We start from the raw sequence: 144,179 nt of genomic DNA on the forward strand, positions 1-144,179 counted from the left end.
GGTGAAAAAAAAAGCCAAGAAGACATTAAATCAGGGAAAGAGGACAGAGAGAGTTGTGAGGGAAGGGAAGGAGAGGGAGGGAGGCCTCGTGGAAATGACACTTGAGTTAAAACTTATAGGAAGTGAGACGGAGCCACAGGGATTCCTGGAGGAAGAGCGTTCCCCACAGAGGCAACAGCATGTGTGCTTCTTAATTAGCTTCCAACAGGAACTTATTTTAGAAGAAAGGGATATAGAGCGTGGACTTTGGCCCAGGAATTCTGGTTCTGAGATTCTGTACTGCAAAGCCAAGAGGGCTCATTTTCCTCATCTGCAAAATGGGATCATAATAGCACTCACCTCCTGGGCTTATTGTGGGGATCAGGTGTGGTCAAATAGATAATAAGCTTAAGATTTTTGGTCTGGGTGACTTTGGATGGATGGTGGATCCATCTGGGTGGATGGTGGCATTTTCAGCAAAAATAAGGAATACAGAAAGAATTAGGTTTAAAAAGTATAGGGTTGGGAGGCTGAGGCAGAAGAATCGCTTGAACCCAGGAGGCAGAGGTTGCAGTGAGCCGAGATAGCACCACTGCACTCCAGCCTGGGCAACAGCGCGAGTCTCTGTCTCAAAAAAAAAAAAAAAAAAAAAAAAAGATATAGGGTATGAGTTAATTCTTTAGATACCGTTAGATTTAAGGTGCTTGTATTATGGCCAAGTAGACAATTGAATAAGAGCGCTCAAAAGAAAGAAATGTACACTTGGGAGTACCAGCTTATAAACAGTGGTTACATCACTCAAGTAGATAAAATTAATCATCATGGCCACCATTTCTTGAGTTGTCATGCATCGGATTTTCTGTGCTAAGTGCTTGTGTCTGTGAGGTGTCATGTCACTTAGCCCTCAAAGCCATGACCCTCAGGTAGGTACTGTTATTATCACCAGTTTAGAAATAAGAAAACTGAAGTTCTAAGAGTTAAGGAGGTGGGCAGAGAGGTAGGGAGTAAGAAGCAGAACCTCTAGAATCCACGCCCTCAACAGCTTCACTATGCATTGATCTCTAGGGAAAGTAAGGAGACTGCAAGGAAAAGGTCACATTAAGCACCAGTTTGTTTGTTTTTGTTTTTGTTTGTTTTGAGATGAAGTCTCGCTCTGTCATCCAGGCTGGAGTGCAGTGGCATAATCTTGGCTCACTGCAACCTCTGCCTCCTGGATTCGAGTGATTCTCCTGCCTCAGCCTCCCAAGTAGCTGGGATTACAGGTGCCCGCCACCATGCCCAGCTAATTTTTGTATTTTTAGTAGAGACAGGGTTTCACCATGTTCGCCAGGCTGGTCTTGATCTCTTGACTTCAAGTGATCCCCCTGCCTCAGCCTCCCAAAGTGCTGGGATTACAGGCGTGAGCCACCGCTTCCAGTCTGGGCGCCGAATTTTTCTGTACAAATTTGTGGAGTACACATGACATCTTGTTAGATGTATATAATGCGTAGTGACAAGTAACTTAGGGAACTTAGGGTGTCCATCTCTTAAGTACAATACATTTTTGTTCAACCAACACACAAAATTCTAATGTTTAAAAGATGTTGTGGAGAATAAGAAGCTCATGAAAGAGATGAAAAAAGAACAATCAGAAAACTCTGGCATATTCTACTATGGAGACATGCGAGGAAAGAATTTCCAAAGAAAGGGAGCAATTAAGTGAGATTAAGACTGAAAAATTCCTTTGGCTTTTGTAATTAGAAGTTCACTGATGACCTTGGTGAGAGCAGTTTCAGCTGGGGGAGTTGAGGCAGAGGGCAGTGGGGTGACTGGGGAGAGAAGGAAGGGAAAATGGTGATCACACATCACAGCACCCAAAACAGGATCCTGGAGAGACAAAAAGGGAGAAGAAAATGGGCAAATAGCTGGCGTGGCTATTTGTGCTCATCATCACTAATCATCAGGGAAGTGCAAACCAAAACCACAATGAGATTTCATCTCACACCTGTTAGGATGGCTGTGATCAAAAAGACAAGAGGTAAGTGTTGGCAAGGAGGTAGAAAATAGGGGGCCCAATCAGGGACGGTGGCTCATGCCTGTAATCCCAGCACTTTGGGAGGCCGAGACGGGCAGATCACAAGGTCAGAAGATCGAGACCAGCCTGGCCAACATGGTGAAACTCTGTCTCTACTAAAAATACAAAAATTAGCCAGGCGTGGTGGCACTTGCCTATAATCCCAGATACTCAGGAGGCTGAGGAAGGAGAATCGCTTGAACCCGGGAGACAGAGGTTGCAGTGAGCTGAGATCATGCCACTGTACTCCACCCTGGGTGACAGAGCGAGATTGTCTCAAAAAAAAGAAAGAAAGAGAGAGAAAGAGAGAGAAAGAAAGAAGGAAAGAAAGGAAGGAAGGAAGGAAGGAAGGAAGGAAGGAAGGAAGGAAGAAAGAAAGAAAGAAAGAAAGAAAGAAAGAAAGAAAGAAAGAAAGAAAGAAAGAAAGAAAGAAAGAAAGAAAGAAAGAAAAGAAATTAGGGGGCCCTTGTACGCTGTTGGTGGGAATGTGAATTGGTATAGCCATTATAGAAAACAGTATGGGGGTTCCTCAGAAACGGAAAATAGAACTACCATATGACTCAGCCATCCCTATTCTGGGTATATACCCAGAGAAAATGAAATTAGCACCCTGTAGAGATAGCTGCATTCCTATGTTCACTGCAGCAATATTCACAATAGCTAAGATCTGGAAACAACCTAAGTGTCCATTGATGGATGAATGGATAAACAAAATGTTACACACGCACACAAACAGGAATATTCTGCCTTAATAAAGGAAATTTTGCCATTTGCCACAACGTGGAGGAAGCTTGAGGACGTTGTGCTAAGTGAAATAGCAGACACAGAAAGACAAATACTATATGATATCACTTGTATGAGGATTCTAAAAAAGTCAAATTCATAGAAGCAGAGAGGAGAAGGGTGTTTGCCAGGGGTTGGGGATGGGGTGAGGAAAATGGGGAGATATTGATCAAACGATACAAACTTTCATTTATCAGATGAATGAATTCTGGGAGTCTAATGTATAGCAAGGTGACTTTAGTTAACAATACTGTATAGTAGGCTGGGCACAGTGGCTCATGCCTGTAATCCCAGCACTTTGGGAGTCCGAGGCAGGTGGATCACGAGGTCAAGAGTTCGAGACTAGTCTGATCAACCTGGTGAAACCCTGTCTGTACTAAAAAAATACAAAACTTATCCGGGCATGGTGGTGGGCACCTGTAATCTCAGCTACTCAGGAGGCTGAGGCAGGAGAATCACTTGAACCCAGGAAGCGGAGGTTGCAGTGAGCCAATATCCTGCCACTGTACTCCAGCCTGGGTGACAGAGTGAGACTCAGTCTAAAAATAATAATAATAATAATAATACTGTATAATATACTTGAAATTTGCTAAGAATAAATTTTAAGTGTCCTTACTCCCTACATGCACATTCACAAATAGTAACTATGTATAGTGAAGAATGTGTTAACTTGATTGTAGTAATGATTTCACAATGTGTTTGTATATCAAACCATCACACTGTACACCTTGAATATATACAATTTATTTGTTAATTATACCTCAATAAAACTGGGGGAAAAAACCTTTATTTTTTTTTTTGAGATGGAGTTTTGCTCTTGTCACCCAGACTGGAGTGCAATGGCGCCATCTCAGCTCACTGCAACCTCCACCTCCCAAGTTCAAGCAGTTTCCTGTCTCAGCCTCCCCAGTAGCTGGGATTATAGGCACCTGCCACCACACCTGGCTTATTTTGTATTTTTAGTAGAGATGAGGTGTCACCATGTTGGTCAGGCTGGTCTTGAACTCCTGACCTCAGGTGATCCGCCTACCTCAGCCTCCCAAAGTGCTGGGATTACAGGCGTGAGTCATCTTGCCTGGCCTTTTTGTTTGTTCGTTTGTTTTTTAAATAAAGGCCAGGTCTCGCTGGTCTTGAATGCCTGGGCTCAAGTGATCCTCCCACATCGGCCTCCCAAAGTGCTGAGATTATAAGTGTCATCCACTAAGCTTGGCCCGTAAATACACACACACACACACACGCACACACACATGTATATATTTATTTTTTGAGACAGTCTTGCTCTGTCGCCAGGCTTGACTGCCATGGTGCCATCTCGGCTCACTGCAACCTCTGCCTACCGGGTTCAAGTGATTCTCCTGCCTCAGCCTCCCGAGTAGCTGGGACTACAGGCAAAGCTAATTTTTGTATTTTTTAGTAGAGTTGGGGTTTCACCATGTTGGCCAGGATGGTCTCCATCTCTTGACCTCATGATCCGTCCGCCTCAGCCTCCCAAAGTGCTGGGGTTATAGGTGTGAGCCACCATGCTTGGCCCATAAATATTTTAAAAAGAGGGAGATGTAGGGCTGTAGAAAGTGATATCCATTTTCCAAATTTCAGAGATTCTCCATCTTCTTAGTGGACAGCACAATCTGCTCTTCGTGAAAATGAGGCCCTCTAGTGGGCAGATGCTCGCTCTTTAGACAAATTCACAGGTTTTCACTGAATATTAGCCAGAGAAACGAAAGCCTGTGACTTACCACAAAATAGCTCTTACATTCTTTTTTTTTTTTTTTTTGAGATGGAGTTTCGCTCTTGTCGCCCAGGCAGGAGTGCAATGTGGCCTTTTCAGCTCACCGCAACCTCCGCCTCTCAGGTTCAAGCGATTCTCCTGCCTCCGCCTCCTGAGTAGCTGGGATTACAGGCGCCTGCCGTAACGCTCGGTTAATTTTTGTATTTTTAGTAGAGAAGGGGTTTCACCTTGTTGGTCAGGCTTGTCTCGAACTCCTGACCTCAGGTGATCCACCCACCCCGACCACCCAAAGTGCTGGGATTACAGGCGTGAGCCACCGTGGTTGGCTAAATTCTTTAAAAATCTATGATTCTGAGTTTAGGACCGTTCTGCAACAGGAAATACGCAGTTTCCAGTTGCCATCTGCTTAATCAAAAGTTTACCCCTGAATTCTGTCTTGAATAAGTCAGCGATTCTCTGGTGGTTCTCCTGTATGTTCGAGTGTAGTGTGTGTTTTTTGTTTGGTTGGTTTTTTGTTTGACAGTCTCCCTCGGTCTCCCAGGCTGGAGTGCAGTAGCGCAATGTTGGCTCACTGCAACCTCCGCCTCCCAGGTTCAAGCGATTCTCCTGCCTCTGCCTCCCGAATAGCTGGGATTATAGGCATGAACTGCCATGCCCTGTTATTTTATTATTATAATTTTTTAGACAGAGTCTCGCTCTGTCACCCAGGCTGGAGTACAGTGACGCGATCTAGGCTTACTGCAACCTCTACCTCCGGGGTTCAAGCCATTCTCCTGCCTCAGCCTCCTGTGTAGCTAGGATTACAGGTCTGCCATGAGCCACCATGCCCGGCTAATTTTTGTATTTTTAATAGAGATGGGGTTTCACCATGTTGGCTGGGCTGGTCTCAAATTCCTGGCCTCAAGTGATCCACCCGCCTCAGCCTCCCAAAGTGTTGGGATTACAGGCATAAGCCATTGCACCCGGCTGAGTTTAGCGTGTTTAGAGGTCTTTGACATTGAGAAAATACAATGTTATGAACAACTGGGATCCAATAAGTTGGGCCTTTCAAAAGTCCATGAGGCAATCTAATCTTTTTCAGGTTGTTATGGCTTCACACCAAAAGCATACCTAGCATTAAGTAAATAATTATTGGAATGAACGAATGAACCTAGCTATGAGATATTAAAACAAACTTAATGGCCATGTTCCACATCTAAAAATCCCATAAACTAATATTGGCTAAAGGAAGAAAGATGGAAAAGCTCAGTCTTGATTATATCATGCAATGACTGTAACTTGCAAAATCCGGAGCACAAACTTACCTGATGAATCATGCACAGGAAGCTGGGCATAGAACTGTTTTTAAACTGAACCAAACTACTGATACCTTTTCCCCTCACCTGTGATTAATTCTTACTTTCCATATTTAGGGAAAACCTTGAAATGCTTACTGGCACACAGTTAGGCTCTGTAAAGTGAAGTATGCTAGTTAGCTAACTAGACAACATAACCTTTTGCTAAAACTTTCAGATGGACTTCATGGAGGACACATAGCACATTATACCTTCTTTAAGAGCAGGAAGATAATGTTTAGTTATCTTTATTGTCCATTTATTATCATGGGACAAAATGACAGCAGATATATTTTCAAATATGCCATATTTAAAGGACTGCAATATAATTTGGTACATTGGCAGAATGTTATAAATGGCATATGCCTGCACCAAGAGTGATCTTATATACATAGCAAGGGTTTTGTAGCTGGTAATGAAAAGGACGGAAAATAAACTTACTAATAGTCTACTACTTGCCAGGAGTTATTCCCACATTTTTCTCACTAAATGCTCATAGATATCCATGAGGTGGGTATTGCTTTTCTTTCTGCAGATGAAGGAAAGGGAGTGAAGACAGTAAGTAACATGTCTAAGGTCATGTAGTTACTAAGCAGCCTAGCTGGGATTCACACTCCAAACGTGTGAAAACCATGTCAAACTCCAAAGCTCATGCTCTTTCCACATACCACATGGTGATAAATCTATTCCTGGCATAATCAACTAAAGAGAGGCAGAACAATGTTAAAAAAAGAAAAGTAGTTGTTATGACAATATTAATATTTGTTTAGTGTTTCCTAATTATTAATTTGATTTTCAACACTAGCCTAGCTATTATCAAGGCAGAGCTATTTTGAATGAAGAGTAAACAAAGAAAATCAGTAAAATAAAAAAGCATAGACCAAGAGGCAATTCTAATGCTGAAAAGATTTATTAAAGGCATTCTCTTTATAACATTTGTCAGTGCACATGATTCCAATAGCAAATATTATTTCATCATTCATTCAAATACAGTATCACAATGTATTTAGTATAAATATATATACAAAATTTTATAAAGACACTAAAAAGTTTCTGACCAATTAAGTCATAAGTTTACAAAGCACAAACTGAAGATTAAATACTGAATATTAAGATGAAAACTACTATACAGATACTTTAGGAAGTTCTTCAAAGAAGTGCACCTCCAGGGAAATCCTCATATGTACATCTACACTCCAGCAAACTGGACAGGCAAAGTGCTACTTGCCAGAGTATTGACTAAATACAAATACACATAGAGCTTCAGAAAGAATACAAGGTCAAATGCCAAAAATAAAAAAGAAATGAAAGCAAATGTGCTACATTTTAAAGAGCTTGAAACCACCACACAGGTTCACTAATACTGTTCTGACTGCAGTGACCATATTTACTTACAACCTCTTCCTAACAAGGAAACTATCAGATTTATACATGGTACTAATGGCCAATTTCAACTAGTTATGCCAAATGTACAAGTAGTATCTGTAAATTTGAAAAGGGCAAATGAAAGGATCAGGTTATTTAAATGACTTATTCTCTAGGAACTGCTCAATATCACTCAAGCAGAGTTAATAAGTATCTCTTCAAATTATACATACTCTTAAGGCAAAAATGTCAAACTATTTCCTTAATGTAAGATCCCACAAGTAGAATGTTATCTTTATTACTTGATCATAAATAAAGTTTTTTTTTTTTTTTAAAGCTGTGGAATATAAGGATTTTTAATCTTCATCAAACCATATACAAATTATTTCATTATACCTTTAACAAAACAAGCATTATCAAGAGAAGGTCCAGTCTCTGATCTCCTAACCTCATCCAACAGTTGAGTATTATTCTGGCAACATTTAATTATTTTAAATTATATTCATAAACCCATTGTGGAACACAGATAAACACAGTAAACTATTATGCCAGAAAGCCATATTATTAATATATAATTACACTATATTTAGGTAGCTACTTATAATTTGGAAAGAAATAGGAAGCTACACCCTTGAACATACTATTCAAAATGGCAACCAGTTAACCCTTTGAGAAAAGAGTTTTTGATTAACGATGCAAATTAAGTTGTCTTAGTTAAACCTGTATAGGCCATTTCCCCACAAACATCATCCCAGCTGTTTGAGGAGAGAGAAGGCATAGGCACAAAGGTAACTGATTGTTCAGGTTTCCACTCATGAGAAAATAACCCTTTATAAACAGACTAATGAACCAACTACGGATAGTATACCAATGTTAAACACTTTAAAGATAAAAAGGTTTTTTATTTATTTATTTATTTAGATGGAGTCTCGCTCTATCGCCCAGGCTGAAGTGAAGTGGTATTATCTCAGCTCACTGCAACCTCTGCCTCTCAGGTTCAAGTGATCCTCCTGCCTTAGCCCCCCTAGTAGCTGGGATTACAGGCATGTGCCAACATGCCCAGCTAATTTTTGTATTTTTAGTAGAGACAGGGTTTCGCCATGTTGGCCAGGCTGGTCTCGAACTCCTGACCTCAGGTGATCCACCTGCCTCGGTCTCCCAAAGTGCTGGGATTATAGGTGTGAGCCACTGCACCCAGCCTTTGATTAAAAGATTTTTTTTTTTTTTTTTTTTTTGAGACGGAGTTTCACTCTGTTGCCCAGGCTGGAATACAGTGGCACAATCTTGGCTCACTGCAACCTCTGCCTCCCAGGTTCAAGTGATTTTCCTGTCTCAGCCTCCTGAGTAGCTGGGATTACAGGCGTGCGTCACCATGTCTGGCTAATTTTTTTGTATTTTTAGTAGAGACAGGGTTTCACCATGTTGGTCAGGCTGGTCTTGAACTCCTGACCTGATGATCCGCCCGCCTCAACCTCCCAAAGTGCTGGGATTGCAGGTGTGAGCCACCGCGCCTCGGCAATAAAAGATACTTTAAAGATGAAAAGATATGGAATTTTTTGAAATATCTGTACTGATTTCTCTTTATACTCTCCTGCATAGAGAATTTTGCATATAATTTCCTGCATAGAGAAATTTGCCTAGCCAGTGTTCTTTTTCTTTCATGGGTGGTCATAAAAGTGCCTACACATCAGTATTCACACCCACTGAATCCTACTGGGTGTGCATTCCTCTGGGCTCACTGCTGGGGATGAGCCATGGAGCTCATAGACACGCTTTGGTACACCTTTATTCTTGCTGCCATCAATCCTGCTTGATTTAGATTGTTGGTGTTCTTCTTTGGTATTTTGATTATAAGTTTCCCAAGGTTTCAACAAATCAGGGCTTTCTTCAGATTCAAAACAAAAGAGGAGAGACTTAGCTAGAGATTCTAGTTCCTTGTGGACAACATTAGTTACTCTACTCTCATAGCTGTCAACAGAAGTAGAAGGCACACCGAAGTCACTGTAAAAATCACTGGCCAAGTTGCGAATACTTTCAACACAATTCTGGAGAAGATTTACATCACTACTGCATCCTATATGCAAGAGAGAGAGGGAAAGGTTAATTAGTCTTTTCAGTTTTCATCAGGCATTTATGACTTTTATAGACTCTAGATATCTTTCAAGTCAGAGTGACCCTATCAAAACAATTCCAAACTACTGAAGATTAGTCACATAAAGTGTTTATTTGCTAGATAAGCACCTGGTTTTTTAGGATCTAATTATTTAGGCAGAAGTACTGATAGACATATTACGTGGGAATTTAATTATAAATACAAGTTCCTATATGGGTAACTAATATCAGTGAAGTAGCATTGGGCAGGCTTCAGTTAATGACTAAAATAATGAAAAGGTTAGAAATAAAAAGGAAAGATATCAGCCGGACACTGTGGCTCATGCCTATAATCCTAGCACTTTGGGAGGCTGAGGTGGGTGAATTGTTTGAGGTCAGGAGTTTGAGACCAGCCTGGCCAACATGGTAAAACCCCATCTCTACAAAAATTATCCGGGCATGGTGGCACATGCCTGTAATCCCAGCTACTTGGAAGCTGAGGCAGGAGAATCACTTGAACCCAGGAGGTGGAGGTTGCAGTGAGCTGAGATCGAGCCACTGCACTTCAGCCTGAGTGACAGAGCGAGACTCCATCTCAAAAAAAAGGAAAGATGTCTAAGGTTCCTTAAAATATAAATTCTGATTATAAACTCCATTTGAGAATATACCTTTCAGTGCAGAAATAATAATTTCAATAGTTTTCTCTAAGCAATGTTTCAACTTTAAGAATTCTGGAGCATGATTAGCCATCTTCTTGAAATCTTGGTATTCAAAGTTTTCTTCTTGTACTTGTCTTCGGAAACTTTTCTGTATAAATAAAGTTAATATTTAAAATAATACATTAACAGGTTCGATGGCAGTAAGGCTCAGTCAATATGATTTCATTTGCCAGAATCTTCTCTTTAAGAAAGAGAGTTTAATTTCCTCACCAGTGCTTAACTCTATTTCTATAAGCAAGACCAAAATACAATATTAATTACTGTTTTCAAAAGATATCAGACTTTTCAATTAATTTTCAAAGTCTGTCATCCTATTACATGAGAAAGGAATAAAGTAACAGTGCCATTTATTATCCAGTACCTGAAAAGATACATTTATTTCATTTTTAAGAGCTCAACTTTATAATAGTTCTCATTTAAATAAAAATTTTCAAGCCATAGCGATTACTCTCCTTTTTAACACATTGATCATATACTTAATTTTTCTCTTTACCTGTGACATGGGAATAATCTATCTAATTCACCTGTATTTTAAAATCTTTGAGCACAATTTTTTTTTTTTTTTTTTTGAGACGGAATCTCGCTCTGTCACCCAGGCTAGAGTGCAGTGGCTGGATCTCAGCTCACTGCAAGCTCTGCCTCCCGGGTTCATGCCATTCTCCTGCCTCAGCCTCCCGAGTAGCTGGGACTACAGGTGGCTAGTTTTTTGTATTTTTTAGTAGAGACGGGGTTTCACCGTGTTAGCCAGGACGGTCTCGATCTCCTGACCTCGTGATCTGCCCATCTCGGCCTCCCAAAGTGCTGGGATTACAGGCTTGAGCCACCGCGCCCGGCCCACAATGATTATTAAACACAATTTTTTAGCCTATAATGACCATCCAAGCAAAAGCTGAGGTATTAAACCAGTAGCAATAAGAAACAGACACATTTAAAAATTTCTATACAATCCTTTATCCATTACTAGAACTAGTAAGTTATGACACACATGAAAAACATAAAGAGCTATCTTACATGCTACAATTAAACATATACAAGAGTTGTCTCTGGCTAAGGATAAAAACAGAAATAAAAATATCTAAATTTGAACCAAGCAAAATGATAAAAAATAAGCAAAATTAAAATCAATTTAAAGCTTCTCTTACAATTTTCGATTCGGCAAAGATGTTTTCAAGAGATCTAATCAATCCCATGGCATTAGTTTTCATTTCTTTGGTAACCTATAGAGAATGTTAAAATATTTTATTATACTTTATTATTCAGAAGTATAAAAATCATAGAATTGCATAGGACCAGACTTACAAAGTTCTAGTCTAGAAGCCCAAAGATTGGAGTTCTATTTCTGGGATTGCAATTAAATAGCTTGAGAGTACTTAAATCATTTATGTGAAATTTCTTTCAAAATAAATTGCACATTGACTTCTTTCCAAATAAGTTTATTTTACTTTTAAGAGCTCAACTTTGTAATCTCTCTCATTTATTTTATTTACATAAAAAATTTCAAGCCATAGCAATTACTCTCCTTTTAAACACATTGATCATATACTTAGTCTGTATTTTCTATTTACCTGTGACATGGGAAAAATAATCAGTCTAATTCACCTGTATTCACTAATAATTTCTTTCAAAATAAATTGCACATTGATTTCTATATTAAATATGGACACCCTCTAATATTTGTTATAACAGAATTTGTTATACTTCAGTATTTATAGATATGAAATTTCTAAAATTTCCCTTGGAAAGGGGTAACATATCAAGCAAATACTATAAGAACTTTACAAATGTTTTATTATTTGATTCTCCATTATAGTCCTATGCTGCCCATGGTGTACCTCATTTTACAGGTAAGGAAACAGACCTTGGTTCCTAACTCCTAAGACGGAGAACTAGGGTGGGAGCCCACATCTAAATTCTAAGCCTTTGCTTTTATTCTATCCAATGCTGCCCCCTAAGGTGCTTTCCTGCTCAATTTCTGCCGGGGAATTCTTTTTCAGTATTTAATTGGTTTTGCTCACAGAGCTCTTCCCTAGCTTTAATTCAGATTTGTGTTACATGCTTGAAAAAAAAAAAAAAAGAATATCCAAAAGAATATCCAAATTATTTTTCCTTCCTGACTCCAGCTTTAAAATTGTAGCTCCAATGCCTTTTATGTTTCAGCTTATTTTCTATTTCTTTGGATATTTTATCCTTCTTCTATAGGTTCTTAGAGGAGTTTTAACTTACAAGAATAGATAAACTAAAACCCTACCATGAATAACAAAGTACAGGTTTGTCATACTATAGAAAGAAAATGAGAGAAAGGAGGGTATGTAGATAGCGTCAATTGTATACAGGATGGGCCTGGCCCTTTTGCTGCTTATTTCCTCAAAACAATACCAAGGCTAACACCTACACCTACTTCAACAGCTTACTAAGCACATTCCCATATATTATTTCATCTATACTTTTAATTTATTCTATACCCTTCTGCACTTATTGCCAGCAGAAATTCTTTGCAATAGTGATAGACTGCAAAAGTGGTATCACTTTGCAAATATGGTGAAGTGTTTTAGTGATAAATGGTGCTGCTGCCGAGCAAAACCAAATTTGAGGTGTCAGTGGTGGTCTGAATGAGCCTTTGACAGCCCAGTATGTCCCTTTCTTCAAAGTTGCACTATGGAACTGAAATCAGCCTCATGCCTACTGGAGCGCAAGCTTGATTTAGTGACAATATGAACTCCTAAATTTAGTAACAATGTGTTATTTTTATTAATTAATTAATTAATTAATTTTTTTTTGAGACTGAGTCTTGCTCTGTTGCCAGGTTGGAGTGCAGTAGCACAACCTCGGCTCACTGCAATCTCCGCCTCCCAGGTTCAAGCGATTCTCCTGCCTCAGCCTCCTGAGTAGCTGGCACTACAGGCATGCGCCACCATGCCCAGCTGATTTTTGTATTTTTAGTAGAGATGGGGTTTCACCAACTTGGCCAGGATAGTCTCGATCTCTTGATCCACCCACCTCGGCCTCCCAAAATGCTGAGATTACAGGTGTGAGCCACCGCACCCACCCGTCTTTTTATTTTTTAAAACAAAAAAACACAAAGTGAGGGAGACAGACATATATTGAGAAAAAGAGAACGCGTGCAAGTAAGATGAATGACTTAAGATTTACCAGGCACTACATTTTGAGTATTTTCATATATGTTGTTTCTTCATCTCATATGATCCTCAAACAATTTTATGAAGTAAGCATGATCATCCTCATTTAAAAATGGAATGACTGAGGCTCAGGTAAGTTGTTCAAGGCTACATAGGAAATAGGAGAGCAGCTTAATGTTCCATGTCTTTCCCCTATTCTGAGATGGAGTTTTTCTGGGCAGAGAGAAATCTGTATAACCCTGCAGTATGAGCAAAGGGATGGAGAATCTCTGTGGCTTACACAGAGTTTCACCTCAGATTCTAAGATGAGCTAGAAGTACATTAATACCAAGGTTTTTCTACACAACAACAACAAAAAACTAACTTACTCCATGCCTTCCCAGAAACAACCACCCAGAGGGACAGAAGGCAATAGTCCTCCACATGATCTACTTTTCTAGATCAAACAATATGTATATAAATGAGGAGACATCCTAGTAGCTAAGATCTCAGGAACCTCAATGTCCCCAGGTAGCACTGCCCCAGCCACTTGACTCCAGCAAGAGCAATGGAATGGACAGGGATGGTTTTTGTTTGTTTGTTTGTTTGTTTGTTTGAGACAAGGTCTTGCTCTGTCGCGCAGGCTAGTATGCAGTGGTGCAATCACAGCTCACTGCAGCCTCAAACTCCTGGGCTCAAGTAATACTACTCCTGCCTCAGCCTCTGGAGTAGCTGGTACTACAGGTGCATGTCACCATGCCCGGCTAATTTCTGTATTTTTTGTAGAGACGAGGTCTCGCTGATTCCCAGGCTGGTTTCACACTCTGGGCTCAAGCTATCTTCCTGCCTTGGCCTTCCAAAGTGCTGGGATTACAGGCATGAGCCACCATGCCTGGCCAGGGATGCTTTTAATATGTTGTGACAAGACTCTAAAACAGACAAGTCTCTGAAATTCAGTCTCATAAGAATCTGAATTTTTATCTTCCTAATCCCCACTTCACTAACAATAATTGTCAATAAAGAAAATTAATCCATGAACAATAGTTTTAAAAACTTATTTACGTAACATGTTAAGTTTTGGAGTCAGGCAGAATATAAAATCCTGGCTCAGGGCTTAATAGTTGTGTAATTAGGCAAAGTACTCCAATTCAATGAAATGAAGAATATAAATTCCCACCTTGAAAAGTGACATGAATATGAAATATGATATTCATAGGGCTTTTTCTTACTGACAAAGTACAAACCCATTAAAGAAATGGCTAAGATTTACCACTGTTACATGTAAAGCACCTAGTCCAGTAACTGTCAGAGGAAATTAATCAATAAATAGTTTACAGCCTGTGAAGTAGGTATGATTACATGTGACAGGTAAAGAAATAGGGTCAGAGCATTAAGTGACTTGCTAAATGATAAGTGGAAAGTGATAGAACCAGGTTTCAAATATGTGTCTCCTAATATTAAAACCCAGATCTTTCCTAAGGTACTAAGTAATGTTAGTTAGCTGGAGGATGGGAGGACACATATTTTAGGAAATCACTGAAATGCTTATTGGTTCTGTATCTTGATATGAAATATCTTATGTGAATGCCCCAGAAAAATATTTAGTTCAATATAGTGAATCAATAAATGTTACTAATAGTTTCCATTCTTAGAAGAGGCGAGGCCTAAACAAAGCTAAGGAAGAAAATGACAACCAGAAAGCGAACACTAGATGTCACTACCACACTCCACTCTCTGCTTAGGAGTTTACAGACTGAATTCTTGAAAATAGCTGCAATAGGATCAAGGAAAGTATTAACAATAGAGGCTGCAGTGAATTAAGAATAACTTGGGAAAATATCACCATAAGATCATGATGTCAGCCTCTTCAGTGAAAAATAAAACAAATTAAAACATGAATTTACAGAAATCTAATTTGTTGATTGAAAAAAATCAACTTTACATATTATTTAGTACTATACGGAATATTCTTTTATTCATCTTACCTCATTTTTTGTACACTGCCTTAAGAGTTCATGCTGAAGTTCTTTTGCTTTTTCAAGTCCAGAATCTAATAAAATCTTCATTCCTAAGCCTACACCATCACAAATAGCATCCATGAATTCCTCCTAGAAAAAGTATTTAAGCATTAACTAGAAAATTTAGGTTTTATATATTTTATTTAAATTTAGGTTTTATATATTTTAAATTATCAAGTAATTAAGTTATATTTTCTGCTTACTTTAGGACTATAATACAGCCCAAGTTTATTAAGTTCAACTAAAGTTAGAATAAGAACTAACAGTCTGTAGTCTACAAAGAAATAAAATTAGCAAATCTGTAATTTAGTATCCCATATATAACATATTGTAAAGAAAGTTCATCATCTTTAAGCAGGGCTCTATATTGCTAGAACACAGGAATATTCTTTTTTTTTTTTCTGAAACGGAGTTTCACTCGTCACCCAAGCTGGAGTGAAACGGCACAATCTCGGCTCACTGCAACCTCCACCTCCCTGGTTCAAGCTATTCTCCTATCTCAGCCTCCTGAGTAGCTGGGATTACAGGCACCTGCCACCACACCCAGCTAATTTTTGTATTTTTAGTAGAGACGGGATTTCGCCATGTTGGCCAAGCTGGTCTTGAACTGCTGACCTCAGGTGATCCACCAGCCTTGGCCTCCCAAAGTGTTGGGAGTACAGGTGTGAGCCGACGCACCTGGCCAGAGCACAGCAACATTCTAATATAATACAATATTTTCAACAGCATAAATAGTGAAAGTAAGCAGATACAAATTTTCTGGTATTACAGGGTCTTTCATGTGTTGATTGGCTGAGAAAACACTCCACAGTAGATGGCTAGCATCAAATTAAGGATCTGAAAGGTAAAATAAGGTTTGCAAAATAATCCAATATATTTAAAAGGTTTTTTTTTGTTTGTTTGGTTTGGTTGGTTTTTTTTTAGATGGAGTCTTACTCTGTCACCCAGGCTGGAGTGCACTGGCGCAATCTCAGCTCACTGCAACCTCTGTCTCCTGGGTTCAAGTGATTCTCCTGCCTCAGCCTCCTGAGTAGCTGGGATTACAGGCATGGGCCACCATGACTGCCTAATTTTTGTATTTTTAGTAGAGATGGGGGTTTCGCCTATTGGCCAAGCTGATCTCGAACTCCTGACCTCAAATGATCCATCTGCCTCGGCCTCCCAAAGTGCTGGGATTACAGGCATGAGCCACCATGCCCGGCCCAAACAGTTTTAAATCTTATTGCAAAACTACTAAAAGTGCAAGCTATTCTGAAAACTTAAAAAGAACTTGCCATGTTTAGTACTATACTATTATCAAAAGTCTAATGTTCCCTCTGATGAAGTCTGTCTAAACTAACATTGTTAAATTACCTGAACGCTGGCAGCTTTATTGTTACCATTTTCTAGAAAATGTAGCTTGCTCCCTTTCAGAACTGCTAACTGCCCCACATACTTTACAGCTTGTTGTACAATTTGGATTGCATTCTTTTGAGCCTCTTTTATCATTGATGAAATATCCGAACAGCATCCCTGTAAGATAAAAATGGACAAGTGTATCAGATACATGAGATTATAACAGGTGGTAAAGAAAAGATAAGGGCCGGGCACAGTGGCTCAAGCCTGTAATTCCAGCACTTTGGGAGGCTGAGGTGGGTGGATCACCTGAGGTCAGGAGTTCAAGATCAGCCTGGCCAACATGGTAAAACCCTTTCTCTACTAAAAATACAAAAATTAGCCAAGCATAGTGGCACACGCCTGTAATCCTAGCTACTCAGTAGGCTGAGACATGAGAATTGCTTGAACCCGGAGGCAGAGGTTGCAGTAAGCTGAGATTGTGTCACTGCACTCCAGCCAGGGCAATAGAGTAAGACTCTACCTTAAAAAAAAAAAAAAAAAAAGGAAAGAAAAATGTGCCGGGCATGGTGGCTCACGTCTGTAATCCCAGTACTTTGGGAGGCCAAGGCAGGCAGATCACAAGATCAGGAGTTTGAGACCAGCCTGGCCAATATGGTGAAACCCCACCTCTACTAAAAATACAAAAATTAGCCGGGCGTGGTGGCGGGTGCCTGTAATCCCAGCTACTCAGGAGGCTGAGGCAGGAGAATTACTTGAACCTGGGAGGCGGAGATTGCAGTGAGCCAAGATCGCACCACTGCACTCCAGCCTGGGTGACAGGGCGAGACTCTGTCTCGCTGATTTTCAAAAAAGAAAAAAAAAAAAGAAAAATCATCTGGAGAAAATAAATTCTGCATTTATTGATATAGTGATCTCACTTCATAAATGTCTCAGAACCAGAAAACATGCAGCCCTGTGGCTACTAAAGGTGATAAAATGAGTAAGACAGTCTCCACCCTCAAAGACCATACACACTAATAGGAGACATAAGGTAAGTATAAAATTAACTAAATGTAAGGCAGAATTAATAAGTAAAAGCCAAAAGAAAGAAAAAGAAGGGTGGCTCTTTTGCCTCTGAACTTTTCCTGTTCTGATAACCATCTGACAGTTAATAAAGATATGATTTTCTCAGGAGAAAAGAAATCAAGAAGCAAAAGGGGTGAAAAAAAACCCAAACCCCTTCAAACAGAAGACTTCCCACATGCACTCAGAGAACACATACAAAAAAGGAATAAGGAAGCTTCTCTTGAGCTTTTCTTCTTTCTGTTACCTGCCCCCTGTAGTGTCTCTTCAAAATACTTCTCTTGGCCTGCTTTGTGGAATATGCTCATTGTATTGCTACAAGAAAAGGATTCTCAAACTATACTTAGTAGAAAGAATAGTCACTAAATTCAGGTTTGCTAGCTTAACACAAGTCTCTCCTGAGCTTAATCTAACTTCCCCTCCAAGTCACCTGGTCTCTCCATCCTTGATTCCTTGTGTAAGATTTCCCACAGGGCTATGAGTTGAAACCCACAGTTCAGTTCAAAGTGGTGTTCTCAGAAAACGAAAAGAAGGAAAGAAACTACACACCAGTTACCCTAAGAGAGACATTCTTTTTTTTTTTTTTTTTTGGAGACGGAGTCTCGCTCTGTCTCCCAGGCTGGAGTGCAGTGGCCGGATCTCAGCTCACTGCAAGCTCCGCCTTCCGGGTTTACGCCATTCTCCTGCCTCACCTCAGCCTCCCGAGTAGCTGGGACTACAGGCGCCCGCCACCTCACCCGGCTAGTTTTTTTTTGTATTTGTTAGTAGAGACGGGGTTTCACCGTGTTAGCCAGGATGGTCTCGATCTCCCGACCTCGTGATCCGCCCGTCTCGGCCTCCCAAAGTGCTGGGATTACAGGCTTGACCACCGCGCCCGGCCGAGAGACATTCTTGTAACAGTAATTCATCTGATCCTCACAGCAGTCCTGCCAAGTAGGCATTCCCAGTTTTATTTTCCTGTGAGAAACAGGAGACTCAAAAATTTAAGCAGTTTGCCCAAGGAGGCACAACTAATTTAGCATGCGTTCAAACATCGGCTTTTCTTTTTTTTTTTTTTTTTTTTTTTTTTTTTGGACAGGAAGTAGAATTTATTGGTGAGTATTAAGAAGGGGGCAGCATATTGGAAGCCCTCATGAGTGCAGGGCTCGCCATTTGTCCAGAGGACCATGATTGGGGATGTACTTGACCCCACAGCCATCTGGGATGAGCCGCTTTTCAGCCACCATGTCTTCAAATTCATCAGCATTGAACTTGGTGAAGCCCCACTTCTTTGAGATGTGGATCTTCTGGCGGCCAGGAAACTTGAACTTGGCCCTGCGCAGGGCCTCCATCACATGCTCCTTGTTCTGCAGCTTGGTGCGGATGGACATGATAACTTGGCCAATGTGAACCCTGGCCACAGTGCCCTGGGGCTTTCCAAAAGCACCTCGCATGCCTGTTTGGAGCCTGTCAGCCCCAGCACAGGACAACATCTTGTTGATGCGCATGACGTGGAAGGGGTGGAGCCGCACCTGGATATGGAAGCCATCCTTGCCACAACTTTTTACCATGTACTTATTGGCACAAATTCCGGCAGCCTCCAGGGCTTCAGAGGACAGCTGCTCATATTCATCTGACACCATGTGGCCACAGGGCGGAAACTCATCCACTTTTGCCTTCTTCCGCCCCAGGTCAAAGATGCCAATCTTGGCATCAGGGACACCTCGGCAGAAGCGAGACTTTGGGTACGGCTTGTTCTTACAATACCGGTAACAACGGGCGGGGCAGCGGCCCGTGGCGACACCAGGATCTTCAGCGGTGAGCCGAAGGGAAAGAGCCAAACATCAGTTTTTCAAGTGCCAGTAGTGAGTTTTTGTTTCGTGTGTTCTCCCACTATTCTAGTACTGCCTCTAAAATCTGAGAGCCAACTAAGCACTGACCATCCTTCAACAAGCTTCCTTTCCTAGGCTCGAACTTAAGTCAGACCCTTCTCTTCTGGCTCTCTAGCTTTGCTCTCTGGCCAGTCCTACCTTTCATTTTCATAGTTCTAGGCTGTCAGAAATTCTCCTTCATCTACTACTTCATCCACACCTGTTTGCAGTCCACCACCAACCCCACCCTTCGTCTTAGTCATCTATTTCCTCATTACCTATGTCCAAAGTCATCCTTCATCTCATATGAATTCATAATTCATTCAATAACAAGTATCCAACTGAACATCTATCACATAATGGGGCCTTGTGAAAAAAGACACCCACTGTCCTCTACCTTCTCAGAGCTAACTGTCCATTGAGATGTACAGGTTTATAAATAGTATGTTATATTAAAAGTCATAATAGGTGAAGTTCAGGGTTACTAGAGAAGCAAATAAGACAGGTGCCTAACCAAGTCTTGGGGAGACCTAGAAAATCCTCCTGAGGGAGAACAACGGACATTAAAAACAATCATCTGATTTCAAGTTTACTAGTTAGATCAGTTAAAAATTTCCACATCCCAGCTAGTAAACGGCCCATTCAGGAAGTATTTGACACAACAAAAATTCTACCGCAATAATAGAATGTGGAAAGTCTTTTGATGGGCACTATAACATAAAATTTGTTCAAGTGTTCTAGAACATTTTATTACACGGTCTAATTATCCTTTTTTAAAAGTGAAATCTAACCCTCTTAGTATTTTCTTTAAAATTGTTTATTTTTTGTTATTATTATTGAGACATTGTCTCACTCTGTCATCCAGGCTGGAGCGCAGTGGTGCAGTCATGGCTCACTGTAGCCTGGAACTCCTGGGCTCAAGCAATCTTCCCACCTCAGCCTCCCAAGTAGCTGGGAACACAGATACATGCCACCACAGCTGGCTGATTTTTTAAATTTTTTTAGAGACAAAGTATCTAACAAGTTGGATACTTATTATTCGCTATGTTGCCCAGGCTCCTCTCAAACTCCTAGGCTTAACTGATCCTCCCAAAGTCCTAGGATTACAGGCATGAGCCACTGTACTCGACCATTATTTCCTTATCTGCTCCTTTTGTACATTCAATGAATTTTTATGAAGGAATTTGTTAATATGGTAGATGACTAAGTATTCTCCAATATCAATTTTTCACTTCTTCCATAGATCCCTTGATTTTTGGCTTGGAATATAGGTGTCCAGAATTGTTTTAAAAAATAAATTTCCTCATGATACTTGCAGCTAGATGTAGTCAAATGATAAAATTCTAGCCAAAGATATATAAATAGATGTGTCATATGGTGATTTCCAGAAACCTCCCTTAAAAGAAGGCAAACTTCAGCCAGGCATGGTGGCTCACACCTGTAATCTCAGCACTTTGGGAGGCTGAGGGGAGCAGATTACCTGAGGTCAGGAGTTCGAGACTAGTCTGGCCAACATGGTGAAACCTCATCTCTACTAAAAATACAAAAATTAGCCGAGCATGGTGGTGGGTACTTGTAATCCCAACTACTTGAGAGGCTGAGGCAGGAGAATCGCTTGAACCCGGGAGCGGAGGTTGCAGTGAGCCGAGATCGCGTCACTGCACTCCAACCTGGGTGACAAGAGTGAGACTCTATCTCAAAAAAAACAAAAAAACAAAAAAGAAGGCAAACTTCGCCCTATCCTTCTCACCACTCCTTCTACCCTGCTCTGCTGAGCTCAGATGGGGCTCCTCCATGGTGGGTCATGAAATCAGGGGCTATACTTTGGGCATGGCAGAGGGGACCACTGGGAGGAGCCTGGATCCTGAGGACTCTGTGGATCACAGCCACTATGTCTACATCTAGATTTTATGTGAGAGACAATAAGCTTTCATCTTACTTCTTCTTACAGCCAAACCTAATCTTATCTGACACAAGATAAGCAGGAAAACAAAATTATTTCCTTGTCTCTGTGTCAGCAGGATTGTGGCCAACTGAGTCTGAGTTGAAACCCAATCCCATACTCTGAGCAAGACTCCGTCTCTCTTCCCACTATCCCTTATTGAGGGCCAGCATGGTATAATGGTAGAGCATGAACTGGGCCCGAGACTGCCTGGATCCAAATCCAACTCAGTCATTTACTAGTTAGGTAACATTGGATGGTATATTTATTTTCCCTGTGCCTCCATTTCCTCATCTACAAGACGGTGATAACAACAGTGCCCACTGCTGGGGTTGTTATAAGGATTAAATGAGTTAATATTTGTAAATCACTTAGAACTACTCGTACATAGAGAGCCACGTAAGTCTTTGTTCCATAAATCAATTACAGACATCCACAGTCTCAGGACTTCAAAACAGAACGTACTTTTGAAAATCATACAGAGCTAATATTGGGGAAGATACAGACAGTAGAAAGTCAATAAATAATTATTAAATGAATCCTTCAAATGATAATAAGCAAATCAATTTACCTGCAAAAATAACTGTAAGTAGCCTCCCAGTTTTTTAACTTCTTGTCTCAATTCATCCTCAAGTCTTGCTATGTTGGTGGTACAAGGTAGTATATCACTCAGCCAGTGTTTCATTAGCACTACTAGCTGCTCAAAAGCACATGCAGTCTGAATGGTAAGTGACTGGATTGCTCGATCAGAAGAAAACACTTTGAAAGAAGAAGAAAAATTACTGGAAGAAATAATATCCAAATAAAATAACTCATATATGATCATCATTAAAACATTTAACACAGTTAAAAGATGCATGCCAGATGTGCCAAATAATCATTCAAAACGAAGTGCAATGTGCAGAAAATAATCATTTATGTGAGTTAAGAAAAGCAGTGGGATTGCTTACAGTTATCTTGACTTTCTTCATCTTGTTCTTCATGAGCCTTGGAAATGGCAAATAGCCCATTATAAATTTTAAGAAAACTATTCATTAGGCTGTCTGCTATAGTTCTTTCTTCATCATAACTCTGTCCAAGAAAATCTAATGAAGAACCAATCAATTCTTTGCAAATTCTAGGAAGAAATGACTCTGCTGAATTTGGGTAAATGGTGCTTGATTTGTCCATTAAACCTAGATCAACAGAAAATAGCCATTTTAAGCTTTGTTTCTGGAATAATACTTTCTTTTTTTAAAAAATGGGATCCTTACTTTATGTATTTCCGCACTATTTAAATGTATTACAACAACAAAGCATTTTTGTGTTCGTTGTGGAATTAGAAAAACAAAACTAATAGTATATATAACATCGTATGCTATGCTGTACTTGGAAGTATATCTTCCATGTTATGCTGCATATGTTGATTTCCAGGGTGTTCCATAATGTTAATTCTGCAGAAACTACCCCTCTGCTGCTTGCAAGTGTTACTCATATACTATTTCTCTTCCAAAAATGTTCAGGCATAATACTTTCAAACAAATGTTTTAATGCAAGCATATTATAGGATCATTGATCAATAAATTCAAAGTAGGCTATACTTATTTCAATTCAGCCTCATTTCTATATGTTAAAGTGAAAACACAATTCCATTTGTGGATTAATTAACCTTTCAACAGCATCAATCAATCCATAGATTTAGTAGCTCCCTGACTGTACTATGAGACTATAGAGAATCCAAATATCCCACGTAACCATTGGTTTAATCTCTTTGTTTATTTTTTGGTAGGAATTAATTTTCTTTTCTTTCTTTTTCTTTTTTTTTTAAGAGACAGGGTTGGGCCAGGCACAGTGGCTCACGCCTGTAATCCCAGCACTTTGGGAGGCCGAGGTGGGCAGATCATCTGAGGCCAGGAGTTAAAGACCAGCCTGGCCAACTCGGTGAAACCCTGTCTCTACTAAAAATAAAAAATTAGCCAGGCATGATGGTGGGCGCCTGTAATTCCAGCTACTTGGGAGGCTGAGGCAGGAGAATTGCTTGAACCCGGGAGGCAGAGGTTGCAGTGAGCCAAGATCGCACCATTGCACTCCAGTTTGGGCAAAAAGAGCGAAACTCCATCTCAAAAACAAAAATCAAAAACAAAAAAAACATAATGTCCCAGTACTTCTACTTTACAATAGTTTCTCCTTGAGGTATATTACAATCAAGATAGGCTAAAACCAACTGATTATCTAGAGTTTATATAGCACATCTCTGAGAGATGGATCTTCTAAGCACTGTCTAAACCAGAAATAAATGAAAAGTTTGAAAGACTCATTCAGAACCTCTGGAAATAACTTTATCCTGGAGTTCTAATATATTGAGTATAATTATTCTTATTTAATAGACAAGATTAAGTTTTCTGGTCCATTTCATAGGTGTTTAAAAGCAGCAAACTAAAAGGAGATAGAATAAAGGCATAGGGTGGGCAATATTAAAAAACTAGAACAAAGGTAAGTTTGGTTTCTGGGCCAGATGTGGTGGCTCACGCCAGCACTTTGGGAGGCCAAGACAGGCAGATCACAAGGTCAGGAGTTCGAAACCAACCTGGCCAACATAGTAAAACCCTGTCTGTACTAAAAATACAAAAAACTAGCTGGGTATGGTGGTGGACACCTGTAATCCTAGCTACTTGGGAGGCTGAGGCAGGAGAATTGCGGAAACTTCGGAGACAAAGGCTGCAGCGAGCCAAGATGGCACTACTGCACACCAGCCCAGGTGACAGTGCGACACTCCTCTCAATAAAAAAAAAAAAAAAAAAAGAAGGCCGGGCGTGGTGGCTCACGCCTGTAATCCCAGCACTTTGGGAGGCTGAGACGGGTGGATCACGAGGTTGGGAGATCAAGACCAGCCTGGCCAACATGGTGAACCCTGTCTCTACTAAAAATAAAAAAAAAAAAAGAGTTTGGTTTTGTAAAGAGAAAAAAGAAAAGCTACAAAACCCAAAGCTACAGCAGGGTAACGATGACTCAATATCATTATGATGATAATGACTATAGAATAGTTAACTATATATTCTCTATTTAAGAAGATAATTGTATTAATGCATTCTAAAATCCAACAAAAACATTTTAGAAACATCTGCAAAAATACAGTAAAATATATGGCCCTGAATTTTACAAGTTAAGATACTTGCTCAACTTCCCAAAGCTCGAAAGTGCTAGACACTGGGGTACAGCCCCTCATCCCCAGGCCTGGTGCCCCTTCCACCACTCACAGCTGCCCAGACGGGGTCCTACTAAGTTCACATGTGGGTTTCCATTTCCGTCTTTGAAAACCGCAAATAAGCAAAGACCTTTTCTATCTCTGACTTCCCTTAAAATTATTTTTGTAAAGTATCTTACTCAGATAATACCAAATAAATAAGTTGCTACCACAGATATATATCTTTTTATTTTGCTGGTAAATAAAAAACCCACAGCATATTTTAATCTACCTTCGATTAAATAAGTAGTAGGATCACAATTATCTTCCTAAAAGAAACCCTAATTTCTAAAATTTTAAGTCAAGATGAGATATAATACCTTTTATGGCTACTCATATTCTATTAGAACCTTTATCAAATAGGTATTATGTTACATAATTATTTTAAAATTTTTGTTTACTAAATATGTGTACATATTTAGTGCATAGATCTTAAAGTGTACAGCTGATTTATATATGCGTACGTATGTAAACCCCACTTAGTTCAACGTATACAACATTTCCACCATCCCATCCCAACAGGTTTCCTCTTCTGGGTTACTAACTCCCAACAGAGGTAACCACTATTCAGTTCTAAACTACTCTGGCTTTTGTCACCATAGTTTAGTTTGCCTGTCCTTAAACTTCATATAAAAGGAATCACGTAGTATACACTCTTTTGGATCTGGCTTCTTTAACTCAACATTATGTTTCTGGAATTCATCCAGGTTATTGTGTGAATCAGTCATTCCTTCTTTTTTATTGCTGCATAGTAATCTATTGTTAGCAGGTAGTAATTTTTTTTTTTTTTGATGGAGTTTCATTCTTGTTGCCCAGGCTGGAGTGCAGTGGCGCCATCTCGACTCACCGCAACTTCTGCCTCCCGGGTTCAAGCGGTTCTCCTGCCCCAGCCTCTCAAGTAGCTGGGATTACAGGCGTGCGCCACCACGCCCAGCTAATTTTGTATTTTTAGTAGAGACCGGGTTTCTCCATGTTGGTCAGGCTGGTCTAGAACTCCCAACCTCAGGTGATCCACTCACCTCAGCCTCCCAAAGTGCTAGGATTACCAGTCATGCAGCTGCCTGGCCCAGCAGGTAGTAATTTTTAAATTGTAATTATTACAGGTAGTTACACATATACAATTTACAGTGTATCCTCTCCTCCTACATTTTAAAATAACATTATAATAAATATCGGTACAAAATATTTACAGGAATAATTCCTTAACTTTTTTTAAAAAATTGAAATAATTTTGGGATAGATGATACATAGATCATTATGCAAAATTCAGAAGAAACCAAAGGGTATGCAGTGAAAAGGGTGCCTTCCTTCCTGTCCTGTCTCCATCCCCATGCTGCCATGTACAACCAGCACTTCGGGGTTTTGGTGTAGTTCTCCAGAGAGATCTTATTCATTTACAAGCACCTATGTCCACATCTTCTTTTTTCTCTTCCTCACACAAATGATAGAATAAAATACATAATCTGCTGCACTTTGCTTTTTTCACTTGTAAGGAAGTAATATTCTCATACATTTTGGAACGAACACATCTTCCACATTTGAATTAGCTATTCTACTAAAAGGTTTTGAAATAAATCACAGAGCACAGAATTTTTGAAGTGGAAAGGAATTTTACAGAGGAATCGGAAGCTTCCAGGAAATGAAATGATTTGCACAAGGACAAGAAAAAATGTAATGGTAGAACAAGGACTTAATGCTTTTCTCGCCGTGCAGAAAATGTGAAGAAAAAAATACCTGATGAATGTGAAGAATGCAAATTCTTAATTGGGTGAACTTGTATGTCATGTAAACAACCAGAAATTCTTCTGTTCTTCATCAAACTCCTGCTCCTGAAAAAAGACAAACCATAAGATTAGCAGTTCTATACCACATGGAATAATATTATTAAGACTACTTATAAGTTCTCTAAAGAAAATGGACATTCATGTGTGTGTTTTTCATTAAAAATTTTCATCCAAGGAAAAATTCATTTGGTTAACTGAGCAAGAATTGTACTATTTACAGGCACTGTTCTAGGCAGATAGTTAATTAAACAGAATAAATATTTATTGAGCACTACTATTTACAGGCTCTGGATATTGTGGTAAAATGTGGCAAACCTGGTTTCTGGGCTCACTAGGCTTAAAGTCCGGAACCAAAGAGATAAATTAGGCAAATAATGACAATAAAGTAATGAATGTGATGAAGGCATAGAGTGTTGTGGTAGACTCTATAAAAAAACTTCACCTGGCCCAAGAAGCCAGGGGGCCTCCTTGGAGCAGTGACCCTCAAGGATAAGTAAAACTTAGCCAAACAGAGGGCAGGCTTGGGAAACAGGCACAAGCAACAGGAAGACTTGATAAATGAAAGTAGTGTACATGCAATGAACCAAACGAGGTTCAGAAGGACTGTGGCCTATAATGTAAGAGAGAGAGCACCAAGGGATGAGGCTGGGAGGTGCACAGGGGCCAGCTTGAGGTGGTCTTTGTATGTCAATAAAGCTTGGATTTTATCCTGAGGAAATTATCCAGAGAAGGATTTTATCTTATTTTTTTAAGTGGCCGAGTTGGGATTTATTTATTTTCTTTCAACTTTGATTTTAGGTTCAAGGGGTACATGTGCAGGTTTGTTACATGGATAAATTTCATGCTGTGGGGGTTTGGTCTACAGATAATTTTGTCACACAGGTAACAGGCATAATACCTGATGTTATTAAAGAGTTTTTCAATCCTTACCTTCCTCCCACCCACCATCCTCAAATAGGCCCCAGTGCCTATTATTCACTTCTTTGTGTCCATGTGTACTCAATGTTTCAAGGAAAGATTTTAAACAGGGAAGTGATTTAGGTAAATAAACATGAAAGTAGGTATCTGCTACACTGTGTGCAAAGCATAATACCTGTGAAGTGCAGCAGTGGTACAAATGGAAGAAATGTTTCTATCTCTAATTGCTCTTTTTGCTGACCTCTTTTTCCTCAGCCTATAAAAATGCCCCAATTTCTGCTTTGAGTTTGCTTGGCTGCCTAAGCTGTTATTTTCTTTCTTTCTGTTTGCTTCTTGAAAATGGAGGCCACCCTTTCTGCTACTGGAGAAAGCAGCCTACCTCCATATTGCCATTCATCTATAAATTTTTTAAACCCAAATTCTAATTCCTATGTCGATGAAACTAACAGAGCAGTGATCTAGATCTAAATTTAGTGGATCCTTTGAAGTATTTTTTCCTAACACAACTCTGTACTACAGTTGGCCACTCAAAGAAAAATACTATTTGTTGAAAAGATTATTAAGCCAAAGCATTCTATCACTAGTAGCCTAAATGTTTCAAATATAAAATTTTCGCTATGAACTCCTACAAGAACACAGAAATAGGACTGATAAAAGGGAAAGGAAATATCAATTCTCAAATATTACAGTTTTTCTACTTAGCGGTGAAAAAAAGTATATTATTACAGCAAGTCTAAACTAGGAAAACAAGTATTCTTGCAACAATATCATAGTTAAACAATGTTTAAACCCAAGTAAAATGCTTGTCATATTACTTTCAAAGAGTTTTTACTTAACATCAGAGGGAAATTTACTTTTAACTGTCAACAGTATATATCAAAATTTAGAGGCAGCCAAACCAGTCTATTTTATTGCAGAACGACTGTGGCATATCATTGCCCAGTAGAAGTTCTATAATTAAGAATCTGTCAGTGTTTCCATTACCTGCAGGCATTCTCAGAGTTTGGAATTCTGTCATAAACATTCTTACAAGGCTGAAACTTCATATACAAGGTCTCAGACTAAGAGCAATTCATTTTTTAAAAATATGATACTTTTAAATTATAGAAGTATCCAAAAATATCTCTGTGAAATGAAAACACCCAATTTGAAAATCTTAGAAAAGGCTGAGATGTTTTGATTTTTGGTAACATTTTAAATTTCTGCTGATTCCCTAATTATTAACTTAAAAGTCAACAGAAAATATGATGTAAATTACCAACATACAGGAGGCTAAAAGTTTTTTTTTTTTTTTTAGAGATGGAGTCTCCCTCTGTCACCCAGGCTGGAGTGCAGTGGTGGGATCTCGGCTTACTGCAAGCTCCGCCTCCCAGGTTCATGCCATTCTCCCGCTTCAGCCTCCCGAGTAGCTGGGACTACAGGCGCCCTCCACCACGCCCGGCTAATTTTTGTATTTTTTAGTAGAGACGGGGTTTCACAGTGTTAGCTAGGATAGTCTAGATCTCCTGACCTCATGATCCACCCACCTCGGCCTCCCAAAGTGCTGGGATTATAGGTGTGAGCCACCACGCCGGGCCCCAGTAGGCTAAAAGTTTAATGCTCATTATTAATGGTTATATTGTGATTTACAATTCTAAATGTACAAAGTTTAAATCTGTTTATAGCCGGGTGCAGTGGCTTACGCCTGTAATCCCAGCACTTTGGGAGGCCAAGGTGGGCGGATCACAAGGTCAGGAAATCGAGACCAACCTGGCTAACGCAGTGAAACCCCGTCTCTACTAAAAATACAAGAATTAGCCGGGCATGGTGGCGGGCGCCTGTAGTCCTAGCCACTCGGGAGGCTGAGGCAGGAGAATGGCATGAACCTGGGAGGCGGAGCTTGCAGTGAGCCGCGATCGCACCACTGCACTCCAGCCTGGACGACAGAGCGAGACTCCGTCTCAAAAAAAAAAAAAAAAAATGTTTATAATAAAAATAATACAAAACTAGCAATCCTAAAATCCAAAGATATTCATAAATCATTCTCTGATGAATTTATTGGTCTGGTTTAAATTTTTGGGTTACTCTAAGTTGGCTTAAATATCTCAAACTCTATCTACTCAATTTCACCTAAGGACCATATTTAGCTCACTTCAGTGCCAGAAGCCAGCTGTTTCAAGTCCTCAATACAAATCACTTGAAGATATTACCATCTGTTACTGGTACTGGACAGAAATCAGCTTCTCTGTATTCTAAGATTTAATCTTATTCAATATATATTAAGCATCCACTAATAATCAGAGCTGCCATTTATTGAATGCCCACCCAGTGTAATATGTGCTTTATATGCACTATCTCTAATCCTCGTAACAACTCTGCAACATAACCATCATGAGTTCCATGTTGTCAATCATGGTGGTCATAGTAGAAGTAGCAGGAGCAGCAGCTGCTCTATACATAGGACCTCACTTAATCTTAATAATAAATCCCTATAAAGTAGGTATATATTACTGTCTTCATTTTAGATGAGAAAATTGAAGGCTAGGGATGTAATGTCACTTGTACATGACCACACTGAGCATGGATTAGAACCCAGGACCCTGATATCAGAGCTTGTGACCTTTTTACTATGCTATATTGTAGGGGATAGAGACATGTTCCCTACACTCAACGAGCTCATTTCTGTGTAAAAGATATGCTTTGTATTTCATTCAGGATAATGCTTGCTATGTATTAGCAATTTCTTTCCATAGCTTAGAGGTTATCATATGACCAATAAAGCAGAACTAATGGGGGAAAGCTGCTATAAAATAGTTTCATCTCTTTGAGGAAAATCATAAATGAGTTTAAAATAAGCCAAGTCAAAAACAATGCTATAGGCCTAAAACAATTTAGAAACCCGAATGGATTCTGATCTGCAGCTGAAGGCAATGAAGTTTAAGAAAACAAAAAACAATTAGCTTAAACAGAAGGATGCTACTCTTTCATATACAATGGAGAGGCGATATGGCATAGCAGTTAAGAAAATCAGGAGCTTTGGAGTCACCCAGACATATCAGCTCTGTGACTTTGGACGAGTCACTCAACCTCTCTAAATTCTCAGTTTTTTCATCTGTAAAATAAGGGTAATGACAATATCTACTTCATAGGTTTGTAGTGTGTACTAGGTGAGATAAGGCTCAGTAAGCATTTAATAAATGCTCTTAGTAACAATGATGCTTCTGCTGACAGATAAATACTATTGACCCTTAAATCCAAAAAATCTCCAGCTCCATCCACCAAAGTTCTAAAACCAAATATACACCTGGATGTCCCCTGAGAATCTCAAGTTCTTCATGTTCAAAATTAAACTCCTCTTAAATGCTCCATTTCAGGCAACACGACTTTCCTCTAGTCAGTCACCCAATTTAAAACCAGGAGTCATCCTAGCACCCTTCACACCTTCAGCCCCACAACCAGTCTCTGCATTCTATTGATTCTGCATCCTGAATATGTATAAACTCCACTTTCCTCTTCACTGCATTTAAAAATCCTTCTGTCTGGCCTCAGTTCAGGTTTTTGTCAACTGCTCCTGCCTCTACTTTCCCCAATTCCTGGTCTTTCAGGACAGGGAGTATTTTGTATTCATCTTTGCTTCCTCAGGGCATGGCAGACAGTAGTCATCAAATAAATACTTGCTTAAAAACCAAACCAAACTAGGAGGCTAAATTGGCTCCAAGGCCTTTCCAAGATACCATTTTGCCTCTCTATAATCTAAGTATCTGAGATCTACGCAGAACTAGTTTTTCCTTGAAAAGCATCTATTATTCACCATGGAAGACTTTTATGTTTTGAGTTAATAAGCAACATTTGTCACATATAGAAGTTGTCTATCACCATGATTTATTCTTTTGTGGAGTTCATACTAGTTTACTGCATTTAAAATTCTGTACCTTACAAGAAAATATCATAGAATATACCAAGTTCTTGAGAAAGGGTAATTTTTTTTTTTTTTTTTTGAGACGGAGTCTTGCTCTGTCGCCCAGGCTAGAGTGCAGCGGAGCGATCTCAGCTCAGTGCAAGCTCCACTTCTCGGGTTCACACCATTCTCCTGCCTCAGCCTCCCATGTAGCTGGGAGTACAGGAGCCCGCCACCATGCCTGGCTAATTTTTTGTATTTTTGGTAGAGACGGGGTTTCACCACATTAGCCAGGATGGTCTCGATCTCCTGACCTTGTGATCCACCCACCTCGGCCTCCCAAAGTGCTGGGATTACAGGCGTAAGCCACCACACCTGGCCAGAGAAAGGGTAATTTAAAAGTAATTAAATACTGTTCATTTTTACGGAAAATTTAATTTATGCTACTCTAAGTTGCTCTTAAGACTTACATGATGAAACACTGAAAATCTGGTTTCTCTTCTGACTAATAAACAATTTAATGCCCTAAGTGCTGTAATTTGACGAATAACATATTATTCCTCTTATAGTTCTGGGTTTCCTATCCAGACATCTATCATGACAATGGTTCTTTTAAAATAAGGAAATAACATATATGATATACAATTTACACACACGCGCGCGCGCGCACACAGAGCAAGAAAACCACTAACAAAAATGTCTTTACCTCCTTCTAGAAAGTGAAGAAACTGGTGCATCTGTAATGTCAGGTTCCCATTCATCTTCAGGATCACAAAAGACATCTTCATCTCTGTTACTACCATTACTCTAAGAAAAATATAATATATAGTTTCAGTTAATTTGGGGTGAAAAAAATGTTTAGTAACTAAGAAAAAAAAGACTAAATCCTTTGTTACATTTAAACCATAAAAATAGCAAGATTATATATTATCTGATAAGTCTAAAAAATCATTCCTGATCAAATTATCAATCACACGATGATACGGATGATATTAAAAGACATCTACTTTTAATAAAAACAATAGAAATCATTAAATAATTCAGGAATAATAAACTTGAGATTTATAAGAATAGTAAAAACATAAACAATAAAATCCTCAGGAGAGACACAAAAGAATAATCTGACGAAGTTAAGATGTAGTCACTTCCTGGTTGAATATCTTGATCAAGATTATAGTCTATATTTTACATATTTAAAGTAATAACAATTACAGTTCTAGCAAAATGCTACAAAGAACTTGATTCAGAGACAGTATAATTATACAGAAATATAAGTAAAAAATTGCAATGAATGGTTAAAAGTAGGAGGTAAGTTAAAGCTAGGTTAATTCAACCACTAGGTTTTAAAGTATATATCAAAGCAAGAATAATCAAATGACCTCCACGCTACTTTTGTTGTTCTAAAAACACAAGCAATTCATATTAATTGTAGAAAATTTAGAAATTATTAATACATATAAACACAAAGAAAAAAATTAAAACCACTCATAAACCCATCATTTTCACATAAACATTGTCAATGCTTTGGTATGATTGCTTTCAGCCTTTTTGGATTTTCTATTATGAATATACTTCGCATTTATGACATAAACCCTACTTCTTCATGGTGTAAGAATTCTCTTTTTTTCTTTTGTAGGGAGAAGGCTGGGCTCAAGTGACCCTCTCATCTCAGCCTCCCAAAGTGCTGGGATTACAGAGCAACCTTGACCTTCTGGACTCAAGTAATCCTCTAACCTCAGCCTTCCAAGCAGCTGGGACTCCAGGCATGCACCACCACATCTGTCTAATTTTCAGATTTTTGGTAAAAGAGACAGGGTCGGCTGGGTGTGGTGGCTCATCTCTGTAATCCCAGCATTTTGGGAGGCCGAGGCAGGCGGATCACCTGAGGTCAGGAGTTTGAGATTAGCATGGCCAACATGGTAAAATCCTGACTCTACTAAAAATACAAAAAAAAAAAAAAAATTAGCTGGGTGTGGTGGCACGTAAGCCAGATACTCAGGAAGCCAAGGAACAAGAATTGCTTGAACCTGGGAGGCGAAGGTTGCAGTGAACCAAGATTGTGCCACTGCACTACAACCTGGGCGACAGAGCGAAACTCTGTCTCAAAACAAACAAATAAGCAAACAAACAAAAACTACGTTACCCAGGCTGTTCTTGAATTCCTGGGCTCAAGTGATCCTGCAGCCTCGGCCTCCACCGTGCCTGACCCTGCTAACATTTCTTTTAGGATTTTTATAACTGTGTTCATATTAAGATTAGTTCGTAGGCCAGGCACAGTGGCTCACGCCTGTAATCCCAGCACTTCGGGAGGCCGAGGCGAGTGGATCACAAGGTCAAGAGATTGAGACCATCCTGGCCAACGTGGTGAAACCTCGTCTCTACTAAAAATCTAAAAATTAGCTGGGCATGGTGGCGTGCAACTCTAGTCCCAGCTACTAGGAAGGCTGAAGCAGGAGAATTGTTTGAACCAGGAGACAGAGGTTGCAGTGAGCTGAACTCGCGCCGCTGCACTCCAGCCTGGCGATGGAGTGAGACTCCGTCTCAAAAACAAACAAACAAACAAAAAAGACTGGTTGGTAATTCTCTTCTGAGTCATCTTTTCAGTTTTTGTGGTTTTTGTTTGTGTTGTTTTTAATCACTTATTCTAGCATAAGATAAACTGTGACACTTTCTATTTATTGCTATGTTCTAGAATAGTTTAAACAGAATAAGATTTATCTGTTCTTTGGCAGTTTAAAAGAGCTTACCCATAAGAGTGTCTGAGATTAGCACCTTCTTTTCCTACACTTTTTTTTTTTTTTTGAGGCCAGTTTGTTGACTAATGTTTCAAATTATTGCATGGTTATTCACCTATGAAGTCAAATTTCATAATTTATCTTTTTTCTAAAAAGTCTTTTCTTTGTAGGAAATTGTCAAATTTATTACCATAAAGTTTTATAGTAACATAATTTTTAAATGTTTTCTTTATGTTTACTTAAATGCCACTTCTCATTTCTAAAATCACATTTATCTTTTCAAAGAACAAGAGCTTATATTTATTAATTTCTAATTAATTATTGCTTTTATCTCATCATGATTCTTTTCATTGCTTTCCTTTGTTTTACTTTGTTTTTATTTTCATATTTCCATTAAACAATTGAAGTGTTAGGCTACAATTTGGCAGCATCCTCTAAGTTTTTCCATATGATAACTTCATTACTATAATGATCTAAATAGTATATAGTTCCATACGGAGTTACATTATTTAAAGGTAGTATATTTTACAAATAGTAGCAATGCAACAATTTAATACATGCTGCAACTATTTTAGGGATAATTTTATGGATAATTAGATAATATGAACTTTAAACTTTAAATTCATACCTCTCACAAAACACCATAATAAATTCTATGTGATTCAAAGATGTGAACTTTTTTTTTAATTAAAAGAAAATGCAGGGGTTGTACAATGTTTAAGTAAGATCTCTGGAATAATAGATGGATTCAAATTTACCAAATTAAAAATGCCTGTATAACAAAATGAAACCAACAAAAAGATGATATAATTAGGAAAAAAAAGGGTATGATAAATATAAAGGCTTATCAAAATATATAAATAACTTTTAGAGCTATATTAATCTCCTACATTTCATTTAACAAAAAATTCAAAGAGCATGAACACATACTTTACCCCTAAAGAAAAAACAGTGAAATCCCAAGTCCCTAGATTTACTAGTTATTAAAATACAGGTTGCAGCCAGACACGGTGGCTCACCACTGTAATCCCAGCACTTTGGGAGGCTGAGGCGGGCAGATCACGAGGTCAGGAGATCGAGACCATCCTAAGACAGTGAAACCCTGTCTCTACTAAAAATACAAAAAAAAAAAAAAAAAAAAAAAAATTAGCCGGGCGTGGTGGCAGGCACCTGTAGTCCCAGCTACTTGGGAGGCTGAGGCAGGAGAATAGCATGAATCCAGGAGGCAGAGCTCGCATTGAGCTGAGATTGCGCCACTGCACTCCAGTCTGGGGGCAGAGTGAGATTCTGTCTCAAAAAAAAAACATACAGGTTGCGCACAATGGCTCACGCCTGTAATCCCAACACATTGGGAGGCTAAGGTGAAAGGATTGCTTGAGGCCAGCGGTTCAAGACCAGCCTGGGCAACATAGCAAGACTCTGCCTCTATTAAAAAATAATAATAATAATAAGGCCAGGTGTGGTGGCTCACGCCTGTAATCCCAGCACTTTGGGAGGCCAAGGCGGGTGGATCGCCTGAGGTCAGGAGTTCAAGACCAGCCTGGCCAACATGGTGAAACCCCGTCTCTATTAAAAAAATACAAAAATTAGCTGGGGCTGGTGGCAGGCACCTGTAATCCCAGCTATTCAGGAGACTGCAGCAAGAGAATCGCTTGAACCTGGGAGGCAGAGGTTGTAGTGAGCTGAGATCTCACCATTGCACTATAGCCTATGTGACAAGAGCAAACTCTATTTCAAAAAATATATATTTTTATATATATAAATATTTTTTATATTTATATAAAATATATATATAAAAATATATATTTATATATTTTTGAAATATATACACACACACATATATACACACACACATATATATGTGTAAAATGCAAACTGGTAACATTGGTAAATGGCAATATTTCTGGCAAGCAATTTGTTGGTGAGCATCAGAGTGTAATAAAAAGTTCATATTTTTAGTTTCATTTTGGAAAATATGAGAAAATAAGATATTAAAAACTACTATGTACAGAGATTTTTTAGTTGTGACTATAACAGGCAGCAGGCAGCTGGAAGCACTCAAAGCACAGCAACGGAGAAATGTAAATATGCAAAAAGGTATATTAGGCTTAGGAAGATCATTTCAAACGATGTAATATCATTTATGTCTATCAAATTTCTTCTTTCCTTAAGCTTAAATGTAAAATTTTTTAAATATACAATTATGACAACAGATTCCACTATTAAATTTCTCTATTGTACCTATAACTGTATTAAAACAATCCAATAAAACTCCATTTAAATGTAAAAATAAATATATATAATTGTTAATACTGGTTGGTTTAGGTAATTGACAGATTGCCTTTTGTTTTCCAAATTTTCTATACAGAGAATATATCACTTTTATATATATATATATATTTCACCAAAAGCAGGTACTTGAACTTTTATACTTTTTTATTTTAAAAAGTTTATAGAAATTTTAATAATATTCCAAACCTCATAAAGTTCTTTCATTGCTGCAAGTTTAGATTCAAACTTTTCCAGACTCCAGAATGTTGAGATTCCTAGTTTCAGGTTACGAACCCGAATAGAAGTGTCAGAACTACTTTTATCTGATACATCATGTCTGAAAGAAAAACAAACAAAAAAAGCTTACCATGAAACATACATACCCTTTTATATTAAGAGTTTTCTGGGGTAGATAATTTCCCTTAAAATTCCATCCACTGATTAAGTCTTTCCACAGTTAAGTATTTTTATTATAGTAATAATCATATAAGTATATAACATATAAAAATAACATAAAAATTTTTTAAAGTCAAAAATTTCTAATAAGGTATGTTCCTTTTGAACAATGAAATACTGATACATTTTCAACTCAAAAGAAAATTAGCAAATTACTAAAACAACTAAAATTATTTTATTTATAAATACACTAGTATGTTAATTGTTGAAATCTCTCTTACTCCAGAATGACCTCTGAAACAGTAAAGTCTCACTGCGGATTCTGATACCAGCTCTTTCCTACAGCTGTAGAACAGACTTTAGAGAAACTAAATGGTAGCTGGGCATGGTGGGTCACGCCTATAATCCCAGCATTTTGGTAGGCCAAGGCAGGTGGATCACGAGGTCAGGAGTTTGAGACCAGCCTGGCCAACATGGTGAAATCTCATCTCTACCAAATACAAAAATTAGCTGGATGTGGTGGCACACGCCTGTAATCCCAGCTACTCGGGAGGCTGAGGCAGGAGAACCGCTTGAACCCGGGAGGTGGAGGTTGCAGTGAGCCCAGATTGCACCACTGCACTCCAGCCTGGGCAACAGAGCAAGACTCTGTCTCAGAAAAAAAAAAAAGAGACAGAAACTAAATGATATAAAGGCCAACTTGTTTAAAACATTTATAATCAGGATAATTAATTACTCACCTGCCAAAAACATAGTATGTTTTCAATTTGCTGCTGATCGCATTGGCTTCCTGAATCATCATTGAGAGTTTCATAGAGCTCCAAGTTGTCTGCACTAATACAAAGCACACAGAAAAGATTCAAAATACATACATGGGCACTAACATATATCATTAAGCAAAACAATTCCTAAAAAAAAAATTACTGATTATAAATGAATGGTTTTAACTCTATATTGCAGAAGGATAATGATATTTGAGTAATTTGGTGAAATAAAACATTTTTCCTGTAAAATGAGGTCTTTTGCCTGTGGAAAGATTTAAGAAAACTGAAGTTGATGTAAAAAAGATAAGCCAAAGACAATGCTTTATTTTCTAATATCTAGAAAAAAAATTTTTTTTCTAATGTCATTTTTATTTCTTCCTCATTTCTAAATTCTTTCAAATATTGGGTATTCTATAGCCTTACTTATATAGAAACATGCCCTTTTGTATTTTGTCTGAAAATTAAAAAATATATATGTGTGTGTATGTCAAGACATTAAAATAAAAAAGAAAAATAATTTAGTGCATAATTTCACTTTCCTTTTTTTGAGTCAGGGTCTCGCTCTGTCACCCCAGCTATAGTACAGTGGCTGGATCATGGCTCACTGCAACCTTGACCTCCCCAGGCTCAAGTGATCCTCCCATCTCAGCCTTCCAAGTAACTGGAACTACAAGTGCATGCCACCACACCCAGCTAACTTTTTTATATTTTGTAGAGATGGGGTTTCGCCATGTTGCTCAGGCTGGTCTTGAACTCCTGGGCTTAAGCAATCTGCCTGCCTCAGCCTTCCAAAGTGCTGGGATTACAGGCATGAGCCACCACACCCAGCTCCTAATTTGAATTTAAGATTCTGACTGGGCACAGTAGCTCATGTCTATAATCCCCACATTTTGGGAGGCTGAGGCAGGAGGATCACTTGAAGGCCAGAAATTCAAGGCCTGCCTGGGCAATATAGTGACACCCTATCTCTAGAAAATAAAATAAATTAGCCAGGCAAGGTAGCATGCACCTGTAGTCCTATGCACCTGTAGTCCTACCTACGGGAGAGCTTGAGACAAGAGGATCACTTGAGCCCAGGAGTTTGAGGTTGCAGTGAGCTATGATGGCACCCTGCACCCCAGCCTGTGTGACAGAGCAAGACTTTGTCTCAAAAAAGAAAAAAAAGATTTTACCATGAATATTTTCTATATTGTTGAGGCAAACTTATAACCAATACTCTACTAAAAATAGCTTTTTAGAAGGATAAACTCATTATTCACAAGAATTAAAAAATCAAGTAATCATTGTAAGGCACTATCTAGGCCCTCAGAAGAATAACAGTATTTATTTCTGGCAATAGATACAAAGAGTATTGGCTGGGTGAAGTGGCTCACACCTATAATCCCAGCATTTTGGGAAACAAAGGCAGGCGGATCACCTGAGGTCAGGAGTTTGACACTAGCCTGGCCAACATGGTGAAACACCGTTTCTACTAAAAATACAAAAATTAGCCAGGTGTGGTGGCGCATACCTGTAGTCCCAGCTACTCAGGAGGCTGAGGCAGGAGAATTGCTTGAACCCACGAGGCAGAGGTTGCAGTGAGCTGAGATTGCACTACTGCACTCCAATGCACTCCAGCCTGGGCGACAGAGCAAGACTCTGTCTCAGGAAAAAAAAAAAAAAAAAAAAGAGAGTGTTAATATTTTAAAAGCTATTTTAAAGAAGATATAGAAACTACACAACATACCTACCAAGTATTCTTGCTAAAAAACTGAACCTGAATTTGATAGGCCTATAGATCTAACTACCACTTTCTAGGGAACACTGGAACAGAGAAGCCTGTTAAGCAATACCAGGGAGACACAATCAGCAAAATCCAGAATCCAAAAAACCTCTACAGGACAAATAATCTGATTTCTCCAACAAATTATTAGATGAAAGAGAAGAGTGAATTTACAGATTAAAAGAGACTTAAAAGGCACATCTACCAAACACAATGTGTAGATCATATTGGTATCATGATTCAAACAAATCAAGTTGTTTTTTTAAAAAAAAAAAAAAAGGATGAAACAATCCAGGAAATATGAATATGGAGTAAATGTTTGATGTGTAAGAAATTATTATTAATATAGTTATCATGGCAATGCTTAAAAGAGTGACAGAGAAAGAGAGAGAGGGAGAGCAAAAAGAGAATCCTTATCTAATTTAGAGATACACAGTGAAGTGTGTACACCTTAAATGATATGATGTCTGGGATTTGCTTCAAAATAGTCCAGGGAAGCAGTGAGTTTGAGGATAGTGGCAACAAGATTGAGCATGTGTTGATAATCACTGAAGTTGGATAAATATATAAAGGCTTACTGCAGCAATTTCTACTTTTATAGTTTGGTTAAAATTTTCCATAATAAAAAAAAAGATTATATTAAAAATATGCTGTGTTTTACACAGAAATGTACCAAAAAAAAGTGCAATCAAAAGTCTCCCAGGACTTGGCTAGGCATGGTGGCTGACACCTGTAATCCCAGCACTTTCGGAAGCCAAGACAGGCAGATCACCTGAGGTCAGAAGTTTGAGACCAGCCTGGCCAACATGGTGAAACCCTGTCTTTACTAAAAATACAAAAATTAGCTGGTGATGCATGCCTGTAATCCCAGCTACTCGGAAGCTGAGGCAGGAGAATTGCTTGAGCCTGGGAGGCAGAGGGTGCAGTGAGATCACACCACTGCATTCCAGCCTGGGCAAAATCCCAGCACTTTGGGAGGCTAAGGTGGGTGGATCACGAGGTAAGGAGGTAGAGACCATCCTGGCCAACATGGTGAAACCCCATCTCTACTAAAAATACAAAAACTGTACTCCCAGCTACTTCGGAGGCTGAGGCAGGAGAATCACTTGAACCCGGGAGGTGGACGTTGCAGTGAGCCAAGATCGCGGCACTCCAGCCTGCCAACAGAGCAAGACTCTGTCTCAAAAACAAAAAGGTCTCACAGGACTTAATGCCTTCACTGGTGAAATCTACCAAACAATTAAAGAAGAATTAATGCTAATCCTTCTCAAACTCTTCCAAAAAGCTGAAGAGGAACATTTCCAATTCCTTTTGCAAGGCCAGCATTACCCTGATACTAAAGCCAGACAAAGACACTACAAGAAAAGAAAACTACAGGCCAATATCCCTGATGAACATAGATCCAAAAACCTTCAACAAAATACTAGCAAACCAAATTCAACAGCACATTAAAAGGATCATACACCACAATCAAGTGGGGTTTATCACTGAGATGCAAGGATGGTTTAACATATACAAATCAATAAATGTGATATACCACATTAACAGAATAAGGATAAAAATCATATCATCATTTCAATAGGTGCAAAAAAGCATTTGACAAAGTACAACATCCTTTTATGATACTGTCAACAAATTAGATATAGAAGAATGTACCTCAACATAATAAAGGCTATATATGACAAGCCCACACCTAATATCTTCAATGGCAAATAGTTGAAAGCTTTTCCTTTAAGATCAGGCACATGACAAGGATGCCTACTCTCACCACTTCTATTCAACATAGTGCTGGAAGCCCTAACAAAACCAGTTGGGTAAGAAAAAGAGATAAAGGTATCCAAACTGAGAAGGAAGAAGTAAATTGTTTACAGATGACATGATCTATTAGAAAACTTTACCACCACCAAAAGTGAAATAAGCCAGACATAGAAAGATAAATACTATATGATCTCACTTATATGTGGAATCTAAAAATGTTGAACTGATAGGCACAGAGAGTAGAATGATGGTTACCAGGAAATATAGGATAGGGGAATAGGAAGATGTTTGTCAAAGGGTACAAAGTTTCAGTTATACAGGATCAATACACTCTGGAGGTCTAATGTACAGAAAGTTGCCTAGAATTAATAATATGATATTGTATACTTGAAATAGGAGAGTATATCCTAAGTGTCCTCATGACAAAAAAAAAAAAAAAAAACAAACTAGGTTAGATGATAAATATGTTAACTAGCTTGATTATGGTAATCATTTTGCAATATATGTAAAAACATCACGTTGTAAACCTTAAATATATATAATTTTTATTTGTTAATTACACCTCAGTAAAGCTAAAAAAAAAAACTCTTAAGAAAAAAGTGTCTAAGTGAAAAAGAAAACAAAGTAATCCATGATGAAGCACAACTATTAACAGATATAAAACAAGGATTAAGAATTAGAATAAGATATTTTTTTTAGAACATGCTGCACATTGAAATTTTGCTTACTATTTGCTCAGTTGCAGTACTACTAACGAATTGCCAGACTGGGTGGCTTATAATCAACAGCAATTTATTGCTCACAGTTCAGGAGGCTGGAAGTCTGAGATCAGGGTTCCAGCATCAGTCAGGTTCTGGTGAGGGCCCTGTTCTGGGTTGCAGACTACCATCTTCATGCTATGTCCTCACTTGGTGGAAGAGGTGAGGGGACTCTCTGCAATTTCTTTCACAGGGGCACTAATTCTATCTATGAGGGATCTACCTTCATGACTTACTTACCTACCAAAGGCCCCCACTTCCTAACACCACTGCCTTGGAGGTTATGAATTCAATATATTAATTTTGGGGGAACACAAACATTCAGTCTAAAGCATTGATATAATAAATATCCTAAAAACTGAATATTCAAAAACAACCATTCATACAAATTTATTTAGATCCAGAAAAGTCAAATAGAATAAAATATTTTGAATATATAAAGGCAACTAATGGTAACATTTTAGTAATTATATTACATATGACATGCATAATTTTAGAAAATATTTGCTAAAATCAGCACATACTCACTTGTAAAAGTTTTATCCCTATTACTCCGATTCTGCTGTAGAATTTTTACTTCTTTAGCAATTTTTTGCTTTTCAGTTTCTAAAGCTTCCAGAATTCTTGCATGGCGGATGCTATGGTCTTCTAAAGCCTAATTGACATTCATTCATACAGACCCACATGTGAGAATATGCAAATAGAGAAATTATAACACCACATTGAGATGATGGATATGCTAATTTGCTTCACTATAGTAACCATTTTACAATTTATATACCCCATAACATTGTATAACTTAAATATACACAATAAGACCTATTTTAAAAAAAGATTGATAATGATAACACACTATAGTAAACCTCATTTTATAGTACATGTTTTATTAAGCCTATATAGTTAACATGTTTTATGTGTTTTATTAAACATGAAAAGCTTTTAAAAATTATTTATAAAATTTCCTTATAAAATAATTTTCCCCACAACAGGATCATTAGGAATTTTTGATGACATAAATTAATCTTTTTTCTTCCCATTGATAGAAGTTAAAAAAAACTAGAAAAAAAGAGGAAAAGAAGTCATTATATCAAAAAGACTCCTGCATGTGTATACTTATCACAGCACAATTCACAATTGCAAAGATATGGAATCAACCTAAGTGTCCATCAACCAATGAATGGATCAAGAAAATATGTTTTGTGTGTGTGTATATATATGTGTATATATATATTATATATATGTGTATATATATATGTATATACACACACACACACACACACACACACACCATGGAATACTACCTAGCAATAAAAAACGAAATATCTTTTGCAGCAACTTGAGTGGAACTGGAGGCAATAATTCTAAGTGAAGTAACTCAGGAATTGAAAACCAAATATCAGCATGGTCTCACTTATAAGTGAGAGCTAAGCTATGGGCATGCAAAGGCATATAGAGTGGTATAATGCAGCAGTCCCCAACCTTTCTGGCACCATAGACTGCTTTCATGGAAGACAATTTTTCCACAGACAGGGGCACAGTGGTTGGTTTCAGGATGAAATGGTTCCAGCTCAGATCATCAGGTATTAGATTCTCATAAGGAGCGTGCAACCTAAATTGTGAACTGTGTGTACTCCTGGTACAATGTACATTGAAGATTCAGAAAGAAGGAGGGTGGGAGAGGACAAGGAATGAAAAACTACCTATTGGATACAATGTAAGCTACTCAGGTGACAGGTGCACTAAATCCTAGACTTCACCACTATATAATTCATCCATGAAACCAAAGCCATTTGTACTTCTAAAGCTACTGAAATAAAAATAAATTAAAAATAAGAAAACCCAAAAAAGGCAGAAAAAAAGAAGAAAAAAAGGACAAACTGTTAAAAAAAAAAAAAAAAAAAAAGAGGCCATATCCAAGAACACTTGTTGACTAAATAAAGAAGTTAAATTTAAAAGATACAAGAAATCTAGCTTAGCACAAATAAGCATTATAATCCCAGTAATAATAATTGTTTTTCAAGATTTAAACAGTTCTATGTTTTTCTCCTAAACCTCTCTGAGGTGGTTCACTAGTCACTTTGTGTCCGTGAGTTGACTAGTAGATCCATAATAACTGTATTATGGTACCAATACTTTGCAATTACTAGGAGTATTTTCTTCCACCCCAACTCCCACCCTGGTTTCCCCGACCTCACAAACTTGGAAAAAAGAGAAATAAAATTGCCATTTGAGAGAGTAAAACCTAAGACTAAGATATAAGGAAGCAAAACAGAGCTTACAAACTTTAGTGTTCATCAGAACATCCCACAGGGCTTCTTAAAATAGGTTCTGTGCCCCACTCTCAGTTTCTGCTTTAGTAGTTCTGGAGTGCAGCCTAAAACTTTGCATTTCTTTTTTCTTTTCTTTTTTTTTTTTTCTTTTGAGACAGACTCTTGCTCTGTCACCAGGCTGGAGTGCAGTGCCACGATCTTGGCTCACTGCAAACCCGCCTCCCGGGTTCAAGAGATTCTCCTACCTCAGCCTCCTGAGTAGCTGGGATTACAGGCATGCGCCACCATGCCCAGCTAATTTTTGTATTTTTAGTAGAGACAGGGTTTCACCATGTTGGCCAAGATAGTCTCAATCTCTTGACCTCGTGATCCACCCACCTCAGCCTCTCAAAGTCCTGGAATTACAGGCGTGAGCCACCGTGCCCGGCCTAAAAATTTGCATTTCTAACATGTTCCCAAGGTGATGTTGATGTTGCTGGTCTAGGGACCACCCTTCAAGAACCACTAATAGAAAGAATGGCCCAAAATGTTGACAGTAAGGTGCCTAAAGGTATTAACATTCTGGTTTTATCCCTTAGGCTTGTGAAACTGAATAGTTGAGGCCCATGAAAGATGCCTTTATCCTCAATGACATGATAAAAGCAGGCAGGTGCCTAAGCTCGTAAGACTGAGGTAAGGAATGCCCTACTGTGAGTTCTGGAAACAGGCTGCTTGCTGCTCTTTCCACAGGCAGATGTTTCATTGTGACATCAGGATGTGACCCAGTATAAGAGCTGTGCCTTTTTTCCTTCCTCAGATGTGCCCTAGTACTATTTCAGTTATTTAAATTACTTGGCATGACCAATGACCAGATAGTTGTAGATGCATAAAAAGAGAAAACTGGAGTGGAACTAGATGGAAATAAGAAGTCTGTCTCTTTCAAAATCTCTGTGTGATGTGTGAGCAGATCTGTGAGCAGTACCAGGATTCAAGCTTTCAGGCAAGAAGTACTTTTCTCATCTACACATCTACAAACCTGGATTTGGCTCTCTTCTGTCAACATACCATAAGCAACTTCTTTGGAAAAAGAAAAAAATTCAGCTTTTTCTCAGAATAGAGCAAACTGGTTACACAATAAAATTACCTGTTTTGTAGCCAAAGTCTCCATTTCTAATCGCTTTTTGTTGACATATATTTCTTGTTCAAGATGCTGCTTTGCCTTTTCTAATTCCTCAATTATGTGATTAGCCTTCTGGTTATTTATTTCCTGCATTTTTTTCCTTTGAGACTCTTCTCTCTTTAAAGAATGATAATAAAAAATAACCCAGGCAAAAAAAGTAGCAAAAAAGTACAAAAGTCCCTTTCTTTAGCCAATGTACAAGAAATTACTCACTAATAGAAAAGTTGCCCTATTAAAGCTTCTCCACTTCATTCAGGTTAACTAAAAATAAATACCACTAGTCAAACTTTTTAAGAGTATTCTCTAAAATGGGCTTCTGGGAACCCAAGATTTCCAATAAACCATGGAGACAGCCATGACTCAAGCGGCTAGAGGACAGAAGTTTTTTATTTTTCTTCTTCTTCCGATAGCCATTGTCTATTATTGCCACCAACTTGTCTCTTTTTTTTTTTTTTTTTGAGACAGGGTCTTACTCTGTCAAGGTTCACTACAGCCTTGACTTCCCTGGGCTAGGTGATCCTCCTATCTCAGCCTCCTGAGTAGCTAGGACTACAGGCGCATGCTACCACGCCCAGCTAATATTTTAAACTTTTTGGAGAGACCGGTCTCCCTACATTGCCCCCGGTTGGTCTTGAACTCCTGGGCTCAAGTAATCTGCCCACCTTGGCCTCCTAAAGTACTGGGATTACAGGCATGAGCCACCATGCCGAGCTCCAACTTATTTCTTAAAGTAAAATTAAAGAGGGCCAAGACTCACTGTGGCTTTGATTCACTAATCTCTGATCTCTCCCAGTTCCCTTAAAGGGACATAATCAACTTTATAGGCAACACATCACTTGGCGTACACTGTCGGAAAAAAATAAATAAATAAAACCAATTCTGCCTTTTACCAGTTCTGCTTCCAGTGCTTTTATTTTGCTTTCATACGCAGCTTTTTGAGAAGAAAGCTCTTGCTGAGCCATTTCTTTTGCAATCTGGATTCCTTGCATCATTTCTTCCTTTGCCTTCAACTGCGCCTCTTTTATTTCTGCTTCGAGTCTACAATGTAGCAAGATGTTTACAGGATACATGTTAAGAATTCTTTATACATCGTAATAGTTCTTAATCCTACTGAAAAGTTTTCCATTGAACAAAAGTTTAAATCTTAAAACTTAATTTCTGACATTCTATCAACAGTGTTTTTAAATTTTTCACTGGCTCTACAATTGTTTACACTCAAAATTTAAACACACAGGATGAAAAATTGCTTATTTCTAACTTAGTTACTATTGAAGATGCCTGATATTTGAATAAATATATTTTTCTAATGCTTAAGGAAAATAAATTATGCAAAAATATGTCATAATAAACAGTACAGTAAAATTATAGTTAATATTATAGTAAATACAAAATAAGGTTATTTTGTGTTAAACAAACTGGTTAGAGCAAAAACTATATTTCATATATCAATAGTTTTTATGTTTAGGTCATAAGTTAGGAAAATATTGAAATGACTAAAAATACATGATAGAAGAGCTGGGAAGGTAGAGATTGTATCATGTAATTTAAACCATTTATAATAATTTGATGTTTTGATAAGTCAAAACATGAAATCAGCTTTGTCACTTCTCCATATATGGGAGAGAAAGCATCAATGATTACAGAAAACTAAAGACTCTTTCTTCTCAATAAAATCAGTGCTTTAGTAACTACATTATATAGAAATTTCCATTCCCAATTTTACTGAAAAAAAGAATAAGAGGCCAGGCGTGGTCGCTCAAGCCTGTAATCCCAGCACTTTGGGAGGCCAAGACGGGTGGATCACGAGGTCAGGAGATCAAGACCATCCTGGCTAACATGGTGAAACCCCGTCTCCACTAAAAAATACAAAAAATAGCCGGGCGAGGTGGCGGGCGCCTGTAGTCCCAGCTACTCGGGAGGCTGAGGCAGAAGAATGGCGTGAACCCGGGAGGCAGAGCTTGCAGTGAGCTGAGATCCGGCCACTGCACTCCAGCCTGGGCGACAGAGCGAGACTCCATCTCAGGAAAAAAAAAAAAAAAAGAATAAGAATATCAAAAAGAAGGCTAGTGGATATCACAGCTAGGGAGAGAGGAGAATGGCTATTGTTTAACAAATACAGAGTTTCAGTTTGTAATAATAAAACATTTCTGGAGATGGCTGATGGTGATGGTTTCACAATAATGTGAAGGCACTAGGGTGGGCACAGTGACTAAGCCTGTAATCCCAGCACTTTGGGAGGCTGAGGCAAGTGGATTGCTTGAGCTCAGGAGTTCGAGACCAGCCTGGGCAACATGATGAAACCCCATCTCTACAAAAAAATACAAAAATTATCCGGGCATGGTAGTGTGTGCCTGTAGTCTCAGCTGCTTGGGAGGCTGAGGTGGGAGGATGGCTTGAGGCCAGGAGGCGGAGGTTGCAATGAACCTCCATCATGCCAACCGTACTCCAGGCTGGACAATAAAGCCAGACTCCGTCTCAAAACAAAACAAAACAATGTGAAGGTACTTAACGCCTTTGGACTACACAATTAAAAATGGCTTACACGGTAAATTTTGTGCTATTTATACTGTATTCAATAAAAAAAAAATTTTTAAAGAGCAAAAGTAGGTTGAGGCTTCTTAAAAGGTGACAAAGCAGTTAGTCTAGTCTGTAACTAGTTTTTGATTCCTCCTCCTTTCATCCTCTTTAGTCATCAAGCCTTGTCAATCTTATCTCCTTTATGTTTCCTTCCTACCTAACCACACTATATTTATCTTACTTTGGTAGTCTCTTGGCTGCATTTGCAGGTTTTAAGCTTGCTCTATCTCTAATACATTCTACAGATTTGAGTGCTGGTGATCTCTCTAAAAATGTGATTCTGATTATGAGTGTCTCACATCTGCTCAAAATTCTTTAATGTTTCCCTTATCCTTTAATATAAAGTCCAAAGTCCTTAGCATTTTATTTGTATATACTTTACCATTTAGCTTACAAGGATACTGCTTATGCCAGAAATCCTACAATACTGCATGAACTAAAACTGGGGCACAAGAAGAAAAGAAAAACAAAAGTACACTTTTCCAGTCTTCCTCTGGCTAAATTCTAATCGTCTATTGGGATTCTCCTCTACGGGACGTCTTCTCATCTTCTAGAAACCTTCACTGATAACTGGTCAGGGCCAGGTGTCACCCCGTGAGCTTCCACACCACACAGTTCAGGACTCTTGTCAGAGCACTGTGTCACAGCACTGTTAGAACTGTCAGCCCCTCGAGATGATGAATTCCTCCAGCACATGAGCTAAATTTCAATCCTTGTTCTTTATATCCCCAGCATTTGGTACAGTGACAGACACATAATAGATGGTCAATAAACATTTGCTGAACTAATGAATGTACCAAGAGAAAAAATTACATCACTAGAAACCAGCACCCAAAGAGTTAATTACTAGAGACTGGCACAATATGATTAACTCTGTTGTAGATCTCTCTCATACACTTACTATTTCATATCAACAGCAATACTTACTGTGATCTCTGTGCCACGAGCAACTCATTTTTTGCAAATTCAAAGTCTTTTGGACCCTCACTTATAGGAGTATCTCTTCCAGATGGCCTTTTTCCTTTCTGGACTTCTACTGGATGATTAAATCTAAAATAATGATCTCCACCAAGAATCACTCGATCACCCTAAAGCACACAAAAAAATGTACTACTTGAGATGAGTCTCAACCAAAAAATTATATGAGAAAATTCATTATGCCCAACAGTTCAATATAGTCTAGTATTAATGATAAACATAAATATCATAGCAATTAACATTTATTTTTTTTTTTTTTCTTTTGGCACAGAGTCTCACTATGTCTCCAGGCTGGAGTTCAGTGGCGCAATCTCAGCTCACTGCAACCTCAGCCTCACGGGTTCAAGCGATTCTACTGCCTCAGCCTCCTGAGTAGCTGGGATTACAGGCGTGCGCCACCACGCCCAGCTAATTTTTGCATTTTTAGTAGAGATGGAATTTCATCATGTTGGTTAGGCTGGTCTCGAACTCCTGACCTCATGATCCACCCACCTCGGCCTCCCAACGTTTATTACTTTGTATATACCAAACACTGCATTAAGCACATTACATATACAGTCATAAGTCTCTTAACAACAGGGATATGCTCTGAGAAGTACACTGTTAGATGATTTCATAGTTGTGTGAACATCATGGAATATACTTACACAAACCTAGATGGCATAGCCTACTACACACCTAGGCTATATGTCATAGCCTATTGTTCTTAGGTTACAAACCTGTACAGCATGTTACTGTACTGAATACCATAGGCAACTATAACACAATGGTAAATATTTGTATATCTAAACAGAAAAAAAATACAGTAAAAATACAGTATAATAATCTTATGGCACCACTGTGATATATGTGGTCCCTCATTGCCCAAAACATCATTATGAGGTGCAAGACTGTATGTTATCTCATTTACAATTCACAACAACTCAGTGAGATACCTATAATCATCCCAATTTTAGGAATGAGGAAACTAAAGAGCACAAAGCTTGTAATAACAACAGACATTCATCGAGAGCTTACTATTTGCAGATACTATTCTAAGAACTATATACACAAATTATTATTTCAGTTAATCCTTCGCTATCCCTGAAAGGCAGGATATATAGTCACAATATGTCTGGGTTTGCCTGCAACACACTGCTGATGTTTGTTCTCTTGATGTAATTATTAATAATGATCTCAAAAGTGTCCTGACTTGGGTGATATTGTTTAATCACCTAGTTAAATAAATTGCCAAAGGTCACATAGCAAGTGGCAAAGCCAGGATTCCAACCCTGTCTGTCTAATTCTAAAGCCTAGGTCTTTATAGGACATATAATGATGCTGTTAGTGGTCAGCTCTTCAGGTACTGATTCATATAAATATAACTTTTGTCTTTGCACAAGAAGGCAATTAATAGGAAAAAGAATTTTTGAAATGAAAAAGTACTTAATCTGCTTCAACACCTTATCTTATAGAGAAAACCAGAACTCAAAGAAATTAAATGACTTGTCCAAAGTCAAACAGTTTCTTATATTGTAGCACCCATCCACTTACATGATGTAATACTGTGAGTTCCAAAATACGTTTTCCATTTACGTATGTCTTTGCTTCCCCAAGTGGGATAATACTCACTGTCCCACCTAAATTTGTGATAGTACTGTTAAAAAAAGAAGCACATTGTTACAATTACAGAACACACTAAAAAGTAAGAAAAAGGCAATATGGGATAATTCTGCTTGGGCTATTCCTTTGGTGTTAAGGTTCATACCAACATGTAACAATAACTTTAAATTATTTTAGTTTCCTCCAACTAGATTTTTTTTTTTTTTCCAAAGAGTCTTGCTCTGTCACCCAGGCTAGAGTATAGTGGTACAATCTCAGCTCACTGCAACCTCTGCCTCCTGGGTTCAAGCAATTCTCCTGCCTCAGCCGCCCGAGTAGCTGGGATTACAGGCACCCACCACCATGCCCAGCTAACGTTTGCATTTTAGTAGAGATGGGGTTTCGCCATGTTCATCAGGCTGGTCTTGAATTCCTGACCTCAAGTGATCCACCTGCCTCGGCCTCCCAAAGAGGTGGGATTACAGGCATGAGCCACTGCATCGAGCCTCCAATTAGATTTTTGAAGTGTGGTGAAAAAAGCCTGGCCTCTAGCAATCCGATCCACCAGTGGTGGGAACATTTTTCATTGGGTGTATTTTTATTATAACTTCTTTGAAAAAAAAAACCTTCCCCAAAAAATTAAAAAAAAAAAAAAACACTCTAGCAAAAAACATTAACATACTGCCAATGATTTCTTATGAATAAAACAATTTTAAGTGTTTTTTTAATTTTCTAAGCTTCTGGTTTTACATATGAGCTTTAACAGAAAGAACAAATATTTTTCCCCTCTTGAAAATTGGGGTACTACAGAGGAAGGAAAAACATGGAGATCAAAGTGTACTTCTTAAGTCATCTAATTAACTGGATGATAAGGTGATACTGTGGAAAATCAGCTATAAGTGCTACATATTTGAGACTTTTTATTCAGATAATAGGAAAGAAACTCCAAAGTCCAATTCATCTTTGGATTAACTGGATAGAAAGAAAAAGAAAAACTGCAACAAAAGCTGAGTCCTAACCAAAGATCTTTTTAGCTGTTGATGAGGCTCCAAGATATGTGATTAGAGAATAATAGTTTAATTAAAGCATCCAGAGAAAAGTATATGGAAAAAATAGCTCATCCTTAGGCACTACATCCCTCCCACCAGTCTAGTGTCTTATCCAGGTGAAGGTTTACACAATGTGTACTTGTTCTGACCCCTTTCCTCTCCTAATTATATCTACTCTGCTCTCAAAATTCCATGGCCTACCATTCTGGACTCCCCACAATCTGGCTTCAACCACCAACCTCCCTCATCTGCCACTATTTTCCCATAAGAACCCCATTTCACACTCAGTCAACCATATGAATACTCTGAATTTGCCTTAATGTCAGCTTTCCTCCTTTCTTTGAGTCATTCCTTCCAGATAGGGCATGCTCTCCCTTCTTGCAACCATTCTTGAAGGCCCAACTTACAGTCCTCTAAGAAGCTGTTCTTTAGGGTTTAAGTTAGAAGTCAATTCTTCCTTCTCTTCACTTTTAAGCAGTAAGTATACAGCACTCATAACACTTAATATGCATTAATAGATACTGAAGTTATTTTTTTCTCTTTCACATGACCAGCCTCAGCCATGAAGTTCTTCTATTCATTAAACCTCCAAGAGCCAGGTATGTGTCAGCAGTGAAGACAGACCTGAAACCAGCTCTCATAAAGTTCATGGTCTAGTGAATGAGATAAACTGAGGAAGGTACTAAAAATGGAAGTAGAGAGTTAGAGGCAAGCAGGAGGCTTCCAAGTTCCTTACTAGACTCTTAACTCTTTGGGAGCATTTTCTGTATCTTTGCCACAGATGTTAATAATTCTGTATTTATTTGTTAAAGAAAATAATTAATTAATTAAAGAGCAAAAGAACCTAAAGAACAAGAGGATATGCCCGACCAAATATAAAGATTCACAGCCAGGTGCAGTGGCTCACGTCTGTAATCCCAGTACTTTGTGAGGCCAAAGCGGGTAGATCACCTGAGGTCAGGAGTTCAAGAGCAGGCTGGCCAACATGACGAAATTGTCTCTACTAAAAATACAAAAATTAGCTGGGCATGGTGGCATGCACCTGTAATCCCAGCTACTTGGGAGGCTGAAGCACGAGAATCACTTGAACCCAGGAGGCAGAGGTTACAGTGAGCCAAGATCACACCACTGCACTTCAGCCTGGGTGACACAGTGAGGCTGTGTCACCAGTGAGGCTCCATGAATCATTAAGATATAAAGATTCATTACAGGCTGGGTGTGGTAGCTCACACCTGTAATCCCAGCACTTTGAGAGGTCGAGGCAGGCAGATCAGCTGAGGTGGGAGTTCGAGACCAGCCTGGCCAACATGGTGAAACCCCATCTCTACTGAAAATACAAAACTTAGCCAGGCATAATAGTGGACGCCTGCAATCCCAGCTACTGGGGAGGTGGAGGCAGGAGAATTGCTTGACCCCAGGAAGTGGAGGTTGCAATGAGCTGGGATGGCGCCACTGCACTCCAGCCTGGGAGAAAGAGCAAAACTCTGAATCAAAAAATAAATAAATAAAGATTCATTCCAAAGCTCAAGTAATTAAGACTACAGGGTATTAGTAGGAAGAAACAGATTCCCATATTTTTAGGAATTTTTTGTAGGAGCACTACAGATCCCAAAAGAAGCAATAAACTATTTAATATATGTTACTGGGAGAAATGGCTATTCATGTGGAAAATAAATGAATTTAGACCCCTAATTCACACCAAATAAAAAATTCCAGACATTCAATAACTTAAATGTGAAAGCAAAACTTCAAAACATCCAGAAGAAAATTTAGGAGAAATTTTCTCAATGTAGAGGTCATAGAGACCCCTTTTTTTTTTTTGAGATAGAGATAGAGTCTCACTCTGTCACCTAGGCTGGTGTACAGCAGGGTGATCTTGGTTTACTGTAGCTTCCACCTCCCAGGTTCAAGTGATTCTCATGCTTTAGCTTCCCAGGTAGCTGAGACGACAGGTGCCCACCACCATGCCAGGCTAATTTTTGTATTTTCAGTAGAGACGAGGTTTCACCATGTTGACCAGGCTGATCTTGAACTCCTGGTCTCAAGTGATCCACCCGCCTTTGCCTCCCAAAGTGTTGGGATTATAGGTGTGAGCCACTGCACTTGGCCAGAACATTCTTTCTCTGTTTTTTTTTTTTGGTTTTTTTTTTGTTTTTTTTTTTGAGACAGAGTCTTGCTCTGTCACTTAGGCTGGAGTGCAGTGGCATGATCTCGGCACACTGCAACTTCCACCTCCTGGGTTCAAGCGATTCTTGTGCCTCAGCCTCCCAAGTAGCTGGGACTACAGGCGGGCACCACCATGCCCGGAAAACTTTTTGTATTTTTAGTAAAGATGGGGTTTCACCATGTTGCCCAGGCTGGTCTCAAAGTCCTGAGACAATCCGCCCACATGCCTGTGCTAGGATTACAGGCATGAGCCACCACGCCCAGCCAGAACATTCTTTCTTTAAGACATAAAAACTGACAACCATAAAGGAAAAGACTGATGCCAGGTACTACAATAAAATTAAGAACTTCAATCAATCAAAAGGCACCAAAGAGAGTAAAAAGATGTTACACATTAGAAAAAAAGATATTTATACCAAAAAGCTCATGAAGGATTGGCAACTCCTACAAATTATTAAGAAATAAACAAATCAGTTGAAAAATTGGCAAAAGATATGAAAAGGCAAGTCACAATAGTAAACAAAAATGGCCAATCAACACATGAAAAAATGTTCAACCTTATTATTAATCAAAGAAATGTAAAATGAATCCATAATGATATACTATTTTATGTTCATCAGATTGGCATAAATTAAAGTCTGACAGTACTAAATATTGGCAAGGATGTGGAGTAACAGGTATTCTCAAGGCCAATGAGAGTAAAAATCCATTTTGGAAAATAATTTGAAATTATCTACTAAAGTTGAACATGCACATATTCTACAACCTAGTATCTCTACTCTTAGACATACAATTTAAAAGCACTGTCTAAACTTTATAAGAGATAAAGTCATACAATGGAATGCTTCATAGCAGTGAAAATAAAACAGGACCAATATATATAAATCTTGGAAACACAATGTAGAGTCAAAAAAGTTTACATATACTATCATTCCAACAATATATACAAGTATCATTCCATTCATATGAACAAAATTCACATAAAATAACATTTTTAAATTGGTCAATCCAACCAAAAATTCTGTTATGTAAGATAGATAGTTTATTTTCATGTGCATCATTATAATTCTTCAATCAACAGATCAAGTATGCCAAAACAAAAACAGAGCTTTACACTGTACTTTATATTGACAGTAACTGACCTATCATTCTTACAACACACTCAGAATGTATGTTTTTCCTGACTAAACAACGGGTTTGAAGAATTATACTGAACAATAAGTATCAATGAATATGCCATATGAAGGAAACCACATGTTATCAAGATATAGAACAGGTGCCTTTTCTTTTTTTTTAAAGGATTAACATACCAATGATCATCAGCAATCAGCACACCAGATAACTGAATATCATGGCTTGAGTTTGGTTTATACTTTCCAACTGTAGTTGTTCCTTCTTTTATCATATATAGCAGCATCTCTGATAGTTGTGGATCTTCATTCAGATTAACAAAGTTTGGTAAATGATTGTCCATTTGAAATGTAATTCCTGCTTTCTGGTAGAAGTCAGAAAAAGAAATTAATTTTAATCACAGTATGAAATTGTTAAATTCACCTAAAACAAATGGTCTATATTAAACATTAGAACAATTCTATATGAAGTCTCACTAAATTACTTGTTTGAGACGGAGTCTCGCTCTGTCACCCAGGCTGGAGTGCAGTGGCATGATCTCGGCTCATTGCAACCTCTGGCTCCTGGGTTCAAGCAATTCTCCTGCCTCAGTATCCCATGTAGGTGGAATTACAGGCACCTACTGCCACACCCGGCTAATTTTTGTATTTTTAGTAGAGATAGGGTTTCGCCATGTTGACCAGGCTGGTCTCGAACTCCTGATCTCAGGTGATCCACCTGCCTCGGCCTCCCAAAGTGCTGGGATTACAGGCGTGAGCCACTGTGCCTGGCCCTAAAGGTTTTTTAGACTCTCTCCTCCTTCCTTAGAATCTCTCCTTTGTTATCTCCCTACCTTCTTTGTCCTTCACCATCCTCAGTCTACTCATATATCAATCTACCATCACCAAATTGGATCTATTCATACTGACTGACGGTCTTTAGAATAGATCAGTTTCTTTTGTTGTATCTTCATTGCCGTCACCTTAGGCCCCTGTCAACTCACACCAAAACTATGGAAGCAGCCTCCTGATCACCATCAATAGCTTCTGTTTTCAATCCATCTTATATCCTATGCCAGTTAATTCTCTTGAAAGGACACTCTCAAAATGTAAATCCCTGGTCACTTTCAACAGCTTCTCACTTCCTATAGGATAAAACTTAATTTCCTTCGCCTGGAAATCAAGTCCTACATAAACTAATCATAGCATATCTTTCCAATTGTATCTCCTTATGATCTCATATAAACTGCTTCTGGCCGGGCGCGGTGGCTCACGCCTGTAATCCCAACACTTTGGAAGGCCGAGGCGGGCGGATCACAAGGTCAGCAGATCGAGACCATGGTGAAACCCCGTCTCTACTAAAAATAGAAAAAATTAGCCGGGCGCAGTGGCGGGCACCTGTAGTCCCAGCTACTCGGGAGGCTGAGGCCGGAGAATGGCGTGAACCCGGGAGGCGGAGCTTGCAGTGAGCCGAGATTGCGCCACTGCACTCCAGCCTGGGCGACAGAGCGAGACTCCCTCTCAAAAAAAAAAATAAAAAAAAAAAATAAATAAATAAATAAATAAACTGCTTCCAATAAAACTGATCTACATACCCTTTCTAAAGACACCTCAAACTTTTCTACCTTTACTTTCAGAATTTTCTCTTCCGAGAATGCTCTCTTCCTTTTCTCTTCCTATTAAAATCTTACGCAAACTTCAAAGCCCATCTCAAATGCCACCTCTTCTATGAGGTTGGATTGGCCACACCACGGAATTTTCCCTCCTTCTCCTGAATTCTTATAGTACTCCCCTCCTCCAATCACTTGAAATACTTTTCATTACATTAGATTCAACCATATGAAACTGCCAGTGTTCAACCATTCTTTACCTACAAAAATGGCAATTGCTTATGGCTCAATCTAATGAAATCACATTGCATTTCAGTCTTCTATTTATGTTTTGTAAATCTCTCTCTGGATCACAAGCTCTCTGAGGGATGAAACTGTATTTAATAACCTTGGCTTCCCCTGTTCCTGGCACAGCATAGACATTTAATATATATTTATAGAACCAAAGTAAATATAACAAGATGGTTTATTCATATTTTAACTTTCCAACTAGCTTATGGACTGGATCTAAGCAATCAGTCTTGATCTTAACATTTCTTTATATTAATTTTCCTTGTGGTATTGCTTTGTACAGAGTCAGTATACAGTAAGTATTTGAAACATTAAATTTACATGCATTGGCATATTGGCGATATTTATTTCTTGGCATATTTATTTTCAAATCAGTTTAGAAAGTTGAAATAATACCTGTAACTCTTTTGTTTCTTGAAGTTTTCTTTTTTCAGCTTGTTCAAACTTTTCTTTCCACACTCTTTCCAAAGACAAAGAAAATAATAAGAGTTAAAAACATCCAGATATATAAGATTGAGAGTCAAGAGACAATCAGTGAAAATTAAGGAACTACCTAGTAATATTTAAAATACGATAATCTGGGAGTGGGCTGCTCTATTCATAAGGAAGGTAGGGAAAAAGACTCAGTATCCTCTTGAGGTCCCTGCAATTCCTATGATTCCAGAGCAACACACTTAGCATTTAGAGTACTGACTATATTCTACCTTTGCATTTCTGCCATGTCTCTCTCCTGTTGATGCAGTTTCATTCTTAAGGATGTTATTTCTTGCCGACAGAGCCTGTATTGTTCAGGGTCAATATTCCGATTGTTTCGCTGAGCAGCTTTTAGCTTTGCAATTTCTGCCTTCAATTCTGAAGATTTACACAAAGATGCATGAATAATAACATCTAATACATAATTTCCACAGTAAGCATAATCCTCCAATCTTCTATTTCATTTGAAGTTTTAAATACAGTATTACTAAATAAAATAGAATATTGGAGAAATCAGCTTTACTTTACTTTTATAACCTATAAATCTTTACTTAGTCTTAACCTGAAATATGCTCCCATATTAATGAACTTTCCCTGTTCATAAGTAGGAAAGCTGTATAATGTATTGACCAAAGTGGGACACTTTCAAGAGGCAAAAGGGGAATTGTTAAAGTGAAAATAAGTTTATTTAAAAAGTAAAGAAATAAAAGAATGGCTATTCACTAGGCAGAACAGCCAAAATCAAAGATTTTTCAAGCTGGAATTCAGAATATTTATTTATTTATTTAAACAGAGTCTCACTGTCGCCCAGGCTAGAGTGCAGTGGTACAATCTCGGCTCATTGCAACCTCTGCCTCCCGGGCTCAAGCAATTCTCCTACCTCAGCTTCCCGAGTAGCCAGGATTACAGGCGCCCACCACCGTGTCTGGCTAATTTTTGTATTTTTAGTAGAGACAGGGTTTCCCCATGTTGGCCAGCATGGTCTCGAACTCCTGACCTTAAATGGTCCACCTGCCTCGGCCTCCCAAAGTGCTGGGACTATAGGTGTGAGCCACTGCGCCCGGCCCAGAATACTAATTTTTAATGAAAACAGTCCCACTTGTGAAACACAAGGGATCCAAAAGGGCAAGGATGGACCAGGATAGAGAAAACAGATTCTTCTCTGGCTCATATATCTGAAGTGTCTATCACCTTCTGCTAAAAAGGGCGAGAGGACAAAGGGGCATGAAAAAATGATAGTTCTACATCAACAAAGATAAAACTGTACAAATCAAGATTTCTTGCAGGCATTAAAGTCTATCCTAAATTGATGATTACCTAGAGATAAACAGAAAGCAGTATTTAGCATAAATGAAGATCAACCTATACTAGAAACTCAAGCTCAGATTGTCTTTGGGTCAATGAACTAAGCATGAGCAGAGCTAGTACATAAAATGTCAATGGAAGAGAGGTCATAAAAGAAAAACAGTAAATAGTTTTATTGGTTTTTTGCTGCACACATCTATGACTCAGTGTGTAAATTTATTGTTTAACGCTTACTATTTCCCCCTTACCCAGACTCTGTTTTCTATGTTCTTTTTCTAATTGTCTTTCTTCTTATTTATTATCTGTCCTTCTACCTATCATCCTCCATCACTATAGGCTGATGACTAGAATCTATTAAAATAGTTATAGAAAAATACCTCTGATGTTCATAAATTGCATATTTTAAGACTGCAACTAATAATACCTGAGACTAAATTGTGGCAAAATAATTTTTAAATTCCGAGAAAATATTCACCTCTAATTAACTTGGCATTCATATCTTCATTTACTTTGGCAATGTTGACTATTAAACGGGCTTGGTTAGCATATCTAAGTGTGCTTAATGTTTCTTCTATGTTGCTGGCAGCAGGACTAATCGTAGCAATCATTGCAGTTTTTGAATTTCCACCCAGACTTTCTTTTAACAGCCTGCAAGAAAAAAAAGTCATAATAAGACTTTGCTTCTACAACAACTTAATAACAGTAATTATCTAAAAAGTACAAAACAAACTAATAGGGTATATAATACAGTATTATTATACTGTATTCAAATACCATTTAAAACTTTGTCTGGTATTTGTAACTATTTCTAGATCTCATAAACACTTTTTCTCTCTTACACTTTTTATATTGTTTGAGGAGGCAACAATCTGTGCAGAGATTTTAAAATGTGGTTAATCATCAAGTATTTGTGACTGTGAGCTACCATAGGGAAGGCGCTATGTGTCTTAGTCATCTTTGTATTCCCAGTGCCACCACAACCTTTTGAAGCAGGTGCTCAATAAATGTAGAAAATGATGAATGAACATTGAAACAAAAATTCTATATTGTACTATAAGCAAAATATTTATTTTAGAGAAAAACAGTATGAGACTTAAAACATGTATCAGTGCAAAATGAATACCACTATTTTTAACTTCCATAAGACATGAAAAAAATCAGATTTTCCCTTACAGGTTTCAAGGTGGCAACCACATTATAATAAACCAATTATAAAAACACATTACCCTCAAGTAAAGATGCAGTCCTTATCGTAAATGCCTATCAGAACTGAATATGAAATCCATACAGATGTAATCTGAATGTAACATATTGAAAATTAAATATACATTCACTAATGAAAACATTTATTGAGCACCCATATATTAGTCACTGTGTAGTAAGCAAACAAAATAATTCAATTTCTCTTTATAAAACTACCAATATGTTTGATAGTACCATATATGTTCAAACATCAGGCACAAATAATAGTTAAGTACAAGAACAGTTATTTACACTCATATAGTACATATTATGTATTAAGAATTGTAACTAATAATCCTCACCGCTAAAACTAATAATTCTCACTTACCTCTCACTTACTGATTTTATTCCTATTTTACAGATGAGGAAACAGGCTAGAATATTAAGTAATTTACCCAACGTCACAGAGCTTATAAGATGCTGAGCTGAGATTCAAATCCAGGTAGTTTGGTTCTAGAATTCATAATGCTTACCACCTTTCTCCATCGCAAAGTTAATGAAGTCAGTCTATCATCCTTTTCCCCATAGTATTCGCTATATTTTATACAATTCTTTATACGTCAAAAGATACTTGCCATGTAAGAACAGATTCACGATAAGGAATAAAAACTCTCTTTTGGTTTGCTTGTTCAGAGAGTGCAGATATAACTTTTCCCAAAGTTAGCAAGGACTTATTAATACTCACACCTTCCTGCATGCAAGAAAAAAAAATTTTTAACTTAAAATACTTCTTAGCAAGAAATTTATTTCACAAAATATATTTCTCCCCTCATATAATTACTGAGTAAACACTTTTTTCTTTTCTTTTTTTTTTTTGAGACAGAGTCTCTGTTGCCCAGGCTGGAGTGCAGTGGCACAAACATGGCTCACTGTAGCCTCGACCATCCAGGTTCAAGCGATCCTCCCACTTGAGCTTCTCAAGTAGCTGGGACTACAGACACATGCCACAACGCCTGTCTATAAATACTTTTTTCTATAAACTACCAACTTTCTTATGACTCAAACATATTTTCTTTTTTTGAGACGGAATCTCGCTGTGTCCCCCTGGCTGGAGTGCAGTGGCGCGATCTCGGCTCACTGCAAGCTCCGCCTCCCGGGTTCCCGCCATTCCCCTGCCTCAGACTCCCGAGTAGCTGGGACCACAGGCGCCCGCCACCTCGCCCGGCTAATTTTTTGTATTTTTAGTAGAGACGGGGTTTCACCGTGGTCTCGGCTCCTGACCTTGTGATCCGCCCGCCTCGGCCTCCCAAAGTGCTGGGATTACAGGCGTGAGCCACCGCGCCCAGCCATTATTTCATATTTTCTTTAAAAGTTAATCATAACCAAAAAGTACATATCTCTTTTTCAGCCACAGCATTGCAGTCTATAAACTGCAGATAAAGATGTATCTGGGGGGAGGTTAAGTGTATTCAGTTTGTATTCTCCTTAAAATAATGACCTCAGGAATAAATTTCATCCAAAGGAGAAAACCATTCCATTTACCTTTAGTCGATCTCCACTAGTGTGAGCCGTAGAGCAGCGCTCACTGCCTGCCAGATCTATTAAGTTAATTCGACTTGTTATTCTGTGATCATGTTCTTCCCCTTCCACAAATTCTGTCTACAGCAAAATGATATTAAATTAAAATAATTTAAGTTCTATGACTTCGCAAACAATATACGCTTTTTAAAGGGAAAGTTGTAAAATATTACACATCACTCTTTTATTTTTTAAATTGTCCCTTCTTGTTTTTTCAGACAGGGTCACTCTGTCGCCCAGGCTGGAGTGCAGTGGCCTGATCATGGCTCACTGCAGCCTTGATCTCCTGCATTCAAGCAGTTCTCCCACTTCGGCCCCGGAGTAGCTGGGACTAGAGGCACATGCTGCTACACCTGCTACTTTTTTTTATTTTTGGTACAGACAAGGTCTCACTGTGTTGCTCAGGCCGGTCTCAAACTCCTGAGCTCAAGTGATCCTCCTGCCTTGGCCTCTCAAAGTGCTGGAATTACAGGCATGAGCCACCGCACCTGGCCTGAAATCATCCCTTTGTGAATCTGTGATAATTTATAACACAAAAATATTCACACGGTCTACTGAAAAGAATATATTGAGCAGTGGATAGATTATGCCAAAATAAAACAAATTACTTTAAAGAGATTACAATCCATAACCACTCAGTTATATTAAAGAAATAACAATAAATAAAGAAAAAGTTTAATGCACAAAGATGTTGCTTATCCCAGCATTATAATAGCAAAACATTTAAAAATAATATAAATGTCCAACAGTAGAGAAAAACTTGAGAAACTGTAATAATTAATGGAATATTATGTAGCTATTAAAAATTATTTTATAAAAATTTTAATATAAAATTGTTACAGATTTTAACAGTGTGATTTTAAGTGAATTTAACTGTGATGGTAAAAAAAACTGAAAGATTATATACCAAAATGTTTAGAGGGGACTATCTGAGTCGTGGAACCTAGGGCTAAATTTCAAAAAATCTTTTACTTTCTGATGTTTTTCTAAATACTCTGCATAATTACTATACATTATTTTAAAACATACTATCATATATTGATATGATCATATCAATGGTATAATAAGCATCTATTATTGATTTAAAAATTTGGTAAATAGTATACTGCCATAAGTCATTTGGTCATTGACCAAAAGTCATTGAAACTAAGGTATATTTCCTATAATCAAATTGAATTTATATATTTATATGACTGTACTTTTACCTTTTGATTTAACGAAGACAGTAAGAAAAACATGAATTACTTAAATGTATTTACTATTTTGCCTGTGGAAAAAAAATACCTTGGTCTGGGTCATCACCAGGGTGAAAACTGAATGAGATCGGGAGCTTTTATCATTCATCCCAGTAGCAGCGGTAGCTCTTTGTTTATTTCCCAATTCTAGCCAACTCTTGTAAGGAAAAAGGAAAGAAGATCAGATCAGCAGACTGTAATTCATTGGTATAAAAATTAAGAGAGATAACATATTCACATTTGTAATTAATTTATAAAATGAAATGAGTACATATCTTTTAATAATTTATATTCCCATTGCCTTTTTTTCTGTCATAGAAATCTGAGGCAAGACATAATAACTTTAAAAGACTGTTTCCATAACTCTAAGCTTACAGGAAGGTTAATATTTTTAATATAGAAGAGCAATTATTTTGATTAAAACTTAACAAACAAAATCAGTTTGTGACAAATTAAAGAAACTAACATTTTATTTGTAAAACAGCAATTAAGAGAAAATATTTAGGATTATGTTCTTTCTATCTAGTGAAAAGAAGACAAAATGCAATCAATCTTACCTGGATATCAGTGTAAGAACTGACAACATTCCTATTTTTAAGAAGTGAAAAGACAAAATCAATTGTACTGATGATTATACTCTTGTTCTCATAAAACAATAATAACATTTCAATTACATATTTACTCTCTGAAGGTCACAATGGACTAATTCATGAATATTATTTTACTGATTCTCCCAGAATCTTTTATTTTCCCCATTCTTAAAGGACAGGAAATAAAATAATGCTTTAATTTTAACAAAAAGTATGATTCTTCTTAACACAATGAAGCACCTTAGCATCTTAATACTGAAGTCTAAATCACAATGCCAAAAGATATACTTTAACACATATGTATATGCATAGGTATATTTATATGTGGGTGTATATGGGTCCCAATACAATCCCAGATGTATTAAATGCAGCTGAGTTAATACTTAATCACTTTTCTTTTCCTTTAAGAAAGCATTTGGAGGGTTGGAAAAGAAAGTAAAGGACTCCTGGCATGTATCAAACTCTTAACTCTTCTTACTACCTCCTTTCCTGTTTAGCTTAGAGTCATAGGTATAAAAAGCAGGTTGAGAGGGAAGATTTAATTAATGATGAACGGAAGGGGTAAAAGGGAGAAAAAGCAAATATTTACTTCATACTCAGTATAATGAATACTCCATGGCAGACACTTTACAGGTACTGTGAAAGATACAAGCAAGTATATAAACAAGTAACTAACACGCTATGAAAAGAGAGGGAAAACTCAATTGGACAATATCAAGGGTAGAAGGCGAAATAGTTACCCAGGGTTTCAAAGTTAGGAAGGCCAATGAGAATACAATAAAGATTATGGGAGAGTAACATTCACTCTATTCATTTGTTTTATACTCTTTGCCCTTGCTGAGCCAAACACTTACATTGACAGTGCTTCAACATATGGTCCATAAACAGGATGTTCCCTCACTCTCAGCTAGTAGAAGCAAATACATGCATCATTAGGAGTATGACAAATATTTCATATAATTTTAAATGATCGGCTTTTTCTATATCTTGAGTTTAAGGTAAGAGATTTGTCTTTATCCAGGAAAACACACACACACACACACACACACACACACACACACACACACAAAAGCTCTCACAAAAACAAATCTGTGAGGCATTAGGAAACAGCTTCAATATAAAAAACTGTTTATAGTAGTACAATATGCAATAACATAGCATCAAATGTCTTACTAGTTTTTTTATTCTTAAAAACTGGTATTAGAATTGTCTAATAGACAATAATTACAACAATATATTTTAGCATCAGATGTCTTACCTGTTTGTTTGTTTGTTTGTTTGTTTGGTTTGTTTGTTTTTGAGATGGAGTCTTGCTCTGTTGTCCGGGCTGGAGTGCAGTGGCACAATCTTGGCTCACTGCAACCTCTGCCTCCGGGGTTCAAGCGATTCTCTTATCTCAGCTGCCTGAGTAGCTGGGATTATAAGACAGTGCCACCACACCGGCTAACTTTTGTATTTTTAGTAGACAGGAGTTTCACCGTGTTGGCCAGGCTGGTCAGGAACTCCTGACCTCAAGTGATCCGCCCACCTCGGCCTCCCAAAATGCTGGGATTACAGGCATGGGGCACCGCACCCAGCTTATCTTCCTAGTTTTTCAGTAAGACATTCGAATTTTAAATCTTGTAGTAGCTATGATTTATATACTTTTAAATGCTCTCTAAAACATATTTGTTAAATTTCAGACATTAAAATTTTTCTTTATTGTTACATTATACATTTTCAACTTTGTGAGCAGAAGCTTTAAACATACAGAAATCATAGAAGCAAACATCAAATTTTGTTTAAGTTTCTTGATGTTGCCAATAGTAAACGGCATGACCATGGGCAAGTGAAGAAGGCAGCTGACTTTTTTTTTTTCTTGAGAGACTCTCGCTCTGTCGCCAGGCTGGAGTGCAGTGATGCAATCTCGGCTCACTGAAACCTCCGCCTCCCAGTCAAGTGATTCTCCTGACTCAGCCTCCTGAGGAGCTGGGACTACAGGCATGTGCGACCACGCCCAGCTAATTTTTGTATTTTTAGTAGAGATGGGATTTCACCATGTTGGCCAGGATGGTCTCGATCTCTTCACCTTGCAATCTGCCCACCTCAGCCTCCCAAAGTGCTGGGATTACAGGCGTGAGCCACCGCGCCTGGCTGACTTATTTAGATTTTTGTTTACTGTGCTCCAAGGTCCATTGCAAAATTAAAAATTTTAAATTCAAATAGCAGTTTTTTAAAAAAATGATATAATTGTGAAACTTTCTATTCACAGATTATCTACAAGGTATGAATTTGCAAAGTAACCCATTGAAATACATATTCTATAATAAAATATAATTTTAAAAAGTTTTACTACGTTTTGGCTTATAGACTATTAGGGATCTGGTGTTCAACTTACATGGTCCAACTAAATCTTGGAACAACTATTTTATCTTTAGTTTTACACAATTCTTTATTAAAATAAAGAGGTTAAATCTAACAACTAATTTAATTTCTACTAATGATAATGTTCTGCTTATTTTCTTTTTTTCATTTTTTATTTTTCGGAGACAAACTCTCACTCTGTCGCCCAGGCTGGAGTACAGAGGCTCGATCTTAGCTCACTGCAACCTCCGCCTCCTAGGTTCAAGCAATTCTCTTGCCAGAGCCTCCCGAGTAGCTGGGACTATGGGCGCAAGCCGCCATGTCTGGCTAATTTTTTGTATTTTAGTAGAGACAGGGTTTCACCGTGTTGCCCAGGCTGGTCTTGAACTCCTGAGCTCAGGCAATCCGCTCCCCTCAGCCTCCTAAAGTGCTGGGATTACAGGAGTGAGCCACTGCGCCCAGCCAATGTTCCACTTATTTTCTAAATAATCTAATTGGACTATAGATCCAAACATTTGCTGTCATATATTTCTAGTAAAACTTTAAGCTATATCATCCAGAGAACGCAAATAATTAGATGCATTTATAAGAACAGAAATTCAAAACAAATAATAAATTGTTTTAATCTTACTGGTTGCTTTCTCTGCCCATTTTCATCTTTACAAACCAGAAGATCATGAATTTTTTCATTATAGACTTCAAAGAAGCTCATTTCAATGTGATAGCTGACCTAGTAGAAATAGAAACACAGCATATAATTTATTTTAATGTTTTGCAAATAATATCTGTGATTAGGATCTAGCATCCAAAATATATAAATATATAAAAATATCTTACAACTCAACAACGTAACAGCCCAATTTTAAAATACACAAAGGACTTGAATAGACATTTCTCCAAAGAAGAATGTACAAATGGCAAACAAGCACATGAAAAGATGATCAACATCATTTCTCAGTAGGGAAATGCAAATCAAAATCACAGTGAAAAACCACTTCACACCCACTAGGATGGCAATAATACGAAGAAGAAGAAGTGGAAACCAACAAGTGTGGGTGAAGATGTGGAGAAACTGGAACCCTCCTCCATTGCTAGTGGATGTAAAATGGTACAGCCACTTGGAAAATAGCTGACAGTTCCTTGAAAGGTTAAAAATAGAATTACCAGGCCGGGCACAGTGGCTCACACCTGTAATCCCAGCACTTTGGGAGGCCGAGGTGGGAGGATCATTTGAGGTCAGGAGTTCGAGACCCGCCTGGCCAACATGGTGAAACCCTGTCTCTACTAAAAATACAAAAATTAGCCGGGCGTGGTGCCGGTGCTTGTAATTCCAGCTACTTGGGAGACTGAGGCAGGAGAATCACTTGAACCCGAGAGGTGGAGGTTACAGTGAGCTGAGATCGTGCCACTGCACTCCAGCCTAAGCGACAGAGCAAGACTCCATCTCAAAAAAAAAAAAAGAAAGAATCACCATAGAAATTTGGAAATTCCACTCCTATACATTCCAAAACAATTGAGAACAGGTATTCAAACAAAAACATGCACCAGTGTTCACAGCAGGACTATTCACAATAGCCAAAAGGTATAAACAACCTAAATGTCCATCAATTGATAAACAGATAAACAAAACTGGCATATCCATACAATGAAATATTATTCAGTCATTAAAAGGAATGAAGTACTGTATATGCTACAATGCAGATGAACCTCAATACATTATGCTAAGTGAAAGAAGCCAAACACAAAATATCACATACTGCATGATTCCATTAATATGAAATTTCCACAGAACAGGTAAATTCATAGAACAAAAGCAAATTAGTAGTTGCCAGGGATTGGGGAGAAGGGGGAATGGATTGTGACTGCTTAATGGGTAGAGGGTCCCCTTTGAGGGCAATGAAAATTTTTTAGGACTAGAGGTAATAGTTGTACAACATTATAAATGTAGTGAATACCACTGAATTGTATACTTTGAAGTGGTTAATTTGATGTTATATGAATTTTATCTCAATAAAAAAATTTTTAATATGAACAACAACAAAAGTCCTTGCATTTCTTCTTAACTTCTACATAAGGTTCAATTAAATCCAATAAGCATTTCTTAAGTACCTACCTACTGTGTGTATGGCTTTAGGTTATTGTCAGAAAGACATAAAGAAGTGTAAGACAAGGTTCTTGCCCATGAGGCTAAGATCTCAGAGACATATAACATACCTTCCAACAGACAAAACATAGCAATAGAAAATTAATTAAGCAACAAAATGAGATGACTATAAATAAAATGACTAATCAGAAAAGGGAAAATTTAGATGGACAGAGAGAACAGGGAAGGAGGAAATAGAATGTGAGGCATGAGAGACAGAGTAGACTAAACCAGAAAGAGGGGTAGGGCATTCTTGGGTAAGGACAGCAGCATCTGTGCACCGCATGTGCTCAAAATAGGAAAGACACCCTGTAGGTTGACATTTTATCTGGTAAGATGGAACCTTAAATTAATTCTTCCTGATTGGGGCAGAAAGCAATCATTAGACTAAGTGGGCTGAGCTTCTCCTCCTTTTGACTCAGAAAGATACAGTGTAGAGGCCAAAAAGGGAAAACTTTGCTTCCAAACAGTTCTTCTGACAGGGCATGGTTTCCTTATCAGAGAGTAAATTTCATCCACTGACCCAGAAGTGAGTCAGCAAGCATCTAACAGAATTGGAAGCTTCAAGGGAGTGTCAAAGAGATTTAAGTTCAATTCACCAAATATTTATTGTGCCCTATGAGGTACAAAGCATTCTTCTAGGAGCTGTGGGAAAATATGAGATGAACTGGACATAGTTTTTATCCTGAAAGAACTCAGAATCTAATTGGATATGCAATATAGTACATGAGTAATACATGACAGAATATAGTTGGTGTCATGACAGAGAAACAAAACACTTCCAGACAAAGAGACCAGGTAGATGGGAACACCAAGTAATTATAAGGTAATTGCCAAATGCTATGAACAGGGATGGGCGCTGTCAGAATTCAATAAATATGTAATAATGCTTTTATTATGTAAAGTAGTATTTTATGTTACAGAAGCTCCAGGAAGACTTAGAAATGAAAATGTGGTGTAGGGAACGAATTAGAAAAGGTAGTTGGGGCCACATTGGAGAGGACCCACTTTTTTCTTCTCCTTTGAGGCTCCTGGCATCGTGCTTGTACGTCACCTTCTCTTACCCCCATCCACATACTATTATCTTCTACCATCCTGACGTAACCACATTTAGTGGGGTTCACTATGTACCAGGCACTCTTCAAACCCTTTTGTATAGATCAACTCATTTAATCCTCACAACAAATCTATGAGAATGATATTGTCAATATCATCTCTATTTTCTGTTCCGAAACACAGAGACATTAAGTAAATTGTTCAAGATCACATTTCTACTGCAGTGATAAAGCTTAGATTCAAATTCAAATAATGTATCTCCAAAGTCCAAGCTCTTTTTTTTTTTTTTTTGAGACAGAATCTCGCTCTGTCACCCAGACTGGAGTACAGTGGCATGATCTCAGCTCACTGCAATCTCTGCCTCCAGGGTTCAAGCGATTCTCCTGCCTCAGCCTCCCGAATAGCTAAGATTACAGGCGACCGCCACCACACCTAGCTAATTTTTGTATTTTTAGTAGAGACAGGGTTTCACCATGTTGGCCAGGCTGGTCTCAAACTCCCGACCTCAAGTGATCCGCCTGCCTCGGTCCCCCAAAGTGCTGGGATTACAAGCGTGAGCCACCATGCCTGGCTGACCATGCTCTTAAGCATTCATTACACTATGCCATCCAATGACATAGTCATTCCATGCAAAAATCCGAGCCTCCCATTCTTTGAAATAATTCCAAAGACCTTTGCCTCAACTTTGCTTCAGCTTCACTTATCTCTCTCGCCCTGGCTTTACCTTCAAATTACTATCCTTCTAAAATGTGAACAGCCAATAGAGGACTCTACCCTACAGGCCCACAGCTTTCTCACTCCCTTATGCCCACTAAACTTGGACTTGAATCATATTTCCTCTCATAGTCTCAAGACCACCAGGTTTCTATTGATCCCCATATTCCTCTTATTTTCAGTTTAATTACTGGGAATGAGAGGTTGAGGGTAGAAGAAGACAGAGGACAGGCAGTATATCTACAGAGCAGACAGAACTCATCATTACTCAAATCTACTTTTCCTCTTGTGATCTCAAAAAATGACATCAATACCTAATCTGGTTGTCCAACATTGAATTCTCTCTCCCTCATCCTCCATTTCCAATAATCAGCAAGTCTTACCAGTTATACTTACTAAGATAGTCCTTCATGAGTCAAGTTCTGCTTGCCTGTCTAGTTTATTCTTTTTTTTTTGAGACGGAGTCACGCTCTGTAGCCCAGGCTGAAGTGCAGTGGCGCAATCTTGGCTCACTACAACCTCCATCTCCCGGGTTCAAGCAATTCTCCTGCCTCAGCCTCCCAAGTAGCTGGGATTACAGGCATGTGCCACCACACCTGGCTAATTTTTGTATTTTTAGTAGAGACAGATTTCACCATGTTGGCCAGACTGGTCTCGAACTCCTGACCTCAGGTGATCTGCCCGCTTCGGCCTCCCAAAGTACTGGGATTATAGGAGTGAGCCACCACACCCACCCTCTAGTTTCTTCTCTTTTCACTCTCCACCCTCAAATTCCATGCTCAAAGCAAAGTAAACAATTTATAGATTCCCAAAGGCTCCCTACTTTTTTGCTTTGAAAGCAAAGCATAGTACATGCATGGTACATGCTGCTCCCTCTTCCTGGAATGTCCTTCTCCCCTTCTTCACCAAGCTAATAATGCTATGTAGCCTTCAAAAATAAGCTCAGCTGCTCCTTCTTCTAAGAGAATGTCTCCCTCCAACCTTGTATGTTCTCACTTACATGTTCTATTAGAGCATCTACTTTAGTTTGCTTAGCATTTAATTGATTGTACTTGGCTGTTAACTGACTTATTTCTCCCACTACACTCCTTTGAATACAGGAACTGGGTCTTTTAACTCCAGACCCCTAATCGAGCACAATTTTCCCAATTTCCCTTATCATAAAAAATACTGGAGGAAAAGCATGAAAATTGTAAAATCCCAAACTCTACACCAGACCAACTGACTCAGAACCCCCAGAAGAGATTTTTAGCAAGTGTGCACACACACATACACATGCACATATATGTCCCTGCCAAGAATCCCCAGTAATTCTTATGACCAAGTAAATTTGAGGAAAAAAAAAAAATTGATCTAACAAGCTGCCTAGCAACAGCAGAATGCTCGGTAAAAGCTAGCTGAATGTATAAATGAATAAGTGAAATAGGAAGCCAGTACAACCTATTCAGGTATAATACAGTGGAAAAAGTGTGGCTTTTGAAGTCAACTCTGGGTTCAAATCCCAAATTCACTACTCTTTCTGATTCACATTGTCCAAAAGTTTATGCCTGCTGTCCTTAATTAAGTCTGTGCACCTATCTGACTACAAAGACATGTATAATAGCACATAGCTACCATTTGTGAGCCTCTACGTATACACAAAAGTAAAGCAAAAACGAGAGAAGACAGAAGAGACAACTGCGCTATCACTGCCCACCAGGTGAAATTGATTCTGAATTTAGAATTTCCACCCTCCCTCTCCATACCACTGTTCCAAAGAATAGTGATCTATAAATTAGAACTGATCTTGCATTAAGTATTTCCTTAGTGGTCATGACTGATTTCAACTTAATTTGACTATTTTCTACTCTGATAAGAAGCTTGCAGGTACTATAAGAACATACCTCTTGGGTTTGTTTTCTGGCTACTTGAGAAAAAAGATCTTCACAAAATCTTGGAATTATTCCTGGTTCTTCACTAAATCCCATCATCCTGAAAAATATATTATGAATAAGGAGGAAATAAAACTAATTCATTTTTTTTTTTATTCTTTTTGGGGAAATAGGCAGGGAAGGGAGTAGGAAGCAAGTTCATGGAATCTCATAATTAAGAATGTGGACTCTGGAGTCAAATCTGCCTGAGTCCAAATCGTGACTCCAAGATACTTAACCTCACTAAACTTAAATTTCCTCTACTGTAAAATGGGAATAATAAAACTGTCTAATTCAGAGAATTGCTGTGAGAGAATATAAGCAAAGTCTTTAGCACACCGCCTGGAATATAGTAAGAACTCAAATGTTAGCTACTGTTAAAATGCTGAGTATTTCCTTCTAGGACAGGTATCATTATCATAGCTACCATTTATCAGATGTCCCCCTACTCCTTTCTTTTTAAGAGATGGCGACTAAGTTGCCCAGGCTGGACTCGAACTCCTGAGCTTAAGCAATCCTCCTACCTCAGCTTCCCAAGTAGCTGAGACTACAGGTGTGTGCCACCACATCTAGCTTAGACGCCTTACTTTTAATTCTCGCCAAAATACTTATAAGATAACCTCTCTGGGCCTCAGTTTACATAAAATATATAAAGTATAGTAAAATGGGGCCAGTGATAATTACAAGATGAACTGTATCAAGGTAAATGTGTAAACTGAAGCCCAGAGGTTAGTAAATTGCCCAAGTTTGCAGAACTAGTATATAAAATGGATGAGATTTGGGCCAAGATCTGTGTGGTTTCAAAACTATATTCTTTCTATCACCCCCATGCCACTTCTCACAAAAGTATATTTAAACACTTGGATAATTGCATTCCAATACAACTTACGTATATGATTTTCCAGAGCCAGTCTGACCATAAGCAAAAAGACAGGTATTGAAGCCTTCAAAGGCTCTTTCTAGGAGTGGTGCTGCTAGCTTCTCATAGACAGTTGTCTGGCTAGCATAGTGAGGATGACATTCATCAAAAGACCAGAATGAAACATCATAAATAAAACTATAAACTTGTTTCATGTCAGGATGTTCCACAGTTATTTCTTTCCCACTCATGAAGACCACCTGGGATGCTTTTTCAATCTTCTCTCTTGAAAGAAGCACAAAGAAAAAAATCAAGTAACTAAAATTGTCATGGGTATTATTCTCACAGAACATAATAAATACCTCAAAACTATTTAAACAATCTTCCAAGGCAAGATAATCCTTTAGTTTTATGTGGAAAATGCAGATAAGCAAACAATTTTAGTGGGTTTCCAAAATATATTTCCTGTGGCTTCAGTGCCCCCAAAGGGAAAATTCCAGATTTCTCCAGAAAACCTATCCTACTTTTACAAGATTTTTTTCCTCTTTTTTTTTTTTCTCTTGAACTACACCTTTCCCCATCCCACCTACTATAATCTACCTATACTCTTCGTTCAAATCTAGAAACATCTTTATTATACAAAGTTGGGGGGTACCAATCTAAATAAAGCTAGCATAAAATACAAATATAATTTTAACAAACTCAGTTGACTGTAAGTTTGAATCATAAGTCTCTCTTGGCTACTAAAGATCTCTCCTCCTTCCTCTAGATTCTCTCCCTTAAAATCATGAATCTTCATGTATACCCTTTTTCCCTTTGAGACTTAGGTGGAAATCTTTCACTAACTTTAGATCTACAGAAAAACATCATCACTCCTTGTCTGGCTCCAGATATCCACTCCCTCCCCCCTCCACGCCCAACTCTGTGACTGCTTTAAATCAGAATTTATTCTGGAAAAAACACCTGCCTCATCAATTTGACAAGTACTCTACCCTGGCCCTGCTTTCAAGTCTTGTCTGATGAGTTTGGAATCAGGCAATTGGTTCCTTAATAAGTTCAGTATAGTCATCCATCTTGCGTTTTGTCCCTACCAGCTCTTTCTATTGTTTCTGTTCCTATCATGGTTCTTGAGGCTCTGTTAGGCATTCTAATTCTCTCAAACCAACTCACCCTCAGTTCTCCCTCTAAATACTAACCCATTTGCACAAAAAAGGTTCTACAGTACTGTATAACTTGCCTTTAACTACTTGACCCCTTAGGTTCAAATTGGAGGTTCCTGCCCCAATGCAGTGGTCACCATATCCTCTTCTAACTTGCTTAGATACACAGCTTCAAGTTAAACACTATTAATCCTGTGAAGTTTTTCACTGTCCCTTAAAATATTTTAAACAACTACATCAAAATATTTTAAAACAATTATATTTTGTCACATTCACATTTTCTCATGTCCATCTTTTCCAACCTTATCTTTAATCTGTGTCTTTCCCACCCACAACCATTTTTAGAGAGAGATTTTTTGCCATCAAAATCAAATCTAATGCATCACTGCATTTATAACTACTATATAGTAATCGGAGACGATGATGATGGTAATCACTACTCTGGAAAGGGTTTTGAAAGGACCTCTTTAGGGAACCAGTAGTTTGTTATGGTTTTCTTTTTGTTTTTTTTTTTTGTTTTTTTGAGACAGACAGAGTCTCGTTCTGTTACCCAGGCTGGAGTGCAGTGGCCTGATCTCAGCTCAGTGCAGCCTCTGCCTCCCGGGTTCAAGTGATTCTCCTGCCTCAGCCTCCCAAGTAGCTGGGATTACAGGTGTGCACCACCACACCTGGCTAATTTTTCTATTTTTAGTAGAGACAGGGTATCACCATATTGGCCAGGCTGGTCTCAAACCCCTGGCCTCAAGTGTACTGTCTGCCTCGGCCTCCCAAAGCACTGGGATTACAGGTGTGACCCACCACACCTGGCCTGTTATGGCTCTTTTTAAGGGATAGGTATAACATTCCAGCATATATTGCAGATCTGAAAGCAGATTTCATTAGAGACCTAAGTGACTTATTCAGACTTTTTAAAAACAATATATCTAGAGAAACTTCAACATATAAAATATGGTGATTCAATTTTTTAATTTTATAGTCAGTCATCAAAAATTATCAACACACTACAACTAGACCTAAAAGTTCTCTCTATATAAAAATATTGCCAACAAGTTTCAGGTTTGAAGATGCATAAATACAGACCTTCCAAAGGCAGAGAGGAATTAAAGGTACGTTACATGTAACTGCTTGGCTTTAGATTTTAAAAGGCGTCACATACCTCTTAGTGAAAGGCCTTATGCGTACTGCCACTGTCACTTGACTATTCTCTACTTTTAAGGGGTCTTTTCCTGCAGAGGTGTTCTGAACTACAGTTTCTTCTTCAGGAAGGATTGTATTTTCTGCTGACCTTTCCTGTTTATTCGCAAGAAAGGAACTTTTTGGTCTTTGTTTAACTTGAAAGTTAGACATTCTATTCTTCAGTATTGATGGAGCTGGGCTCTTAAGCTGAGGCAGACCACACTTTGGTGTCAATTTGTGTTCTGTTGTACATTTTGTAGGTGTTCTTTTTTCTAAGCTCCCAAATTTATTTGAAGTTTTTGCAATTTCCTTCCCAATAGTTCTATGATGCAAGTTTCCTGTTCCTGACACTTTGATATCCAACTTGCTCTGAGTAGGTTTTGTTGTCAAGTGTCCTGATCTAACAACTTCAGTCTGACTCAGGGAAGCAATGGGTGCTCTATTACTTGAGTACTTAAGTGCAATATTTTCATTTGCTCTACTGGGGGCAGAAAATATTTCTTTGTATTTCTTATCAGCCATCATTTCAATGACTTGTGGATCTTTATCTAAAGGTACACAAGAGGCAACAAAAGAGTTTTTAGCATTATTTACAATCTTTACATTTGTTCTACTTTCCTTAGAAACACCATTATTTTCTGTTTCACCTCCCACATTCAGTGTCATTTTGACAGAATCTGTTTCAGCTGTTTTCCACTTTTCTTCAGAATCTGTTTTAGCACGACGTTGTAATGTAAGATGTGTTTCTGCTGTTTTTTCAGTTGTGTCTTCCAAATCCCTACCAAGCAAAGATGATTCTTTGTTCCTTGTAGTTCTTCTCTGAAGTGTCAATTTACCTACAGGATTAGGGGTAAGGGGCATGTCTGCTGTTTTTTCACTGGCAGAAATAACGTAAGTGCTATTTATGTCTCTGACTTTACCTGCAGATCTCAATAATGGATCATAATTTTCACATTCTGACATATCTGACTTCAAATGCAGCTTAAGTCGGCTACTGTGGGTGAGGGCATTCAGTGATGAACTATTTTGGGAAGAAGGAATATCAAGAATATCGCCGCGGTTATTTCTATTATGAGTACTGTGTAATGACATTTTGGCAGTTATTTTAAAAAAGAATAATGACAGTTATTTTAAAAATGAATAAGACCCTAAGCTCTTCTTTGGACATTCATTTGATTTCCAGCCATTTCTTATGTATCCGTTTCTGAAAATATCTGCTAAACTGAAAGAAAAAAAAAAAAAAGATTTAGATTACATAGACTACAAACAAGCTTCAAAAATATATAGAGAACATCCCATTGTGTAAGTAAATTCCCAGAGGCATATATTACAATAGATCACAATCTGCAGCTCAGATACTGCTTCCAAGCAACTTCAGGCAAGTCTCTCAGAGAACTTACCATCATTATTCAACAAATATTGACTAACTTTCCACTAGTGCCAGGCCCTCTGATAGATAGTGTAGACTTCAAAGACAAGAATACAATTCCCATTTCTTTAGTCTAGAATAAATATACTGATAAGCCATATATCAGGCCAAATGTGTCAAGTGACTTAGGAGATGTAAAAAGTGCATGTCAACATAGATTTTCAAGTACTCCCAGCTTGGGGAGTGGGAAGGACTAAAGGAAACCCTAGCACCTAAATCAGAGTGTGGAGCAAAGTATTTTTATAAATACCTGCTACAAAGTATTTTTTTTTCCACCAATGTTCCATAAGAAGGTTTATTTTATTTGTATAAAAATATATATATATATATATTTGGACGGAGTCTTGCTCTGTCGCCAGGCTGGAGTGCAGTGGCGGGACCTTGCCTTGCTGCAACCTCCACCTCTCGTATTCAAGCAATTCTCCTGCCTCAGCCTCCCAAGAAGCTGGGACTATACAGGCGCCCACCACCACGCCCAGCTAATTTTTGTTGGCCAGGATGGTCTCGATTTCTTGACCTTGTGATCCACCCACCTCGGCCTCCCAAAGTGCTGGGATTACAGGTGTGTGCCACTGCGCCCAGCCCATGTATGTTGAATACAGGAATGCCTACAGAGAAGATTAAATTGATTGGTGTCAGGAGGCAGATTATTCCCAAGTACCACAGGCAGTAAGTACAATAAGAACTGTAAATTAATTGTGTTGAGAAAAACCATGCAAGATTAGATAAACAGACAACCCGCCCTTTAGCAGTAACACAAATTATACAGAGGTGTATGTAAATATACAGCAACAATATCTATCAGGTATTAACGTTTTAAAGAAAGGGAACAGCAGTGACAGCTAAGAGACCTGGCTTTTAGTCAATTTAGTATCCAACTCCTTACAAGGATGTAAACAAGACTTTAAATTTGCATGCCGGGTTCTAACCTGTCAAATGACACTGGTTCAAACTGTTGCAAAGATTATTGCTATCGAGGAACAAATTAATGGAAGGTAATTTTTAAATGAGGCTTTTAAATGTTTACATAAATAACAGTCGTTACAAAAAAAAAATTCGTCAGGTTATAAGCATCTCCCATCAACGTTTCAACTCAAAATACAAAATTCTCCTGTTATGAAATGAATTTAAGGGCAAAAATAAAAGATTCTGTAAATTCTCTTGCAACTAAAAACCATTTGCGATTTGCACAAATTGAGGAGTTTCGCCATCAGATTTTAAAGAGCACTGGAAGGAATACAAGGAATCCAAACCAAAACATCCGGTGGTTGTGTTCTTTCTCTGCTAGTCATTACTAGGGGCTATGACTAAGAATTACCTCTTAATGCCAACCGACTCGGGGAGACTCGGGGAGAAGCCCGCGGGCCCAGCGGCCATGAAGTCCGCCTTCTCGGTCCCAGCAGAGACGAAGAGAAGGGCGAAGACGAAGACAGAGAGAAGGGCGCTGTCCTGCGCCCTTCGTTCGGGGACCCCTTTGCCGCCGACCTGGAATTGTGAGGAATTGAACGGGGGAACGGAGCTAAGACCACCCGCACGCAGCGCAGCGGTCGCCTGCACGGAAAGCGTCCGCACGCCCTCCCCAGTGCCGAAACTTCACCCCTCCGCAGAGTCCGACACCTTGGGGAACCCCCTCAAGACAGTCCCCACGCCACTCACCACCTCCAGCGCCGGCTCCCCAGAAGGCCGCAATTTGAATGGGCGCCCCGCCTTCTGATTGGCTGCTGGGCGTTGCGTCGGGTGCCGCGCCTTCGTTTCCTCCCGCCCCCCGGAAGTGCCGGTGGTTGGGCTCTCGTTTCCGTCCCTGAGTGCTAGACTCGCCCTACCCTCATCTCCCAGGCGACGCTCCCGCCGCTCCTCGGGTTCTGCTAAAGCGTGGAGCTTGGTCCGCTTTAAATCCGACCGGTGGAAGGGGCGGCGGTCGCGGGCGCAGCGGGCACCTCGTTGAAGTGGGTGTTAAACGAAAAGCACGACAGTGACACTCTTGTCGATCTTTAATCTAAAAGAAGCCATTACATCGAAGTCTTCACATTGTAAATGGATATTTACCCCCATGTTAATCATAATAATTAAATTTTCTAGTGTTTCCTACGCCAGGCGTTCAAGTAGGAAATATGCTAAATGTCTTATATGAATTTTTAAACACTCAGTCCTGAAAATCTTGTAATAATAAATATTAATGTTATCCCTAGTTTACAGACGAGGAACTGAGGTTTAGAGTTAAACTTGTGAAAGATCAGACAATTAGCAGTGGCATAACTAGAACTCGAAAGTTCTTGCCGCCATACAGTGTAACTCCGTTTCAGTAAAAGTTCCCGTTTTTTGTTTTTTGTTTTTTGAGACGGAGTCTCGCTGTGTTGCCCAGGCTGGAGTGCAGTGGCCCCTGCAACCTCCACCTCCCAGGTTCAAGCAATTCTCCTGCCTCAGCCTCCCAAGTAGCTGGGATTACAGGCACGTGCCACCACGCCCGGCTAATTTTTGTATTTTTAGTAGAGACGGGGTTTCACCATATTGGCCAGGCTGGTCTCGAATTCCTGACCTTGTAATCTGCCAGGGTGAGCCACTGCGCCGCCCAGGCCCCCGTAAGATTTTGAAATCTGAAAAAAAACTACAAATGCATTCTGAAAAATAACCAGATAAATGAGAAAGACTAGATAAATAGATATTGTAAAGCAACAATGTTTTTCAAACAGGCAAAAAGTACAGAGATATTGGAGAAGTATTCACTGAGATAGAGACCATAAGTAGCTCCAATTATATAGACAAACCAAGCAGATGATAAAGTAGTCATTCTAAAACTTACTCTAAAAATCATTCTAAAATCCAATTAAAATTAAGGTATAAGGAAACTATCAGAAAATAGAATACAATATTTATCAGGGCCAGGTGCGGTGGCTCACGCCTGTAATCTTAGCACTTTGGGAGGCCAAGGTGGCCAGATCACTTGCAGTCAGGAGTTTAAAACCAGCCTGGCCAACATGGTGAAATCCCGTGTCTCCTAAAAATACAAAAATTAGCCAGGAAGTGGCGGGCACCTGTAATCCCGGTTACTCGGGAGGCTGAGGCACGAGAATTGCGTGAACCGGGGGGTGGAGGTTGCAGTGAGCCAAGATCGCACCATTGCATTCCAGCCTGGGGGACAAGAGCGAAACTCCGTCTCAAAAAAAAAAAAAAAAAAAAAGTATCCCATATATGGGAAAATGATCATTCAATTTAGAAACAAAGCAAGATACATCAAAGACAAACTCAAATACATAAAAATTTTAAACATATGTATAATTCAAAATAATTAAAATGTAAGGTAACTGGAAATATATATTAAACATGACAGAAAATATAAAGACCTTTTTCCATTTTAAAAGGAAACTAGGCTCATAAATAGAATTTTTTAAAATGGACTATGAAAATGGGCAAAGGTATTTCACACAAAAAAGAATTAAGGGCCGGGTGCGGTGGCTCACGCTTGTAATCTCAGCACTTTGGGATGCTGAAGCGGGTGGATCACCTGAGGTCAGGAGTTCAAGACCAGCCTGGCCAACATGGCGAAAACCCATCTTCACTAAAAATACAAAAATTAGCTGGGTGTGGTGGCACCTGCCTGTAATTCAAGCTACTTGGGAGACTGAGGCAGGAGAATCGCTTGAACCCCGGAGGCAGAGGTTGCAGTAAGCCGAGATCACACCATTGCACTCCAGCCTGGGCAACACAGCAAGACTATCTCAAAAAAAAAAGAAAGAAAGAAAGAAAAAAGAATTCACATACATAAAAAAATAATTTATATAAAAATGAAATGCAAACACCTGACCATTGAGTGTAACTTTAAAAAAGAATTAGCTACAAGCTTTTAAAAATTATAATTTTGGTGCTGGTGATTTGCACCAAAATTTAAAAGTATTCATTTCTTTTCTTTTCTCTCTTTTTTTTTTTTTTTAAAAAAAAACATAGAATCTCACTCTGTCACTTAGGCTGGAGTGCAGTGTCGTGATCTCAGGCCACTGCAGCCTCAACAGCCTGGCCTCAAGTGATCTTCCCGCCTCAGCCTCAGCCTCAGCCTCCCAAGTAGCTGGGATTACAGGCACGCGCCACCTCGGCTAATTTTTTTTTTATATTTTGTAGAGAAAGGGTTTTTGCCATGTTGCTCAGGCTGGTCGAGAACTCCTGGGCTCAAAGGATCCACCCGCTTCAGCCTTCCAAAGACCTGAGATTACAGGCGTGAGCCACCGTACCTGGTCTAAAGTATACATTTCTAGTGACATAAATTGGTATGCTTCTTTGAGGACAGGGACCATGTCTGTTTGTAATGTATCCCTAGTGCTTAGTATAAGTCCTGATATATAGTAGATGCTCGATAAATATTCGCTGAGTAAATAACACCCCTTTAAGGAAGCAATGTGTTAACATATTGGGAGAATCATAAAGATATTCATACCCTTTGACCTAGTAAATGTACTACAGAAACGAATTCTAAGAAAATTTTTTAGGCCAGGCGTGGTGGCTCACGACTGTAATCTCAGAACTTTGGGAGGCCAAGGTGGGCGGATCACAAGGTCAGGAGATTGAGACCATCCTGGCTAACACGGTGAAACCCCATCTCTACTAAAAATACAAAAATCAGCCGGGTGTGGTGGCAGGCGCCTGTAGTCCCAGATACTCAGGAGGCTGAGGTAGGAGAATGGCATGAACCCAGGAGGCAGAGCTTGCAGTGAGCTGAGATTGCGCCACTGCACTCCAGCCTGGGCGACAGAATGAGACTCTGTCTAAAAAAAAAAAAAAAAAAAAGAAAATATTTTAGTAGAAACCAAAAAGTATGTAGGAATATTGTCTATCTATATTGGCTCCAAACTGGCAAAAAAAATTGAACTACACAACCATGAAAGAATGGTTTAAATGCATAAAAATGAGGAAAACCTAATAAATTGTTACAACTATGAAGTGTCCATTACAATTAGAATTATGAATTAAATATAAATAGGACCAGACAATGCCTGGCCTATAGACTAAATCATAATCTGCCCCACCAGACTGTGAACCCAGGATGAAGCAGGACCTTGTCTGTCTCACCCTTGCCTTCCAGTGCCTGGCATGGAGCCTTCCTAGGACCATCATCTAACACTAACCACACTTCCCTCTTCCTTTTTTTTTTTTTTTTTTTGAGACAGAGTCTTACTGTGTCACCCAGGCTGAAGTGCAGTGGTGCAATCTTGGCTCCTTGCAACCTCTGCCTCCTGGTTCAAGTGATTCTCCTGCCTCGGCATCCCATGTAGCTGGAATTACAGGCACCTGCCACCATGCCTGGTTGTAGAGACAGTGTTTCGCCATATTGGCCAGGCTGGTCTGGAACTCCTAACCTAAGGTGATCTGCCAGCCTTGGCCTCCCAAAGTACCGGGATTATAGGTGTGAGACACCGTACCCGGCCACTTCCCTCTTCTTATTCTTTTTCTCTTAGATGCTCCCAATTTAATTCTAACCACAGGATTAATACTCCATAGAATCAAGGGTCACCTGTGAACCACCTCCAGTTTACACAAGAAGGATTTTGATCTGTTATTTATTACACAGAGATGGCACTTCTCTCTGCAAATCCTGTTGGCAGCTGACTAGCAGAGAAAGTCACTTAACCTCTGGGTGACTCAAATTTCTCATCTGGAAACTGCAGAAGATAATACTACCTACCCTGAAGACTCGTAATGAAGATTAAATTAGATAATGTATGCAAAGTGCTTAGCATGGAACCCAGCACAGGATTAATGCTCAATAAATGTTAGCTACTAAATTTTGTATCCTAATGTAACTCTCCAAGGCACTGAAAAGCCCTGTTCAAGCTGGTGCTGAGGAACTGGGATTGTGCATTTTATGGGCTCCCTGTTATAATGATAATGACATATTTTATTTTATGAAGAATGAGGATTATGATTTAATCCCTAGAAATAACCAACAAGATGAAATAGTGAGTCCTTTTTTAATGGTCTCCCTGTACTCTATTAAAAACCAGGAGAGAGGCCCGGCGCAGTGGCTCATGCCTGTAATCCCAGCACTTTGGGAGTCCGAGGCGGGTGGATCACCTGAGGTCGGGAGTTCAAGACCAGCCTGACCAACATGGAGAAAACCCATCTCTACTAAAAATACAAAATTAGCCAGGCATAGTGGCGCATGCCTGTAATCCCAGCTACTCGGGAGGCTGAGGCGGGAGAATCACTTGAACCTGGGAGGCGGAGGTTGCGGTGAGCTGAGATCGCGCCATTGCGCTCCAGCCTGGACAAAAAGAGTGAAACTCCGTCTCAAAAAAAAAAAAAAAAAAAACCGGGAGAGAACAATGAAACAGTCTCTAAGACAGAGCAGTCCTTATCTCTATTTTGCTCCAATTTAAATTTTTCAGAAATTCAGATCTTATATGCTTTTTGAAGGAAGACAAGAAAAAGGAACCTAGAAACTGAAGATCTGGCCAGCAAGATGTTCCTAGGGCAGGCAACCTGACGCTTCTCAATTCATTTCAAGGCTTCTCAATTCATTTCAAGGTTTAGTTCAAGGCTTAGTTCCTTAGTTCATTTCAAGGCTTAGTTCCTCTGAGTCAGTGGCTAGCATGCCAGCTATACAGCAGTAATTGCTAGAAAAATAAATTTTCATAATATATGTGAAACACCTTTTAAAATGTGACATATGGGGCTAGCCATGGTGGTTCATGCCTGTAATCTCAGTACTTTGGGAGGCCAGGACAGAAAGATGGATTGAGCTCAGGAGTTCAAGACCACCCTGGGTAACACAGGGAAACCCTGTCTCTACAAAAAAATCAAAAAATTAGCTGGGCATGGTGGTGCACGCCTATAGTCCAAGCTAATTGGGATGCTGACGTGGAAGGATCACTTGAGCCAGGGAGGTTGAGGCTGCGGTGAGCCTTGTTGCACTGCTACACTCCAGCTTGGGTGACAGAGTAAGACTTTGTCTCAAAAAATAAAAATAAATAAAATGTGAAATATTACTGTATGTAAATCTAAGTTGATACATTTTGACTAGATATAGTTATATGTATTTGTGAAAATTAAAATAGATAATGTATATGAAAATAGATAACGTGTATGATAAGCTCCTTATGTTCCATCCAAGTATATTGTATGAAACATAAAGACTACATAAGTGTGAATTAAATCAGAACCAATTGAATCTTCAGTCACCTAAGATAACTCTACTGAAAATATATTTTTTTCTTAGTTTCCTATCTTATTCACCTTTGCTTCAAACTTACCTTCACTTAAGCCCTTGTTTAGTAGGGCCGGTTCAACACCTGTGTCCTGGATTCATCTCCACTATCTTCCAGACACTTCCCTACCTCAAATATCCCCTACTTTCCCTCCATTTTCAGCATCTCTGTTATCTGAAAAAAATAAGAAAAGACACCCCCACCTTCCTGCTCCCCAGCTCCTGCCATATCTATCTTGCTTCATGTTCAGGTTCCCCTTAGAGAGGGTACACCAGATCAAGAAGGGATGTGATGCCCTTTGGATTCACGCAAGAGAAGCTTGGTCAGAGCTGTTAGCCTGGGAAGTTGGACGTAGTAGCAGCCAGAAGGAAAAACACAGTAAGACTGTGTTCTAAGGAAAGTGCTGAGCAGTAAAAACTGTCATTAAACCAAGGGGAAAGTAGAGGCCACCAACACCCCAAATAAGCAGGATCCCTGTAACCACGGGAATGCAGCTGAAGCAGATGGTATAGGTGGGTGTAGTGGCTCATGCCTGTAATCCCAGCACTTTGGGAGGCCAAGGTGGGTGGATCACTTGGTCAAGACCAGCCTGGGCAACATGGCAAAACCCCCATCTACACTAAAAATATAAAAATTAGCCAGACGTAGTGGCACCTGTCTGTAATCCCAGCTACACGGGAGGCTGAGGCAGGAGAATCGCTTGATTCCAGGAGGCAAAAGTTGCAGTGAGTTGAGATTATACCACTGCACTCCAGCCTGGGTGACAGACGGATACTCTGTCTCAAAAAAAAAAAAAAAAAAAGGTACAAATCAGTAAGAGAGTTTGCGACTTTTTCCATGAACACAACTGAGGTGTCCACAGCTCTTTCATATTGGATGCTAACCCCAAGGAACATTGTTTGGGTCAAGAGCATGTTAGGGATGAGGACAGGCCACTGCCTCTTCATTCAGGTTTCTTGAAGGTGGACTCTTACTTTCTCTAGCCACTTTTTTTTCCTTCCCTTCATTCCTCAGTTCACTGGCAGCTAACTTCTTCCCCAATGATTCGATTCCATCATTATCATTATGGTGAGAGGCAAGAAAGGTGTGATTCTAGTCAGTGAGCTTCAACATGAAACAGGGTTCTGCTCTACAAAAAAGTGCAGATACACCCTCTCCAAGGTCACCAGTAACCTCACTGCTAGCTCTAATGAAAACTAAGCTTCAGACTTCATGTTACTTCTCTACATCTTTTAAAACTCTCCTCTATTGTTTTCCGAGATACTCTCCTAAGCTCCAGTTCCCCACACCTTCCTCTCACTCTCATATCATTGTTCTTTCTTCTAGTAAAATGAGGAGCCAGAGAACAAAGGGGCAGAACTGGTTTGGGGATAGAAATGGGTTAGTTTATTTTCTGGGAAAAAAAATGAATTTCATTTGCCAGTGTAGATGTCCAACTAGATAAATATATATGATGACAAAGGCCACACCCTCGGAAGGGAGGAATTGGAAAGAGCCTGGATCCTTGATGACAGGGAGCTTGCTTTAAAACCCTGAACCTTCTACTTCCTGACTTCTTTTCATAAGACAAAAATAAACACTTGTTTTTTATTTATTTATTTTACTTATTTTGAGACAGGGTCTCGCTCTGTTGCCCAGGCTGGAGTGCAGTGGCACAATCTCAACTCACTGCAGCCTCCGCCATCCGGGTTCACGCGATTCTCGTGCCTCAGCCTCCCAAGTAGCTGGAATTACAGACACGTATCACCACGCCTGGCTGATTTCGTATTTTTAGTAGAGTTTCACCATGATGGCTAGGCTGGTCTCAAACTCCTGGCCTCAAGTGATCTGCCCGCCTTGGCCTCCCAAACTGTTGGGATTACAGGTGTGATCCACCGCATCTGGCCAACATCTGCTGTTTTAAAAAACCACTTAATTGAGTTTTCTCTTTTTGCAGCCTAATTCTAACTAATGCAACCTTCATTACCTGTCTACAAAATAAAATTCAAACATAACTTGAAAGGCCCCATGACCTGGCCCCTGCTTCCCTTTCTGTTTGGTCTCCTGCCTCAGCCTTTACCCCCTAATTTCTTGTACTTTCTTCTCAGTCACTTCAAGCAAGTGTAGTTCTTTGAATATACCATATGCACCTTCACATGTGCTACCTGGTGCTCATGTGGGTTTAGGGAACAGGTGTCCTGGGTCTGTTTCTACCCTGCCTGAATTGGAGCTTCTGCAAAGATTCCCATTAAGCAAGGCAGTCTTCTAGAGCTTCTGCATCATGAACCAGGAGACAACAGATGAACTCTTAAAGAGTAAAACCTATCCCAAATAACCCATACAGTACTTCTGAAAATACTAGGTTTGTGCAAAAGTAATTGCTGGTTTTGCCATTAATGGCATTTTTGCCATTCTATATCCATATACATTAGTTATATCCACAAAAATGTAGTTGTTTTTCTAATCGTTTTTAGTTTGTGTATGCACATAAATCAATCATCTAATTTAAAAAACAGCATAAAAAGGATTATGTCAAGTAATTGCTTCTCATGTTTGTGGATATAAAAGGGCAACTGTCAAGGGCATTTTTGCCATTAGTGGCAAAACCCGCATTTACTTTTGCACCAACCTAATAAAAGCAAGTATTTTTTAATCCACCAGAGGGAGACAAACAGAAAGAAAACGTGGAAAGAGTCGCAGTAAAGCTGGCACATTTGAAGCTTTCTAGATTATGTAAGATTTAAAGAAAAATGATTAACTCATGCTAATTAATGCTCTCTTAAGATGAAATCTATTACAATTTAGCCAATTTCACAATTTTTAAATTATTAAAATGTGGTATGTATTTTCCTGGTGTTTGTATCTAGTTGCACTTGGGGTCTATAACGAAAAGGTGCAATAGGAAATTAATAATTTTAAAATGCAAAGGACAAAGCAAAAGCTATGGAAAAGTGATAAGAGCACTTTGGATTCTAGCTGAGAATCTGTCTCAACCTAATGGTGAGACCAGAGATAAGTCTCCTTACTGCAGATCCCTCGCTTGTGAAACGAAAGTACTGGATTAAATCATTATAACCAGCAAGGATTGAGTCATTTCTTTGTGCAAGAGAAATAACCTAATTTAACTCCATAAACTTATAAGGTAGGTACTATGATTATTGCTGTTTTACACATGAGGGAAAGTGGGTTTCCAAGGAGTTAAATAGCTTGCCTGACATTATACAACTATCGGGTCACAGAGTTCGGTTCAGAACTCAGGAAATTGAGCACCATTGCCTGTGCTCTGAACCACTACCCTGTACAACTGTTTTTACAAAGATTCTTTCTGGATCTCAAATGTCTATGGCTTTATAATAAGGACAAGAGTTAAACAAACTGCGTGAACCTAAAGGTATTTTAAAATCTGTCACATTTTGTATTTTCCCTTCTAATTTTCTTCTTCTTTCTTTTTTTTTTTTTTTTTTTTTTTTTTTTTTTTTTTTTTTTTTTTTTGAGACAGGGTCTCACTCTGTTTTCTAGGCTAGAGGGCAGTGTCATGACCATGGCTCAGAGCAGCCTCGACTTCCCTAGGCTCAGGTGATCCCCCTACCTCAACCTCCTGAGTAGCTGGGACTACAGATGCATGCCACCACGCCCAGTTAATTTTTGCTTTTTTGTGTGTGGTAACGGGATTTCACCATGTTGTCCAGGCTGGTCTCTAACTCCTGGGCTCAAGCGATCCACCTGCCTTGGCTTCCCAAAGCTTTGGGATTACCGGGCCCCTGTGCCTGGCCTCCTTCTAATTTCTAATACATGTTAGACGAAGAGTCTTGCAAGTATCCGCTATAAAATGCTTACACTTTTTTTTGTATCAGGTCTGGTTGATGAATCTATGAATTCAGTTGTTGTCACTTGGTGAAACTATCTAAATACATTCAGCAATACTGCCAGTGATTTTAAAAGAACAATTATGCTAGTAATCCCTTTTATTATTATTATTATTATTATTATTATTATTATATTTTTGAGACAGAGTTTCACTTTTGTTGCCCAGGCTGGAGTGCAATAGCGCGATCTGATCTCGGCTCACCGCCACCTCCGCCTCCTGGGTTCAAGCAATTCTCCTGCCTCAGCCTCCTGAGTAGCTGGGATTACAGGCATGCACCACCACCGGCTAATTTTGTATTTTTAGTAGAGACAGGGTTTCTCCATGTTGGTTAGGCTGGTCTCGAATTCAGGTGATCCTCCCCCTTGGCCTCCCAAAGTGCTGGGATTATAGGCGTGAGCTACCACGCCTAGCCTAGTAATCCTTTTTCATATATAAAGAAAAGAACTCAGGGATTAGAAAATATTATAGACTCTTTTTCTCTTTGAGTCATGCTGGTTTCATTCCAGGGAAGATTAGCAAGATTTAACAACCAATGTCAGCCCCAAAGCCTAGTGGGTATCCTATTTTTACATTAGGGAAGCTTGGGTCTTACATAAAGTTTCACTTAGAAAGAACAATTTTTTTAAGGCCTAGTTTGACCTTCAGTCAGTTGTCTTCTTCCCATTGTGCTTTGCCAACATAGCCCAAGGTCATTCTGACAGCCTGTTGAAAATGTAGCTGATTCTTCCAAGTAGAATTGTAGGTGTTTTCCTAAAGTGGAGAATGAAAAGCTTCAAGTCACTTACCTTTCAACAAATTTACAAAGAGGTATTAGACGATCTCAATAAGAGTGTTGAGTATGTACAAATCACTCAGCTGTCTATAATAACCCCAAAATAGTTCATACTCTCATTTCTTTTCAGTGGTACATGTCAATACTAGCAGTGTCTAGGCTGCCTAGAATTGCCTAGAATGACACGTTTAGTTGTTTTTATAATCAGTTTTTAGTTTGTGTATTCACATAAATCAATGTCCTAATTTTAAAAACAGCATAAAAAAGATTGTGTCAAGTAATTGCTTCTCATGTTCGTGGATATAAAAGGGCAACTGTCAAGTAAGAAGCCACCTGGAATGCAAGAATTATACATCATCTCAGTCTTTCTAGAGGGGAGAGAGGGGAGTTTTTCTTCAGTCCTGTAGCTTCATGAATAATTCCACACCCATCCACATGTCGTTACCCGTTTACATAAGGCTTTTTTTTTTTTTTTTTTGGTTTAGACCACAGGCTGTTCTCTGATTCACTCAGGGGAAAAAAAAAAATCTACCATCAGAAAGAGTTCTGCCTTTTTTTTTTTTTCCAGATACAACAGTCTGGGGTACAACAGAGAGTTGAGTGTTCTATTTGGACTAACATTTTCTCAGTTTCCTCTAGGATACAAAGATGAATAAATGATGGCATTTTTCTGTCTTCTGTGATAAACAGTGTTTTCACAAGCCATGGTGTAGGTTTATGTGGACTTTTTGGGTTTCATTTAATTCACATGAAATTATGCTAAAGAATGAGCCCATTCACTGTGTCCTGTATTTCTCCCAGCTGTAGTTCTTTAAATATTATTAATAAGTTTCTGTACTACAAGCATTCCTTAAACCCAAACATCCACTCTAACTGACAGCAATTGGGCTTGGGCCATTTGAGATTATATTCCTAAGAAAATGAAAACAAACTCTCGTTTTATCAGTTTTCTCCCTTATCCCAGAAATTTAACAAGGGCAATGCAAACTGCTGTCCTGGAATTTATTCCACTGTTTGAAAGTCTAAAGCAGGACTGTGCAAGATAGTGTGAGCTATATGTGAATTTTAAACCCTCTAGTATCCACTTTAAGAAAAGTAAAAAGAGAAGGGACAATTTATTTTATTTAATTAATCAATTAATTTATTTTTTTGTAGAGATGTGGGTCTCCCTGTGTTGCCCAGGCTAGTCTCGAACTCCTGGGCTTCAGCAATTCTCCTAACTTGGCCTCCTAAAGTGCTGAGGTTACCGGAGTGTGACACTGTATCTGGCTGATTTTAATAATATATTTTATTTAACCCAATACATCAGAAATATTATCATTTCAATACATAATCAACATAAAAAAATGTTCATGGCCAGGCACAGTGGCTCATGCCCTAGTAATCCTAGCACTTTGGGAGGCCAAGGAGGGAGGATCACGGGGTCACAAGTTCGAGACCAGCCTGGTCAACATGGTGAAACCCCATCTCTGCTAAAAATACAAAAACTAGCCGGGCATCTGTAATTCCAGCTACTCAGGAGGCTGAGGCAGGAGAATTGCTTGAACTCAGGAGGTAGAGGTTGCAGTGGGCCGAGATAGCACCACTGCACTCCAGCCTGGGCAACAGAGCAAGACTCTGTGTCGGAAAAAAAAAAAAAAAGAATCAGATATTTTACAGTCTTTCAGGCATTCAGTTAAATTTTTACACTTAACAGCATTTACAAGACCAGCCACATTTTAAGTACCTGATAGCCACAATATTGGATGGCACAGGTCTAAGGGGTCTCTCTCTCTCCCTTTCTCTCATTGCATACAGGAAAGAGCAGGGTCTTAGGATGTGGATTTGAAATGTATTAAATATCATAAGAGAACTGCATTCTAACTGGATGAAAATGGCTGGAATTCCCACATCTCCTGATGTCTCTCTGGCCACAAACTTCATGGCCCTTCTGTTCATCTATCAGGTCTTCTGTTGATCTCTGCTGGCAAAGGGCTGTGGTTTAAAGCTTTTTGGATTTCCTGAAGTTGGAGCTTACCCTGAACTGATGGTTCTACAATAACCTGATTTTATATGTACCTGACTGTGCTGAAATTAATGCTAACTTCAAAATTATTCCATTTCCTTTCTCTCAACTTAAAACCCCCACTCTCTCCCTGTAATTTAGAAGTCTCATCTCAAAAATATATGCCAGTGAAAAGTGCCAAGTCAGCAAAAGGGTGAGGACAAAGGCATAAAAAGAATTGTGTGGACTGGGCACAGTAGCTCAAGCCTGCAATCCCCAAGACTTTGGGAGGCTGAGGCAGAAGGATCGCTTGAGGCCAGGAGGTGGAGGCTGCAGTGAGATATGATCACACCACTGCACTCTAGCCTGGGCAACAGAGCATGATCCCGTCCGTAAATAAATTAATAAATAGATAGATAGATAAATAAAATAATTATGGGGACCCCTATTTGATACTCGTGACCCCTGAACCACAGTTTAAGGAATGATATTTTTTTGTACTCAGCTCGAGAAGACGTTAAAAAAATGCCTTTAAAAAACATTATAGCATGTTCCTGAGTCCCAGACCAACCTTTCCTTTTTTCTCTTTTGTTCCCTTTTTAACAATTCTCAGTTTCTGGGTAGCTGCAAGCCCAGGATTGCACCCAGGATTCTAAATGAGATGTGAGAAACCTTTTACAGAGAGGAACTATTGCTTTGCTCTACAAGGAAATCCCCTGTTTGCAACTAGACCTTTGATGATATAATTATCTAGCCCTAGGGCTCTTTCCTCATTATTTTCTGCAATTCTACCTATTAGGGCTCCATTTAAATGTATCATGGATGCTACTTTGATGCATGACCTTCCAGCTTTGTGGGACTGAATTTCATTAGCCTCCTTTCTGCCCATTTCCCTAAACTCTTTAAATCTTTAGTAATCTGGTCCATTCCTAGAATGTAGCAACTGATACTTCTTCATCACAGATTCATCTGTAAACTTAGCTTCCTAATTCAGGACACAGTAAACTCCATTCTCCCTTTGTTTTAAAGGTACGTAGCATGGAGTAATTAGAATGGCACATTGAGGACAGAGGTCTTGCTTTTCTGGGGTGGTAGGTGCGCACCTGAATGCAGGCTGCCTGGTCCTGGCTCCTCTGAGCTAAGCTCCCTTGCTGTCTCTACTCAATGCCTTGGAGTTGTAAAGAGGGCAGGCTGTTTTTCATATTCATAGATAGAGTTTTCTCCTAATTCTGGTCTTCCTGCCCTGCTATAACTCTTGGCTCTGGCTAAAGTTTCATTTCTGCTTCTATTTCTAGGGAGGGGAGAAGTTTTCATTGAGAAGTGCAGTAGGCAGCGGATGTGGGGATTCCCTTTCTCCCCACCATCCCGCCCACCCCCTCCATGTGGCCCTCTGTCTCCCCACCACCGACTGTGCTCAGAACAAAGATAAGACTGCTGGGTTTCATAACTCACAAGTCTCTCAGTACTAATTTTGACTTATCCAGGTTGCTAGCTTGGCCCAATGCTGTAGGTTGATGCCTCTGTCCCGTTCAGTGACGCGAGCTGAGCTTTTAAACCTCTGTGGTCTCACCTCACCTGTTTTTGTGTTTAACCTCAATGGCTGTGTCTGTTCAGTGACAGAATGGTAAATCGGGATTTGAATCCAGGCCTTTGTACCCTAGGTTTGCATTCAAGTTTTGTAAAAGCGAGGCTTTGAGGAAGATGACCAGACAGTTGTGCATGGTTATGAGAAAGAGAGGGATGGGGAAAGAGACGCAGGCAGGGAGGTCAGAGAAGGTACTGGGACAAGTGTGAAGTAATGAGCAACCTGACTGGCATCAGGGGCAGAAACAAGGCCATTGCTGTGACAGACATTTTGAGGTTGAGGATCAATATAATTTGGCAAACTGATTTTACAGTGGAGGTGGGGAAGGGGAAGGTGACTGGCTGGCACTTTCAGGTCACAGAACAAGTGTCAGGAGGCCCAGTCAAATCAGTTAAACTTCTTTGATTCTATTTCTTCATGTGGGAACTGATGGGGTTGAACAAAATAATGTCAGGTACATTCTAGAACCAGAACCAGGGTTCCTTGGCTTTCATCATTGTCTGTACTCATTCTCCTCAAGTAGACAGCATTAGGCGATGTTCGTCACTTAAGGTTTGATCTCAAGACTTTGGTCAGGCTTTGGATGGCAATAGTGTCACCCAAGAGATATGGTCTGTGGGCTGCCATGAAAACACACCAGAAATATCTCTCGCCTCTTTCACGTAGATGTTAAGGGTGAGGCTCCAGGGCACATTGCCTGGGCTTGAATTCCAGCTCCACCGCTTATTAGCTGCCTGGCATTGGGCAACTTAACTAAATTCTCTGTGCCTCAGTTTCCTCATCTGTAAAATTGGCATAATAATAGTGCCTATCTCACTGGGTTGTTATGAGGATTCAATGAGATAGTACATTTGCCTGACACATAGCATTATACATTTAGCTATTATCATTTCATATTTCTTGGTTCCTGAAATCCCACCATTTATGATTTATCTAATAGGACATTTAATTGTTCCTTCAAGAAAAAAACAAAAACAGGAAAAAAAAAAAAAAAGGAAGCCATTTTGCCGAAGTTACAGTACAGAATGATGGGAGTGAGAGCAAACTTTAATCATGAGGAATCGGAGGACATGGTGTGGGGCAGTGGTGCTGACGAGGAAAGCAGACCTGGAGGAGGGGCTTGGGTTTAGGCAGTCAGGCCACAGCAGGAGAGCGCCAGCCTCCGGGGGGGGGGGGGGGGGGGAGAGGATGGCACTGCATGAAGGGAAATGGGCACAGAACAAGAAAGGAAGGTGCCAAGGTTGCTTTGGCTCTCCATCCACTGCCAAGGTGTGAAGAGCTCTGAGGAGAAATGGTCACAGTCCTTGGGAAGCCAGGGTCCCTGCTGCCCCCATCTTTCTCTTTCTTTCACCCTCCCCATGGGACTGGACAGCAAGGAATGCAGACAGACCTGTTCCCTCACTGCCTCTGAAAAGAGTGGAAAAAGTGCTGTGGTGGCAGCTGAGGGAAAACTGAAGAAAGGGCCCCTTGTGGTCAGCATCTCCCGTAGCTTGGGCATTTTGCCTTCCACTATCACCCTCCACCAAAAATAAACGGGAGCAGGTTGAAGAGCGACCCAATATGCTTCAACCCACTTCGGGGCTTCCCAGTGAGACTTTAAGTCTTTTGAGGGCAGAAACCATATGTCACAGACTTTGTCTACCACAGCATCTGGGTCACTTGCTGAGCGGGTTCTGACCCAAGGCCGGTCTGGACGAACAAAAGCATGAATAACTCTCCAGACAAGTAGGTATAGTTTGTCATAAGAATTACAGAATAGAATAAACCCTTTGTTTCTTGTTCCTAGAAACTTGAAAACAGCCCTCCCAGGTTTATTTGGTTTTTAATAATGCCCACGAAGAAACATTTTAACTCCTCAGATATAGCTACTGGTGTCTGAATTCTAATAGCTTGTTGCAATTGCCACCAGTCTCTATTCTTATAATGTTTAACATTGAACATGTAAAATCGAATGCTTCATCTTCTCTTTGGTGTTATTTTCCTTTTAAAATATTTTATTATTGTTGGAATAAGAATACTGATTTGTGTATTATTTTAAATAATTTTTATTTTATTTTATATTTATTTATTTATTTTGAGATGGAGTCTCGCTCTATCACCAGGCTGGAGTGCAGTGGTGCAATCTCGGCTCACTGCAACCTCCGCCTCCCGGGTTCAAGTGATTCTCCTGCCTCAGCCTCATGACTAAGTAGCTGCGATTACAGGCGTGCACCACCACACTCGGCTAATTTTTGAATTTTCAGTCGAGACGGGGTTTCACCGTGTTGGCCAGGCTGGTCACGAACTCCTGACCTTGTGATCTGCCCGCTTCAGCCTCCCAAAGTGCTGGGATTACAGGCATGAGCCACTGTGCCCAGCCATAATTTTTATTTTAAACATTCTTGTTTTATACCTGGGATTCAAATAATCATGTAGGGCCAGGCACGGTGGGTCACGCCTGTAAACCCAGCACTAAAGCTAAGAGGAGAGAATTGCTTGAGGCAAGGCGTTTGAGACCAGCCTAGGCAACATAGTCAGACCCTGTTTTTACAAAAAAAAAAAAAATTAAAAATTTAGCCAGGTGTGGTACCATCCACCTGTAGTTCAAGCTACTCAGGTGGCTGAGGTGGAAGGATTGCTTGAGCCTGGGAGGTCGAGGCTGCAGTGAGCCATGATCACACTACTGCACTCTAGCCTGGGCAACAGAGTGAAACTCTGTCTCAAAAAATATATATATATAATAAAATAAAGAATCATGCAAACTTATATGAGGTAGTAGTGGGGAAAAAGGCACACGTTTTATATTTATATAGACTTGAATTTAAATCCATGTTTTACTATACCCGGAATGCAATCTTGGGGAAGTTACTTAACCCTTCTGTGCCTCAGTCTTCTCATCCGTAAAATGGGATAGTAATAGTTCCTACCACATGGGGTTGTTGTAAGGATTATATGGGTTAATGAATATAAACCAGTTGGCATATGTAAGTTGTTAGTAAACGTGACTTCCTTTTTCTACCACTATAAAGATTTCCATGGTAGTCAGGTTTCTGCTACAATAATGCTGCATAACAAACACCTCCAAAATTTCAATGGCTTCTGGTAACATTCACTTCCTTGGTCACAGGTCTGCGAGTTGGCTGGGGTGGCTCTATTTCAGGCTGCTGGTGAGATTCAGGTCGACTTCATGAGTCCTTCTTTCTGGGATCAGGTTGAAGGGGCAGTGGCTACATGGAGCAAGATCATTTAGAACCTCTGCTCTTAACACATTTGCTTTCATTCCATTGGCCAAGCCCAAAGTCAGTGGAGCAAGAAGGTGTAGGAAAAAGGAAATGGCTATTTGCTGAATAGTAATCTAATTTGTCACAACTGAGAGTTTAATATTTATAAATTTCTGAATTATATATCAACAAAGAGAATGAGAAAACCTAGATCAAGTGTCCATAACTATTCTCTTCCTAATATTTTAGGGGAAAAAAAATCAATCAATCTAGAATTCAATTTTTGGCTGGGCACGGTGGCTTAATGCCTGTAATCCCAGGGCTTTAGGAGGCCTAGATGGGTGGATCACTTGAGGTGAGGAGTTCGAGACCAGACTGGCCAACATGGCAAAACTCCGTCTCTACTAAAAACAAAAAAATCAGCCAGGTGCTGTGGTGTGGCATGTGCCTGTAATCCCAGCTACTCGGGAGGCTGAGGCAGGAGCATCACTTGAATCTGGGAGGCAGAAGTTGCAGTGAGCCGAGATCATGCCACTGCATTCCAGCCTGGCCAATAAGAGCGAAAACGCCATCTTTAAAAAAAAAAATTGAATTCAGTTTTAAGGATGCTTTCCACATATTGCCAAGTATTACAGAATTTCGCTTTCCTTGGGCTCTGGTCCTAGCCCGCCAATGGGTCTGTGGGCTGCCAGTCGGTCATGCACATTCATACTTTCCCTCTCTAGGGAAAAGTGGCCAGGTGGTCTCTCTGGCCCCAGACGTTCTGTTTTTGGACAGAGGATACAGTGCCTGCTTTGAGAAGAAATGGGAATACCCAAAATACAGAGGAAGGAACGTATATGTTGTCCTATCTCTACCAAAACTCAGCACAGGGAAGTGGTTCTATACACAGGTGCAAAGGCCAGACTGCCTAGGTCTGAATCCTGGCTCTGCCACTTACCTTGGGCACCTTAGGTAACCCTTCTGAAATCTGTAAAATGATGATTTAAAATGGTATCTACTTCATAGAGCTTTTGTCAGAATTAAACAAATTACTCATCAAAAGTAGTTAGAACAGGCCAGGCACAGTGCCTCACACCTGTAGTCCCAGCACTTTGGAAGGCTGAGGCCTTTTATCTTATGTAAAAATACAAAAGATAGCCGTGTATGGTGGCGTGTGCCTGTAGTCCCAGCTACTTGGGAGGCTGAGGCAGGAGAATCGCCTGAATTTGGGAGGCGGAGGTTGCAGTGAATGGAGATTGTGCCACTGCACTCCAGCCTGGGTGACAGAGTGAGCCTCCATCTCAAAAAAAAAAAAAAGGAGTTAGAACACTGCCTGATACCCAGGAAACGTTACAGCAGTGTTATTCATTACCTTTGTTAAACAGTTTAAAAGTTTGAGCTATTATTTTGTTCCTTAAAGAAGCACTAAATGATTTCTGATCTACAATAGCTCCTTTTCATTTGTCAGAGAAACACTGTCTATTAATTAGTAAGAAAGGAATTCTAAGTCTATTGTCTTAGAAGTAATTTAATCATTAGCTTCTCCAGTAGCTTTAAATTGTGGATAATAACCAGAGACCAAGAGAGTGCGATTACTTCAACCTTCGTCAATCCATTGCAGCTCCATCTAACTGTATATTTTTGTTTTTCCTTAACTATTAGTGTTAGTAAAAAAAATAATAATCAAAAAAAGTATCAGTCATCCTCATTTAGTTTGGTTCATTGCTTTATGGTCTTACCTTCTTTGACCTTTGTTTCTTTACTCACCTTCTACTTTCATTGACTATATTATTTTAAAAATAATTATACCATTATTTTCATTTCATATTGTTAAAAGTATTTAGGGAACTGGTCCCCTAAATACTTAACTAATGATTATTTGCTATTATTAACAGTTTTATGAAATTCACAGTTTCATTTTCATAATTACCATTTTACTATTTAGCATACTTATTTTAAATGAAATAATATAATAAAATAGTGTTTCTCCGACAAAGCATAAAACTTTATGGTAACTGGCTACTTAATCTTTCAACTGAATAAAAATTTTTGTATTTATTTATGAGATTTTTCTTCCTTTCGTGAAATAAAGACCTAATGAGCACAAAAATGAAGTCTTGATGCTCATGAAATCATGATAAATGTCATCACTTTTTTCTTACTTATTGTCAAATGTCTGCCCTCCCATGCACACCCACACTCACCACCAACTACAGGGACTCACCAGTGTTCTGTGCTGTGTTCAGCAGGCCAGGATGCACCATGAATATACATGGTGAGGGCATACAGGGCTGTAACCAAGGAGCTCAGAGAGGCCAGGAGGAAACCAAACACCAAATCCTAGCTGTCCTAGCTCCTAGTCATGGCATTGCTGCCAAAGACGCCAAATGCTGTGAGGGGTTAACTCCTATCACAACGTTCACCTCTTTGCATTCTCACAAACACCCCAAAACTTGCAGACACCTCATTGCACAACTCTTGCAGAAGAGTGCCAGGCGGCACTCTTCACATACTGCCCAGCAGCTCTGTGAACTTGCTCTCATGTGTCCAATCTTTATCTCTAACTCTAGCCCTACCTCTTCTACCTTCTCCTGGTTAGCTTTTGTAGAGACTAAAAAATTAAATGCAATTAACCAGAACCCTCCGGTGACTAGCATTTTCTCGAGTTTAGAAAAGATGAGAATGAAAGCTCAAGTAAGCTGCAGAGACACGGTCTCTGCTTTCAAAAGCTGTCTGAAACTTTCAGATCTATAAAGAAATTTGACTTTCTGTAAAAGACCTTTGCATATGTTAATCATGGACACTAAGGATCATAAGGTCTGAATATCCCAAGATGTTACCATCATAGCCTATCTATACAAGTCCTATGCAGCAATAATATGGTCTGGATTTCTGGCAATCTACTAAATATATAACTGATATGATTGATTTTAAACCTGTGAAAGACCAATCACATGAATGCATTTAAATATCAGGAAAAACAAATCTTCTGTAAGATTATGTCTATATTTTGGTATTGGAATAAGTGGTTATTATAGGTATATATCTAACTGATGCAGGTATCTTGTTTATTTATTTATTTTATTTTATTTAAGACCAAGTCTCACTCTGTCACCCTGGTTGGAGTGCAGTGGCATGATCTCGGTTCACTGCAGCCTCGACCTCCCAGGCTCAGGTGATCCTTTCACTTCAGCTTCCTGAGTAGCCGGGACTACAGGTGTGTGCCACCATGCCTGGCTAATTTTTGTATTTTTTGTAGAGGTGTGGTTTCACCATGTTGCTCAGGCTGGTCTTGAACTCCTGAGCTCAAGCAATCTGCACACTGCCTTGGCCTCCCAAAGTGCTGGGATTACGGGTGTGAGCCACCATGTGCAGTTGATATCTGTATTTTTTTTTTTTTTTTTTTTTTTTGAGACAGAGTCTCGCCTTGTCGCCCAGGCTGGAGTACAGTGGCTAGATCTCAGCTCACTGCAACCTCCACCTCTCGGGTTCAAATGATTCTCCTGCCTCAGCCTCCTGAGTAGCTAGGATTACAGGCACCTGCCACCATGCCCAGCTAATTTTCGTATTTTTAGTAGAGACGGGGTTTCACCATGTTGGCCAGGCTGGTCTCCAACTCCTGACTTCGTGGTCCACCTGCCTCAGCCTCCCAAAGTAGTAGGATTACAGGCATGAGTCACTGCACCTGGCTGTTTTTTTTTTTTTTTTTTAAACAAATCTATTGAGTTCATTGGTCTCACAAAGTCTATCTAGGCTTTTGGTTACTAAATTAAACTGGAAAACTAATATTTTTGCAAAACAAAATGGAAATTAATAACTTAATTAGTTATTTGAAAGTACTATGTATCCAAGATTAAAACCACACTCAAAGATTAATCAAGAAAAGCTATGGAAGCTTCAATTACACATACAGGAAATTGAAATCCTGAGAATCCTCTTTATAGATTTTCTTAAAAGGAAGCATACAGCTCAATCAGAACCTATTATCTTCAGTACACACTGAATGCTAGGAGAAGATGGCAGGAGTATTCTAAGCTATTAGACCTTCTTCACCTTGGAGCCACTACTGATTCCTCAGTTCCTGGATTGATGTATCCAGGACACCTTTAGTCTGGGTCTTTCTTTAAGCCTTCATATGAATCCTTAAATCATTTACAATGATCTCTCATTTTTAAAAAAAGTCAAAAATGCATCATGACCCAACACCTCTCCAACAGCATTAAAGTAAATTATTTTAATTTTCTTTTTCTTTTCTTTTCTTTTTTCTTTTTTTGAGCCAGAGTCTTGCTTGGTTGCCCAGGCTGGAGTGTAGTGGTGCAATCTCAGCTCACTGCAACCTCTGCCTTCCGAGTTCAAGCAATTCTCCTGCCTCAGCCTCCCGAGTATCTGGGATTACAGGCGGGCACCACCACACCCTGCTGATTTTTGTATTTTTAGTAGAGACAGGGTTTCACCATGTTGGCCAGGCTGGTCTCAAACTCCTGACATCAGGAGTTTGGCCTCCCAAAGTGCTGGGATTATAGGCGTGAGCCACCATGCCCAGCCAATTATTTTAATTTTCTAGAGGTTTGAATGATTTATAATTTTACATGTACTATTTAATATCTATTAATGAGAGTTCAAGTATACAAACTAATTCCTCTCTCTTCCTTCTCTTTCTTTCTTTTCCTTCCTTCCTTCCTTCCTTTCTTTCTTTCTTTCTTCTTTCTTTCTCTTTCTTTCTTTCTTTCTTTCTTTCTTTCTTTCTTTCTTTCTTTCTTTCTTTCTTTCTTTCTTTCTCTCTCTCTCTCTCTCTTTCTCTCTTTCTTTCTTTTTCTTTCTTCTCTCTCTCTCTCTCTCTCTCCCACCACCTTTTTCTCTCTTTCTTTTCTTTTTTTGTGATAGGGTCTCCTGCTCTATCACCCAGGCTGGAGCGCAATGCCTCAAACACAGCTCACTGCAGCCTTGACCTCCTGGGCTCAAACGATCCTCCCAACCTCAATCTCCTGAGTGGCTAGGACTATAGGTGCAGTCTACCACACCCAGCTGATTTTTTAAATTTTTGTAAAGACAGGGTCTCGCTATGTTGCTCAGGCTACAAACTAATTTCTTAACACACTGCTATCTTTCTCCATAGAATAAAATTAAAGTATAACTACTTGCACAAAAATACACACACAAACTTCCACACTTTTCCTTCACCCTCAAATCCAAAAGAATTTAAAAGAAATTGAATAATATTTATTTATTCATAAATAAATGAATATGAAATCTGCTCATTATGCTCATTATTTTAAAAGGACATTTAGTGAACATCTCCCAGCGCTCTCCTCTCCATAGGCTACCACATTTGCCTTACTGTCCTTCCAAAGATAATTTCTGTGTGTGAGTGTGTATGTACATGCACACACACACATTTATATAAAATGATGTTTCAATTAGGAATTTTCTGTATTTACATTTTTGCATTGATGAAAGTCATAAACTGCTTAATTGTGTAAAATGTCATAAAAATCATGACACTTCGGCTGGGAGTGGTGGCTTATGCATGTAACCCCAGCACTTTGGGAGGCCGAGGCAGGTGGATCACTTAAGGTCAGGAGTTCAAGACCAGCCTGGCCAACATGGTGAAACCCCATCTCTACTAAAAATACAAAAATTAGCCGAGTGTGGTGGCGCCCACCTGTAATTCTGGCTACTTGGTAGGCTGAGGTAGGAGAATCGCTTGAACCCGGGAGGCAGAGGTTGCAGTGAGCAGAGATCATGCCATTGCACTCCAACCTGGGTGACAGAGACTTAATTTCAAAAAAACAAAAACAAAAACAAAATAAAAAATCATGACGCTTGTTTATAAATGCCCTAATGTCCTCTCCGTGAAGCACTACATTTAATTGAATGCACTGGGTTGCCTAACTCATATGCCACAGCAGCTTTTTCAGTTCTAAAATGCTGCCCTGGTTTCAGGGTTCATTTTACTATTATCTCCTGACTCTCAGCCCTTAAAATCCTCTGTTCCAATGCAAATATCACCAGGATTCAAAAATAGAAAAAAAAAATTTAAAAACATTCCCTCCCTAGTTAAAATCACCCTTCTCTTAGCGGACTCTGCTTTCCTTTAGATATGTTGGATGTTTGAGAACTTGTCGGGGACATATCAGTCCCTGATCGCCAGTAGTTAATTATCTGTACTGTGAATGTGTTCATGGAAGTTCTAGTGAACTGTCTAATCCTTCAATGATGGTGTTGGGCGGAGAAAGCCATGGCACATGCTGCCACCTGGGGAGCAGTGGGAAAAGTTGTCAAACGCACTGAGAAGAAGGAAGGATTTGAACACCAGCCGGAAGAACTCAGATTTGATGATGCTGTCAGCCGGGAGCTGTTGAAGGTTTCTGAGTAAGGAAACATCAGAGAAGGACAGTAGGTCCCCGAATAACATCATTTTGCTCAATGCTATTTCATTATAATGTTTTGTTTTTTAAACAGGTTCTCACTGTCGCCCAGGCTGGAGTGCAGCAGTGTGATCACAGCTCACTGCAACCTCGGCCTCCCAGGCTCAGGTGAGTAGCTAGGACCATAGGCACATGCCACTAGGGCTGGCTAATTTTAGCATTTTTTTTTTTTTTTGTAGAGAAGAGGGTCTCACTATGTTACCCAGGCTAGTCTCAAACTCCTGGGCTCAAGTGATCTGTCCACCTTGGCCTCCCAAAGTGCTGGGATTACAGGCTTGTGCCACCATGCCTGGCTGCATCATAATGTTGATGAGAAAAAAATGGATTCCCAGCTGGGGCCACAGTCTGTGCGGAGTTCGTATGTTCTCCCCATGTCTGCGTAGGTTGTCTCTGGGTACTGTGGTTTTCTCCTACATCCCAAAGGTTTGCATGTAAGGTTATTGGCATGTCTATATGGTCCCAATGTGAGTGTGAGTATGTGAGTGCTCCCTGCATGGGAGTGGAGTGTAAGTGGGTGCTCTTCCCTGCATGCCAGTGGAGTGTGGGTAAATGTTCCCTGCATGGGAGTGGAGTGTGGGTATGAGTGCTCCCTGCGAAGGATGATGGCCTGTCCAGGGTGGGTTCCCACCTGGCCCCCTGGGCTGCTGGGATGAGCTTTCAATGTTTAATATCAGAAGTGCTTTGTTCTTTATTTAGAAGTTTGGTGATGTTTTCGTGACCAGGAATATGCCATAGGAACTTCACTCTTTGTTTATATCAGTTAACCTGTGGTAGAATTGCTTTTGCTACATGTCGTTTCACTTAAAGTCACAGTTTCCAAGAACTTATCAATGACATGAAATGAGGACTTACTGTAGTGATATTTTACTTGGAAAATATTCTCCTCTGGATTAGAGCAATATTGAGTGGAAGGGGCTAATATTTTGAAGTGATGAAGTCTTGGGCTTCAGTACCAGCATGAAAATGTGGACATTTTGAAAAAATACAGATACGACTTCATGACTAAGCAGATATGGAGATTAGGAACAGAAATGAGTCAGTGATGATGGCAGGGCTTTGAATGAGCAGGACTGGGGGCGTGGTAGCACCATAGGCAATAGGGAAGGCAGAAAGGAGGAACTAGGCTTTCCGTAAGGAAGATGATAAATTTGGCTTTGGAAATGCTGATTTTGAGCCAAAAAGTTCAGTGAAAAGTTAAAGATATATATCTTCAACTATAGCTAGCTAGCTATTTAGCTAGCTAGCTAGCTAGCTAGATAGATCAGTAGAAAGGAGCTAGGGCATAAGCAAAAGGATGGGATTGGAGATTTTATGTGTATATATGTTTTTATCATGTAATATTTCAAATACATCAAATGTAAATCAAATAGTAATGGACTTCCATGGCCCATCATCTGACTTTAATAATGATAAACTCTTGACCAATCTTGTTTCATCCACAGTCCTCACCCTGTATTATTCTGAAGCAAATTCTAGACATGGAGATAGGGATTTTAAAGTATGAAGCACAGAAAGTATAGATTTGGGGAAGACCTCAGAGAACCTTAAAGCAAACTTTCTCATTTTACAGTTGAGCAAAGCTACAGATTAGAGAAGTAAGTAATTTGCCCTAATTAAAAAAACAAAAATGGTAGAGCTGTAAACGGAACCCAGTTATTTGCAAACAGCTTTGCCAAGTGGTCTTTCTGCGATGAAATGAGGAACGTAAAGTTGATGTGCAAAGTTTTCAAAGCTAAAATTTATTTGTAAGATACTATTTGTAAACATTACAAACATAAACACTCGTCTTATGCTTTGTTTGTAATTCTGTCCTATATCATCACACATGCAACACATTATAAAATATAAAATACATTCTCACACTAATAGTAGAACAAGAGAACTGTGTTTACTTAATTATCCATTGGTTGGTTTTCATACCGTGGCCCTAGAGCCTCTGAGGTCATTGTAAGTATGCCTTGGCGACAACAAAAGAGTCCTATCTGTCCGGAGTCAGTTTACTGGTGGCTGCCAGGAAAGTCACCTTGGATGACACTGTACCTCTTGTACCATACCTCTGTTTATGGAGTAAACTTCATATTGATTGTGGTGAGTAGAATGTATAACAAGGCAATAAGAGATGTGTTGATATTAATTCCAGAGAAGGGCACAACCCAAATAATATTCAGCTGTCAGAAGAAAATAGTGTAGTTTTACCGGAAAATATGACAGATCGTGGATCCAGCTTAGATTTATTAAATTAATCAGTGAGTCACAGTTTAAATATGCGGCAATGTTCTTTGTAAAGATGTTATGAAACCAAAAAAAGAAAGAAAGAAAAAAAAAAAAGAACCCACTTTGACTTGTTGAAAAAAAACATGATTTAAAAAATGTGCTTGGGGCTGGGCATGGTGGCTCACGCCTATAATCCTAGCACTTTGGGAGGCCAAGGTGGGTGGATCACCTGAGACCTGGAGTTCAAGACCAGCCTGGCCAACATGGTGAAACCTTGTTTCTACTAAAAATACAAAAATTAGGCCAGGTGTGGTGGCTCACACCTGTAATCCCAGCACCATGGAAGGCCAAGGTGGGCAGATCACCTGAGGTCAGGAGTTCAAGACCAGCTTGGCCAACATGGTGAAACCTCATTTCTACTAAAAATACAAAAATTAGACCACTGTGGTGGCTCACGCCTGTAAACCCAGCACTTTGGGAGGTCAAGGTGGATTGATCACTAGGTCAAGAGATGGAGACCATCCTGGCCAACATGGTAAAACCCCGTCTCTACTAAAAATACAAAAATTAGCTGGGCGTGGTGGCACGTGCCTGTAGTCCCAGCTGCTCAGGAGGCTGAGGCAGGAGAATCGCTTGAACCTGGGAGATGGAGGCTGCAGTGAGCTGAGATCACGCCACTGCACTCCAGCCTGGCAACAGAGCGAGACTCCGTCTCAAAAAAAAAAAAAAAAAAAAAAAAAAAAATCGGCTGGGCATGGGCATGGTGGTATGTGCCTGTCCCAGCTACTTGGGAGGCTGAGGCAGGAGAATCACTTGAACCTGGGAGGCGGAGGTTGCAGTGAGCTGAGATAGAACTGCTGCACTCCAGCCTGGACAGCAGAGTGAGACTCCATCTAAAAAAAATAAAATAAAAATAAACAAAATAAAAAATGTGCTTGGTATTAGAAACACTAACAGAATGGCATTAAAAGTATCTCATAAAGTGGCACTGAATATTCCAGAACCTAAAAGCCACTCCTTAAGGTGTTTGATATATAAAATATGTTTGTTGGCTGGGCATGGTGGCTCACACCTATAATCCCAGCACTTTGGGAGGCTGACGTGGGCAGATCACCTGAGGTCAGGAGTTCGAGACCAGCCTGACCAACGTAGTGAAACCCTGTCTCTACTAAAAATACAAAAATTAGTTGGGCGTGGTGGCACCTGCCTGTAATCCCAGCTACTTGGGAGGTTGAGGCAGGAGAATCACTTGAATCTGGGAGGCAGAGGCTGCAGTGAGCCAAGATCATTCCATTGCACTCCAGCCCAGGCAACAAGAGCAAAACTCCATCTCAAAAAAAAAAAAAAAAAAAAAAAAAAAAATGTTTGTTTCTATCTGGCAATAAAGCAACCAATTCAGTATTTTTATCATATAATACAGTTACTGTAAAACAAATGTCTGAGAGTGTATGTGATTAGTTTTCTTAGCTAGTTAAAATTTTAAACTGTATGGTAATTCTCACAAAAATCTATTATTTACAATTTTATAATATAGTACATTAGTGTCCTTTCTTGGAAAGAATGGTCTCTTATTCAGAGAGTAAGTCCTTCTGTCTTGTTTAGTACTACACGTTTTTTCTTTCATGAACTAATGATAGGTGGTAGCTTTTTAAAAATAACATCTTTAATTGGGAAAAAAATACTGGCAACACTAGGACCAATTTTTTTAAAAAGTTTAATGTTCTGGTCTGTAAAATACATAATTGAGGAAACCACTGCATTGCTGCACCCCAGACAACAGAAGAGCAGACATGTGAGACAAGGAAGAACTTGCCAAAAGAAAGCTCTTAAGGAATGAGAAGCAGAAGTCAAGATTCAGAGAGGCAGGAAGAACCAGTAAGAGGAGCTTGAAGATTGTGTGGCGAGAGGGAAGTAAGGGGAAGGGCGCTGATAGCCAGCTTCTGCCCTATTGGGTATTTGACATATGCAACTGCTCTTAACTCTCTGCTCTTTCCTCCACCTCTATCTCATCACCTGGCCTTAAGAAAGTGAGGGTTTGAGGAAGAGTGGCCCACAATGACCAATGCAATAAAAAAATTTAAAGTGAGAGCTGGCAGAACATGCGGTTTAAGAAGGTCCACAGAGACCACTGGAAGATCATGTATGTACAGTCGTGGGAACAGAAGCCAGACTGCCAGCAAATTAAGTAAACCAGTGGGGTTATATTATAGCTAATATATTTTTTTGCATTACTATAGTCTCTCAAATATTATTATTTTTGTTAAAATAATAGTCTCCTTTCCAGAACTTTGACAGGCAGAGGCAGGAGGATCATTTGAGGCCAGGAGTTTGAGACCAGCCTGAGCAACATAGTGAGACCTTGTCTCTTCAAAAAATAAAAAAATTAGTTGGGTGTGGTGGTGTATGCCTGTGGTCCCAGCTACTTGGGAGGCTGAGGTGGGAGGATTGCTGGAGCCTGAGAGGTTAAGGCTGCAGTGAGCCATGATCACGCCACTGCACTCCAGTATGGGATGACAGGGTGAGATGCTATCTCAAAAAAAAACACACACACACACACAAAACTACATATCCTGTAAATGCTGTTTTTCTGGCCATGCCACTTTTATTTATAAACAAGTTAGAGTCTAGTGAAAAAACTGCCCTTTTCTCTAGTAATTATTATGAACACTTTTAAGGCATTTAGTATACATAAGTATTGTGCTAAAGCTTCTTTTAGCCTCCCAATGCACTTTTGCCACTGCACCCTGGGACCTTACTAGTTGCCTTATCCTTGTTCCCTTGAAATCAAACATACTTACCACTCAGCAGTTAGAAGCAGAGAGCGAGCCAGAATCCTGCGGGTTCATACACTCTTTGTAGAACGTCTTTCTTTCCTTTGGGTGGAGACCACACTAAGAAATTACCTATACAGGGATGCTTAGTTAGCAAAATCTCACCCACACGTGGAGAGGATGCTGAGTCTACAAGGCTTGGTTAAGTGTCTACATTTGTGTAACATACTCTCTAAATTTCCCAACTAATTCGATGCTAAAGGTTTTTAAATAATCAAAGTATAGATGTATCAAAGTCAAGCACTGGAAGGATGCACTTATATCTTTCCTTCATTTAAAACCATTAATTGAGGCTGGGCGCGGTGGCTCACGCCTGTAATCTCAGCACTTTGGGAGGCCGAGGCGGGTGGATCACGAGGTCAGGAGATCGAGACCATCCTGGCTAACACGGTGAAACCCCGTCTCTACTAAAAATACAAAAAGTTAGCCGGGCGTGGTGGCGGGCACCTGTAGTCCCAGCTACTTGGGAGGCTGAGGCAGGAGAATGGTGTGAACCCGGGAGGCAGAACTTGCAGTGAGCCGAGATCGCACCACTGCAGTCCAGCCTGGGCGACAGAGTGAGACTCCATCTCAAAACAAAAACAAACAAACAAAAAACCTATTAATTGAATTAGCAGGGCAACATTCATTCAATAACACAACAACATTATTTTGATAAGTAGCCCATCTTAAATATTTTTAAAAAAGCATTAACCAAGCAGAAGGTAAAACAACTGAGAATGAAAGTAGACATTTCATATTTCTTTCAAAAGTGGTTCTGAAAATTTCTTTCAGTTTCTATCATTTACATTTTTCCTAATTCTCATTTATTCAATAGTAATTCAAGTGCCAATGTGCTTGTGGAACTGTGGGGGTACCAAGCAAAACAATCACTGATCTGAGTCAGAGTCTTTGTGGAGGTTTCTGGTTCTGACAGTAGCTCTGAGGACTATTTATTTAAAAATTAAAAAAAAAAAAACTTCATTCAGAAGAGAAAAAACTGTATTTTATTTAATAATTCATTTTCTGGTGTTTTTAATTTATAAGAATTAAGAAGGGAAATAAATACAATATACTTATATAAATTTTATTAAATTAAAAAATATCTTAAATATATTTTTAATTCATGTACATTTCCATTTATGCAAACCATGAAGTAACAATTTTTGCTGACTATATACAAAAAAAATTATTCAAGTCGCAGAGAAAATCATTTTTGGGAATTACTTTTATCATGTTTTCTGATAATATCCATAAGATTAGCTCCTGTAACCAGATCATTCTGTGTCTGTTTATCTTTCTGTTGTTCCTTTCTCTTCTGGTCATGAAGGTATGGGGAATTTAATAACTGGGGGGGAAGAATGGATCCTGTGGGCTTTACTCGTTTTGCGATATCCCAGAAGAGTCTTTTTGAATTATTATTGATGAAAGTAATTGCTGTTCCATTTTGACCTAATCTTCCTACTCTTCCAACCTGAAATGAAATGCAAAGAACATTTTCAAGATGTCCATGTAAAATCTTAGTGTCTTTTGAAAGAAAATGAATACTATTACTTAAAGTAGCATTACTGGCCGGGTGCAGTGGCTCATGCCTGTAATCCCAGCACTTTGGGAGGCCGAGGCGGGTGGATCACCTGAGGTCAGGAGTTTAAGACCAGCCTGGCCAACATGGCAAAATCATGTCTACTAAAAACACAAAAATTAGCCAGGCGTGGTGGCACACACCTGTAAATCCTAGCTACTTGGGAGGCTGAGGCAAAAGAATCGCTTGAACCCAGGAGGTGGAGCTTGCAATGAGCTGAGATTGTGCCACTGCACTCCAGCCTGGGTGACAGAACAAGACTCCATTTCAAAAAAAAAAAAAAAAAAGTAGCTTTACTAAGATTAGCCTTCATCTAGACAGCATTTTTTGAATTATGCATCTCAATATACCTGTGAAATCAATTTAGTAGGCCGCCACCAGCATGTTTTTAATGAAACAGACCAAACAGAAAATGAGAGTGATCACATAAAATAAAAGTAAGTATCATTTGTGAAACCTGTGTTTTAGTTATATCTCTATGGGTGGTGTTTGGGGGTAACGACAGAAAGATTTTTCTTATTGTGGGTGGGTTAAGGTCAAAAAATTTTGAAAGCTCCTGCATTAAGAGCAAGAGGACTATTTACTGCCAAGGCTACTTAAGAGGCCTTGAAATGTGAGATTTATACTAAATAATTTTTGCATAAAGTTATTTCTCTCTTTTTTTTTTGAGGTGGAGTCTCACTCTGTCGCCCAGGCTGGAGTGCAATGGTGCAATGTCGGCTCACTGTAACCTCTGCCTCCTGGGTTCCAGCAATTCTCTGCCTCAACCTCCCGAGTAGCTGGGATTACAGGCACCCGCCACCACACCTGGTTAATTTTTTGTATTTTTAGTAGAGATGGGGTTTCACCATCTTGGCCAGGCTGGTCTTAAACTCCTGACCTCGAAATCTACCCGCCTCAGCCTCACAAAGTGCTGGGATTACAGGCCCAGCTAGTAATTTCTCATTTTGAGAGAATTAAATGGACACAAATTTGTGGAGTATCAATAAGGCACAAAATCTACTTGTCTCCAAATAGATAGTGAAAATATACTAAGAAACTTTTCAAAAAAGGGGGAAAATACACAATCATGGTCAATTTCTGCTCCTTAACTGAAATGTAAAACTTAAAGTCTATATTCAGAAATATTTAAATGAGTAGATGGCTTCTGCTAATACAGAGGGCATTTTTAACACTGTAAAAGAAACTTGTAAAAAAGTTAAGAGGGGAGGCCTCTAGGGAACGAGACAGGGGAGAAGAGAGGCAAGCAAATAATGTTTTACAGTAACAGTTTTTATTTATACCTGACTTAATTAAATTACTGAATTGTTCCAATAAAAATAAAAATATAAAAAGTAGCTATTTCTCTATAAAAGTCCACAGAAAAACAAGTAGAAATAAAAAAATTCAAAAAGACAAAGAAAAGATGATACAAACTAGCTTCAGGCTGGGCATGGTGGCTCATGCCTGTAATGCCAGCATTTTGAGAGGCTGAGGCCGGAAGATCACTTGAGGTCAGGGTTCAAGACCAGCCAGGGCAACATAGCAATACCCCCATCTCTGCAAAAAATAGAAAATTTAGCCAGGTGTGGTGGCATGTACTTGTGGTCCCAGCTACTCAGGAGGCTGAGATGGAAGAATCACCTGAGTCCATGCACTCAAGGTTACAGTGAGCTATGACTGCGACACTGTACTCCAGCCTGAGCAACAGGAGACCCCATCTCTTAAAAAAAAAACCAAAACTTGCAAATCATGTTTTTGGTAAGTCTCCTAGAGTATACAAAGAACTTTTACAACTCAACAAGAGAAACCCAATTTAAAAATGGACAAAAAATTTGAATAGACATTTCTCCAAAGAAGATACAAAAACGATCAATAAGTACATGAATCATTAGTCATTAAAGAAATGCAAGTCAAAATACAAGGAGGTTTAACTTCATACCCAGTAGCATAGCTATAATAAAAAAGATAAATGTTGATGAGGATGTGGGGAAATTGGAACCTTCATACGCTGCAGGTGAGAATGTAAAAGGGTGAAGCCATGCTAGAAAACAGTCTGGCAGTTCCTCAAAATGCTAAACACAGAGTTACTATATGACCCAGCAATTCTATTTGTAGGCATATGCCCAACAGAAATGAAAACATGTCCACACAAAAACTGGTGCATGAATGATCATAGTAGCCTTATTCATAGCAGGCAAAATGTAGAAACAACCTAAATGTCTAGTAACTAATGAATAAACAAAGGTGGTATATCTACACAATAAAATATTTTTTTTGCAATTTAAAAAAATGAAGTACCGATACATACTATGATGTGGATGAACCTTAAAAACATTATGCCAAGTAAAACAATCAACCCCTGTGGAATACTTAATTCTCTGATGTGCAGGTAAACATGGTGGTACTAAAATAAACAGAGAAGTAGTGCTGTATCATTAAGTTTAATTAAAAATAAAAGTGACAAGGCACTGAAGGCACTAACAGCGTTTCAGTGGGTGATTCTAGTAAATGTGGCATTCAGAGGTGATGTTAAGAACACTACAGACAGGCTTTACTTGGTGAAGCCCGACAGGGAGGACAGGTAGCAGTCAGTGAGATTATGTGGCACTGACAGAAGGCTCTATTTCTGCTAGAGAGAGAAGCTATTGTTACCTTTGGCAGCAAAGAAAAGAAAGAAAACTTTCAAAAGTGAAAGACTAGAACAAATAAGGATATGAAGAGGAGATGAAGACAAGATTCCTTAAAAAACTAAAGGATCAATTTTATTTTGGCCAGATAAATCAACTTAAAAAAATCTTTTTAAACAGAACTTTTTTATTTTTATAAAAGATCACTGATTATATGCTCACTGAAGAAAATAAGAAAAAGAAACAAAAATAAACCAAAAATTTATTACTTAAAAATTTTTTAACTAACATTTTTGGTTACTTACTTCTAGTTTTTTGTTGTTTTTTTTTAAGGCACTTTAGATGTACTTTTAAAAACAAAATTTAGTTTTTACACATATTTAACTTAAAAAAATTAGTTTATATACATATATATCTTAAACACAGGCCAGGCGTGGTGGCTCATGCCTGTAATTCCAGCACTTTGGGAGACCAAGGCGAGAGGATCATTTGAGGTCAGGAGTTTCAGACCAGTCTAGCCAACATGACGAAACCCTGTCTCTACTAAAAATACAAAAAGATTAGCCAGGTGTGGTGGTGGGCACCTGTAATCCCAGTTACTCGGGAGGCTGAGGCACAAGGATCCCTTGAACCTGGGAGGTGGAGGTTGTAGTGAGCTGAGATCACACCACTGCACTCCAGCTTAGGTAACAGAATGAGACTCTGTCTCAAAAAAAAAAAAATCTTAAAAGCAAAAATATATATAGTTTTATACACTGCTTTTTTTGCGGGGGGGATGGGGGAATGAAGTCTCTGTCACCTAGGCTAGAGTGCAGTGGCGTGATCTCGGCTCACTGCAACCTCCGCCTCCCAGTTCAAGCGATTCTCCTGTCTCAGCCTCCTGAGTAGTTGGGATTACAGGCGCCTACCACCACGCCCGGCTAATTTTTTTTTTGGTATTTTTAGTAGAGATGGGGTTTTATCATGATGGCCAGGCTGGTCTGTGAATTCCTGACTTCATGTGATCCATCCATTTCAAGTGATCCGCCTGCCCTGGCCTCCGAAAGTACTGGGGTTACTGGTGTGAGCCACTGTCCTGGCCGATACTGCTTTTTTAAACTTGGTATCACATTGACAATGCCTTTCCCAATAAAACTCATTAACAAAATAGTGGTAACATATAAAGCTCCTTACCTGATGGACATACTCATCCATACTTGAAGGCATATCAAAATTGACAACCAGCCTGACACTGATCAAGTCTAGGCCTCGTCCCAAGACTCCTGTGCTCACTACAACTTCATAGTCTCCTTCGAGTAATCCCTTTCCAAAAAAGCAATAAAATTTATTATTCAGAATTTATTTTGTGTGGTTTTGTGTAATTCTGATAGCTTTTCTTTTTTCAATGCTTACTTCAATATTTTTGTCACAATATCTTTTCAATAAGTAAAGGTCATAGTATACCTGAAAAATGTATGCAGCTAAAATTCTCCCCAATCCCCATGGAATTTATTTTATTAATTTATTAAGGCAAACCTTTTCCAAAAGTGAATTACTGCCCTGCTCTACTCCAAACTGACCTGATTCAGAAATGGTAAGTTCTGAATTAGTAATTTATTTAGTATATATTCCCTAGAGAATAGGCTATTGCTCCCCAAATCAAAAGCCTGAGCAAGAGAACATTAACTTCATGGTAACCACTTGTTTGATGGTCTTGTAGTCATTAAAAGACGGTCTGCTATAAAAACTAGCTGTAATATGGTGTCTCTTGAAAATGAGGCAGAACAGATTTATAGAAAACAGAATATAGAATGTTGGGTATCAAACCTTCAATATGTTTTTCCTTTCTATTTGCGACTTCTCTGAATGTATAGATATGCTTTTCAGCCCTGTGATTTTCTGAACAGCTTCACTCAAAAGATCTGCTCCTAGTTTGCAGTCCACAAATACTAACACTGGAGGTTTAAAGAGTTTCTTATCCTGAAAAATTAAAAACATGTATCAAAAATTATCCATATAACATAATTTACAATGGGAAGTTTTTCTGAAAGATTATCACAAGCTAGTTATCAGTAGGTTTATAAATATTGTTAGGAAGGAGGCTGGGCGTGGTGGCTCACACCTGTAATCTCAGCACTTTGGGAGGCTGAGGTGGGCAAATCACAAGGTCAGGAGTTCGAGACCAGCCTGGCCAACATAGTGAAACTCCATCTCTACTAAAAATACAAAAAATCAGCTAGGCGTGGTGGCAGGTGCCTGTAACCCCAGCTACTCGGGAGGCTGAGGCAGGAGAATCGCTTGAACCTGGAAGGTAGAGGTTGCAGTGAGCTGAGACCATGCTATAGCACTCCAGCCTGGCCAACAGAGCGAGACTCCATCTCAAAAAAACAAAACAAAACACAAAAAGAAAAAAAGGCATATTGTTAAAATAAGTGTTTTATTTAAAATATGTACAAACAGAAGCCAGTCTATTGCTCCTCTTAATTTTCCATCACTTAATACTGCAAGAGTAATTCAAACATTTTAAGTGCAATTAATATAGTTCTACATGCTACTAATAAGTCAATACCAACCATATTTAACTTAATACTTTTTTTTTTTTTTTTTTTGAGAGGGAGTCTCGCTCTGTTACCCAGGCTGGAGTGCAGTGGCGTGATCTCAGCTCACTGCAAGCTCTGCCTCCCGGGTTCACGCCATTCTCCTGCCTCAGCCTACCGAGTTGCTGGGACTATAGGCGCCCACCACCACACCTGGCTTTTCATATTTTTAGTAGAGACGGGATTTCACTCTGTTAGCCAGGATGGTCTCTATCTCCTGACCTGGTGATCTGCCCACCTTGGCCTCCCAAAGTGCTGGGATTACAGACGTGAGCCACCGCGCCTGGCCCAAGTTAATACTGTTTATAAGTAACTATGCTTGCACATATCACCCACTCAACAAATTTGTGTTTACATTAGTAACAGTTAAAAAAAATTCTCAAGGACAGACTAGCCAAGAAATACGTTGCCCCTACCTTATATGTAAGTCTTCTAAAATTTTTTATTTTTATTTATTTTTTTTTTTTGAGACAGAGTCTTGCTCTGTCCCCCAGGCTGGAGTGCAGTGGCGTGATCTCAGCTCACTGTAACCTCCACTTGTGGGTTCACGCCATTCTCCTGCCTCAGCCTCCCGAGTAGCTGGGACTACAAGCGACCGACACCATGCCCGGCTAATTTTTTTTTGCATTTTTAGTAGAGATGGGGTTTCACCATGTTAGCCAGGATGGTCTCGATCTCCTGACCTCGTGATCCACCTGCCTAGGCCTCCCAAAGTGCTGGGATTACTGGCATGAGCCACCGCGACCAGCCTTTCTAAAATATTTTAAAAGGAGAACATATTCCTTGGGAATAATCTTGATATTAAAATATATTTCTATAATAAGGCAAAGAAAACCCAACCCTGTATCTATCCAATATGTTTTCCCAAATAGCTATTTATTTGATTCTCACAGAATTCTAAGGTAGGTAAAGCAATTTATTAGTAAATACCCTTGTCAAATTCCCCGAAAGTTGAATCTAAAAATCATTCTCTTAAGAGCTATGAAAAATGCAAACACAATCCATAAAACATGGTTAACTGCTTTACTACTCACATTTAAAATTTCAAATAATTTTTTCTTCTTGGCTGGGTCTTCTACCCACAAAATAATCTGACGTACATTGGCACAAGGCAGGTTCTTTTCTCCAGTGATAATTCTCACAGGATTATGCAGAAGCTGGCTTGCTAGTTGCTCTATGCTAGTTGGAATTGTGGCTGAAACCAAAATGGTCTGATAATCATTAGGAATGTTTTCCAAAATGTCAAGCACTTGTTGTTGAAAGCCCATCTTTAACATGGTATCAGCCTAAAATAAAATTGTATTAAAGTTAGTCTTGTTTGACATTAAAACCCAGAACCACCCCCCAAAAAGACTGATATAACTAACAACATAAAAATTAAGAATTCTTAAATACAATACTATACCACAATGTCAAGAGAACTGGGAAAATGTTTATACAAAATTATAAACTGTGCAACTAAATGTTTACAATGATATACAAAGACTGTTATTACTGGCATTATTAGTAGTAGTAAAAAGCTATACACATTCTAAATATTCATCAGTAGGGGATTTGCTAAATTATGATAGATCCATATGACACTATGCTGTCAAGAAAAATGATCAGCAAGCCCTTTATTAAATAATGAATGACTGCTAGATAAAAAAAAAGCAAAGTACAAAATACTATGTGTAACACGATACCTATTTATGCTACAAAAATATTATATGTGTATACACTCAAGAAACTTAATTGCTAACACCAGGGAGAAGGCTGGAGGGCTTTAAGGGAGGCAATTCCACTTTTAGTTTTTTGCAAAGTTGTTTTTTTAACCATGCACACAGATTATGCTTATAATAAAATATTATTTTAAATAAAAATTAATGTTAGGGGCTGCTATGGTCTGAACTGTGGTGACCCCCCCTAAATTCATATATTGAAATCTAACCCACAAATGGTAGTAAGAGGGGAAGCCTTTAAGGGGTGATTAAGTCATGAAGGCTCCACCCTTATGAATGAAATTAGTGCCCTTCTAAAAGAGGCTGGATGGAGCTGTGTGTGAGGATGCAGCAAGAATGTGCCAGTGCCATCTTTGAAGCAGAGAGCAGGCCCTCGCCAGACACTGAATCAAGGTTAGCGCTTTGATCCTGGACTTCCCAGCTTCAAGAACTGCGAGATAAAGTTCCTGCTGTTTATAAATTACCCAGTCTAAGGTATTTTGTTATAGCACCAGGAATGGACAAAGACAGGGGCTTTCACTTCTATTTTTCTGTACTGTTGGTTTGTTACAACCATGAATTACCAAGCAAATAAAAAAAAATTTTTTTTAAAGTTAGTGCTGCCATTAAAAAAAAAAAACAAAAAAAGATTAAGGCTATCTTGAGTTGCAAATACAATCCAGTTGTCTATAATTTGGGAACAATGAGGTATTTAATTCTTTTTTTCCCCTTCTGAGCCCTGATTCAGGATAATTCTTTTAAACTATTAAGGCATTGTGGGTGTTTGTTTTGAGACAGGGTCTTGCTCTGTCGCACAGGCTGGAGTGCAGTAGCATGATTCCAGCTTGTTGGAACTTTAAACTCCTGGGCTCAAGAGATCCTCCAGCTTCAGCCTCCTAAGTAACTGGGACTACAGGCACAAGCAGGGCACCCAGTTTGGCATTGTATTTTTAAGTGCCCACTAATGTGCTGTCATCCATATTAAAATTTGAATATTCATTTTACTATTATTCAGTGGGAAAAAAAATTGTCACCCAGGTTGGAGTGCAGTGGTGCCATCTTGGCTTACTGTGCAACCTCCCGGGCTCAAGCCAGCCTCCCACCTCAGCTTTCCAAATAGCTGGGATTACAGGCACATGCCACCACATCCATCTAATTTTGTGTTTTTAGTGGAGGTGGGGTTTTGCTATGTTGCCCAGGCTCCACCCCCATTTTCTAACATGTCTTTAAGGTGCACAGATTATTCAACAGATGTTATTCAAAATGCAGAGTGGGCCATAAAAAGCATTTTTTTTTTTTTTGAGACAGGGTCTTGCTGTGTCGCCAGGCTGGAGTGCAGTGGTATAATCATGGCTCACTGCAACTTCTGCCTCCTAGGCTCAAGCGATCCTCCTGCCTCAGCCTCCTAAGTAGCTGGGACCACAGGTGGGACCACAGGCATGTGCCACCATGCCTGGCTAATTTTTGGTGTTTTTTTTTGTTTTTTTTTTTTTTTGCAGAGACTGGGTTTCCGCATGTTGCCCAGGCTGGTCTTGAACTACTGGTCTCAAGCAATCCTCTCGCCTTGACCTCCCAAAGTGCTGGGATTACAGGCGTGGGCCCCTGCACCCCAGCATCTCCTCTCCTGATTTTTCTCCTCCCTCACTAGCTACTCTGAGCCTCTTTTCTCTCTATCCCTATACACTGGGGAGCCCCATGGGCTGGGTCACAGGCTTCTTCCTTCCCCATCTGTGCTCTCTCCTCAGATGAGATCAACAAATTCCACGGCTCTGAATACCATGCATGCATCAAAGACTCCCAAAATCATATCTCAGGCCACAACTGCTTCCCCGAACTCAAGTGGTAGAAACTATCTGCCGACTTAACATCTCCACTTGGTTCCAACAGGCCCCTCAAATTCAACACATTCAAAACAGAAGTTTCTATTTCCTTCCTGCCAAACCCACTCCTATCCCAGAACACATCCCAGGAAACAGAGCCATCAGAAACTCTTATTTCATCTCTTCTCTTCACCACCTGACACTGACTCCATTAATCATCCTGTCAACCCACTAGCACACCCCAGAGCTGGTCGCTTCTCCCAGCTCATACTTGCAAGACTGCTCGCAATCCTGTCACCCCCATCCCATAACCAATTCTCCTCAAGGAACCAGACAGATTCTTCTAAAATATAAATCAGATCTTCATCCTCCTCTGCTTAAACCCTCCAATGGTTTCCCATCACACTTAGAATAAAATCCAACTTCTAACCATGACTAAAAAGTCTTACAAGTTCTCATCTTTGTCCACTTCTCCGACTTCATCTCCTAGCACTCTCCCCTCACTGCCCGTGACTCTGCCACACCAGCCTTCCTTCTGTTCCCAAATACCTCACGCTTGCTCCCCTGTTGAAAGTCTTCCCTCCAGATGGATCTCTGCATGACTAGCTCCTTCTCATTCAGATCTTAGCATAAATGTCATCTTCTCAGAGAGCTCTCCTTGACTCCCAATCTAAGGTAACCCCCCCACCCCAGTTGCCACTGCCATATCGCTTTGTGTAAGTACATTTATTACAGCTCCACGAGACAGCTCATGTGTCTCATTTTCCACTGTATTCTCAAAACCAACAAGTCTCAGCACATGAAAAGCCCTAACAATGTATTTTGTAAATAAATGAACACTCACTAATTCTAAGCACTAAATAAGCACCTACCTATATGTCAGGCAACTTACTAGTCAATGTGGCCCAAACCTCTCTGAAGATAAGAATCACCTGAAGGGTGGGCCACGGTGGCTCACTCCCAAAGTGCTGGGTGGCTCCCAGCACTTTGGGAGGCCGAGGCGGGTGCATCACGAAGTCAGGAGATGGAGACCATCCTGGCTAACACAGTGAAACCCTATCTCTACTAAAAATACAAAAAATTAGCCGGGCGTGGCGGCAGGCACCTGTAGTCCCAGCTACTCAGGAGGCTGAGGCAGGAGAATGGCGTGAACCCGGGAGGCGGAGCTTCCAGTGACCGAGATCACGCCACTGCACTCCAGCCTGGGTGGGGGGGAAAAAAAAAGAATCACCTGAGGGGGAAAAAAAAAAAAAGGATCACCTGGAATGAGTTTTTAGAAATTCCTGGCTATGACTCACACCTACTGAATCAGAATACCAAGTGAGAGGTCTGGTCTTGTCTGATGTTCACTGAGCAAACCAGGTGACTCTTATAATTAAGGAAACTTGGGCAAACACTGTGCTAAGAAAAAATTTTAAAAATCTATGCACAGTTCAACAGAGAGAAACAAAGTCCTAAAATCTGACAGGGGGAGTGAAGGAGTTCAGAGTTACTAACAGATAAAGAAGGAAGAGCAGGTAGAAAGGATGGGAGAGAATTCCAGGCCAAAGGACAGGTATGACAGAAGACACAGAGGGTCGCAAAGCAGATCATTTCAAAGGAATTATCTGAGTTTTCACCTCTGACTATTCTTGCATCTTCACCCTCCTCTTGAAACAGTGGTTCTCTCTTCTTCAAGGATATTATTCATTCTCAGTTCCTCTCTGGCGTCTCAAGCAGCTTTTTACTGACTCATCTTCAAACTCCACAAGGCAGGCCCTTAGCCCCAGCCCGTTTCTGCTCATTTCTAACTTGTCTCCCTTAGAGAAACCATGCGTTTCATGGATTCTGATGCCTATTTTATTTTTTAAAATTTTATCAGCAGCCTCCTGAGCCAGAAAAGGCTCAGAGGGACTCCCCAATGCCTATTTTAGATCTTCAGAGTATTACCCCTTAGTTCATCATTTGCAGGAAATTCACCATGTCTAAAGCCAAACTCAAACATTACTACCAAGACCCAGATTTGCTCATATGCCCTTTTTAAAATAAAAGGCACAACTATAACTGATGGAGTCACCTCTATTGCCTTCTTCCTCTCTCATCCTCAGGCATTAGAAGACGCACGAGTGACTCTCGGATTTGGCCTGTGACTCCTACTGCCTCCACCCTGTAACCCCTCACCCCTGTCTGGATTGCTGGCTGCTCTGTCTTAGATTCTTTCATTTCTCCTGTACCAAGCAGCAGGGTAACCTCTTAAACCACTACTCAATAATTTAGAAAGCCTCACTGTCTCCCACATCAAATCCAAATTCCTCTGCCTTCCTGTCCAGGCCCTCTGTAATTTGGCCCCACCCTAACAACCCAATTTTACCTCCTATTATTTCTCAGGAAGAATTCTTCAAGCTGGTGGTCTCTTCTCTGCCCCCTGCACACATGCACTTGGACTTTCTGACTCTGCTTACGTTGGCCCCTTCACTTGGAACAGTTGATACATCCTCTTGTTTTCTAAATCTTTTTCCATCTTTTGAAGCCCAGGTCAAATCCCATTACCTCCGAGAAGCCATTTTTTGCAGTGCTAATACATTTACTCTCTCATTTCTCCTTCTGACCTTATTTCTCCTGAACAATTAGCATATCATATACAGTCCCTTTTTTTTTTTGAGATGGAGTTTCACTCTTGTTGCCCAGGCTAGAGTGCAATGGCACAATCTTGGCTCACCTCAACCTCCGCCTCCTGGGTTCAAGCAATTCTCTTGCCTCAGCCTCCCGAATAGCTGGGATTACAGGCATGTGCCACCACGCCCAGCTAATTTTGTATTTTTAGCAGAGATGGGGTGTCTCCATGTTGATTAGGCTGGTCTCGCACTCCCAACCTCAGGTGATATGCCTGCCTCAGTCTCCCAAAGTGCTGGGATTACAGGTGTGAGCCAATGTGCCCAGCCATACAGTCCAATTTTTTCACTAGTATCTTCTATCAGCCATTGGCAAACTACAGTTCTGGGGACAAATTTAGACCTTTACCTGTTTTTGCAAATAATGTTTTATGGGAACCCCGTCACACCCATTCATTTTCATACCACCTACATTTGTATCGAGTAGTTGCCACAGAGACTATACAGCCCCCAAAGCCTAAGATATTTACCATCTGGTCCTTTACAGAAAGTGTTTGCCAACCCCTGGCCTACATCATGTTAGTACTTTTGTATCTCCATACACATGATAATGTTCTTACCTTTACTTCAGTATATGTATCTTTTCTCTCCAACACGATTTCAGCACCTTGTAGGCTTGAATGCTATTCAAAACTTCTCTGTGATGCCATCCAAACTTATCCAGAATTGGTCAACTTGTACCTAAATAATACTTCTGTACTGACTGCAGTTTCTGTATATAACTGATTCTGTTGTTTACCAGCTCATTTACCCTCTAGATCACCCAGAAACCATATTCCTTAAATGCCAAGGAGCTGGGACACAGGCTGCACATATAGGCACTTGATAAATGTTTGCTGAAAGAATACTTCCCTTGTACCATAATGGTGAGCACAGCACTAAAGTGTCTCATGAAGCCTCGTTAGTGGAAGAAAATTAAAATGCTGTAAAGAGAAGTGAGGATGAGGCCGGGTGTAGGGGCTCACACCTGTAATCCCAACACTTTGGGAGGCCAAGGCACGAGCATCACTTGAGCCCAGGAATTCAAGACCAGCCTGGGCAATACAGCAAGACCCCATCTCTAAACAAATTTGAAAAACAAAGAGAGAAGTGAGGATGAATGGAACCTAACCTTAAAATCCATATAAGAATTACTTCTCAGGCCAGGTGCGGTGGCTCATGCCTGTAATCCCACCACTTTGGGAGGCTAAGGTGAGCAGATCACTTGAGGCCAGGAGTTTGAGACCAGCCTGGCCAACATGGTGAAACTCTGTCTCAACTAAAAATATAAAAATTAGCCAGGTATGGTGGCACACGCCTGTAATCCCAGCTACTCGGGAGGCTGAGATACAAGAATCACTTGAGCCCAAATGGTGGAGGTGGCAGTGAGCCAAGATTATGCCATTGCACTCCAGCCTGTGTGACAGAGGGAAACTGTCTTAAAAAAAAAAAAAAAAATTACTTCTCCAGCTCGTAAGATGGGGAGAATTTAAGAACATGGGGCTTATCAACAAAGGGAAGCCCAGTGATGTTCAGGGTGACAGTATGTCTAATGATAATCAGATGCAATAAGTCAGTTCTACCAAATGGCCGCGCCAGAACACTGCTGACTTAGCAGTAGCAGGACTCTTCAGTCTATAAGACATTTTTGGGCAGATGCGGTGGCTCACGCCTGTAAGCCCAGCACTTTGGGAGGCCGAGAAGGGTGGATCACCTTAGGTCAGGAGTTCAAGACCAGCCTGGACAACATGGTGAAACCCCGTCTCTACTAAAAACACAAAAAGAAAGTTATCTGGGCATGGTGGCAGGTGCCTGTAATCCCAGCTACTCAGGAGGCTGAGGCAGGAGAATTGCTTGAACCCAGGAGGTAGAGGTTGCAGTGAGCCGAGATCGTGCCATTGCACTCCAGCCTAGGCAACAGGAGCTAAACACACTCTCAACAACAACAACAACAACAACAAAAAAGACATTTTCACCATCATTCTTCATCCTTGCCATAGGTCTAGAAGATTAACCAGCTTGCCTAAGATCTCATGGGAGGTGGAGTAAATGTTCAAATCTTGATCTTGTGGGTACTGGCTACGTGTTCTATCCTACTGCTACTTACTGGGGCCCACGGAAGGCAGGCTAAGACACCATCACTGGTCAGCACCCAGCACCCCGCATTTGTGATCACTGCTGGGTAATGCCAGGTCTCTGCTCTGTCACTGCTGGTAAGACATCTGGGAAGATGCATGTGCCCTGCAGGCAGGAAAGGCACATGCCCAGGGTGGGCTGGCACACGGTCCTATGTTCCCTTGGCAGAATATCACCAAGCAACAACACTTTTACTTCATCTTATTAAGCATGCCAAAATTATAAAAATGCCCCTATAGTATATGTAACATAGAAAATCAGGACCACAGATGCCTATGTCCACACAGAAAAAAAAAAAAAAAATTTAAAGGCCACCTGCTGGGCACGGCGGCTCATGCCTATAATCCCAATACTTTGGGAGGCCAAGGCAGGAGGATCCCTTGAGCCCAGGAGTTCAAGACTAATCAGCCTGGGTAATATAGTGAGACCCCATCTCTACAAAAACCAAATTAGCCAGGCATGGTGATATGTGTGCCTGTAGTCCCAGCTACTCAGGAGGCTGAGGTGGGTGGATCACTTGAGTGTGGGAGGTTGAGGCTGCAGTGAGCTGTGTTTCCATCACTGCACTCCAGCTTGGGTGACCTGAGCAACAGAGCAAAATCCTGTCTCATTACCTGACACTGACTATTTTTGCAAACAAATGATAGTAAGCATCAAATGCTTAAAAAAAAAAAAAAAAAAACTTACTATTGAGAATAGAGTACATAGTGAATTTGTGTTTTCTGTCAATTAGGAAAAGACAGCTCTGTTTAATTTTAGTGTAGTACACATTATGATAGCTTCAGCGCTACACAGGAAACAGCTTAAGAACCACTGCTGCAATGCTTTAAAAGTCCCTGAGGGTTTTTTTTTTTTTTTTTTTTTTTTAGAGAGAGAGAATGTCCTGAATATACAATGAAATTATATAACTATACTTTCCCTAAATTGTGTAAAATCATGTAACCGTTTTTCAAACACCACTACTTACTTCATCTACTACAACAATCTTTATACCACAGAGTTCTACAGAGCTCTGCTTTATTATATCCAGAAGTCGCCCAGGGGTTGCTATGATAACCTGAATGAAAGAGAATAAGGAAATTTAAAAAATTGGTAATAGCCATTTTCATTCATTCATTCCATATTGATTGACTAATATGTACCAGACACTGTGTTAAGCACTCAGAATTCAGTGATGAATAAGTCAGACATAGTCTCTGTTCTCATGAAACTTGTAACACAAAGGAAGAAACAGATAAAACAAGAAAGTACTCATGAGATAAATATACTACGCCATAATTGGAGGGACCTATCCAGTCCTACCCAATACACAGGTCAAACCTAAAGGATTAGTGGGCGTGAGCAAGGTGAGGAGTGATTAAGGAGACAGAAAAGTATCTACGACATTCCTAAGGCTGGGAGGCCAGTGAAGTTTCCAAATGGTGAGGGACGGGGAGAATGGGGCAGGCTGAGGCAGGCACCAGGAAGGGCCTTGTAGGCAGTTTGATTGATATGGTTCTGTAAACAAGTGAAAATTCCATAACATCTTTGGGCTTTTTATTTCATTTTTAAATTAAGAGGTTGGGCAAAGTGACTTCTAAGGTTGCTTAAGGCTCTTAACAATTTTATAATATGTTAGTGGCTAACAATGGGGGCGCTTTTTTTTTTTTTGATACAATCTCACTCTATCATCCAGCAGGGAGTACAGTGGCACAATCATGGCTCACTGCAGCCTCAACTTCCCCGGCTCCAGGGGTCTTCCTACCTCAGCCTCCCAAGTAACTAGGACTACAGGCATGCCACCACATCTGGCTAATTTTTTGATTTTTTTGTAGAGACAAGGTCTCTATGTTGCCCAGACTGGTCTCAAACTCCTGGGCTCAAATAATCCTCCCGCCTTGACCTCCCAAATGCTGTTGATTACAAGTGTGAGCCACTGCATTCAGCTTATTTTTACCTTTTTTTAAACAATAAGGAAAAATGCTTTAATACCAATCACATCTCCCCTTTGCTTCTATGCTACCATTGGCCAGTATTTAACTTCTACCTTATTTTGAAACCCACAGGTGGTTCATTATGATTACTGTTTCATTCAATGTTTCCTGAGATTTACCCACATGCTTACTATTTTCCTTGGCTGCCATTGTTTCTTCCATCCTACACTCTCCTTTCTGGCACAATCTTCTTTGTCTGTAGACTACCTCAGTTTTAAAGTTCTCTTACATGGTATATTGGTAGTAACTTTCTCAGTTTTGTTTATTTGAAAAGTTTTTTCATTTTTTTCATTTTGCCCTTGCTCTTGGAGGGCAGCTTTGCTCAACAGACAGGCTTTGGTTATTTTTCCTCAGAGGGCACCTGGGAGGGAGCTCAGGGGTGGGAGTGACAGGTGGGCAGCCCTGCATGGGGTGCTGCAGCCTGAGGGGCTGAGGACAGTACAGGGTGGAGTCTGTGAGGTGAGGAAGGTATCGCTGTGGGAGGGGCGGTGCTGACAGTGGGAGGTGGGCTCCATAGAGGAGAACTGGTCAAACAAATAAATAAATACGAAAGGAAAATGAGTGGCAGGTTTCTGTCAGTTACAAATATGAATGAATCCTGTTGTATTGAATTGGAATTGGAAGTATCAACATGAACTCATGGTTTCAAATAAATACAGATACAGAAAAACACACAGTTAGATATCCAGCTGACCCTTGAACAACATGGATTTGAACTGTGTGAGTCCACTGAAACATATCAATTTCAACCAAATAGAGATCAACAATACTCAGGTTCAGCAGGGCCGACTGCAGGATCCAAGTATGCAAAGATTTTGGTACATATGCCAGAGATCCTGGAACCAATCTCCGGCAGACGCTGAGAGCTGTATTCCCTAGCTCTATCCACTGGGAGGTCCTAGAAGCATTGATAGTCCAATAGCAATCAACACACATAGCCCAGATCTTTCTTTTTAAATGCTATCCTCTAGTAAAAGAAACCAGGGCTCCTTGGAGAAGGCATGATTCCAGGGCTGGGGCAGGGAAAGAAAAATGTAAGCATGGAACATCTTCTTTACATAGAAAGTAAGGAAGACTCAAAGAATGATGGAGAGCTGAACAAAGGACATAGAAACCAACTTGAAGGTGCTTCCACTGGCCAGATAGAGATCAACTGGAGTATCAAAACAAATAATAACAGATTATAAACTTCTGAATAACAGGAAGCCGTGAGTCCATACAGATAGAAATAAATATATACATAAATTCAAAGTGTGGTGAAGAATGAGAAATTTACATTTCAAAGTACATCTCAAAGTACTCTCCCCAAAATATTTACTAAATTCAAAGAGGAAAAAAATAAACTTTACAACTACTTTACAGATCCTATCACCAGGAAAAGGACATACTGATACTGTGTGCAACCTAAAAGGATGCAATGAAAAAAACAAAGCATCTCTTCTGTGATATCCCTGTCAGACATGTAACTGGAATCTAATCAGTTGAGGGATGTTCTTCAAAGTAAGTAGCCTGTAAACCTTAAAAGGGCCAAGATTATGAGAAAAAAAAGGAAAGATGGGGGAACCATTTCAAATTAAGGAGATGACAAAGACAAGACAACTAAATGCAACATGTGATTCTGAACTGGATTCTTGTGCTATAAAAAGTGATGGAACAATTATAAAAATGTGAATGGGGACGGAGGAGTAGACGATACCAATATTCATTCCTGATGTGATCTAATGTATCAACGTGACACTGTTTGGAGCTGTGTTCCCACCCAAACTGCATGTCCAACTGTAATCCCCAGTGTTGGAGATGGGATCTGAAGGGAGGTGATTGGATCATGGCGGCTATTTCTCATGGTTTAATACCCTTCCCCCGGTGCTGTCATGATAGTTACTGTGAGATCTAGTTGTTTAAAAGTGTGTAGCACCTCCCCACTCTCTTTCTTCCTCCTGCGTTGGTCATGTGAAGCTCCTCGCTCCCCCTCTGCCTTCTACCATGATTGGAAGCTTCCTGAGGCCTCCTCAGAGGCAGAAGCCACTATGCTTCCTGTACAGCCTGCAAAACCATGAGTCAATTAAAGCGCTTTTCTTTATAAATTACCCAGTCTCAGGTATTTCTTTATAGCAGTGCAAGCATGGACTAATACACAATGTTAATTTCCTGATTCCGTAATTGTATTACGGTTATGTAAGATAATGTCCTTGTTTGTAACAATCATACTGTAAAGTATATGGGGGTGAGAGGGCATCAAGTCAGCAAGTTACTTCCAAAAGGCTTAGGAGGAAAAAAAAGTTCCATTTACTCTACTTACCACCTTTCTTTAAGTTTGAGATTGTTTTTTAAAAAAATACGTGCTTTGGGAGGCCGAGGCAGGTGGATCACCTGAGTTTAGGAATTCGAGACCAGCCTGGCCAACATGGTGAAACCCCGTCTCTATTAAAAATACCAAAAATTAGCTGGGCATGGTGGTGGGCGCCTGTAGTCCCAGCTACTCTGGAGGCTGAGGCAGAAGAATCGCTTGAACCCGGGAGACGGAGGTTGCAGTGAGCAGAGGTTGCACCACTGCACTCCAGCCTGGGTAACTGGAGACTAATACCAATATGTTAACATACTTTTTTTAAGAATTGGAATGCAAGCTTAGTTTAAAAGCTGTTGGCCGGGCGCGGTGGCTCAAGCCTGTAATCCCAGCACTTTGGGAGGCCGAGGCAGGCGGATCACAAGGTCAGGAGATCGAGACCACAGCGAAACCCCGTCTCTACTAAAAATACAAAAAATTAGCCGGGCGCGGTGGCGGGCGCCTGTAGTCCCAGCTACTCAGGAGGCTGAGGCAGGAGAATGGCGGGAACCTGGGAGGCGGAGCTTGCAGTGAGCCGAGATCGCGCCACTGCACTCCAGCCTGGGCAACAGCGTGAGACTCCGTCTCAAAAAAAAAAAAAAAAAAAGAAAAAAAAGCTGTTAGAAGTTCGCAGCTACTTATCCATTTGAATTATAATGTTATCCATTCTTTGCAATGAAAATAAATTTAATGCAGAGGTTGATATGAGACTGTAGTTAAACACCATTAACCCAACTTCAAATTTGATGCCCATCAAAAATACTTGTATTGTTTACTTTATAAATACACATTGCAGAATTTATAATTTGGTACTGATATCACCTTTATCTGTTTTATATACTGGAGGTCCACCTTAAAAAAGCACTGATCCAATATCCCATTAATTATCAACCTGTAATTTCTTAAAACAACATTTTAAAGGCTTTAAAACTGTCAGATACATCTGATTTGTCCTTCAGAAGATTCCAACATGAAAGGCTGATATTCACCCATAGAAGTTGTCAAATACTGCAGGAGCTTCATCCCAGCTCGTACTGCTGCCCCAGCCCCCGGAGCGCCCTTCCCCAACTCCCTGCCAACCCAGCTCCTCCCCTGGGTTACCAGGGCCTCCCTACCAACCTAGCTCCTCCCCTGGACCGCCAGGGCCTCCCTACCACCCCAGTTAACTATAACAGTTAATGCCCAGAACGCCAAGGGGCCTCAAGGACCCAGCTCCTGCACCAAAGCTGCAGTCTACTTTGATTGGTCAGCATCTGTGCCAAACCTTCCATTAAACATTTTCATTTTAAAGGCAGGTATCTTCAGCCACCCATTCAAACTTAAGAAAACTGAAGCCCACAGAAGTGAAGTAACTTATCTATGGCCATGCAGCTACCAGACCACATTGCTTTTACATACTTTTACATATCAGAAAATACAGACTACACGTAACAGCATGGCTAAGGAAGGAGGAAAGACAGGTAAATTAAGATACCAATTTCAGCAACTACTATTTATTAGCTATAGATCCTTAGACAAACTCCAGCTTTCTGAGATTCAACTTCTCAACTATAAAACATGGGCTAGGGATTATGCCAACCCACCTTCAGAAGTAAATGTGATGCTTAAATGAGATAATACATGTGAGAACATTCAACAGCCTTTGGCATATAACGGGCACTCAATAAATTGTGTTTCTTTCCCTTCCTATATAAAACAAGCTTAAAAAACAAAAACAACCCTAAGGCTTACTTGGTAAGAATTTAAAGGCTCTCTAAAATCATACTTTTAAAAGTTCTTCAAGGGGGAAAAAAACTCTAGTTCCTGTATTGCTTACAAAACTTTTCAAAGACATTGTATCAAATCAGTGCTTACCTTAACATGTTGTTGCAGACGATAAAGCTGTGGGGGTAAGGGTAAGCCCCCTACAAGAAGCACGGTTTTCATGCGTGGCAGGCCACTCATCAATTCTTTAGCTTGTCTCTCTATCTGAATGGCTAACTCTCTGGTTGGTGTAAGAATGAGTGCAGATGGAGTTTTGCTCTGCAAAGATGTGAAAAACAAGTTTAAAAACACCAGCAATTAATTCCTGCTGATATGAACTAAATCTTCACAAGGATTCCAGGAACATAGCCCTTTTAAAGTGTTCCCAACTGGATATGAGTCCTCCTGCCTTCTGCTTGCTGCAGACTTTTTTCCTCCAAAACCATCATAAATTAAATCCATTTCTTACATAACACAGAATGAAAGATCAAAATTGGGGCTGGGGAGAGGTGTCCACAGTAACCAAGGTGAGAAAACTGAAGGTTTGCTCCTAGTTCCTTGGACTCTGTAATCTACAGTCATCCTCCTCTGAAGAGAGAACCCAATAGTCACCATGTAGAGCTGGTCAAAGCTGGCATGCTACCCTTGGTCTTTCCCTCTTAGCTCTCTTGTGGATTCACTTCTTTCTTTGTCCATATAACTTACATATATACCCACATCCTATTTCGGGCTTTATGGCTCTATTTTGGTCTTCCAGCATGTGTGACCTATATTTTAAACAATCTAGCACTTTTTTTCCTCACACTATCTTCTACTACTCTTTAGTTTTCCAATTTTTTTCTCCTTTATCTTTCCTCTCTTTGCCTACATTTTTTTTTTTTTTTGAAACGGAAATTCACTCTTGTTGCCCAGGCTGGAGTGCAATGGCACAATCTCGGATCACTGCAATCTCCGCCTCCAGGGTTCAATCAATTCTCCTGCCTCAGCCTCCCGAGTAGCTGGGATTACAGGCATGCGCCATCATGCCCGGCTAATTTTGTATCTTTAGCAGAGATGGGGTTTCTCCATGTTGACCAGGCTGGTCTTGAACTCCAGATCTCAGGTGATCCACCCACCTCGCCCTCCCAAAGTGCTGGGATTACAAGCGTGAGCCACTGTGCCCCGCCTTGCCCACATTTTTTACTTACTTCCCTTCCTGCCATACTTCATACTTCACAAGTTCATCAGTACTTGGGAAACAGTAATTACTCAAAATGTTTGTTAAACTAATCATATGTGAAAGTGCTCTACACACTATAAACTAACAAGTAAGGTATGGTAATGATTATTTTAAGATGAACCATAGATCATATTTAAGAGTATATTTTGAGGCTGGTTGCGGTGGCTCATGCCCGCAATCCCAGCACTTTATGAGGCTGAGGCGGTTGGATCACCTAAGGTCAGGAGTTCGAGACCAGCCTGACCAACAAGGAGAAACACCATCTGTACTAAAAATACAAAATTAGCCGGGCATGGTGGCACATGCCTATAATCCCAGCTACTCAGGAGGCTGAGGCAGAAGAATCACTTGAACCTGGGAGGCGGAGGTTGCAATGAGCAGAGACTGTGCCATTGCACTCCAGCCTGGGCAACAAGAGTGAAACTCGGTCTCCAAAAAAAAAAGAAAAAAAAGCATATTTTGAAACTCTATGTGTTCCAACTTCAGTATAAATCAGTTTCTTCAAAACACAAAATCCAAGGAGACTAAACTGACGTACAAACTGCAGCTCGTCTGGTCAGCTGGATCTTTTCCCCCTCAAATCCAAAGCTTATTCTGTTAACAGAAAAACTGTTAAAAATAAAATGTTTTGTAAGGAAGCAAGTTTTTAGATCCTCAATAAAGAGATCTCTGGTTCAATATAATACAAGAAAAATTCCCTGAAATTATGTTTTCATACAAACTACTATCAGAAGCAAAATCTCTACAGGCACTAGTGACTAAAATTCCAAATATTTAGTTTTAGTTTGCAATTTTAATACAGTTAAGAATGAAACTTGGTAAATACCTCACTTGTTTCCAAGAATAATACATGTGAACTCTATTATTAATACTTACCTCGAATAAAGCTCGCATGATAACAGGAAGAAGAAAAGCAGCTGTTTTTCCTGAGCCAGTGTCTGCACTGGCCAGAATGTCTCTTCCCAGAAGTCCCACAGGAATCATCTGCATTTGAATGGGGGTTGGCACCTCATAGCCTGATTTCTTCAAGTTGTGATTTAAGACCTCGGGGAAACTACAATGTTCAAAGTCAATAATGGGCCTAGTGACTTCTTGCCCTTGAACTAAAATTCCCAGCTGCTGTTTAAGATTTTCAATCTGGTCTTCCTGAAGGTTCAAAATAAAGGGGTGCTCTTTGTAGACATAGGAAGCATTCAGTGGAGACTCTGGCTCAGAATCAGCCTTCTGTGGATTGCTGAGTTTTGATTTCTCTTCCTTTTCCTTAACTTGCAGAAGATGTTTCGCTTTACACTCCAAACTACACACATCTTCATCTGTCCTATCACAGATATACTCTCCGTAACGACCACAGACAACACAGACGGGTTCCCCCGGTTCTGCCCAGCGCTGTGTTTTGGAAAATGACTTAACAGGCTCTTCAGAAGGATGGCTGTCCTTCACACCCTGCTCGGGACTTACTGAATGAACCTCTGCCAACTGGCCACCTGGGCTGGGGAAAGGGCATGATTCGCTGCTGTGCCTGTCTGGTGTTGTGGCTGCTTCTGTAACTAGAGCATCAACGGGAGCATCTCTGCTTTTGTCCAACTGAAGGTCTTCTGGGTCTGATTTAATTATCTTAGCCACACAACTTTTGCCATCACCATTAGCGTGCCTCTTGATTTTTAAAGATCTTGGAACAAACATTCTTCAATATTCTGTTAAAGAAATTATATAATGAGATTTATTGTACCATTAATAAAGTTACATATAAAGTACCATATGATTAACAGCCAGGCGTGGTGGCTCACCCCTGTAATCCCAGCACTTTGGGAGGCCAAGGCAGGCGGATCACGAGGTCAGGAGTTTGAGACCAGCCTGGCCAATATGGTGAAACCCCGTCTCTACTAATAATACAAAAATTAGCCAGGCATGGTGGCATGTGCCTGTATTCCCAGCTACTCGGGAGGCTGAGGCAGAAGAATCTCTTGAACCCAGGAGGCAGAGGTTGCGGTCAGCCAAGACCTCACCATTGCACTCCAACCTGGGCGACACAGTTAGACTCCATCTCAAAAATAAATAAATAAATAAAATACCATGTGATTATCACAGAATCAGCCTAGCGTCCTGCGGCTATGCCTGAAAGGAACAGTGGACATCATGACACTCTTTATATCAAGCTTTTCTTCCGTTCGCCAGCTTCCACTGATGAAGAGATGGAGTCCTCTTCCTCACACACAGCAGTGTTGAAACACTGCACACTGCTCAACATAGCCTTGTACACATGGTCTATTTCCATTTACTGATTATTTGCACTTTTAAGTATCAGATATTATAGAAATTCTGGGGTAAATCCTTCTATTATAGCATCAAAAAAGAAAACAGGAGAAATACTTCGCAATTAAAATCTTTAAAATCAAAACCACAAATCACAGAGAAAATGCTATTTTCATAACACTCAGTGTTATTATATGCCAAGCACAATGCTTCACCTAATCTTCACAACCACCATGTAAAGCGGTTAGCATTACCTAATATATATGCACAGATATTTTTTCATTATGCTATACTATGTAGATTACATAGATTAATATACATATAGCATAATGGAAAAATATAGTAATATACATAACATAGCATAATGAAAAATCGTGTGTGTATAAAACACATTATATACACTTAGAAGAAACTGAGCCACTTAAGTGGTTTGTCCAGGCTCGCACAATTTTTTTTTTTTTTTTTTTTTGAGACGGAGTCTCGCTCTGTCGCCCAGGCTGGAGTGCAGTGGCTCGACCTCGGATCACTGCAAGCTCCGCCTCCCGGGTTTACGCCATTCTCCTGCCTCAGCCTCCGGAGTAGCTGGGACTATAGGCGCCCGCCACCACGCCCCGCTAATTTTTTGTATTTTTAGTAGAGACGGGGTTTCACCGTGTTAGCCAGGATGGTCTCAATCTCCTGACCTTGTGATCTGCCCGCCTCGGCCTCCCAAAGTGCTACAGGCGTGAGCCACCGCGCCAGTCGTGCTTGCACAATTCTTAAGTGTTACAGCCCTGGCACTCTGGATCCAGAGCACAAGCTCTCAACCATATGAGGACTAAGCTCTAATTTTTTATCTTACCCGAATTCCTTTCTAAGGGGTCTGGAGAGTCATGTCCTATAAACCATAAATTCTTATCAGATGGGTTTTATTTAAGCCAATACACAGTGACTGACTTTCCAATCTGACTCTGGCATAACAAGGAAGAAAATAAAAATGTTTTACCCCAAAATATATTTCCTTGCCATCCCTTAAAATTGCCCTGCAAAGTCTCCTGTAGGAAAAATCCCCATTTTATAGAGAATTCCCTTCCCCGCTTTGTTTTCCTTCCTTCCTTCCTTCCCAGATCCAGGAGATAATCAACTAAGAGCCAGGAAACCTTTTAAGTCCAATATAAAACAATTTACAACCTGCTCTCTCTAAAGTCTGCTATCTAAGAGCTTCCTCTGCACAATAAAACTTGGTATCCACAATCCTTTATCTTCAGCCTGAACATTCCTTTTAATAACCTCAACCATCAACCAGATAATGTTTACATTTACCTATAGCCTGGAAGCCCCGGCTTTGAGTTGCCTTTCTAAACCAAACCAATGTATTTCTTAAATGTATTTGATTGATGTCTCATGCCTTCCTAAAATACATAAAACCAAGCTGTACCCCAACTGCCTTGGGCACATGTTCTCAGGACCTCCTGAGGACTGTCACTGGCCATGGTCGCTTGTATTTAGCTCAAAATAAATCTCTTCAAATATTTTTCTGAGTTTGATTCTTTTCATCAACCCCGATCTATACCCATTTACACCAAAAACATATCTGCAAAATTACAGTGATTGGGAAGAAGACTTTTAACCTAATCTGGGGACTATCAAATATCCTAACAAATGTTTTTCTTACAAAAATTCTTTGTTTAAACTGCCAGATTCCAACTTCCAGAAAAATTCCAACAGAAATGCAACTGTACGTGGGGTGGCGAGCAGCGCAGGCACAGCTCTATGCGAGCAGGAAAAAGCTTGGAACTCAAAAGTCTTCCAATGGCGAAAGGGAACGGGCTCATGCCGGGAGGGCGGGCAGCGGCGCAGCCTCCAAATCTCGCCAACGCCCCCCGCATCCCCGCACATTGGCGGGCCCTCCTCTCGGGCGTTGCCTCCCACCCACGCCCGGCGGCACCGCACCCCGAGGCGCTTCACGTCATGGAGCTGCTGAGAGACGGGCGGGGCTCCGGTTCCGGGTAGAGGCCTGGGACACGGGGAACTGTAAGGACGGGGCGGGGGGGGGGCAGCGCAGAGGCACCCGTTCTCCCTCCGCGGCCTAGCGGCCGGGCTCCAGGAGAAAGGGCAGCAGGACGGCCAGGGGCCCGGGCTTCCGGGGCACGCTCACCAGCGCAGGCCTGAGGCCGCGTCCGCTCCCGCTCGGGGCCGGCTCCCCCTTCCAGGCTCCAGGCCAGGCTTCCGCCCGGCAAGCCCTGACCCGCTGGTCAGGACGGCGGCCCGGGACTGGTGGTGCGGAGCGGAGCGCACAATCCACTTCTCCGGGTTTTGGGAGGGGGCAGCAGCCCGCTTTCCGGGCGGTGGGGAGGCGGGGCCACCATGGGGGCGGAGCTCGGCTGGGAGCCGGCAGTGGCTTGGGAGGGAGGGATGAGGAGAGGGGCGGGAAGGCTCCTCGCGTTTTCACGCCCCCGCCCGGCTCTGGGCTGGCGGTAAATCTCGGAACCGGTCGGGATTGGGCGGGTTCTGGACGGAGGGGCACATTTGGGAATCCTTGGAATAATTTACGTAATGGAGTAGGCTGGGATTGGTGGTTAAGAGTCGGAACGTAAGCAAAGAAGCAGCAGGGCGGCGCGGGGCCTGGCACCCTTAGAAAGTGGGAAGTGTGAGTGTAAAAGGGAGGGGCGCTTCTTCCCGTTGGGCTCAAAAACCCTTTTCTGGCTTTAGCTAGTAGAGCCACTCAAAATTCAGAGTCAGCTTGATGTGGCGTATTTGATATGCTGGATAATATTTCCTGCACCACCGCACCCCTCCCCGCCAGCCCCAACACCAACAAGAAAGTAACACAAGTCACGGTTCTTGGTCCTTGTGGGCTGACATTTCCCTGTTTTGCCAACCTCTGGAGCCACGTGTCCCAAGCAGTTTGTAGTTGAGAAGTGATGGGGGAAAGGAGACAGCACGGGAGAGGAAGGAGGGAAGCCAGCTTACATTCAGGTGCCTTAAGTAAATATTTTCGATGTAATATTCGATACATACAAAATAGCTATTTACCAAATATGTAAAATGTAAAGTATACTAATGAAAGTATCACTCCACCACGTTATCAGTATTTAGCATGTATCCATGCATCTCCAGGATTCTACTCCTGGCCTCTTAGCTCACCACCATCTTCCGTTTTATCCCTCTTTGTCATTTTTAGTGGTTTTATCATATTTGGATGCATTCCTAACTGTGTATTCGTGTATTTTTCTTTTTGAGCTTTGTAAAATTATATATAGCCTGGAATTGCTTTTTATCGCTCAACATTTGTTTTTTTGATTCATCCAAGTTGTTAAGTGTATTAACAGAACATTTATTTCTTACTGCCCAGTCAAAAGGAAGTTTTCTCCTGTTGGGAATGTATTCAATACTGTAGCCGGTAGGATTATAAATGCGCTTTAAGTATTTTCTTTTTTGATAGGAATCACACAGACTAAATGTATCAACTTCCCAAGTTTGTAGGTCACATACCTATGACAGAACTCTTTTCCTGGGTTTTGTGAAATTTGTAATTGTTGTAATTTATTTTGCCATTATAAAAAATATTCACTTTTGAACCTAATTTTTATTCATAATTCTGAATCTTTTTCTTTAAAAGCCTCACTCTTCTCCAATTATATAAGCTCATACCCCACAAAACCTGAATCTGCCCCTAGTAATTACTAACAGGGCTAGTAGGAGCATTCTTGTTCACCTTCTGTACTTGCGCTGGACTCTAATTTGAACCTAGGAGCAGCACTACGGCATCAGAGGCTATGGGGGCTGTTCAGCTTTCAAAGATAATGCAGAATTGTTTTCAAAGTGGTTGTACCAATCTGTACGGCCGCCAGTACCGACCACAATTCTCTCTAATCCTCGTTATTTTCACACTTCTTAGTTTTTGCTAGTCTACCCAGAATAAATACCATGTTTTTGTCTTCATTTGCATTTCGTAATTACTGATAAGGTTGAGCACTTTGAAATATGTTGATTATTCCTTCATGTTTTCTCTTCCCCTTCTAAGGGGGTGTGTGTGTGTATACATATATAAGTGTATATATAACGTATATATGTATATATAATGAATAACAATCTTGTTAATTGTGTGTGTTGCAGATATCTTCCTGTTTATAGTGTGCGTTTTAAAATAAAAAAAAATTTTTTTTACTTATTTTGAAAAAAAATCAACCTTATCAAAAAGTTTCAGGATTAATGAACTCCTGTATGCCCATCACATAGGTTCACAGTTTGCTATATTTGTGTGTAGGAGATACGATATATAAAAAATATGTATACTATATATATATATTTTTTTTTCTGAACCATTTGGGAGTACGTTGTAGCATATGTCTCCAAAGACAATGATACTCTCTTTTATACTCACAGAAAAATGTTCCAATTGAGGTTGTTTGTTTTTTGAGACAAGGTCTCACTCTGTCACCCAGGCTGGAGTGCAGTGGTGCAATCTCGGCTCATTGCAACCACCTCCCGGGCTCAAGTGAGGCTCCCACCTCAGCATCCCAAGTAGCTAGGACTACAGGCACACCCCACCACGCCTGGAATTTTTTTGTTGTTAGAGATGGGGTTTTGCCATGTTGCCCAGAATGGTCTCCAACTGCTAGGCTCAAGCGATCCACCTGCCTTGGCCTCCCAAAGTGCTGGGATTACAGGTATGAGCCACTGGGCCTGGCTGAAATTTAGGTAGTTTAACATTGATATAGTACGAGTAGCTAACGTGCAGTCTTTATTGAAAATTTACCAGTTGTTCCATTAAGATGTTTTAGAGCTATTTTTTTCCCCTAATCCAGGATTTAGTCCAAAATCTTTTCATTTTCTTTATGAAGTCTTTTTTTCCTCTCTCTGTTTTTTATTTTATTTTTTTAAAGAGACAGGATCTTCTCTCTGTCACTCAGGCTGGAGTACAGTAGCCCGATCATGCTGTATGGCTTGTCTATGGTCAATTTTTATATATTTTTAAAACCAGAGAAGAATGTTTATTTACCAATAGATAGATACATGATACTTGCAAATAAATCAAACTTGGTATTTCAGATATTCTGTGTCTTTACTAATGTTCATGTTCAGATTTCCCCATCAGTATTTCCCCATCAGTATTTCTCTTACCTGTTAGTAGATAAAATAGATCAAGCAATCCATCTCCCATTGTAAAGGTAGATGTGTTCATTTTTCCCTGTAGTCCGGCAATTTTAGTTTTGTGTATTTGGGGGGCCATTTTATTTTAGAATCAATATTTGTAAAGCAATTTAAGCATTAATGTGTCATAGAATCTTAGGTTTGAATGCATTCATCAGAGTCCAATCACCACCCCTTGCTACTCTCCATACCCTTGTAGGAGGAATTATTTTATATCACCCTGCTACAGGACCAACCGGCTTGTTGAATGCTTTTAGAGACAGGGTGCCTCCCACCTTACAGGGCAGTCCAGTTCTTCACTGGAGAGCTCCATGATTATAGTTACTATTTAATTAGACTGTCTATGGCTAGGCATTGTGCAAAGCATTTTAGACACATTGTCATATTCAGTTCTCACTGTAATCTTATAAAGTAGGCATTTTATCCCCATTGTACTAATGAAGAAACAGGTTAAGGTAATTAAGCAACTTGCCCAAGGTCACACAGCTAGGTAGTGGCACAGCAGGAATTTAAGCCCAGGTCTGTCTCCTAAATCCACTAGACTACACTGCCTTCAAGCTTTTCTTTAAGTATAAAACCATGTCCCTTTAAGTTTCAATCAGGAAACCTGGTTCCAAAACCATGTTTAGTGTTCCTAAAATTCCCAATCTGTTGGAAACCTTAGACATAACTCACACTCACGTGTTCCATTACTGTGCCCAACTTTCCTTAGTTTTCTTATGGAAGCTTTAGACCTTTGCTGTATATGTTTGTATTCTTATTGTTACTTTTGGAAAAGTAGCCAATCTTGATGAGCAGGATGATTCATTCTGAATGAATGAATGAAGCCTAGTGAGTTGCAACTCATTTCTACATGTGAGTAAGGATGCTGGGTGAAGCCTAATTTTTTTTTTTTTTTTTTTTTTTTTTTTTGAGGCGGAGTCTCGCTCTGTCGCCCAGGCTGGAGTGCAGTGGCGCGATCTCGGCTCACTGCAAGCTCTGCCTCCCGGGTTCCCGCCATTCTCCTGCCTCAGCCTCCGAGTAGCTGGGACTACAGGCGCCGCCACCACGCCCGGCTAATTTTTTTGTATTTTTAGTGGAGACGGGGTTTCATTGTGTTAGCCAGGATGGTCTCGATCTCCTGACCTCCTGATCCGCCCGTCTCGGCCTCCCAAAGTGCTGGGATTACAGGCTTGAGCCACCGCGCCCGGCCGAAGCCTAATTTTTAACATCAAGTTCTTCACCTTTCAAGGTTAATAAGTCAAACCTCAGAGCCACTCAGGTCTCACTTGTGACTCTTTCCCACTCTGTGTTCTTTAATCAAAAAGCTCAGAATCAGATTTCCTCGTAGGTCTCACCAGAGCACAGTATAATTAATCTAAACTCCCATTTCTGTTTTCTTCACGAAAGATCTTCACTGACATGGTTTTATGATGGTTTTTTAATTGTGGGGCCACAGAAAACATTATTTATATTAGGTCACATGGAAATCACAGATGGCGTTACTAATACAATTTTAATACGCTTTATGGCAGGGAGGGACGGGAAAGTATACAAGGGTGACTCAATTAGGCAAGAGTTGTGGAATGCATACATCCTACTTAACCATTCTAAGAGTTTGCCTTAAGCTGTGTCTTAGAACAGGAAATGCTGCAATAATGTGAGCTGACCTGTATGTTATTCTCATGTGCTGTTGAAACATGTATAGAAATAATAATGCCTAGCATTCTTTCATCTCGGGAAACTTCAGTCTCACACGTATTAGTTTATAGCTACTCCTTACTCTTTTAATATGTGAGGCTTGGAAAGCCTGTATAAATTTTCATCAAGGTGGAGACAGGAAAGCACAGTTTAATAGTATTTGACTGCCATTGATTTTTTTTTTTTCTACTGGTATCACAATGAATCAGATCAGAACTTGGACCTCAGTACTTTTTCTGCCTTGGCATCTTTTCCTGATAAGTAGTATGACCAAGTATTCAAATTCTAAGAATTGAACTATTTACTCATTCAACAGATTTATGGCATTTGCCATGTGCCCAGAACTGGGAATATAATGATGAAATAGGAAGTCATAGTCTCTGCCCTCACCAAGCTTCCAGCAGGCAGGTGAAGGAGGGGGACAGACAATTCCATAGTAAGTGCTGTTAAGGGAATTACAGAGTTTCATAGGAATGTAAGGATGGATACATAAGCCAGACCTGCTGAATCAGGGAAAGCTTCCCAGAGGAAATGGCATCTAAACTGAGATCTAAAGGCTGAAGAGGAATTGGGGCAATTAAAATAGGAAAAAGAAGAGGAAGGAAAGGCCCAAAGTGAGGTATAGCACATCCAAGGAACTGAAATAAGTTAGATATTAGTCTTCTTAGATCAAGTTATACTGCAGCAACAAATGACCCCAAAATGTCAGTGGCATTTAACAGCAGAGATTTATTTCTTTATGCTGCAATATGGAGAAATGATTGCAGGGGATGCTAAAATACGGAGAGAAGATTGTAGAGGGTAAAACCAAGGTGGGAAGCTGAGGCAATAGTTCAGCCTGAAGAGGAGATGGCCTGAACTTTAGGGTGGCCTGAAGTAGTGGCAGTGGAGAAAAAGAGAAGTAGACAGAATAAAGAGATAAAGAAAAAGTTAGGTCAATAGTTCTTCTTGATAGATAGGACATAGAGGGTGAAGGAGACAGAGTCATGGTTGACACTCAAGTTCAATATGCACTACATAGCTTTATAGTAACCACAAAACATAACATGACGATGAAAACTTTTATAGAGAGGAATTTAATACTTATGATAAGATGATAAACATTTTAATGTAATAATCTTAGAAATGTCATCCTACTAATCTCATATACATCATAGAGTTTGTGATCTCAGTGATCACTATTATTTTTTCTGCTCAAACTCCTGGTACAGATACATTCACAGAAGTATATAATTCTTGACAGCAAAGCTTCTGGGATGACAACTTAGGAAATGCCGAATTAAAATGAGATCTGTTTTATCACTCCACATTCATCCTAAAACTTGAACTTAGAAAGATGTCATTGAATGGTTAGAAAAATAGACAGCTACTGAACTATAAAATCTACCCTTGTAAACTTCAGCAAAGGGAGGCTCAGGCAGGTTTCCCTAGATTCAATATTGCAAGGATGTCATACTCTGAGGACATCATATAAGAGCTATGACCATTAGCATACTTAGAAACCTGCTGCCAGTATGACCGGGCGCGGTGGCTTACGCCTGTAATCTCAGCACTTTGGGAGGCCAAGGTGGGCGGATCATCTGAGGTCAGGAGTTCGAGACCAGCCTGGCCAATATGGTGAAACCCCATCTCTACTAAAAAATACAAAAATTAGCCTGGCGTGGTGGCAAGCACCTTAATCCCAGCTGGGGGGCAGAGGCAGGAGAACCATTTGAACCTGGGAGGCAGAGGTTCCGGTGAGCCAAGATAAAGCCATTGCACTCAAACAAGGGGGACAAGAGAGAGACCTCTCAAAAAAAAGGAAAAGAAAAGAAAAGAAAAGAAACCTGCTGTCAATATACATTAATTTTCCAGAGGAAAAAGTATTGTGCTGGATTCTCCCTTTCAAGATTAGGCATGTTCATGGAACATTAAACTCTCGAAAGATGAAGAGAAGAGCATCTTAGGTTTTCCCAAGGCAACTCTAAATTTCTCGGCAGGGGACAAATCGGATCACCAAATCAGATATTCTTTTATCTGGCAACAACCTCCTTTTCTTCCAGCTTTACTTTGTTCAACTTCTCCCATCATGATCATTTTCAACCACACTGGGACCATTAGTCTATTAATTTCTCTCCCAACATGTCTGTCATCTTCTGTCTTCCTTTTTCATCATACCCCACTTATATTGTGTACTTTCAGGATTTCTTTAAGCACTCCAAGGAGCCTGAGGTATTTTACAGAAATGTTCTAGCACTGCACAGATGGCTGTACTGATTAAGAGTGTTGCTTTGTAACCATGGGCTAAGGAGTTGATCCTCCGGCATCTTCCAAAGGTAACCTATGAGTGTGCATGTTTTTTTTTTTTTTTCCTTAGTCACTAAGGACTCAAGGATTTTTTTTTTTTTTTTTTTTTTTTTTTTTTTTTTTCATTTTTTGAGACAGAGTCTCACTCTGTCGCCAGGCTGGAGTGCAGTGGCACAATCTCGGCCCACTGCAGCCTCTGCCTCCTGGGTTCAAGCGATTCTCCCCTCTCAGCCTCCCGAGTAGCTGGGATTATAGGCATTTGCCATCATGCCCAGCTAGTTTTTGTATTTTTATAGAGACAGAGTTTCAGCATGTTGGCCAGGCTGGTCTTGAACTCCTGACCTCAGGTGATTCGCCCGTCTCGGCCTCCCAAAGTGCTGCGATTACAGATGTAAGCCTCTGCGTCTGGCAGACTCAAAGATTTATTTTTATTTATTTATTTTTTGAGACAGGATCTTGCTCTGTTGTCCAGCTGGAGTGCTGTGGCATGATTTAGGGTCACTGCAGCCTTGACCTCCCTGGCTCAAGCGATCCTCCTGCCTCAGCTTCCTGAGTAGCCGGGATTATAGGCACAGTACCACGCCCAGCTAATTTTTTAAAAATTTTTTGTGGAGATGTGTTTCTCACTGTGTTGCCCAGGCTGGTCTCCATCTCCTAGACTGAAGTGATCTTCCTGCCGCTGCCTCCCAAAGTGCTGAGATTATGGGTGTGAGTTACTGTGTTAGGCCAGACTTAAGAATGTTTAACATATTTGATGCATTTCGGTTCACTGCACTTACTACTCTTTGTGAAGCTTAAATTGTCCCATCTTTGACAGTGGGAACCTCTTCAAGGTGGCTTTAGGGTCTTTTTGACACATAAAACCCAGTAGTCTTTGAAAGCTTCCTTGCTTTCTGGTGTGATGGAGCTTGTTGCCAGCTCTTCTTACTTTTTTTTTTTTTTTTGAGATGGAGTCTCGCTTTGTTGCCCAGGCTGGAGTGCAATGATGGGATCTTGGCTCACTGCAACCTCCGCCTCCCAGGTTGAAGCGATTCTCATGCCTCAGCCTCCGGAGTAGCTGGGACTACAGGCACATGCCACCACGCCTGGCTAATTTTTGTATTTTTAGTAGAGACCGGGTTTCGACATGGCCAGGCTGGTCTCAAACTCCTGACCTCAGGTAATCCACCCACCTCGGCCTCCCAAAGTGCTGGGATTACAGGCGTGAGCCACCACGCCTGGCCCATCTTACATTATTTTTGTCCCAGACTGAGAATCAGCCATTTCTATCAGGAGCCTGGGTTTCTGATTCCGTTTAACAGAAAATGGTATTTACAGGCCACAGCCTAGGCATGAGGATGCTAATTGCTACTAAATTGGTTATGGTTTCTAAGCCTTTTTAGTGGACAGAGCTCCGACATTCCTTTTTTCTTTTTTAGGAGAAAAAAATCATAAGTTCATTTTATTCAAATTTAGGATTACAAGGTTTTTATTTAACTTTAAAAAGTTAAAAGGTTTTTAATTGAAAAGTTTTAAATTGTATTCTGATATCACTTTTACACTGAAAATTTTAGTTTCTAAGAATATTAATGGCCAGGAGTGGTGGCTCACACCTGTAATCCCAGCACTTTGGGAGGTGGAGGTGGATGGATCACCTGAGATCAGGAGTTTGAGACCAGCCTGGCCAACATGTCGAAACCCCATCTCTACTAAAAATACAAAAATTAGCCAGGCATGGTGGTGCGCACCTGTAGTCCCAGCTACTCAGGAGGCTGAGGCAGGAGAATTGCTTGAACCCAGGAGGTGGAGGTTGCAGTGAGCCGAGATCACACCAGTGCACTCCAGCCTGGGCGACAGAGCGAGACTCCATCTCAAAATAAATAAATTTTAAAAATTAATATAATTTTATTGTTATACATAAAATGGTTTCAGAATAATAATACCAAAATTATTACTAACTATATAATTACTGAAAATAGTTTAAAATGTCTTTGACTTTTTAAAAATTCCAGATATATTCTAGTAAGGATGCATAGTCAAATTATTGTGTTTTAAAACCACATGAAATAATCTTTTCTGTATGGTTAAGCCACTAAGTCAATTGGAAGGATGGATTTATTTGTTTCCTTTTGCTTTTGATTTTCATGAATTGATTTTCTTTTCCATTTTGATTTAACCTGGTTTTATAATTTTATAAACCTGTCTCAGCTACTTGGGAGGCTGAGTCGGGAGAATCACTGAAGCCCCAGAGTATGAGGCTATAGGGTGCTATGATCATACCTGTGAATGATCTGTACTCCTGTTTAGGCTACATAGCTAGTCCTATCTCTAAAAAAATGAAAACAAAAGCACAATACATTTACAGGGTTTGAAATCAAATCTACAAAACAATGTATATTCCGAAAACTTTAGCTTTTATTCCTGGTCCTTCCACCCTATTCCTTCTCTCCCCCATAGGTTACTTAATTTTTTTTTTTAATTCAAAAATTATTTTGTCTATCCTTCCAGTTTTTTTTTTTTTTTTTGAGACGGAGTCTCGCTCTGTCGCCCAGGCTGGAGTGCAGTGGCCGGATCTCAGCTCACTGCAAGCTCCGCCTCCCAGGTTTACGCCATTCTCCTGCCTCAGCCTCCCGAGTAGCTGGGACTACAGGCGCCCGCCACCTCGCCCGGCTAGTTTTTTGTATTTTTTTTAGTAGAGGCGGGGTTTCACCGGGTTAGCCAGGATGGTCTCGATCTCCTGACCTCGTGATCCACCCGTCTCGGCCTCCCAAAGTGCTGGGATTACAGGCTTGAGCCACCGCGCCCGGCCTATCCTTCCAGTTTTGAAAATATAAGCAAGTATTTTATATCTGTGTGTGTGTATATATATATGTGTGTGTGTATATATATATACCTTTTAGATAAACAGAAGCATACTGCAGATACTTTTTCCACCTTCTTTTCAGTTGACAACATATCCTAGAGATTGCTTCATGGCAGTGTATAAAAATATTCTTCATTTCTTTCCACTTCTCCTTTGGGTGCACTATAGTTCCAGTCTCTTGCAGATAACCATTTGAGCTGTTTCCAGTTATTTTCTATTACAAGTGCTGCAGTGTATAGCCTTCCAGACACTTTATTAAGCTTTTATAAGTATGATCATATTTTATGGAATCTGAAACCCCATTGATTATAAGTGACACCATTACTCTATATAACACTAAAAAAGAAAAACACCCTGCCAATTAACTGTAAAATGCCATTGATTGTAAAATGAATCTCAATTTCAGAGCTGTAAAATGTAAAAAGAGCATACATCTTAACATTTAGGAAATTAAAATCTCGTGTAATCCTCGTAACAACCTAAAAGGAAGGCACATATAACTACTATGAGCTCCATGAACTTTTTCTTGTTTTTGGCTCTAATACATTTTTTTAAAAATACTTTTTAATATTTTAAAAATAGAGATGGGGGCGGGGGTCTCACTGTGTTGGCAAGGCTGGTTTTGAACTTCTGGCCTCAAGCAATTCTCTTGCCTCGGCCTCCCAAAGGGCTGGGATTACAGGCATGAGCCATCATACCTGGCCATTTGGCTCTAATCTCAGCCCCATTCAAGGAGAAGTGTGTCTAATAGTGCATAGTAGACACTTAAATATTTGTTGAATAAATGAATGAGCCCCCATTTTACAAATGAAGAAACTCTGAGGTACAAAGTTTAAGAAACCTGCCTGAGAGCAATCATTTACTGGCAGAGCCTGGATTTGAACCAAGAAAGTTACAACTCATACCTGCTGCACTCCCCGCTATAAATTTATGAGTACCCGACCGGGTGTGTTGGCTCACACCTGTAATCCCAGCCAGCACTTTGGGAGGTTGAGGTGGGCAGATCACCCAAGCTCAGGGGATCAGCTTGGGTAACATTGTGAAACCTCATCTCTATCAAAAATACCAAAAAAAAAAAAAAAAAAAAATTAGCTGGGCATAGTGTCGTGTGCCTGTGGTCCCAGCTACTTGGGGCTGAGGTTGGAGGAGGATCCTTTGAGCCTAGGAGGTGGAGGTTGTAGTGAACCAAGATCCAGTCTCGCCACTGCACTCCAACCTGGGTGACTCAAGGAGACCTCATCTCAAGTAATAATAATAATAATAATAATTCATGATTACCAGTTACAAAGGGGCCCTCAATAATCCTATTGCTTTCCTCTGGTCAACTTGCTCTTCCATTGCAGCAACAATGATTGTAAACCATCACTCCCTCCAAGCCTCAAAAATCCCCTCTCTCAGCTCCCCTGGACCCACTCCCTGACTGATTAGAGAACCTTGCCTCCTATTTCATAGACAGCATGAAGCCATGACATAAGACCCCTCTCAGTTTCTTACCAAACATGCAGATCTTCCTGCATCATCAGTAATTCTCTCCTCCTTCCTTCTGTGCTACATAGGATGTGCCCTTTGTCCTACCAAAGGCTGATTCCTCCAATGGGGCTGGGGATTCTATTCCTCCTGCCTTAACACTAGTAGTTACCCCTTTTTGCCCTGTAAATTCAGCCTGTCCCTCTGTATGAGTTAGGATTCAGCTTGGCTGCATATAAGAAAAAAATCAAATTAATTGTGGCCTAAATGAGAGAAATGTTTTTCGCTCTCACATATTTATTTACATTTTAATTGGTCTGAGTATGTGATGCTTGTATAAAAAGTAAAAGGTACGAACTGTACTCCTACCCTTACCTCAGTCACCTAGCTCCTCAACCACTCTTTTAAGTTTAAAAATAGCATGTAAAGCGACAGGAATGGAAATGGTCACTTGGGAGTATGCATAAACGGAGAGAAGAGAAGCAGGGACAAGGACTTTGGCACTCCTGCTTTTAAAGACTGAGCCGAAGAAGAACTGGCAAATGATCTAAGAATAAATGTCATTGAAGAAGGAAGGAAACCCAGAGATTGTTTTGCCCTAGAAGCAAAAGAAGAAAGTA

General features: G+C 39.9%; 3 protein-coding genes across 11 annotated transcripts; all 3 read right to left on the minus strand.

Annotated features, from left to right (window-relative positions):
* Nucleotides 1–8,451: 8,451 nt before the first annotated feature.
* KIF14 (kinesin family member 14) lies at nucleotides 8,452–75,359 on the minus strand. Its single transcript, XM_005540346.5, has 29 exons — nucleotides 74,121–75,359; nucleotides 71,835–72,089; nucleotides 70,919–71,006; nucleotides 65,754–65,852; nucleotides 63,634–63,686; nucleotides 62,747–62,777; nucleotides 62,239–62,346; nucleotides 60,919–61,035; nucleotides 60,012–60,127; nucleotides 58,670–58,842; nucleotides 57,120–57,267; nucleotides 56,812–56,875; nucleotides 54,716–54,900; nucleotides 50,143–50,245; nucleotides 48,559–48,719; nucleotides 45,945–46,092; nucleotides 45,019–45,171; nucleotides 42,154–42,280; nucleotides 37,324–37,417; nucleotides 36,395–36,524; nucleotides 31,888–31,988; nucleotides 26,337–26,431; nucleotides 22,330–22,554; nucleotides 21,951–22,138; nucleotides 16,541–16,699; nucleotides 15,155–15,277; nucleotides 11,196–11,270; nucleotides 10,003–10,141; nucleotides 8,452–9,317 (listed from the first exon to the last, which is right to left on the minus strand). The coding sequence occupies exons 1-29, from the start codon at nucleotides 75,230–75,232 to the stop codon at nucleotides 8,938–8,940; spliced, it is 4,950 nt and encodes a 1,649-aa protein (XP_005540403.3). The 5' UTR covers nucleotides 75,233–75,359; the 3' UTR covers nucleotides 8,452–8,937.
* Nucleotides 18,626–19,352, minus strand: LOC102146837 (large ribosomal subunit protein uL16-like). Its single transcript, XM_005541085.4, has one exon. It carries the CDS (start codon nucleotides 19,207–19,209, stop codon nucleotides 18,718–18,720), a length of 492 nt encoding a protein of 163 aa, XP_005541142.4. The 5' UTR covers nucleotides 19,210–19,352; the 3' UTR covers nucleotides 18,626–18,717.
* Nucleotides 75,360–106,568: 31,209 nt separating the features above from the next.
* On the minus strand, nucleotides 106,569–132,438 carry DDX59 (DEAD-box helicase 59). Of its 9 annotated transcripts, none has more exons than XM_045394528.1 (8): nucleotides 132,286–132,438; nucleotides 128,772–129,589; nucleotides 126,788–126,955; nucleotides 121,605–121,694; nucleotides 113,452–113,637; nucleotides 111,582–111,734; nucleotides 110,949–111,077; nucleotides 106,569–107,058 (listed from the first exon to the last, which is right to left on the minus strand). In XM_045394528.1, the coding sequence occupies exons 2-8, from the start codon at nucleotides 129,576–129,578 to the stop codon at nucleotides 106,795–106,797; spliced, it is 1,797 nt and encodes a 598-aa protein (XP_045250463.1). In that variant the 5' UTR covers nucleotides 129,579–129,589; nucleotides 132,286–132,438; the 3' UTR covers nucleotides 106,569–106,794. The 9 variants fall into 9 exon arrangements, with proteins under 9 accessions (XP_045250463.1, XP_005540405.1, XP_045250455.1 ...); XM_005540348.2 differs by having other exon boundaries at nucleotides 113,386–113,637; XM_045394520.3 differs by having other exon boundaries at nucleotides 113,386–113,637; nucleotides 132,081–132,438.
* Nucleotides 132,439–144,179: the final 11,741 nt, after the last annotated feature.

Source organism: Macaca fascicularis, chromosome 1 (assembly GCF_037993035.2).
Source record: "Macaca fascicularis isolate 582-1 chromosome 1, T2T-MFA8v1.1".
Taxonomy (NCBI): domain Eukaryota; kingdom Metazoa; phylum Chordata; class Mammalia; order Primates; family Cercopithecidae; genus Macaca; species Macaca fascicularis.

What these genes read in the sequence shown, in the direction of transcription:
- DDX59 (XM_005540348.2), bottom strand. Translation starts at nt 129,578, where the DNA reads ATGTTTGTTCCAAGATCTTTAAAAATCAAGAGGCACGCTAATGGTGAT. An exon ending in GTCTGCAACAACATGTTAAG is followed by an intron (nt 121,695 to 126,787) that starts GTAAGCACTGAT and finishes TCTTTCATTCAG; the next exon opens with GTTATCATAGCAACCCCTGG. An exon ending in AATTATTTGAAATTTTAAAT is followed by an intron (nt 111,735 to 113,385) that starts GTGAGTAGTAAA and finishes TTAATTTTTCAG; the next exon opens with GATAAGAAACTCTTTAAACC.
- KIF14 (XM_005540346.5), bottom strand. Translation starts at nt 75,232, where the DNA reads ATGTCATTACACAGTACTCATAATAGAAATAACCGCGGCGATATTCTT. An exon ending in ATAAGGCCTTTCACTAAGAG is followed by an intron (nt 72,090 to 74,120) that starts GTATGTGACGCC and finishes GCTTCTTTCAAG; the next exon opens with AGAGAAGATTGAAAAAGCAT. An exon ending in CTAGTGGAGATCGACTAAAG is followed by an intron (nt 60,128 to 60,918) that starts GTAAATGGAATG and finishes TCTTGCATGCAG; the next exon opens with GAAGGTGTGAGTATTAATAA.
- LOC102146837 (XM_005541085.4), bottom strand. Translation starts at nt 19,209, where the DNA reads ATGGTGTCAGATGAATATGAGCAGCTGTCCTCTGAAGCCCTGGAGGCT.